Source organism: Tympanuchus pallidicinctus, unplaced genomic scaffold, assembly GCF_026119805.1.
Source record: "Tympanuchus pallidicinctus isolate F22 unplaced genomic scaffold, pur_lepc_1.0 scaffold3, whole genome shotgun sequence".
Lineage (NCBI taxonomy): Eukaryota > Metazoa > Chordata > Aves > Galliformes > Phasianidae > Tympanuchus > Tympanuchus pallidicinctus.
Genome location: NW_026294747.1, coordinates 85,102,080 through 85,213,275, shown reverse-complemented (window position 1 = coordinate 85,213,275; position 111,196 = coordinate 85,102,080). Strand labels below are relative to the sequence as shown.

The window sequence follows — 111,196 nt, the reverse complement described above, 5'->3', positions numbered from 1 at the left end:
AAGCTGATATCCTCTTCACCACATATGCTAAATACTCTCCTGAACTCTGTGACCTCTCCTAAACAATAGGATTACATGGGTTTATTTTGTCGTTTGGTTTCATGTTACAAAGTTTGGTGTACACAAAATGTGTGTGTCAAAAGTGCATTATTGTCCAAGCCAACACTGAGGTCAGTCCCTGTTTTCATCTGTCCTGATCCTAAGTTACAACTCAATCAAGTTATTTCAGTTTCACCTGAAATGCAAACATTCCAGTTCACAGATATGATCTATGTTTTTATTTCCAATGTACTTTAAAAAAAATCACTGAAATTGTGTAAGTGGAGTATGTATGAAACTGTAACTGGAAGGAGAACTGGACCATGCAGCTTTAAAAACCAAGTTATCAAAACCAGACTGTAGAATTATGTTTCCTGTTGCTAATTCTTTCCATTTTCTCATCAGTCCCTCAGAAGCCCCATTTCAATAGGAGAAGATTTAACAAAGCCACGATATTCTAAAGCAAGATTGAAAGCTGGCTTTCCTCCTAACTGGCAAAGCTCTAGTCATGAGGCTACCAGATGAGAGGCATGCAGAATCCCAGCCAGTCTCCTCACATAAAAATAACAAATCCCCCTTTCCCTTAGGAGTGGAATTCAGTTGCTGCATATCCAGAGCTTTAAGGCATGTATCTAAAGCAGAGAGAGGCCAGGATCACAGCTACATTGTGTGTTCCACTTGGCAACTGTTTGGTTTTCATCTGCAACATGCTCTGCTCAAGTGAGCACTCTCTCACTCACTGCAGCAGTGTCTGAGCTTCCTGCACAGGCAGGATGAGATCCTTCAGTGGCACACACTGCGCTCAGCTATGCAGATAAGGTCTGCTGCTGTACATTGAGAGAAGAGCTCTGATTCTTCAAATTTACTTTTCATCAGTGGTGATGTCATAAATGGCATGCCAGGGAAAAAAAAAATGGATGTTAGCTTCACTCAAAGAATTTGGGAAAAAGTTTTGATACTGGGCTGCAGAGAAGTGAAATGTTCATTACTAGGTATTTTATAGTTCTATCTCCATTATTCCCCTGAAATAATAATAAGCAGCATAACAGTTTGATCAAGAAATTCTGATTATATACTTATCCCTAAGTCACAAGGTATTTTATCTCAGGAAGTGAGCAACAAGCAATTGAAGTCCTCCTGTCTCCTATCTTCCAAGAGATAGAAGGTCTCCTTTATATTTGTGTGAACTGGCATTTTGTTGCATGGTCATAAGAGTAGACAAGATTTAGAAAAACGCTTTTAGATTCATCATTTTACTTTCTTTGGCTGTCTAGACAGATCAGTCTGCCCACATTTCCTTCTTACTTGCTCTACCAAGTAATAAAACCACAGACACGTCTCAGTATATTTCACCAATACAATCCTATTTCCCTTTAGTTGTTCCAATATATTTAGATATAGTGGTCCCAAGTTTGAAGGGGAAAAACTCCAGCTCTTTGAGAAGATGAAGATTCAAGTTTGCAAAGAATCAGTGCTTTTTGATTGGAAATGGAAAAAGGAAAGGCCACTCTCTATTAAGAAAGCTTCATAGATATTAGGGCTATAATCATATTTCCCCGAAGGTTTAAGATTAAGCATTATATCAGGTACATAAATGACTTTAAACCAGTTGATAACATTGAGCATTGCTTTGAAAGCTCTACTCTGTCTTTTATCAGTTTCAAAAGTATTACTGGCATTTGACTGACCAATGCTTTGTGAAAAAAGATTCCCCATGAAAAATGATTTCCATTCATGTCATTTACACAGTGCACAAAAGGTTGTAGTGTCACGTGGCAGATGCCAGTGAAAGATCACGTCTGATCTGTGTCAGATTGTGGACTTTTTTTACACTACAAAACACAGACGTGGCATCAGTTTGCATTCCAGGGAATGAAAAGCAGAAGGGATATAAATCCCCTGATTTCTTTGTTTCTTGTGTAAAAGTTCAAATTTCAGCCTAAAAGGACTATGTCTGAGTTAGTCACAGAATTTTGCTGAGTATACTGACATCCTGTAGTGTCAAAGAGTAGAATTAATCCACTTCCTATTTGACAATAATGTCATTTTTGTCTCGTATATAATTCCAGAATAACCTTCTGAATCTCAAAATGTTTTAAGTAAAGCTCTCTATTCTTATGCTGCAGATTTATTTTTGAATTCTTGGAAAAGATGGACAAGCAAACTGCCACAGTTCTGTTTAACATCATGGCAATAATTAAAGCTAAAAGCATCTAAGTAAAACTGAGGAAAAAAATCTTTAGGAAATCAACAATAATTTCAAGAAAGCACAGTTATCTTCTAGACCTATCAATTAATTATTCAACATCCATTAAGCTCATAGATCTACTCTCCAACAAGACAGCCTTGAAACTGTTGGAGGGCTTATCTGAAGGTCTGGATAGAGTAAGCTAAAGGCTAAAATGGTTTCATATTATCCACTTTAGACTTAAGAATTTCGTTGCCATTGTCAGCTATAATGAATTATCCAAGTTTAATTATATAAGCACTAAGCAAGCACTACCATCACTAACAAGAGTCCCATAATAATCTCTTTAAATGAATACTCTCAGCTTTTCTTCATTTTTAAAGAGGACAGGAAATAAGCCTTCAACACCGGTCCTAAAAAGAGCAGCTTATATACAATCACTGAAATTTATTGGGGAGCTGCCCATTGAGTTTAGTACATGCAAAAGCAAAGCAGTCTGAAGGAAACCAAAAACACCCATCAATTTCAGTTTCTACCTCAGTCACCTAATTTATAAAACTCAGTCTTTCCTTTTTCTTTGAAGTACTGAAAGTATACTGATTCTCTGAAAAGCTGCTGAGATCTGGATTATGCTGGAGACAGCTTCTAAAATAGTCACCCTTCTGTAGTGCATGTTCAAGATGAGCTCTTGGTGTTGCTCAAGAAGTCTACAGAAGAATCTATTTTAAATCAAAGCTTGTGACTGATTCCTGTTTCAATAGTCTGAGATGCACTTACTGGAAAAGGACTCAACCTCTATTTTCATGCATAGAAAGCCTGGTGGTGCTTCAACATCAAGAGTCATACTGTAAATGTAACATTTATTTCAAAGCCAATTGCTTAAATCTAAGCAACAAGAAAGGTCATGAAGCAACACAGTTTTTTCCATGCATCAGGAAGGTTTTTTTGATAAGAAGGTCTGAGGAACACATTTCATATCAACTACAGCCTGAACAACAAATCAGGCAACCCCCTCAGTCCTAGACTCCAAGGTAAAAATCAATTTTTCTTAACATCTGGTTTTAAGGAGCTACTTTTCTAGCAAAGGTATGTCTTCTGGGATCAGATGCATTATCTTGGCAGGCCATGTTCTCCTGACTCTTATTCTAACACACCTGTTTCCTAGCAATGAGCAGATACCAGATAAATAAAGCATGAAGTAGAATAATAGGATTGATGTGAGGTAGTGAAGTGCACAGATTATTTATCTGTCCTCAATCCTAGCTACCATTAAGCATAGTTCCCAAAATAGAAATTCTGACCTGGAAAACAAACAAACAAACAAAAAACAACTAATTAATCCAATATTTACCTACTCCATGTTGTTTTTTTGTTTGTTTGTTTTTTTCTTCGTTGCTAATAATATATACACTTCTCCCTCCAGAACAACCCAGAATTTTAACAGCTACAAAACACTTTATTTTCTCCTCCAAACCAGTAGCTGAGGTACCTCTTCCCCTTCTGTTTATCCTGCTAGTGGAAATCCATCCCACCATCCTGGTGCAATGCCCTGAGGTCTCTGTGCTCTCCTGTCCAGCATCTCCAAGCTCAGTTCCACAGCTTTCTTGACTCAATCTGCATGGAAATCAAACAGAAATATTATTTCTACGCTGACTATTCCTTTTCTTTTGTTTTGTAGATATGAATTCTGGGAGCCCTTTTCTGAAATTTCCACTTTCCACAAAAGATCCCCACAGGAGACTGAGGGATGTTCACTCTTAGGGGACCTATGATAATCAGTGTGGTGCCAAAAAATAAAAGAATAAATAAATAGATAAAGAAGATCAATACTGTCAATAAACACATTTGATAATCTTCTGTCCTTTAATAACACATCAACACAGCACTATACATGCTGCTATGTGCTTGAAATTCTAGATCTGCAATTCACTTAAGGCTTTGTCCAGCTTTACCTGGATTCAAGACAAATGTTTTGCTCACTCAGTACAATGTAGCCAACATTATGTGACTACATAGCTCTTGTACGTTTGGCCTTTTGTTTCACATAGGGTGTACCAGCCAGCTTTTAGAGATGTGATCAGACAGGAATGAGCACATTGATAAAGCATTTTAAAATACACTAGCCCACGATATTTCCTTTCCTTCAATGCCTTTTCTAGAAGGCCAGAATTTTTTTTCTTTAATTGGTAAAACAAAAATCCCTTAGGTATTCTTTGGCTTTCTCTGGCTACAGTTTTTTCACTAGTAACACTGTTTGTTCTTCATTTTGAAAGGCAATTAACTTTCGAAAGAAACAATTATCTTCTCAGGAGAACACCTACAGGAATGTATCTATTTATGGCCATTCTTTTGACTTTCCAGCGTCTGCCATGTGTTCTCTTATTCACGTCTTGAAATGAACATTCAAGGAATGTTAGCACTACTTAATACTATCTTTCACAACTACATAGGAAGCAAATGAAAATAAGCTGTAGCATTTTTTTTCTTTTTTTCTTTTTTCTTTTTTTTTTTTTTTTTCTGAAGTAAAATATAATAGGTAAAAATAGACAGCTAAAAAAAAAATGGTACAGATAAGTTTAATTTCAGTGCAGCCTACATGACAGACACTTCCTTGCTTTATTTTCCAACCAAGAAAAAGCCTCTGTGATGGGAAAGTAGAATGCAATGTTTATAAATATTTTTGTTTTAAACAGTGGCAGAACAGGCCTTGTGTATATCACGCCATGCATGCTGGTTTGTAACTTCAGGAAATCACATGGTAGTAAAACTGAAGAGTCTTTTTATTAAAAGAACAATTTACAGGCATCCTGCAGCAGCAGCAGCCTTTCCGGCTGAAGGCATCCCACTGCTTCTTCCAAGGCCTTCTTCCTGAGGATTTCAACTCCCATCTCTCCAGCCACCCACTTTACCTATTGCACTTCACAATAATATGTGCAAAATTCAATCAGAACACTCTCAGCACTTCCTGAGCTATTTGTTATAGGTGGCAAAATAGAAGACATTGGTCTTATGCAAATAACAAATCATCCCAGAACACTTTTCATTTAGGTCTCTCTCATTCAGTTACTATTCCACATCTTTTCTGTGTGGTTTTTAATGCAGAGTTAGTATCTTTTTTAAAAGAAGTTCCTTATTTACAGGATATTATAATTTCCTTCCTTATATAAAATAAATAGTATATGTCTGTATAGTGCTAGGTAACTATAATTGTGTTACTTAGGTAATAAAATCATTCCACTGTTATCAGCACAGCATGATAAGGTATAATGCTCAAAGAAAAGTTTTATGGCGCATAGAAGCACCTGGCAGAAAATTATTATTTATGTTTTTTTCCAGTAATGCTGATTTCAATTTTGGTCAGTAAAAGACTTCTTACTGCAAAAAATCCATTATGTTTACCAGATTTTGTAAATCAGATCTCAAAAAGTTCTTAATAAATTAATAATAATTACTTAAACTAAGATTGTCATTTCATTGTTGTTCAAGTTGTTTGTTTCATGTCTTTATTTATTTATTTATTTTGAAGTTATTTTCTTCAACAGGAAAGGCATAAACTTTGGTATTTCAAAGGCTCAGTTTTGACAAGGCTGTTGATTCTTAAAATGCGACCACTAATACCTGTCTACAGTTCATTTACTATCTGTGTACTCTGTGTATGTGCTCAGTTTTTTGAATGTATGCCTTTATGATGAAGGGAAGATAAATGGAACAGTGACATAGTTGAATTTGGGTATACTTCATGGCAAAAAAAAAAAGTATAAACGAAGTTAAAGAAAAGTTTAAAGATCTTTGTTTAGAATTAGGAGCCCTGTGTATAATTCAAACACTGGTTTTAATAACCGTGGTAATAATTCACATGAGTAGGATCTCAATTCCAGAAATCAAGGGACATAAGGTTAAACGCAGCCCCAGAGTAGCCTTAAAGGTAACACTGAATTTGAAGTATATTTCTGGGGAGAGAACAGCGTCCTGAACAGAGACATTGGAAATCTTCCTGCCCATTTATAGATTTTATGCTAGAGTTTTGGTAAACAGATACTTGTCATTACTCACATGCTGTACTAAGAGGTGTCCATGCTGCAGTCGACTGTGTGCCTAAATGACCAACAAAGCTGCAATGCTTACAGTGCACTTATCTCCCTAATGAGAAAAAGTAAAAAGAATTAATAGATTTTGCTTCAACTGCTGAGAACAACTTCTAAGTCAGCCTTCGATACAAAAACCACGCTCTTTCTTTGAGCTTTAAGAACTTTGTGAAGAATGTCAGAGGAGATGGAGATCAGACTGAACAGTAAATATCTCAGGCTGTCTTTATGCTCTGAAGTCACTCAAGTGTGCAGCAGAAGGATAGAGTGATGCTAAGTGGGGACAGCATGGAGAGTGCCTCTTCCCTCTGCTTCTACAAACCATTGCAGTGGGCAGTGGCGCAAGACCCAGCAAGAGGCAAAACTAATTCTTAAATCTTAATGCTACACATCAGCATCACCAGCTCCAGACCAAGCCAGTACATTGTTCTGGTAAGCCTGGAAGTGCAGTGGAGCTGCCTGAAATCACGCACAGCTGACTGGAGGCATTATTCCTTCCACAGTTGAAGTGCTGGGAGTGAATACTGAGTGTTAAACCCATGCAGTTTTTGAGAAAATGGAAAATTTACAGTGTTTTTAACAGGATTTGTTGCCTTCTTGTTGTTTATATATATTACATATATGAAATGGATAAAATATGTTTAATAATTATATCAAAGTACTTGAACAAACTGAGACAGCATTTTCAAGGAACGTTAGGTCCACAGCTCTCAGTTTTGATCCTTGGAATATCTATTATAGTGCATTTGGCAGTAAATAGCATTAGGCAGGCATAGATTTATTGCAAGTACCTTAGTTTCCTTAATAGCTTTTGTATCCCAGAGGCTCCAACAACCTGCACCCTCCGCACTTATGAACAGCCCTGTGAATTTTCCTGGCTTCCCTAATGAAAGACAGCAGTTGCACAAGCCAGGAAATACCCATCTGTAACTTGCATCTGCCTCACTCCCCACTGCCAGTAAGAAGAAGGGCTGACCCTATCTTTAAGAACAAAGATAGACTGCTGTTATCTATCTACGTTTTTTAAAATGCACAGAGCTTAAGGGCAAGCTAAGTTCCCTTTTCCTCAGGAGCCTGGAAATGCCTCTGCATCTAAGAAATAAAGTTTACTTGCGAGAGTTTGACTGAAACTGACTTTTCCCTTGCACTTCCCAGGAAATTTGTTGAACTGCTCTGTGCATCCCTTTTCCCATTCGTGAAAATACAATGTTAACAGTATTCCTTTGAAGGAATGCTACGTGTACTGTTGTACATACACACGTATGTACGTATGCTGTCTCCCCTGTTACTATCAGGAAGCTCAGCTAATACCTGCTATCATTACCTATAATTAGCATTGATGCAATGCTATTGTATCATGTCTACCAACAAGAGATCCAGGTCCTACCCTCTGAAATTTTCTAGAAATTGAATTTGTACTAAATCTTTCATGCACCATGCATGATAGTGCAGAGAAAGCACCATCTGCTAGAACAGGTTTGTCTGGCATTCAGAAAATAGGGAACTTCAAAGGCAGGGAGATTTCCCAGGGACTTTATTCTTTCAAAACCCAAGTTTGGGGAACTTCAAATCTGAAACTAAATCAGTATTTGAAAATAAAATGAAGTTCCTCCCTGACAAGAAGGAAGATGTGTTTAACAAAGAACATATCTTTTTTAATATTAACATCCTAAAAAAAATTCGTCTCCACTAAGGAGACTAAGCATCTGGCAAATTCTGGAAAAATGCTGAACTCCTCAACACAGACAGCAATGAGATCATTGCTTAAGGATTTGTCTCTACTATCCCAAGATTTTTACAATGGTGTATAAATCATTGTCTTTTGGAGAAAGACAAAACAATCCAATCTACAATTTTCTTATATTAAATCACTATCAGAAGTGTATTTTCTCTGCAGCTCACTTACTAAATCTGTTGTCTAAATCTAGAGATTTGAATCCAAATCTGGATCTGGGTATGTCTCCAGACCCCTCAGCAATGCAAACTGTGACTTAAAAGTTCACCATTCCTACACACTCTTTCAGAAAGGAATTGAAATTACCTGACTGTGTTGAGCTTCAGCACTCAATCCAGACTCAACACTCAATCAGAGCCAAGATCGAAACAAATCTTTCTATTGAAAGATGAGGAAGCACAAGAGGGTTATTTTTGACACAGTCTGTCAATCACCAGCTTACAGGTAGAGACAGCAGGCAGTTTCCAAAGCAAGCTCATGGTGGTACTCAGGCTCTCCTGTTCTCAAGAGTATGACAAGCTGTGTCATTTTGTTTTACCTCCAAATGACTGAGTGACTGAAGAGAGAAAAGGATTAATCAATTAGAAGAATCAGTAAGTAATTTTTACCAATGTATATAGACAGATATAAAAAGCAATTTTAAGAGTTAGTAACACTGCCCTCCATGATATTTCAAGTATTAGAGCTTAAGGAAAGAAATCAAATACTCTCTAATAAACCTAAATTGTATTTAATGTGTTTCTGTTCCATGCTGGTATTTGCAAAAACAAACCAAAAAAAACCCCACCCTCAAATATTTCACTAACCTATTTGAAAGTCATTCATGAAGGGAGCTCTCTGTGTCAATTTTTGTGGTGCTTGAAGGACATAGACCTGCTTTGTTATGGTGGGTCAGCACTCTTAGAGAGCTCATAACTGGCCTGACAGGATAACACGGAGCTCAGGGCTGATAGTATCTTCTGCAGACTTTACAGGCATACAGATTTCAGAGAACTAGAAGGTTGGTACAATAGCATGGAGACGTTTGTGGAGTCTCTACTGCATTGCTTTCTCTTCAACATCTGATATTCAGTCTGGGATTCCTATGAAAGAAAAGACTGTCATTTAAATACATTCATCACCCTCTAAGGTCACATTGGAAAAGTGCCAAGTACCACGCAAGAAAATAATACAAGCACTAGAGCAAACTGGTTTCACCACAGAGATCAGCGCCCCCCCTTTGAGGTGGTTGTTCTAGACCAGGTAGAAGCAGAAATGCATTTCACAAACAGTTTTCCGTTCCTTCTGGGACTCTGGCAGTCAGGCATGGGAGATGTTGGAGTCTGCTGTAAGGTATCAGCAGCCTGAAGGGATGGAAGTTTGAAAACTCATCTCCTAATGTATTAAAAAGCAGTTCTGCTTTCATCTGCCTAGAACGCCACTCCTTACAGCCCTGCTTTGAGCAGTGGCTACTCCACACTACCACCTGTGGCCACTTCCAGAGAGGGAGGCAGCCGTACTATGCACTCCAGCCTTAATGATCCAATCAGTATCTTGGTCAAGCAGAAAATTTTGCTTCTTATCTCACATACCATTCATTTATTGTGGCTTAAGTGCTAGAGTGATTGAGAAAAAAAATCCTGATTGCTTCAAAATACCTTCTCTCTCTCTCTCTCTCTCTCTCTCACACACACACACACACACACACACACACACACAAAGCAATGTAGAAGCATTTCAAGCAAAACGATCCAAAATGAATTCAACTGAACATAAAACAGACTAAAATAAATAGATACATTTTATTTGAAAAATATATATTGTTTTATAATATACAAATTACCCATCTTTCTCAGTTTGATAGCAAATACCTGTATTAAAAGTAAGCCTGTAAGCAAAATGAATAGTTTATGTTAAGTACTTTGAGTGATATTCTGGCCAAATGCAAGTTGGTATTAAACTAATAAGAATGAGTTCTGGAAAACAAAGCTGTTTGACAATACTACTTTTGTTTTCATCACCACAGTATTCAGAACTGCTTTCTTCGCCTCACTTCTCACCCTTTGGGAATGTCATTGCTCAAAACTAGGACATAAAAAAGAGCCATTCAAGAGATTTAACAAGAGGTAATTACAGAGCGTTTTGTTTATCAGAGCAGAAAGCTGTTCTCAGACAAGTGTAGTTTTCCAAATAACATAATTGATTCCACTGAAGGTCAGTGTTCTAACCAGCATATTTTTATTACTTCGTCTTGTTCCTATTAACACTGCAGCACAGACTCTTAGACAATACTGCACTGCCCTGCAAAGATATAGTCAGCCTGTGTAAGTTGGAGTCATCCTGGATGCTGCAAGGCTCTCATTTGTTGGTAACCTTTCCATGCTATGGACTAGCACTTCTATCTCTGGCTGAAAAAAAGGCTTATGTCTATTCATTTTAACCGGGTGTCAGTGTCCATTCAGCCCCTCCCTCCATTACAGTTTCTGACAGCACCCAGCAGTCATTCCTCATCTAATACCACTGGAGATCAACAATTATATTTGGCCTCTGGATAACACAGGATCCACTGCCCTTTCTCTAGCACAATGAATGCTTAATCTTTGCATGCCTCTTTCTGCTGCAGCTGGCACAGCTTTTTCTGCACAGGATCCAAAAACACAGTGTTAGCACCACATCGCCAACTGCATCTTTGAGAGCAGAAAAGCAGAGATACACTAAACTCCATTACAGTTAATAAGAGCTAGAATCAAAATTATATTCCTGAAACACTGAGGAAAACTGAAAGTTTGCATCCCTACTTCTCCAGTACGGTGCCACTTTCATTAGAACTTCTCAACTGTCCCATAAAGATCACCTACTGTGTGACCCAAAACATTGTGAAATCAACGTAATTCAGCAGGTTTTTTTTTTTAATTAAAAAAAAAAAAGTAATAATAACAATAATAAAAATGATAAAATATTTTGAGAAGGAGAAAAGCAGAAAGTATTTTAATCTAACAGTAAATGAAGCAGATTTAGGTGGCCAGGGATTCTTTGCTAACAGAAGCCTAGGATCCCACTTACATTCACAGTGTTTCACAAATCTCCTTTCAGAGTCTTTTTACTTTCTTTTTTGTTGTTCAAGTCCCAGAACTGAAAAGTCTAAGCAAACAATATTTATAAGCTACAGGGCAAGCTGTCTGGATTCTAGGATTTGAAAACTTTATTAAAAAACTTTAATTAATTAAACTTATATTTATAAAACTTTTATTTATTAAAAAATGTTTATTATTAATCAGATAGGATTGCAGAAAAGGAGCACTCCAACCTGTATCACAAAGATCATAAGCAAAAAAAAATCTTACTCTGTCTATGGTCTTCCTGTACAGTACAATATAGTGTTTAGTAGCAGTGTTTATGCTTTGTAGTACACAGGTGAGTATGTACTTTAACTACTATATAGCATATTATTACTTGCAACTACGCTATCCTTAGAAGAGCTGAAGCTATAGCAACCACTGTAATGGGCAGATATTCCATTTATGGACTCCTTACTACAGCAGGATTGCAAACATGGTTTTTTTTATCTACAAGGAGGAAGCACACACTGAACTTTGCCCAGCTGCCTACGAATAAGCCACCATTAAAAGGTAGAAATTGACATCTTACTGGCTGTGTGCATTTCTACATCAGCAAGGAGATTTTTGAGCTATTAGTCCTGCTTATATCAAGTATCTTTTAAACAAAATGTATTTGAATAAGTTCTGTGAAACAGTTCCAGTCTGTAATTTAGAGCTTGAAAGAGGACTTATATTTTTCTAATATTGAAATTTAGGGAAAGCTTTGCTGTGGAGTAGTTGAGTTTCATCTGAGGCCATTTATCCCTGCTACATGGCAGTATAGGGGCTCTATGCTCGTATTCCTTACTCCATACTGTTCACATATTGATATCTAATTTCTTTAACTGAATATACAAGTCAGCAGAGACCTACCTGTGCTTAAAAGCTGTTATTTTAAAAGCAAATTTAAAGGATCTCTGGAATAACTTTCCACAAGATTTAATAAATGAGTGTCATGTCGCATCTGCTACAACCTCCTTCCAGGGAGGAATATATAGAGAGAGCAAGAAGGACTTCCCTGAACCCTCTCTTCTCCATACTAAATAATCCCAGTTCCCTCAGGCACACCCATGAGATTCGCACTCCAGACACTTCACAGCTTTCTTGTCCTTCCTTGGACTTACTCTCAGGCCTTGATGTCTTTCATGTAACGAGGGGACCAAAACTGGACACAGTAATCAAGTTGAGGCCTCATCAGTGCCAATTACACAGAGCTGATCATCTCCCTAGTCCTGCTGACTACACTATTTCTGATACAAGCCAGGATGCCATTGGCTTTCTTGGCCACCTAAGCACACTGCTGGCTCATGTTCGGATGTCTGCTAATACTCCCAGATCCCTTTCCCGCATGCAGCTTTCTAGCCACTTTTTCCCAACCCTGTAATATTGCATAAGATTGTTGTAACCAAAGTGCAGGACCTGACACTTGGTCATGTTGAACCTCAGTCCAATGATCTAGCCTATCTAGATCCCTGTGTAGGGCCATCCTACACTCAGGCAGATCAACACTTCCTCCCAGCTTGGTGTCATCTGCAAACATCTTATTTTATACAACTCCTGTCACTGTGGCCCCAATCTCAGACGAGTCCAGTGGCCTGCTGTTAAAACATAGATGAGAAATAGTAATAGAAATGGAACACTCTTCTAGAAAAATGAGTTGTCATACTAAAAACATAGTGCAAACAGTTTCCTGTATTAAATATATAGTGTTCTTTCCTTCATGGATTTCTTTGCGTTATTTTTCAAATCCTTCCACTGAACTTAATTATTAACATACCATTCAGTCTGGTGCACTATAATGAGCTTAAAAGATTTCTGTTGCTGAAAAGCTCCCAAGAATGTTAAAAGCAAGGCTAAAACAAGGGGATCATTTAACATTGGAAATATTTTTTCAAATACACATTATCATCATTTTATGAAGCGTTTCTCACTGACCTGAAAAGTGAAAAGGGGACTTGCCATCTGAACAAATACAGAAATTGTTGCAAATCACAATCACAAAATAAAATAATTACCATCATCTTCAGTTACTGATTTTTCAGTCTGACTTATCTATTATCACTGGCTTCACTAAAGTGGAATTACACCAAGCGATATCTCTAGTCCAGCACTGTTTAAACACTGATAGGTGGCCTTGAAATCCCCTAAGTGCTTGATGCATAATGAGAATCTCAACATGGATTTCACATTCACAGCTAAATGCCTTGGTCATGTAGTTATTGGACTTTCTGGAATCAGCTGTTGGAACTTATTGAATCACAGAATCGCTTGAGTTGGAAAGGACCTCAAGGATCATCAAGTTCCAAACCCCTGATACATGCAGGGCCAACAACCTCCACATTTGACCAGGCTAGACCAGGGCCATATCCAAACTGGCCTTGAACACCTCCAGAGACAGGACATCCACAACCTCTCTCCCTGGGCAGCCTGTTCCAGCACCTCACCACTCTCACAGTAAAGAGCTTTCCCTTGATATCCAACCTAAATCTTCCCTCCCTCAACTTAAAACCATTTCCCCTTGTCCTGCTGTTATCTACCCTTGCGAAGAGTTGATTCCCCTCTTACCTATAGGCTCCCTTTAGGTGCTGAAAGGCTGCAATTAGGTCATCCCACAGCCTTCTTTTCTTCAGGCTGAACAAGCCCAGTTCCCTCAGCCTGTCTTTGTAGGGGAGGTGCTCCAGTCCCCTGATGATCTTTGTGACCCTCCCCAACAGCTCTCTGTCTTTTTTGTACTGGGGGCTCCAGACCTAGACACAGTACTCCAGATGGGCCTCACAAGAGCAGAGGAGAGGGGGACAATCACCTCCCCGTCCCTGCTGGCCACCCCTTTTCTGCTGGAGCCCAGGGGGATACCATTTGCTTTCTGAGGGGCAAGAGCACACTGCTGGCTCACGTTAAGCTCTTCATTCATCAGGATCCCCAGTCCTTCTCTACAGAGTTACTCTCAAGGACTGCTCTTCCCAGTCTGTACATATTCCTGGGATTCCTCCAGCCCAAAAGCACCAGGTTTTTTTCTGATTGGAGAACCGTAATTGGAAAACTCTCACAAGGAGAACAGGAAGAAAAAAATACTTTTTTTTTCTCATGGAAACATAAAATTGGCTATACGCCATCTATATAGTTTGTCAATAAATGATATGCCCAGATATAAATGTTTACTTTGGAGAACAGTAATTTTTTTCCTTATTTTCTTTGATACATTTTTTACTTTAGAAATAATAAATTTGCTGAATTGCTTTGTAGGGAAGATTCTCAAAAGGACTCAGAAGAAAATGGGAAGCTCTATAATTAAAAGTTAATTCAGTGTGGATAGAATACTGAATTTTAATAAAAGATTCTTCTCTCTCCTTATATGGCATCAGATTTTAAAATATACTGTAAAAAAAAATCTTCAAAAGATTTGAAAAAAAATCCTTTAGATAGAAAATCTCTTATCCTTAACAGTTTTAATGTTAAATGTACAAATCCACAAGTTCTAAGTTACTTATTTATTTGCATGCACAAATACAAGTTGTAGCTTGGATTTTATTTTTTCAATTTTCCTTCCAAGTTTTCGGAACATAATTTGATCTTCATCTTGAAAATGGGTTTTTTGCTTGTCATGTTTTGCACAGTAGTTAATACAACTAGAAACTGGTCTGAGTAAGGGCTGCCAAATGCAAAAAATACTATAAAATCCTTCCACTGTGCATGTCAAGGAATTCAGCTGCTACCTATTAATCTCTGTAAAGCAGAGGAAAATGCGCCACAGAGAGCAAAGTAAAAATGAAACAATCAGCTCTGACATCTGCACTTCATTCAGTTCTGCCAAAATTAAAGCTACTATGACAGTTACAGAGCAGATTAAAAGAGAAAGCTCCAAACATGGACTAATCAGATCTCCTAAAGGAAGTCCTTTTGAAATAATTCATGACTAAGACAGAGTTATGTAACAAAGTTAGATCCTAGCTGCTGGGATTTCTGGATTTTGTTTGTTAGGTTCCATTTTCTTTTCTGCTAATGAGACTGACATCTAGTGGTTTTATCAACTGATCCCTAAACAATTTCAAGCGGTGTTTGTTTTATGAAAGTACGTGCTTATAGCTATGCGGTTTGGGGTCTTCATATGCACCAACGTTTATAATTCTTCACAAGCATTATTTTGCCTTATAAGAGCTGACTGGTGGAACATAAATGACAAACTGAGGCAAGTCTTTTTTCTTTCCAGAGAAAAAGCTGCCTGGACCTAACCTCAGAAAATTGTTGCATGTCTGTTTACACAGAGGTCACTTTTTGCCAGTTTTCCTTTTCCTTTTCCTTGTGGGTTCTGAGAAGGGTTAGATAATCTATATAGGGCGTAGGTAGAATCCAGAGTCTGTATTAGCCATAAATTAACTTTGGGTTGCTGCACTATGGTTTGTTATCATGAGAAAGCCCAGTCGATACTTGCACAACATTTGACTTTCAAACAAAAACTGTCAATCACTTTGGTAGAATACAAACATAAACCTTTCCTGTAAATGTTATTATTCTCAGACATTGTAATCCCTGGCAAAAAGAAATCGAAAACATACACGCTCATTCATAAAAAAACTTGCAGTCTGGCTAGCTTCATCTGTATAACCTACCTGTACTGGTATTTCAGCATTATTTAGTACTTGTGCTAAATAAAACTGTTGCTTCGTCAGACATTTTTCTCTGCAGTTCTGCAAGGTAACCTGCAAAAGTGAACTTCCAAGCCCTAGAGAAAGCCCAATTAAAACCCAAACTACAAATATTCAGGAATCCACATATTCATATAAGCCTAGTGGAATATGACCTCTTTTTTTGTTGTGGTTTTGTTTTTTCATCGTTGTTGTTTGTTTCCCTGAAATACCTATCACTAAGTAGGAACATAGATACACCCTGTCCTTCACTTTTTTATTTGTCTCATTAAACACCATATTCTTGAGAGGATTTTAAACCTGTGCTAATACTCGTGCATATGGATGAAAGCACAATGGGGGTTTGGTGCTAGGTGGGCAGACCTGCGTGCACACTGGTCTCACTTTGCACAAGAGTGAGTGACAAAATAGACCCCAGATCAGGGAGCAATGAAACTCCAGTTTCTAGCCTTCCTGAAACTTTTTCATATTTATCTGCATTACTGGATCCACCCAGGCCATAATGTTAATTAGAGCTGCCACGCTGCTATGCCAACGTGTTCTCACATGTTGTGTACTGCCCCAGGCTGTCTCATCAGCCACCACCACTTCCTCATCAGCTTCACCTCTTCCCCTAGAGTGAGAGACAGGGACCCTTCTGCCACACACATGGATGCCTCTGGCAGGGTGAGTCCCTTCATCCTGTGAGGTACTGCTGGAGCAGCTGTTACACCTTAACGGGCAGCAAAGTGCTTAGCTCTGTGCAAAAATACATTACCCCAGTTCTTCCTCTTACTGATCCTGAAGCTACTCCCAGACCCTATTACATTTCTTCTTACACTGTATCTGCAATCCTAACCTGAAAGCGCTTCTTTTCTGTCCTGAGAAACACAGATCCTAATGGTAATACAATGGTTCCCAGTATAATACAAACTTGTTTCCTACTTCCCTTAATATTCAGCATTTAGGAAACTTGAAGTAAAGCCACAGCTTTACAGCTTTCTCCTCCTTTGACTAATTCATTCTGAAAACAGAGTATCTTTTTTCCTAAAATAAAATCTTTCACTAAAGGATAAGAAACAAATGGAAATATGACTTTACCAACAAAACTGTGTTTCTGAATGAGACTTTGGGGAGGCAGCTTGCAGAAGGCAGAGTCAGTTTCAAGTCTAAGTTTAAAAAAGCCTTTTCTTGTTTTGCATCTAAGCAGAGATGCTAGCAGATTCACCAGGCCAGATTTAGATACAAGTAAAATAGAGACTTGCCAAGGTTGGCAACCAGCTGTGTAAAAGAACAGCCAATGCTTCCACCCTGTGCCAAAACTGAAATAACCCAGACTATGCACTTTTACTGCTGCTGGCACTGTGTGAAGGGCATTTATGTATCTACTCCTATACATGTATCAGGCAGAAAGGTGCAGACCTGCAGAGGTCCTGCAGTGTGTTCAAAGGTCACTGAAGCTGGTGAGGGGGTCTAGAGCATAAGTCTTAAGAGGAGTAGCTGGGGAAACTGTAATTATTTAGTCAGGAGAAAAGGAGGCTTAAGGGAGACCTTATTGTTCTCTACAACTATTTAAAGGGAGGTTATGGAGAGATGGCTGTCGGCCTCTTCTTCCATGTAACTAGTGATAGGACTAGAGGGAATGACCTCAAGTTGCACCAGGAGAGGTTCAGGATGGACATCAGGAAAAACTTCTCCAAAAGAATGGTCAGGAACTGGAACAGGCTGCCCAGGGAAGTGGTGGAGTCACTATCCCTGGAGATGTTCAAGAAACATTTAGAGGTACTGAGGGATATGGTTTAGTGGGAAACACTGGTGATAGGTGGATGATTGGACTGGGTGATCTTGAAGGTCTTTTCCATCCTTAGTGACTGTATGATTCCCTTCTTCTCAGGACTCCTCTTTCGCTGTGACAACAGCAAACCCACAGTCTGGATGGAACAAAATTTAAAGTTTGCCTACACTGCCAAGAAGTCTCAAAGCCATGCAATGCTTTTCATAAACTTAACCCTTCTTTTCATACACACTGAATTTATGTCACATGTATACCCTCTACTGCCTTAGGTCTCAGTGCCTCCATCTGCTTTCTCCAGCCCTGGTTTTCCTCTAAAAGCAAAGTTCTACAGTCAGAGGAAATACCTTTTTTTTTTTTTTTCTTTTTTTCTTTTTCTTTTTTTTCCAAGCCTAAAATGTTCCCCACTTTTCCACTAATTTCACAGTAGCAAAAAGGCTGTGTATTTTCACACTCCTCAGTTCTACCAGTTTTGTTACCATTGATTTTCCATGCATATTTTCTGTAGCTTAGAAACTGAAACTCCTTAATCTGAAGTACATACAGATCCACATGCAGATGAACAAAGACTCCCAGGGAGATGCACTGCACAGGAAAGACAGATACCACTCACCACACTGCAAAAACAGGTACTTCCTGACAAACTTCAAATTCTGTACTGGAGGATGCTTCCCTTTCTTCTCTTCTAGGAGAAGTTAAGCAAAGAGATCAACTTGCAGCACACCCTTATTCAGGGAGTTGTTTATTTTTCCATTGTACAAAAGCAGTGGAATATATAGTCTACCCATCTGTGTTGCTAAGAAACAGGGCCTTGTTGCCTTGGGACTTGATTCAGAATTCAAAAATGAAAATAGTGTCTCAGTAGACTGCATAAAATCAGCTTGAAACCTAGCAACAAGGCCACAAGTTCAATGTGATTCTCTTACATGTTAGAAAACAAGGATATTAGAAGGAAAATCTTACTGAGGAAAAAATATTTGAAAACAAAATAGAGCTGTTGTATCACCAGTTATCCTTAGGGATGCACCTACCTTTTTTCCAAACAGACTTTTATAAGATCTGATGCTTTGCTACTTTGTACTCGGAGTAAGTTCATATTTATTGTAATCAGTGAATACAAAGTAGCAACGCTTTTTACAGTCTTATTTCCTGAATGTTTGGTATGTGCAGTATGAAAACATGAGTCAGGAGAGCTGACTTCTTGTCCAGTTCTATTTCAGTTTTCAAACACTCTGCCAAAAGAATAATTGAATAGCTGCTGCACATGCTTTGAAATGATTGCTGTTAAGAAGGTATGAACTGTAACTAAGGGCAATTATTTAACTGCGTGTATTTACATCAGTTGGCTTTTGTGTATTTGCTTATGTGCAAATTAAGTGTAAAAAAGAACACAACTTAAGTATATAAATTCATTAGAGTGCCCTTTTGCCTTAACATATGGTAATTACATGCTATTGGAAAACGTTTGATTTATTCAGCTATTTCATTATAAAATCTGTTACTCTGGTTGCAGAGCTACATTACACAGCTGAAACTTGGTCCAGAGCTCCAAAGTCAGCCAACCCTGAGCTGAGTTATCATTCTCAACTGAGTAAACATGGCTCAGTTGTTTTTTCTTTTTTGGTGGTTCATCGTGAAATCATAGAGTTATTCTTTAGCTATGAGATGTGACTGTACATAGTAAATTTAACTGGAGACACAAGAGAAAGAAAAAATTGGTGGTGACAAATCAACTGCAGCCTGGGAAGTTTTCACATTTGTTTTTCCTTGTTTTTATTCTTAAAAATACTGAAAATGGAACAGGGGAATGTTTTCCTTAAATGTTCCTAAGTTTGCAGTGAACATTTTTTTTTTAGGTTTCAGCTGAAAAGGAAGTTAGAGATTAAGTTAGAGGCTGAAATTTGTGGTGAGATTTACAGAAATCCCTCACAGTGACCCTAAAGTAAATGGCAAGGTATATTTGTGTGATCCTTTTTCAAGTTTATACTCTTGACATACGGTACATTTTTACAGAAGGGAAAATGTCAAACTATTTCCTAAAAGTGACTTGAGGAAATAAAATCATGCTTCATTGCCAGTAGATGGCAGCATGCTACCTGCTTTACAAGGAACAGGAATCCTTTCTGCGCTCCTGCTGCTTAGTAAGAAGGCTTGAAATTTTCCTACACAACACCACCTCATGTTTTCAGCTAAATATAAGCCCTTCGTAGACTTAAATAAGATTAAGGAGACCTTAAAAGTACAAGCTAGGAAAAGCAGTAAAGCTAGCCAGGATCTAGTCTGAGCTGCAGAATCTTCTTAGTGACAAGCAAGCACAGATGGAATATCACACCCAGATTTAACCTTGAAAACCAACAGTAGCTGTACATTCTATCTTGAAATAAGGGATTGCAAATAAATAAATAACAAGTGAATAAATAAAATCTGACCATGAACTATTTATTTTTCACCCTATTCTCTTTTACCATTTATACTTCATTCGATTGCCGTATCACAAAGAAGCACTATTAACCAAAACCTAGACTATAAGAAAAAAATCACTAAAAAAAAAATAATCATTCAAGATCATTAACATGACTTTTTAAGCATGTTGTGTTCTTCAACATCTTTTAGGATTTTTTAAAAAAATTTAATTACTTAAAATTTCCACTGGGTGAAAGATAGAGGAAGTTTATGTCTGATTTTGACAACAAACAAACAGCCTTTATCACCAGTCTTCAGCCCATGGTGAAATAGAATACCTCTCTTCCTTAGGCTGTCAGACTTCTGGGACAATGACTTATGTTTTCCCCGTATTTCTCTGGCAGCTGAGCCAAATAGTTTCAGGGCCCACGTTCAAAGTACTGTAACAATGCGCCAGTGATAACTGAAGAACATCAGGAAGATGCCAGTAGGTATTTACAGTTCTAATGTAGTTCTTACAGTAGTTCAGAATGCATGTCCACCAAAGCTGGTGTAAAAGCAGTGTTTAATTACTTAAATTATATAATTACTTAAAACCACTGCTGAAGCAACAGAAAGGAAAATCAGATTACAGAGGTTTGCAGTACTGTATAAACTGATGATCAGTACATGAAAACAGGGAAATATTCCATTTTACCTCAATAAGGACATAGAATGGTGCCTAAGGGTTAATGTTGGCTTAGTGTTTCCCTGTTATAACTCTCAGAAGCAAGGAACAATCCCACAGATTTTATTAATCCATTTCTTACTTCTGAAATCTTATTAGCGACTGAGTAGAACAAATCCTGGTTTACACTAAAATGGCTGTTTCACTTCCCTTATTGAGAGTAGCTGTTCATCAAGCACAGGAATTAAGGGAGTGTCTGCCCCCTGCACAGCAACTATGAAAGATCTCAGAAAACTCCAGGATCAGTGCCTGTGGATCCAGGTCAGTGTGACACACCCATCTCAGCTAACTAACCTTCACACTGAGCAACATGCAAACACAGCCCTATCGCATTCAGGTGCTGGAGTTAAGAAATGCAAGCCAGCTCAGAGTTATTTCAGGCTTCTCTGCATTACTCAAGGAGTTATGAAGATAATTCCTTACCACCATTCCTTCCAGATGAAAGAAAACAGCCTCAAAACAAGACAGGGACAACTTCCATTTCTTAAAAACGCAATAGACAGCAAAAAATAGGTGGTTACCTGGAATAGCAAAACCAGTAAAAAAAAAGTATTAATTCAAAATCCAAAACTATCTCCCACACTTGTCAAATGTTAGTCCTCATAAATATTTTCTTTTATCTGGCTATGCCTTGAAAAATCTTCAATATAGTTTACCTTAAAGTACCACATGATACAAAATTAAAAGCCACACTCGTTTCCGTTATGAGAATTATCAGATTTTTTTCCATAAAATTTAGAGTGCAATTAAAAAATCATAAAATTTATTTTGTATTTTCTAATTCATTATAATAGGGCTCTTTCATTCTGCTGTTTAAAACTGAAGAGAAAATAATGACACAAAGAGCAGTCAGCAACAGGAAGCATAAAGCTCGTTCTTACAGTGTGTAATGTTGTTCCAAACCAAAATTAAGTCAGACAGCAATTTTTCCCACCTCCTACATCTCCCCTTTCACTAAGAATCACAAATGTAATTGTGTTTATATGTATGAAGTCAGCTTACACATATTTGGTATTTCTGTAGTTTAAAACTATTATCACTCTATAGTCTCAGTCTAATAAATCAAGTTACATCCTCAGTCTTTATCACCAAATTCTAAATTTCTCACTAACGGGATTTAACTTGCCCAAACTGCTGACAAAACTAAAACAGGGTTTCCGTTGAGATCATTATAGCAATTTTTGCTGAAGTCATGATGTTCTCTTTTCTGAGATTGATTCCAGTGGGATTGGATTCCTTGAATTTTGAATTAATCACATCCTAGAAACTATAACAGATAGGCAACAGTGGCTCTACCTATATTGATTATGTGCATTTGTTTAAATAATTCAACATACTTCTTACAAGCTAGCTAGCTTTGTCATTATACATATGCCATTTATTTTCCTTGTTCCACTCTACAAAAATTTTAGCTTAAGTCTTTCCCTTTCTGAAATCAGATCAGTATCATAATAGGTAGTTTTAAAGAGACTTTTGGGGAACTCCTACTCCACCATTTACTTGAAACAGGATTTTCATATAATAGTAGATCAGCTCTGTCCTTGTTACTGCAAAGTCCTGAGAGCCTCCAAAGACAAAAATTTTACAAACTTCTCTGGGTCATCTCTTCAAGAGACATATTGTATATTAATAGAATAGAATCGTAGAGTTATTTGAGTTGGAAGGAACCATTAAAAGGTCATCTAGTCCAACATCTCTAAAATTAACAGGGACATCTACAGCTAGAACAGATTGCTTAGAGCCCTGTCCAGCCTGAACTTGTATGTCTCCAGGCATGGGGTATCCACCACATCTCTGGACAAACCGTTCCAGTGATTCACTATCCTTATCATAAAAAAAAATAAAATAAAAAGATTCCTCCTTACGTCCAGCTTAAATCTCCCCTCTTTTAGTTAGAAACTATTTCCTCTTGCTCTCTCACAACAGACCCTGCTAAAAAGTTTCTCTTCTTTCTTACAGCAGCCCTTTAGATACAGAAAGACTGCTGTCATGTCTACCCAGAGCTTTCTCCTCACCAGGCTGAACAGCTCCCGTTCTTTTAGCGTCTTTGTAGAGGAGATGCTCCACCACCAATATTACCCTAGATTCTGAGGCAAAACTACGTGAAAATGTGCTGCAGAAAAAGACAGCAATGAAGGTAGTAGTACCAGAGAGCATAACAGACAAAGTAGTATACTGTGGTTGAAGTAACTGACTCAGTTTTGATTAGCACAGTATTCCAAATTCATGCACTCTGTGAACAGGATAAAGCCCTACTTGTTCCATGAAAGAGGTAGGGACCTAGAACATATTTTTGCAAATTGTGCTTGAAAGACAGTTTCTAATTATTACCTTGTTCTCTTTTGCTAAATAAGATGAGGGTTATTTTCCTATCTGGAAGCTCATCTCTTAAACGGAAGATGAAATTTACTAGAATTCAGTAAATAGTTTAATAAAGAAAATAATTATATAACAGAGTCTTTCCTCCTTCAAATTAATTTTCCAGTAATCCTCGTATTTCTCTAACAGATGAGAATAATTATTTTGGCTCTGCTAAATAACCTTAAGCCATTACATTAATTTAGTTAAGCATAGTTCTATTAAACTGCCAAATGAACATCGACTTTGTAATGAAGATCTGCATTTCTGAATAGTTTTTATTGTAAATACAAAATTCTACTATTAGATGCTGCTTATTATTTCAATTAGCCAGGACTCTTTCAGGTAAATTGACTAATCATTTTCTAACACACAGCTTACTGCACAGTAAGGTGTTAAAAGTTCTGAATTCCCAAGATTCTTTGTACAGCATTTCAGAAGCCAAATAAAGTACAATGTACATTATTATACAAGTGCTAATAAAAACACACTGCTTCCAAAGGCCTAGTAACAACTCAAATAGATGATTATATGCACAGCTCTAAATCACTTGTTCATTTATAAATTGAAATCATTAATTCAACAGCTATATTACAATAACGTGTCACACTGTAAGACTCAAAATAGATTTTTAAGGTGGATAGTTTGCTTTCATTATTCAATATGCTTATACAGACAAAAAAAGAGAAAACAATGATAATTAATCAGATCAGGTGAGGTAGATTGGTGCATAAAAAAGCCTTGAATTTTTTTAGAAATATTTTTTCAGCCAACATTCAGATATTCTTGTTTTCTTTTTGTTCTCTTACCTGTCTCTGGCTGATACTCAATAATCCTTTACGCTAAGAAATCATAATATTAAGAAATTAAGTATACAACTTTGGTTAGAGAACAGCTTCTGAGACCACATTCATGGCTCAGAGTACAGGGACCATTAAAGATGCAGGAAGGGAAAGTATATAGGAACCTATCCTTCATAACACTTTGTACTTTGTCCTGCTCAAGACATTTTTTCAAAGAAAAACAGATTTTACAACTGTTCCAAGTGCACCTTGCAGGAAGCCATTTGATTCTGATCTTTTCTTGTGCCATCTCAAAGACAGTGATGCCGCAAAGGGCTGGTGAACACTTCTTTGCATATAAAACTGTGTATCTGCTACACCTTAATAATGTTGTATGTCTCTCCTGACTCTTTCAGATGTTTCACATCAGCTGAATGGTTCTCCTTGAAAGGAGGAACAGCTTCTTAGAGTGATCAATAATTTGATTATAACAAGAGTCAAAAAGGCATTACTATTACTTGCTGTTTAACTAAGGCTCACATAGCAATTAGTAACTGATTTAAGAGAGGAGACATCAAACCTATTGCTTGCTGAAATCTAAGCATGTATCAAAGACACTTTCTGAATAAATGCAAGCTACACAGGTAAAAGCTTTAGGACAAGCAATTTGAGTCAGTAAAATATGAATATGCACAGTACAGTGACTAGTGTTTGGTGTTCTAACCTGATAATAGCATTCTTTATACAGTATCTCTGTATGCGATCTGGTTCCACATGTAACTCTTTAATGCAGGTACAACATGACTCTTAGACGTCTTGGCCAAAGGATAGTGAAAATTTCAGAAGGGTGAGCTATCTGATGGGCACCTTTGTTTATAAAATGTTATGAAAGCTATTTATGTTGAAATAAAACCAGATAGCATCTTTGGCACACAAAAGACTGCATATTGATACTTCAAAAAGTAAAATTCTTCTATTGTAACTAAAACGATGGTACAAGCTCTTAATAACAGATAAAAGAAAAATCATGATTCTTTGATAGCAAGAAGGTTTAGATCCTATGTGCTCACTGTCCAATAGATGACCTTTAATAAGGGCTGATGTAGAGGGTTAGATGTTGAAAGCCGCAGTGGCATGGCAAAGATCAGTGAAAGCTGAGAGTGGAATCACAGTAGGTCCTGAATCCATACTGAGATGTGTCAGCTGGCAAAGGTTATCTGGGTGCAAACCCCTCCCTAGATGTAATTTGAGCTGCAGTTCTTTCTGTCATCAAGTGATCAGCTACAAATATCCCTCAATTTAAGAAGCAATTTCTGTTCTGCGAGGCTTCAGATATTTCAAATACTCTGAAATATTTACTCAGTGCTCTGTCTCAGAAAAAAATTGTAAAACTAAAAAAAAAACTTTTTTTTAAAAAAGTGGTAAAACTAGAAAAGGATCATCAATTTTTATCTACAAATAATTGTCTGGAAACTCAAAACAGTTTTTAATGAAGAAATTAACAGAAATTGGCATGGCAGAGAATGCTGCCCAGAGTTGCTCTGGGTTCAAACTAATGTGAACCAGGATAGCTGAAGGTACAGATGGAGAAACTATTGTCAGAGATTTGAAGAGCTAAGTGAATATATATACTTTCACTTCTTGAAATGAAGTGGAGACTCTCGCTGTCCCTCTTAAAATAAATCAGAGAGTAGAGGAGAGCAAAGATTAAAGTGTTCTTTTATGGGCTTCTGTGTTGAGGTTTCTGCAACTGGATAAACTACTCTTCATCTGCATAGCATGCCTGCAGAGTGAGGTGGCTAAGAAAAGCTGTAAATATGGACATATGGTTAAGTGTTACCAGAATGAATATTAACACTTTTTTATTTCTAGTTCACTTTTGCAAGAATAACTGTGTTTACTTTCTGAGCAGAAAAACACATTACTTAATCAGAGGGAGCTAACTGAACAACAGTAGGGAACTAGAAATTAGCAATCTTAACAGTAAACAATGCAGAGGCAATTTATATATCACAGATCTGAAATATAGAGAAAAGTACAGATTTATTTTGAATATTAACTTTGGAGGACACAGAAATGCTGTAAACATCCATAAGGAATGTGCTACCTAAGCTGCCTGCAGTCACAGCACCATCCTGGAACAAATTTGATAGCCACAGAATAACCAGGACAGAGTCACAGGGACATATTTTTTGTCTCCAAATCTACAAAGCTCATGACAACGAATTCATTTGCTGACATGCTCAGTATGAATTAATTCAAGGATTGATAGCTTATACTTCCATCTCAGTTCTTCTCATTTCTTTCTGTAAAATGCAGAATTCCTGAAGCTCTATTTCAGACAACCTGGCTGAAGAGACTTTGCTCTACATAGTAACACTGCCTCCAGCTGCCACCTGGAGTTACTACTGGCTCTTCTCTGCCTGGAGCAAGAGACACATTTCTCCTTGTATAGTTAGATACTGAAAAGCACACTGCAGATGGACTGAGTTTCCACCTATTGCTCCTTTTTCAAAACAGCAAAAAAAAAAAAAAAAAAAAAAAAAAGCCCCACAAACCAAAACAAACAGATATTCACTCCCATCCTAATTTATTTGTTGTTAGTAAAATACCTACTTTCTGACCAATTTCCAGCTTTGATTCTGGTCTCCAAGAAAATTCAAAAGAAAACGCAACAAACCAACCATAAAAAACCTCAGCAAAACAAACAATAAAAAAGCAAAACCAACCAACAAACCAACACCAGCAACAACAGATTTAAACAATAACACTTTAGGCAAAGAGCATCCTCTCACTTCTCCACTCCATCTATGCTGCAAAATACAGTTCTACAGATTTTTTATTTTTATTTTTTAAATTGGAATGTTGAGACAGGTGAAGAGTTCTGAAGAACTGTGAGTCTCAGAAAGGTCAGATCTTTAGCTCGTTTAATTTATTTCATTCATACCTAGGTCTGAACTAGGCTCAGATGAAAATATAAATGCTACTGGAGATGTGATGCTGACATTAATATAAAGAACAAATACGGCATCCACCAAAGAACTTGCTATGCTTCCTCTTCATTTGTCAGGGAGGGAAGAAGGGCAGAGTTGAAATGATAGCTACTAATTCTTAGAGAAGTGCTTTATGGCAACACAGTTTCTCCTAGCAAGGATGGACCACCAAGAAATCAAGAATGAAAGTAGTAGCAGGCTCACTCAGTCAAGGTCACAATCCTGAGTAATGAAGCTGTGGGTTCCCTTACTGAGACTGTCTCTCCATATGAATCACTGGTGCCATCTTTTTCCTGTACCTACTACTCAGACACATTCAAGGGCACCATTTCCCCTGTACTCCTTATGAACTCTCTGTCTTAATCAGGCATGTAAGTGCAGTCAAAAGGATATGGGACACACAGCTGTATCTCTATACCATTTCACACATAATCAGAAGCAACTTATTCTTGTACAGAGTCCAACACTTAAGACTAAATGAGGTATATTAAATATGCTCCCCCTGTGATTACTCAGTAATAGACAGAAATAAGATAAGATAATCTATCAGTCCTCTTTGTGGTAAATCAGTGGAGATGATGGTTGTGGTTTGGCACTGCTTTCAATGCTCCTTCGACATACTGCTGTTTCCATTCCACTCAGAGCTTAAGAACATCTCAAATGCAACAGCTGAATAAATGCAGACCATCTTGCATTTACTAGCTACACCTGACTGCTGCTGGCAGCAGTTGAACAAAGTAATTGAAATTCTAAAGTCTGTATATAGCCCCAATCAGCTTGGTCCAACTCAGTTAAGTCTCTTCGATCATAACTGAAGTGTAATTAAGGAGAAATCAGCATCACTTCTTTCACTACTGAAATAACATTTGTTTTGACATTGTTCAGCCAAGGGTTTATAGAAGTGTTCCTTTGCATCTGTTAGTTGACATGAGCTATGTAGACCTTACACATACTATATATCTCACAAAAGAGCCCATACAGGTCTTTACAAAGGAAATCAGTTGGGAATGCTCAAATCTGTGCTGGTAGGGCTAAACACACAGTAGCCAGAGTGAACTGAAGTTCACTGATAGGTCTGTATTATTTGTATAACATTTACAGGACTAGTCCAGGAAAACTGAATAGCATAGCAGTAGAAGAATCCCACAGCAATTAACATACATTAACTAATCTTACTGGCCCCTATTTTGTCCCATTGCTTGACCCATAACACTTCTTTCCCACAGATTTAAATCAATTTTGGATTTTATCTTAAGTTCATGTAAAGTAAAAACAATTAAAAATCAAATTATCTGAGAAGTTCACTGCCTTTTAATTTTAGGTAGCCAGTTCTTATCAAATTTAACTTAAATTTGGAATATTTTATTTTAGCACTTTCATTCTAGTAACCCAGGCACAACAGCTACCCCAGCACAATTCAAAAGACAGGAAGTTCTTAAAACAACACATCCTGAAATTCTGGTTTTACTATGTCAGGAGTTAATAGGATGACTTTAAAAAGGAACACAACTTGTTTTCTGTCACAGAGGGCTTGAAGCTTCCTTTCCACTGAATAATAAATTCAGAATCTCACACAGAATGTACTTAGACAGAATACTCTATGGACAGGACATGTGCACGTAGACAGGCAGGATCATGCTTTTCAGTTCTATGAAGAAAAAAAGGATGAGTTCTGAAACTTACATTAATCAAGTTGAGAAATCACAGTACAATCTTTACACAATTTTTAAGTTCACTACAGGCTTTATCATGAGTGAATTTCAAAATAGATCAACTTTCTTCATTCAAAGCTAGGAAGTTTTTTAGGCTTAACACTGAATCAACTGAATAGTTGTAGCTTCCTAGGTCAAAGGTTTTAAAATTAATTTTTTTAAAACATTTATGACAGGTCTGGGTTACATCAGGCTTCAGGCACAGGGCATCCACCACCTCTCTGAACAAACTGTTCCAGTGCTGCACTACACTTACTGTAAAAAAAAAAAAAAAAAAGAATTCTTCCTTGTGTCCAGTCTAAATCTTCCTTCTTTTAGTTTGAAACCATTTCCCCTTGCCCTGTTACAACAGACCCTGCTGAAGAATTTGTCCCCTTCTTTCTCATAGCCCTCCTTTAGATGTAGAAAGGCTGCTGTCATGTTCCCCTGGAACCATCTCTTCTCTAAGCTGAACAGCCTCAGCTCTTTCAGCCTATCTTCTTAGCAGATGTGTTCAACCCCTTGAATCATTTTTGAGTCCCTTCTCTGGATATGGTCTAACAAGTCCACACCTCTCCTGTACTGAGAACTCCACATCTGGGCACAGTACTCCAAGTGAGGTCTCACCAGCACAGAGCAGAGTGGCAGCATCAGCTCACTTCCTTCACCCTGTTGGCCACACTTCTTTTGATGTAGTTCAGGATACAGTTGGCTTTCTGGGCTGTGAGGGCACATTGCTGGCTCACATTCAGCTGCCATCCACCAGTATCCCCAAGCCCTCTTCAACAGATCTGTGTTCTATCCTTTCATATCCCCATTTGTACTGCTGTGGGGGTTGCCGTAACTCAGTTGCAAGACCTTGCACTTCACCTGGGCCCACTTCTGGAGCCTGTCTAGGTCTCTCTGAATGGCATCCCACCCCTTGGGCATGTCAGCCACACCATACAGCTTGGTGCCATCCACAGAATTGCTGAAGGTGCACTCAATCCCACTGGGGATGTCATTCATGACGACATTATGAGCACTGGTTAAAGCACAGCCCCTGAGAGACACCAATTGTCACCAACATCTATCTGGTCACAGAGCCATTAGCCACCACTCTCTAGGTACAATCTTGCAACCTATTCCACATCCAAAGAACAGTGAACCCATCAATTCCAATTTGGATTGAAGGATGCTGTGGGGGTACCATGTCCAAGGCCTTATAGATGACATCAGTAGCTCTTTCTTTGTCCACTGATGCAGTTATGCCATTATAAAAAGCCACAAGGTCAGTCAGGCAGGACCTGCCCTTGAAGCCATGCTCTTTATCCCGTGTCAGCTTCTTCTATGCCATATACCTTAGCATAACTTTCAGGAGTACCAGCTCCAAGATTCTCCCTGGCACAGAGGTGATGCTAGCAGGTTGGTACTTCCCTGGGTCAACTTTCCTACGCTTCTTATCAAATACATCAAATAAGAATATTCAATTTTGCATAAAAGAAATGGCATTTCACTGAAAAATACTCTCCGATTTATTCCTAATTTTGGCCTAATAGTAACAAAATACTTTTGTTTTTGTTATAGTTGTTTTTCCAAGCTTGATTATGAATTGTATGCATGGATAAACTTCAACCCACAGAGAAGCCACTCTGCTTTGATCTGCTAAATAATTTGTTCTTAGAAACTTCCTCATTTTCTTAATTCCTGTTTAAAAAAGAATGCAATTTATATATATATATAAAATATAATATATATATATATATATATAAAAAACATATAGTGTAAAGTTTGTATTTCTCCGTGAAATAATTTTGCTGTTTGCTCCAAGGTGAAGCGTTACATACTATTGACTTCTATCTATGGTGTAAATTAAGTAAATAAAATACATATTGGACAAGTGCAAATTAACACAGCAAACCTTAGAAAGAGCTTGCAATTTGAAATTTAATCTTCAAGACAAAAGCAGCTGTTTGTTTTCAAGAGAAAATGGCACTCTGTAAAGGGTGTACAGGGACATGACATCACAGCACAAATCAGTAAATGAAAGAGAGCATCACACTGCTGGCTTTCCAGAACTAGACTCATTTATTTTAATTCTCTGTAATAGTTCTGCAAATGGATACTTCTAATGCCTCAGTACTACTGACATCTACTATCAAATGATACTGAAATTAAAATCTGCACTTTTTCCAATTTCCAAAGCCTATCTCAAGCAGAGCCTCCAGGTGCAGTAGGAAGTCTTCCATCTCTATTAGCTTAAGACTGTAACAGCGTCCATATGGGGCAGTTCATTCACTCCTTGATACTTCCCTTTGTGCTCTCTGGCTGTCTTACTCCTTATTGTTACAAGGTGCCCTGACAACAAAGTAAAGCTACATACAATTTTACAAAAAAGCATTTGAGATACAGAAAGTTTTGATCAGGTAGCATGATAAACATAAGCTAAGGTTAAGCACAAAGCAGAATTTCAACAAACTTACGCATACCTACAGAAGAGTCTGGTTTCTTGCAGGAACTAGTAGCTATAATTTAAAAAAAAAAAAAACAAAAAAACAAAAAAACAACAAAAAAAAACCAAACCACAAACAAAACACCAAAATCAACTAACCAAGGAAGAATAGAGTGAGTCTAAACTGCCACTTTAATGCTTACTTTGGCACGTCCTCCTACTTTTCTTTTTGTTTTCTTCAGCCCCACAAGTCTAATAAACGCTTAACATATTCCTCACCTGCACCACATTTTTCCTAACAGTCCTGACTTCACAACTGTTCCTTATCACAAGCACCTTCACCACTCCTCTCTTTATATGAGCATACACAGATTCTGAGACACAGGCACCCCAGAGTTGTGTAGGGTCATAGCAATGTTTTCCATTCCTTTCCCAATAAAGCTAGCCATTCTGCTTGCTGTTTTGTTACTGCAGCAGAGTATTAAAATGATTATATTTCCAGAGAAACACCTACAATACTAAGTTATCTTTTCTGAGTGGCAATAACTAATAAGAGCTCTTCATATATAGTTAAGATTATTGCCTTTTCACATGTTTATTATTTGCATTTATCAAAGTAAAATTTCATCCGCCACTTTAAAACCCAGCCATTCACTGTACCACTTCATGGCCCATTTCATTTTTACTGACTTGAATATTCAGCAAATTCTCATTTTCCTATTCACTTTTTTCCCAAGTCACTTATGCCTATATTGAACAGCGCAGGTGCAGATTTCTGTTTTTCCCTCCATGATAAACCTTTTCTTCTTATAATAACTACTCATTTTTGCCCAATGCTTTTTCCTTTTCCAAGTATTTAAACAGTTATTATCCCACAACAACTTAATTTCTGGAGGAACATCTGGACCTAAGTCCGGAATATCAGTTACAAGAATCTGCTTCTCAGCTTCAATTGCCATTTACTTCCAGGTGCCTGAGGAGTTCTGCGTGGCAATAAACCTACAAAACTACATCTCAGCATTTTCACAGTCCGTTTGGAAATGAACTGTTGGGCATCCCAATCACCTCCAAGTGAGAATGCAGAAACACAGAACACTGTGGTAGGCTAAGATACTGCTGGGATTCATCTGCTGGATATTCTCCCACATGCCCCAACATGCTTTTGTGATATGGTTCCCTATGCAATATAGTAGTAGTTTCAACTTTGTTATACGGCCAGAAAAGAAGAGGAAGATATCCTATCACTTTCTATTTAATGAACATATGGATTATAGGTATGTCACTGGAAGAAATATTGAGCAAAGTCCAGGACAAGAACAAGATAGTTTCAAGTAAATGTTTATGTAAACATTGGCTATGAAGCCAAGTTTGGACCTCATCCCTGGAACATAAGACTCAAAGTCCTCTGTTAAGTTTTTCCTCAGCAACTTGAAGTTTACTGCAGCTATCCGATGCAGAAGAGTCAACATGTCAATTTTTGCTTTTAGGCATTTTAGGATGATCTTCACTGTCAGTACTGTAATAGTGTTCAACAATATTCAAGGATTATACTATTCTGCAGATTTCCAGTAATTTAGCCTATACCTTCTACCTATATTCCATTAAGAAAGGGAAATATTTTTAGTGGAAAATGAGATATTTCCAGCCAAAAATTTGCTCTCCAGCTGGCACACACAAAAATAACAAAATAGCATCTGACAGAACCACAGAATGGCCAGAGTTGGAAAGGACCTCAAGGATCGTGAATCTCTGACCCTCCTGCCACATGCAGGGCTCCAACCTCCCCATTTAATACTAGACCAGGGCCACATCCAAACCTTGAACACCTCCAGAGATGGGGCATCCACAATCTCTCCGGGCAGCCTGTTCCAGCACTTCACCACTCTCACAGTAAAGAGCTTCTCCCTGATATCCAACCTAAATCTTCCCTCCCTCAACTTAAAACCATTTCCCCTTGTCCTGCTGTTATCTACCCTTGTAAAGAGTTGATTCCCCTCTTACCTATAGGCTCCCTTTAGGTACTGAAAGGCTGCAATTAGGTCATCCCACAGCCTTCTTTTGTCCAGGCTGAACAAGCCCAGTTCCCTCAGCCTGTCTTTGTAGGGGAGGTGCTCCAGTCCCCTGATCATCTTTGGGGCCCTCCTATGGACCCTCTCCAACAGCTCTCTGTCTTTTTTGTACTGGGGGCTCCACACTTGGACACAATATTCCAGATGAGCCTCACAAGAGCAGATTAGAGGGGGACAATCACCTCACTGTCCCTGCTGGCCACCCCTCTTTGATAGAGCCAGGGATACCACTTGCTTTCTGAGCTATGAGAGCACACTGCTGGCTCATGTTAAGCTTTTCATCCATCAGGACCCCCAGGTCCTTCCCTGCAGGGCTGACGTATGCTGTGAACTGCATATGAAGGAAAGGTATGTCACTGAATTCCTTCATGTAGAAAACATGCACCTATGGACATTCACTGATTCTTGCTGAACATTTACTGAAACCAAACAATGGATGTGAGGTGGTGGGTGGTTTATTTCAGTAGTGGTGACAGTAACATGAAAAACAAGTCTGGCATGAAGGCATTAGTTCATCACTGGCAAAAATGCACAACTAACAGTGATGACTACATTGGGAAATAGTATTTCATAGCAGAGAGTTTGCTTTAACAAATAGTGTTATCATGCTTTTTGCATGTTGTCATTTCCACAGAATAAATAAGAGGCATTACTTTCAGAGCAACCTAAGTTTAAAGGAATAATTTAAAGTTACAAATTATGCATGTAAACAGAATGACTTCCTTCTGGGAAGGTTTCCATCCAGTTCTTTTTCTTGTCTCCTTTCAAAGTAAATCTAAGTGCATCAGCAGTTTAGAATTAGACTAAAATATCATGAGAACTTTGTTAGCAATTTCTCAGTGAGACCTGCAAGGCTGAGGAGACTTCTTTATAAAGATGTCATGTTTATGCTGTAGATGAAATACAGCACTCTGTGTTTCATCTTCCACCTATGATCAGACATATTACTGTAGTTTAAACATCACAGTGGATCACTTAAGTGAATTGACATTTACTTGGAGAAAAAAGAAAAAAAAAAAAAAACCAGAAGACTTACCGTTCAGTTTCTGTTTATGAATAGTGCTACAGTACTGTCAGTGTATATTCTTTGTTTCCACATACCCATCTCCCATAAGCGTAATAAGATCAATTCAAAACATTTTCTTATTTTCCATGGAATGAATGAAAGTTACAAAATATTGCACTTAAACAGCAATATAATGTTCAAGCACTTAGATTCATTAAGATCTTATTTTATAAGAGAGTACATAAGGAAAACAGAAGCTGGTCCTTTATGGCTGACTAATCACACACAAACAATCTAATTACAGTTACAAAGGAGCACATGCTAAAGCACAAAAGAATAGGCACATGAAAGAAATATCCTAGGAAAAATTATGAAGTAAACCTTCAACCATCTCCAGTGAAATCAGTTGTGTATATATCAAAAGATGAAAGAGAGCACAAGCCTCTCTCAGCCCTATATTCCTGTATGAACTCCAAGGGGCTTACACACTCTGGATACATAGGAAATGTTAATTTCAACACAGTTTTGTATTCTCTTTGCAGCTGCTAAATAACCAAAAGATAAAACAACTGCAAGTCCACTAGACAGTCCTCTTTTTGTAGGACCCAGAACCACTTCTCCTGGTTCACTCCTTCCCCGATCAAGTGACATCTCACCGCTTTTCAGTCTTCCCCTTCCACCATGCAAGACAGTCTCCACCTTACACAGCCCAGTACCCCTGTTTTCAGTACCATGTTGATAGCCCAGCCAGCCACTTCCTATGTCCTTTTACCACTGAAGCATTTTCCCCCAGGTTAAAAGATTCTTGTATGCTAGTAGAACTCTGCCAACAAAATCTTGAAGAAAGCATGAAGAACATAATTCTTGAAAGAATTCAGGTTTGGCATGCAGTTTTGCCTCCACTTGCTTGCTTGGGTTTTAATGCTCCCAAACCTCCATGTCAGAGTTCGAGAGGTGTATGAGCAAACAACAGGATGTTCTGAAAGGAAGTCAGAAAATCTTTAAAGTAATAAAACTGAGAAGCCACACTGAGATAAGGGGTGCCAGAACTGATGTCCTCCCAAATACGAACCCATCCCCACAGATAGCTGTGAATAAATACAACTAGCAACTTCTCACTTCAATTTTAGTGAAGTCTTGTGCTGCTTCTACTGTTGCTGCCAGAAGTTACCCAGCCAACAAAAGAGATTGTGACAGAAACCTAATTCTTAAAGAGATTATAGATGAGGTATTTAACATGCATAGCATCTGGGATCTAGTTGAATGAGGAGTATATACTGCAGATGCTCAAGGGGATCTATTAGCAGCAACATCCTGCAGTGAGAGTACCCAACTTGGTTAAAAAAAAAAAAAAAATCGTTTATAATAAGGATATTGCCAAGAAAAAAATAAATCATTAATGTGTTCCTGCTGTGCTAGGAGTATTCATGACTTATGGAGAGACAGCAGTGGTAACTGGGAAGCAGGAGGGAAACAAGGGATCCTTTTTACAAGATTGATGGTGTTATTTTACACCAACCAGGTATAGAGAGGGAGTAAAACCAATATGTGTAATGACAACTCACTAGAGATGTTATTTACGCTGTGCCAAAGGATTTCAGATGCTGAATTTAAATAACCAACCACCAAGGAAGTATGTAGTAAGAACAAGACATTAGAAGACTTGAGACTTCTTGAGACTTAATTCATTTTCCAGCCATATTGCCACTAAAAAATGCTTATTTTATAGAAGCAACAAAATTGGATAGGTGTTCGGTCTTTAAGAAGTTCTCTTAACCTCTAAATGATCAAGGGTAGAGTTCAGCTGAGGCTTAGCATATGAGCCAGAAAACTCAAGATTTTGAATGGCTCCTGCCTCACTGTCATTACTTTTACATACTTTTACATAATTACATACATTACTAATATATGACTAAGGGTGAGATTCCAGTCCTAGATTCAAAAAACACCACATCTCTGATGCTTTCATTAAAATGGTCAGACTCAATTTCAGAAATCTTTTTCCTGAATTTGGGAGTCAGGTCTCAAATAAGTGAAAGAATTCCTATCAACACTGGTAAGCAGAACCTGAAAGGAAACTAACTTTACATATCAGCTTTTTCTTAAATTATACACTTCTGGCAGTAAAAGCATGCAATATATAACCAACTTTCTTTTAACATACTCTGTATTTCATTGGCTTACACTTTGGGATGTCTTTTGATAGTAGAGAGTTAACGACTTCCCAGCACTTACAGTGAAATTTTTCAGAAGCCTATCTGCTTCACAGAGAATTACTTAACTTTGTTAATGTTTACCAAATGTTTCTGAATCTACTGAAGGAAAGCTTTAGATAAGGCAACAGTTTTGTTGTTCTTCAGCTCTGATAGCTTAACTTGGGATTTGCCTTGATGCTGAACAGAGCATTCAGCATAAAAATGTAAAGCTTCCAGCCTTAGGAAAGATTCAATCTTACTCTAAAAAGAAAGATGGTATTCACTATTGTTAACCATCAGATTCTAATACATGCAGTTAAAGAGTTTCCTTTCCAAGTGCTGAGAAACCAAACATTCTGATTTGACAGCATCTCTCAATAGCATCCTTTGAAAATGGTCCTGGGAGGGGCCATTTATTTATTCCGAAGCTCAGCATTTACATTAACAGGAAATATACCCCAAGATGATCCAATGATCCATTATAAGTGACTAGCTATTAACAGGAAATTAAAAGCATTGCCTTATGCTTGCCAGTCTAAGGTTTAGGACTTCAGATAAAGAGCGATTCTCTTTATGGAGGAATATGAAATTTCTCATTTCCCATTCCTCTTGAGATTTGTTTCCTTTTTTTCCAGTGCTCTAGTGTTGTTTTTCCTGTTCATCCATCCTTCCATGTCAAAATACATTAGCATTCCTTTGAGAAATTATACAAATACTAAAAAGATCAACACTTTCAGCATACTCATTAACTAATTCAATAACTCCATTTTATTTCTCTCTCAGATTTTTGTTCCCAGAGTACAGTAGACTAGTTATTGTCTTATACTTCCCCACCTGCTGCACCTGGAAAAGAAAAAATACTGAGTAAAAATGAGTAGAATAGCTTTTGCAACCAGCATAATAATATAATATCACTTTTAATGATTTATTATTTTAATGATTATTTATTATTTTAATGATTGATGCAGCAAAGATGATCTAAAAAACCTAAATGCTTACTGGTTTACATAAATTTCTCTTAAAGAAAACAAATATTTCATGCTTTCTAACAGCAGTTGTTTAAAAACAAGCAAACAAAAAAACCCCAAACTTCTGCAGCTCCTGAACCTACAGGACTAGTAGGTTAATTCAGGCAGTTGCACATGATAGTTTCAAAACTTGGTGCTTCTGCTATATTACCCTTCTTATCTGCCTGCTAGTTATTAATGATATACCAATGTGTCTAGTGTCTACTTTTGAATGCTCCAGTGTAGGACAGAGATGGTAACTCTGATGGAAGCCCAATGAACAGCCCCAAAGCTTACTAAGGGACTAAAGCATCTTTGGTATGATAAGTGTCTGAAAAAGATGGGGCTGTTTAGCCTGCAGAAGCAGCTTAGACAGATTTTATCCATGTGGACATGATAGATTTGTTCACCATACAGCTTCAAAGTTTCCTGCACCAAGGCTTCAGCACCGCTTGTGGTAATTAAAAGATAAATGTTTAGTTCAGTTTCACTGTTTCTAAAGTAGCATCTCTTCAACATATATATATATATATTTTTTTTGACTGATCTTTGTTTAAAACACTCTTCTACTCCAAAAAGTCCAAGATCTAAGTTCAGCTGTCCCGAGACAACAACTTCCATATGATAAGTCAGCCATCAACAAAGCAAACTTTGTCTCAATACAATGTGTTCAGGAATTCCTGAGAGTTATGTTTGCAAAGTAACATCCTACAAAGCCCTTGGAAAGAGGCAAAATGGAAAGAGATTCAACTGAACAATGTAGATTAAGGGAAAAAAGAACAAAAAAAATTTTAAGCTTTCATTTTCTGTTTTCATTTTAGAGAAAATGTAAACATCTTACAGACAGGTGTATCTTTACTATATCACAGGAACTTGTGATTAGATGAAAACCTGTAGGCTAAGTGTTTTCTTTCATATAACACTTTTAAGTAGCCCACCTGTTTATAGCTGTGTTTGCAATAATATTTCTACAGACCATTTTCTCCCTCCATAATCTGAATGCATATTCAGGAAAATAAACAAGATTTTTGTTCATAAGCAGCAGCAGAATTCAATCTTTAAAGTTGGAACAAAACTGTCAAGAAAATTTATCATTATATACAGAACTTACTTTGGATTCTCATCTACCCTTACTGTCTAAAGCACAAACCAGGGAGAAAAATAATAGATATCCATGCAGTCCGCCATTCTGTTCTATCTGCTCTTGTTTTCATTTCTTAATGCTTTGGACCAGAAAACTGTCTGATAATATGTCTAATAAGTAAACAATTATTTATATTGTAACAGTTATGAGGCAAATGGCAACTCCAAATGGAAGATTCTGCAAAGAATATTGCATTTTAGTTTCAGAACTGCATCACAGGTATCACTAGAGAGACAAGAATATGAATGAAATTGCAAAATAGGAATAAGGAATAAGAAAAAACAGCTGTGGAAATAAGTATCCTCTCCACATACAATATTTTTTAATGTTATCTTACAATTCTTTTATGTATAGCAGTATCTGCTTGAGGCAGTGCAGAAGGGTGCAGATGAATATACTCCCAACATACCAGCTGTTGCTCTACAGTTAGATGCACTATTTTATGCCAGGAAGTAGTTAAGAAACCTCTGCACAGTTTTTTTGAAATACGTGGCTCAATGGGATTCCATTGCCAGAAGCAGCATGATCAAATGTGCTGTCTTGGATTATAATTACCAAATTATATTGCAGAAGCAGAAATTAAACCCACAGTCAAGAACAATAGGATGCAAAGGCAAAAATCCCACCCTGTGCAACAACCCTGCTGACTCTTAACCAAAATTAAATGGGCAGATATTCATTAAGCTGTTTGGATGTGGTAACCTCCCATGTCCACTGACCACATTTGATTTGGGGGAGTGGTCATCTTGGTGAGAAATCTGATTAGTAGGAGATCGCTCAAAACTCTCCATGAAGTGTTTTGTTAGAATATTGCACAGCAGGGTTGGCTTATTTATCTCAGTCACACCCTGTTGGGATTGCAAATAAAGCAAGAGCAGTTACAGCTATAAGAATTTACCATACAACTACAATGTAGCAAAAGAATTAAATTTCTTTCAGTGGCAACGCTCAATTTGAATCATACGAACATCACCACAAGGGGGGAAAAAAAACTATTGTTTTCCTTATAGAACCATAGTACTCATGTTTTTCAACATGGCTACCAAACATAGGAATGTGCTCAGGGAAAGCCAAGTTATTTGTCTATTTGAATGTGACTATCTGGGAGTCTATTCATTGCATATTAAGATAGCCATCCATGTGTATGGAAACATTCACTCTGCAAAAAAATAAGGACTTTTGAATATACAAACTAGCATACTGATGTAAAACCATATGTCTTACATGCACATGTGTTTATTGCCCCAAAGTTTTACTAGGTTATGGATGAACTTCAACTCATTTTCTTCCAGGTGTTTTGGCTCAGTCTCTTTGAATAACATCACCTGTGCTCTTGCATTGTCAAATCTTAGGGCTTTCGGCACTCATATTTCAAAGACATTTAGACTAAAACAATACAAAAATATCTATGTGAAAGGCTATTCTAAATGCTCACATCCTTTCACGCTCTGCTCCCCTCTGCTCTGCCTTGAGCTACTGATTTGGTAGCTATTTCTAAACATCACCTACACTTTCACACATAAAATAAGATTTGAACTCAACAGTGGGCAACAGGCGTTCTTCAAATATAGGAACTGTAGAGAGAAAATTATTACAGGTTGAAGATCAGTAGGAACAATTAAACCACTTTGTCTCCCTCCATGCCAGCATCTTCTTAAGACTCTTTCAAATTCATACATGTGCATTAACAGATTCAGTAGAAGATTCAACTATACATACACATAGACAGTTACTTGCAAGAGCAAGGCCCTACTGTTCACTTCCTCACCTATACTTCGCTGTGCACACAAGATACATTGTCCCCTCCACAGGAATTAGAAAGAACACTATAAGTAGTGAAAGAAATATTTGTGTGGTACGTTTCTTCCCTTCTCATTCAACAACATGAACTGTGCTGCATCTACGTCTTGTACGTTAGGCTTAAAATATTCCCATTAAAACTTGAAGATAAGTCACGTTTCCACTTAGCAGAATCAAGAAACAATTTGATTTTTCTTGGGGAGAAAAACTCTGATGCTGTTTACAGGGATACAATAGATTCCATAAACAGACAGAACAGCTGAGGGATCACAGTAAAAATAATTGTTTAATATAAACAAGTATTATCACAAAAAATAAGTCAAGTCTACTCCTCACGTTGTATTTCTTGTGTCAATCTTAGTTCACACGTTACTGACTTAATTAAGAAGTATAATTAAGTTTTAAACTATGTCATCAATCAATTCTGAGAAATCTAATTTTCTGTAACAATGGCTTTAGGAAACTGGTACCATATACACACAGAATAGCCATTAGCATATGTAAATGAAAAAACATGGAAAAGAAGATGAGACCTGTCCACAGCTCTGAAATTATTAATCTCCAAGACAAGATAAAAGAACACCTTCCCTGTGGGAGACACTGACTTACTTCTTCATGACAGTTATTTAATGTCAGTGTACTTTATTTATTATCTGAATAAGAGTTCCCCCTAACCTGATTATTTGTACCATGTTCTTTCTCATGTAATTATATGAGAATGAGAAGCTGAGCTGGCGTGTGAGGAAGCAAAGCACCTTCACCACCCACCAGTTCTCCTCATAAGGTTGGCTCCTCACCTAGACAGTTGGCAACAATTCCATGGCTGATACAAAGCTTTTCACCCGCAGACTGCTCAGCAAATGCTAATTGCACAGCTGGCTACTCTTCCCAAAAGGTATATAAGAAACTGAAAAATAATCACTTATATTGCAGTGAGGTATTATCTTGAATATCTTCTCAGAACCATTGATATCTAATTGTCTGCCAGATTTGCTCGAAATTTGGTTAGCAAGACCCAGGAGTAGACAGAAACTAAAAGGCAGAAATATAACCTGCATACTTTTTATTCTTTTAAGAAATGGCTGAATGAATATAATTACATATACTCATGGGTGAAGTCAAGAATACAACCAAGAGATTTCATACACTGAGGAGCATATTGCTGTATACAAATAAATCAGGTGTCAAGAAAGATTTTATTTTACTTTGATTCAAAAATCAGAAAAGTTATCTGAAAGTGCAGAGACAAAAGAATATTTGACTATTCTAGAATAATAAGAATATTCTAGCCCTGAAGCACTTCAGATCTGTTATTACTTATCAGAAGATTTTAGCCCTGTTTTAAGACTCACTACTCCTGTACAGAACTTCTGACAAGTCACTACCATTGTTTTCAGGGAAAAAACTGCAGTTGCCTTATTGAAACATTATTACTTGCTTTAAACTAGCTAACAGGGAGAAATAAGAACAGCACACGTAGTTACACACATTCCTTATGAATCAGAAATATGTATTTAGACTAAGAGGAATTTTGTGTTAGTACCTTTCACCACATTTTTAATCAGCACTAAAACCATAATTAGCATCATCTCATAAGTACAACACTTAGAAACAATAAACGGGGAACAAAACATCAGCATTTGCTGGGTAGCTAAATAGTTCTAATAGTATTTGTGAAAGTATCATCACAGTGTGGTTTCATACTAATATGTTGTACTAATACTAATATGTTTCCAAACACAAAACACCTGTTCTTGCTCTATTGTACCTATAAATGGCACAATAGAATAACATTCTATCTAAAGTTTTCTACTTTAACTTAGTCAAGGAAAGCTAATTTGAAAGCTATCACTAGTGGCTGAAAAGTCATCATTAAAGCTATTTTTTTGTTGTTGTTGTTGTTTTTTTAAAGACACTAGTAATGCTAAAACACAACGGAAAGCACAGCAATGGCAGCATAGTAGCAAGGTCCTAGGCTATAGCTAGTAAGGATGTGCTCAGCGCTGCAGACACAGAAACAAAGGAAAAACTCTGCTTACCTCTGAAAAGCCTCAAGTAAACAGGGATCTCCACCAAGATAGTCATGCATCTACTGCCAACCCTTAAATAAGCTCTGGGAAGATGTAGATCCTGGCTTCAGCCCTTCCAGTCACTCAGAAGCATTGCATGCACCTGAGCTTCCCCTGGGATGGCCCTGCCTTCCCACCAGGTGCTCAATCACTGCTTCAAGCCTTGACTTAGCATTTTTGCTACAACATCCTTCGCAAGAAACTACTTGCACTCTGAAACCTCACAGCATTTGGTGTCTTCTGTATTTCTATTTAGTCCTATTTAGAAAGAGCTTTTAAGAAATTGAAAACTTTGTTAAAGAGTGTTTTTCCTCTTCAAGGATAAGGTTCTGATGTGCTTAAATACTGACATCTAAGAATGCTATCAATATTAAAGAATGGTTTTCATATTTACAAAGTATTAAGACTTCTATTAAAGTTAATTTAGACTATGGCAACTTAGCACATTTTTGCTTTCTAGGAAAATAAATTGCACGCAGTGACTTCTTTGCCCACCTTAAACTATGTCTGGCTTAGAAATTCCCAAAAAAAAAAGAAAGAGATATTCCTGTGCAAGTGATATAAAAGATCTTGTCTGACTGCGATACAAAAAAATGTCTTTGAATTGTAACGAAAAAAACCAAAGCTCTTTCACATCTCATACATATCTGTTTAAGGGGATTCATAGTCTTCAAGATTCTTTCAAATATCTCATTCTTTAAGTGATGGTAATATTTTTCTCCATAATTGCTTACATGGAAATAACAGAAATACAAGGGTGACAGTGGGGAATGAGTTCATTCAGTTTGAGATGTATGGCAGCCTGATGAATCTCTAGTAAGAAGTACTTGGAAGGGAGGAAGAATTATTTCATGGCAGGGTGCTACTGTAGCTCTGTAAGCACGATTAACATGAACTGGAAAGCTTTAAGAAGAATGCTTGTTCTTACATTTTCACAGAATTTTGGCCCAAAGCATCTCTTTGCTTGAGAAAATATAACAGATTTTGGCCTTGAGATATTCTGTTTGCAAGTATTCCTAGAGGCAACTAAGCTTTCCATCTGAAAGGTTCTTTTCTAAATTGTAACACAGAAATAAACATTTTAATAAGAGAAAAACCTAATCCTATCAATGACAGAAATGTAGCTTTTATTTTGTTATTGTACTGCTATGAGAAATGGCATGCTTCCAGCTCCTTGGTTTGTATTTTTGTTTTTGTTGTTCATTTTCTGGACTGTGTGTTTGAAAAGCCCACAATATCAGACCTTTCTAAAAAAAAAAAAAAAAAGATGCTTTATATTCCAGCACAAGTGGATCTCAATGTCTTTTAGCTGTTTCATCAATATACATATATTTTTAACGGCTTTAATGTTTATTCACCAAGCTTTTGTGGCACTTTTAAAATGAGAATTATCCTTAGAGCCACCACACAATTAACCACAAATGTCCATTCACACGTGCATGTGTGTGCAGCTCTGTCTCTGTAGGCTCCTAGTGGGGAATGTATTCAGTTACATCCACTGTGCCAAACAGGAATGCTACTGGGTACTGGGTGATGTAGAGCCAAGGTCAGAGAGCATCTCTACATCCTGAATTGCTGCCAAAACACACCCTTTACAACACCTGAAAAATGCACCTCTAAACAGTTTTGGCAATTGCTATTAGTCAATTGACTCAAATATTTAAAAAATGTCAAGAAAAAGAAAACCACAATATTCCCTGACAGAATATTAGTGAAAATCTACAAAACCTGTCTTCCGATTTATGATGGGATTTCTTAGAAACAAACATTTTGCATACATATTCCAGTACTTTGTCTTCATTTATGGATATATGTCTAGATAGCTATTACTATTCTGCAAGGTATATGAAAAAATCAATCAAATTTGTAAATACTGCTAAAACTACTGAATTTGCACTTATACATTAAGCTCAAAGGAAATTGCAAGCAGTTGCTAGCATTCATTGAAAGATGTGAATTTTGCCTTGGAACAAGGCACAAGGTCTCATGTGAAACTTAATTACTGCACTTTTGCACAGCAACATTTTTCACAATTTCAAGTCACCAATATTCCACATCAGACTTACCATATCATGTTATCTATGTTTTGTTTTGGTTTTTTTTCCTAGACATACTTCCACAAAATGGAGATGCAGTCTTAACATTTAATCTAGAGATAACAACTTCAAAGTGAAATCACAGCTGAAAGAAAGAGCCTCTGGATCAGAAGATCTACCATTTTTATTCCCAGTGGACAACATATCTGCAATATTTGAAATTTCATATTTTTCTAGAATATTAGCCATTTTATCTAGTAATAACTGATAATTTTTACTAATATACTGAAAGGTCCAGAAACAATTATAGAAAACATTAAATAAGCTAATTTTTCAAAATCTAACAAATAAAGCCAAGCAAATAGTCAATTAATTTGAAATGAACTCTGTTCCAGAGCAAGATCAGATTAGAGAAAATCTAAACAAATTGGATATACACAAATCCATTGGACATACTGAGATACAGTCTCGTGCTGAGGGAGTTGGCCAATGTCTCAATTATCTTTGAGAGGTGGTGGCCACCAGGGGAGAATTCTGAGGTTAGGAAGAATGCAAGTGTCTCTCTTGTCATTGGGAAGTGCAAGAAGGATGAACTGGCAACTGCAGGCCATTCAGCCTTCCCTTGATTCCTGAGAAGATGATGAAACCTGCCATTCTGGAAACCATTTTGAAACTCATCAAGAACAACATGACCGAGCATAGTCAGTGGGGATTGGTGTCTACACAGCTATCTTCAGTCAAGCAAAATGAACATCATCTCAAGTGGCATAGCAACTAATCTCTGACTTCTGCAGCTGCCTCCACTTGAGCATTATTCACTTCGAAGATGGCAAGGAAAGAAGAATGAACTGGTTCCACATTCCTATCTCTGTTCCACATAAAGAGTGGAAACTGAAATGCTGGATTAATACTTCTAGAGCTAATGATATAACTATCTTGTGACTCACAAAAGCTACAAAAAAGTATAATTTTCCTATGGAAAGCTTTGTATTTGCAGTGAGTTGATGGTATCAGTTGGCATATGTCACCAACGAAGAAAGCTATGTATTAAAATTTGGTGCCTACAATGTGACTACACCAAACACAAAATTGCATAACATTATGCAGTAAAAATTCTACATAAATGCTTTAGGCAGATTAACAGTTTAAACCACAGGACAAAAAATAAACCTCCTCTATCTACCTATATCATTATATCACATGAGTATGTATATCATTATACATGTGAAAGGCAAACATATACATGCATATATGTGTGCTTCATATATATTTGTATACATAAGTCGTAAAGAACTACCATAAAGCTCTGAAAGACCATAAAGTACTGAAGGGAGGCTCAAAGAAGTGGAGATTAAATATAATATCAGGAAAATAAAAGAAAAATTCCTGAGGTTTAACTGTTCTCTAGTTTGCACAATAAATGGTGGAATATTCAAAACTGCCCTGACCTCTGTTAGGCAGACAACAGGGAAACAGTGGGCAATTTATACAGTTGGCCAGAAAATAAAACGTTTTAAAATGTGCACAACATGGGTGACAAATAACATCTGACAATTCCTTCTCCAGCTTCCTCCCACCCCACCCCATGCCAAGTCCATTCTTGCTATTACCATGTCTACTTATTTAAGTGGATGAGTACACACATACACACTAAAGAGATTAGATCACTGAAACAAGATGAGAAATCCCAGATGCAAGCCATGGATGCTCTCCATTTATACATGAAAAACAACCCCTTGGGGAATCTAACATCTTTTCAATTGCAAAACGTTTAATGGTTCAGAGAGGATGAGGATCTTAATCCTGCAAACACTTAAATATGCTGCAGTGTAAGCTGTTAAATAGTCCAAAGAAGTCAAGTGTGTAAAGCTAAGCATATAATTTAGTTGCAAATTTAAGGTTTTAAAACACTACAGAATGTAGTGCTAAAAAAAAATAATTAAAAAAAAAAATCCAGTCTGTGTTTTTTCCTTAGCAATACCACACAAAGCAGGAAAAGATGATCACAGCTTGAAAATCTTTTAGTAGAATTCCTGTAAAATCTAAGATTACATTCAGAAGGGACAATTGTCATAACCTTTATGTCCACCTTTATGGTGAAAAGATGTTGATGGTGTAATGATTATCTTCAAATACAAAATGCTAAGGCTCCAGTTGAACAGCAGGACATTCATTCTTAGCACAGCAGCAAGGCAGGGAACAGAGGTAAGGGCATCACTAACAGTCATAGATCCATTAAAGAGGAATTCCTAGTTTTACAAACCAGCAGATACATGCGATATATGTAGCCTTAATCTGTATAATTAAAGGGAAAAATGTTAGATAAGGACCAACTGATTATATTACCTCTCCAGTGGGCTCAGAGACTGGATGTTTTAAAATCAGTAAGCCTGCTCTTAATGGGTTGTGGAGTTTGAAATGACCCCTCATCTTCAAAATACAGAAAAACTAGCTCCTATATATGCAGGGGTACATTGAGAAGAGAAGCCAAGGATGCTATCAAGCACTGAGTAGGAAAAAAAAAAGCTACAGACATTCCCTACTAAAAAATGTATCTTTCGTTCTAAGACTATTACACACAAGTCAAATAATCATCTCAGTGTCATTCTTCTTAACTAAGTTTCCATGTTCCAGTGAATAAGTTTAAATTACTGTGTAGACAAAAATGAAGAGATCTTAAATGACCTGCTCCTTTATCATTTGTTTCTAGATACAATAGAAAGACAGGACGTTTTTAATGATATTGATCACTTTAGCTCTATGTCCAGTTTTGAGCAAGTCACTTCAGGTTAATAAACAATCACATCATATTTGCTTTCAGATGAAGTTAAGAAACAACACTGAGCAGGACAATTTTCTTTATTTGAATGCAGAAGGCATCAATTAGGAATAGTCTCAGTGAGACAGAGTAGGTGTCTTTGAGATATATTCTATCTGTTGATCTGTACATTAAGATATAAATTGATTTTTTATATTCTGACAAGGTATTCATTAGCATTAATTCCCATCACATTTCAGGGCAGGCTACAAAACAAAATTTTCAGAGGTGTTTGAGAACTTTTGGAAGATAGGAGAATGTTTATTATCCATGTTTTACATTAGATTCTATTTTGCTTTTATATCTGCAACTGTATTTGAAATTCATGAGTAGACTCTATGAAAGGAAAAAATTTTGTGCAGAAGAAAACAAAGAACATCCAAGCAGGGCTTCAAGAAAACCCACTTAAATGTGAAGCCTTCTCTTCCTAATTACTGCAACTGTACAAAATCCAATTATTTCTGCCCTGAGTCCAGTTTCTATCAGCACAAAGCCATGTAGTTCAGTGGGACCAAATCAGTGGGACTGCTACAACATTGAGCATTTACCATTCTCCTTGAACTTTCTTCTCACTTTCTTTTCTCAGCTTGCCTTCAGACACTGTGGTAATATAATAGTATAATTTTGCTCTGCTTTTTCCAATTTTTCTGATGTCTTTTATGATGATTTCATCTAACAGTTTCAGCCATAGCTTTCTGAGTGCATTCTCTATGACCATGGATATTCTCTGAGCCATATATTGAAGGAGCTGATAATTAAAATGATAGCTTAACTGGAGATTATTAGTAATAATAGAATTACATAATTTTAGTTTTTCAGGCTCATAAAGAAGTATATTTGGATTATAAACAGAAATAGAATGTTCTATTGCTGACTGTAACACAGTATTTCTGTATCTCCTTAAAATAAAGCAGCTCAAATTTGTTCCAGCTGATGAATTGTGCTTAATGGAAAATCTGAGATACAGCAGGAAATAGGACTTTGTTTCACAAGCAGTTAGTCTTTCTACTACTGACAGAAAAGATACAGGTTCATGGTTTTGTTCTGTTCACCTGACAAAAACTGCAGATTTCTGTCAAAACCACATTTCTTCACCAGAAAAAGCATGAGCTGCTGACAAGTCTTCTGAACACTTTCAAGTCTGAAAGAATGCTGTATGCTACTAAGCAGATGAGGTCGTGAAGTTGGTGGTTATGTCAAGGACATCCATACTGTAAATAAAAATATTACTGTTCCAGCAGTGACACTCACTTTCTTCCTCTTTATCAGTTACATATGCATTTACTTAATAAATAGTTTTACTTAAGTAATACACTGTTATTCCTAAATATAATTAGTTGACATGCTGTTGTAAACTATTTGGTGCACTGTAAAAATAAAATCTATGGTCTATAAAGATAATATTTTCTTTATTGTAGAGGAGATAAATAGCCCCAGCAGGCTGGAATAATGTGTCTGCATAAGGGAAACAAAGAAGGAGGTAATTGCTGCTTACCAAATACAAATGATATCCTACCAAATGTAACAAGTTAATCAGGATTTCCCTTTGTCTGGACCATAGGTATAAAAATAGCAGCTCTGAAACCAGAGAGCTGATTTAGAAATGGTGCATTTTTAATTTGGAAAAAAAAAAAGATGCTACAATGATGGGTTTTGGAGGATTAAGGCAGAGATGAATGCTACAGACAGTTCATATAGAAGAGGCAGCTTGAGGGAAGTCTAATTAGATAGACTACAGTCTTGTTCTACATGGAGATACAAAGTAGGTTTTTGTTTTTAAAGTAATCACCTGACTTTTATTCTCAGATCTAATTATTATGTATTTCAAAAATGATTAAAATAGATTATTAACAGTACTAAACATCTGAATACAGTAGTTATATATTCTTTATCCTTACTCAGATCTTCATCTCCATAATTCATTTCATTATCTCATGCAGTTCATATCAAAATTCTTAACCAAAGGTAGGATGGTAAAGGAACAGAAACTTTAAATTATACATTAAAAGAGAAGAAAAAATTAAAAATTACATAACATTTACCACAGTTCCTTACAGTACCAATGCAATGAGAATTAATCTCCCTACCAGAATCTCTTCCTATAGCTTTTCATTCTCAAACTTCCTGTTGCTTCTTATTGTTAGCTTCACAGCTTTGGGCTCTTTTGAATGTTAAATGCACATTGCCAATTCAGATCTACAGACTTCAACTGGTGAAACAGGTGTACAAAAAATTAAAGACATTGCCCTGAACATACCTACCAACAAGATGATCATGGAATATAGTTTTAGTCCAGAGAAATCCACTGAACACTTAATAAACTTTAGATCTGCAGTAAAAGTAAAATTGTGATGTTCCACAGGAAAAGAACAGTATGAGAGAAAACAAACCAAAACCAGCACTAGGAGTAATGGTTGTAATTCCTTCAGCAGTAGGGAACTGGTAGCGACATTTAATTCTCTACTCTTCATTGTGTGTGGGTCAGAAAACAACACATATGAATAGGGTATAAAGATGACAAACTGACAAACAAACATGGCAGAAAAAAAAAGGGGAGACCTGATGCTAGAGGCTTTGCAGCCCAGCAGGTGAAGGGTTCTCTTATCCTCAGATACAAAATTGTGCATATATGTTGGCATGATTTGACCGTTAGCACTAATTTCATCCTTAGACAAAGTCTGTACAAAGATTACAAATGTTGATCCCAAGATGCATTGGTTTGACTGGGGATTTTGTTAGTAGCTTTACTTTGTTTTTCTCCCTTCAGATTCAGAAAAATTTAATTGATTTAGAACTCCTTCTCTTCCTTTCCCCCCATAATACTTCCTAGTGTGCCACATACACTTCAGTTCACAAAGAATAACCTAACTAGCAACATTACCTAGCACAGCTCTGTAAAGTAGTTTTTGAACATACTGTTTACTGCTACTTTGGTATGAAGTCTATGCCTTGTTCTTCTGTCAGTATATTTCTGTCAGTTCTAGTCATTCTTTTTTTTTAAGCATTTTAAAAACAATGGTGTTAACCTAAAAATTCAGATAGCGAAATCATCAGAAGGAAGTTAACAAAGCACCAGAGATTGCGTATCCAGTTTCTTTAAAAAACAGATGAAAAAAAAAACAACAAAACACTGTGCCAAGAAAGTCCCATCTGCATTCAATATCTTACTCCTATGAATAATAATAATAATAATAATAATAATAATTTTATCTTACAGACAGGAATTATTGTGAGGCAGGGAGAAAACGTATACACTAACTAGAACAGCTCAGATGGTTTCTCAAAACACTTTTCAGAAAGCAGAATGTACTGTTTCGTTGAAAGTGAGATTTCTATGAGATATGCGTAAATGTCATTATTAACATCTCCAGTCTTACAGTTCAGATTGAGCCTTTAGGAGGTATTTCTTTTCTCCACAGTACAGGAAAGGCTTGACACAAGACACAAGCTAACAGCATAGCACCAAAAGCTGAGGAAACCTTTCTTTCTTTCATGATCCTCAGCTGTGCACTCCCTCCTCAAAGCAGGAATCAGACCTTTTCATAACACAAAGTGAAAAATGTGCTCTCTCTGCTTTGGAGAACACTTCTTTTCCTTGCCAAGCTAATAATGCTTTATTTATTTGTATATTCATTGTCATTAGTTAACCACCAAGTTAGCAAGTATCACTACCAATGGTGCCATATTGGTGTTTGGCCACAGCTAGAGCTGCCTGCTCTGTGACCTCCCTGATGTATGACCAAATAAGCCAGTTGTACAGACAAGGTAAAAACTAGGACAAGAAATTATATGCTCAGAAAGAAATAAGAGAGCTTCTAACACTGCAGCTTGAGAGGCTTGGTTTCAAATCCCCCTTCTTCTTGAGAGATTTCACTAAAACACATTTTAGGGTTTGGAGAACCAAAGCCTTTGATACTAACAAATGTAATTGGAGAATTTGAGAAAAAAAATTCATTATTTGTTCATCATCATTCATGAATAGGTTATATAGTTCAAGAATAATTTTTCTCACTTGCGTTTTAGAAAAGCACATGATTTAATCACCAGTTTTATCCACTCATATTATTTTTTATTCAACAAACATCAAATATAGTAGTGCAAAAATAAACACAATAAGTCAGTAAGATTACAAGTATGAAGAATGCAGTTACTTACTTAAAAAAACAGTTCTTTGGTCACATTCACACAGTGCTTATGCTATACAGGCTAAAGAACTAATTCTACATTCTCTCTTTTTTTTTAAACTACAGCTTATTAGGTTGTATGCACACAAACACATCATGTGAGATAGAAAGAGAAGAAATAGTTAAAATTGTACCACACGTATGTGATCAACATAATTACATTACTCCTACAGTTCAGAATGGGTAAAACAAAGATTAATTCATTAATACTCCACCAATGAAGGCACTTCTCAGACTTCAAACTACTCAGTGCATTCTGAACAAATACAGCTGATAGACCTTTGAGTTAACTTTCAAGTCATTTTGTAAAAAACAGCATAAAAGTACTTGAGAACCATAAAAGAGTAAGGGGCTGATTCAAAGGAAATTGAAGTTAATGGAAAGCCTACCGCTGATTTTATTTGGCTCCCAGTAGCCTCTCTAAATATTGGAGACAGATTTCCCCTAATTTATATTAAACCTGATACTGCTTAATACAAACCAATTTACATTAGATTTTTATATTGAAGTTCTTCACTGCAAAAGTCAAATGTAGCATATGCAGGAGGTCAAATATGAAAGAGAATTAGGAGCTAAAACATACTGAATACATCATTACTTCTGAAAGCTAAACAGACTGTCAACACTGAGTACATTTACAGGGCAGATTTAAAAATCTCCTCTCCAATTTTTAAATACATTAGAAAAACAAATGCCACCCAAAAGCCATGCATTTTTTAGGAAAAAAAAAGAAAAGAAAAAACAAACAAACAAACAGAAAAAGAAAGGCAACCAACAACAAAACACTCCAGTAGAATAAATATGAGCAGATTTAACCTCTTGCAAGGATGTAAAGTTCACTGCAGTATGATCAAGATAAATAAACACATTTGATTCTTACTGACTCTCTGATACTATTTGCTTGACGTGAAATATAGAAATAGGAGACAGAATCAAACATCTTGTTCTGAACTGGAACTGTCAGTTAATGTGTCATAGTGATTTTTGGGACATTCTTTTCAGAACTATTAGACCCCACTCTTAAACCAAATGAATCTTAGCTAAGTGAAAAGTCACACAACCCTCAATTTGAAGGGAAGTGTGGAATTTGACTTTAATGACAGAATTGATTAGATTAGACTAAGAATGTTAGCAATTTATTCTTTCTGGAAGGATAAGTTCACCTACCATTCATGTATATAAACTGGCCCAATCAAAAAGAAATTATTTTTACAAACAGATAGAACGGAAAACATGAAAGGGCAAATGCAAGAAAACTCATCATTCTCTGATGTTTTGGATCTCGCCAGAACCGTGGGGTATCTCTCGCCATCTGCTCCTTACAGGAGGGATGTTATCTGCTGAAGGCAACTCCTTCCAAACATCCAGCATTTGTATCATTACTGAGACCCTTTGAAGCTTTGCAGAGAGATGTCTCCCAGCTTCCAATTTCTGCTCACAACTTTATTTGGAGTTACTATCCATGTTCTGTCTCTGCACAGATAACAAACATGGCAACATAGGCTTAAAGGGCTTATTCAGATTTACTTTGCCTACCATAGCAGACAAGATTAATGGTACAGCACAGAGATTCATTTAAGACAGACTTCCATTCGTGCTCACAATTTGAAAGAAAAGGTTTATATTAAATTATATGCAGTCGGCAATTTTATCTTAAACTTAATGGGATTCTTCTGTAATTGTTCACCTTTATTTACAAAACACCTCAAAGAACATGTAAGAGTCAGAGCAGGGCACTCCTCTCGCAAGACAACATCCACCCACTCAACTGCTGCCCTCAGCTCTCAGCTTTTGTCCTGCTCTTGAGCACCAGCATTCCTACTAACTTCTTGTTCTTCCACCTAGCCTACCACAAGCATTGCCTTTGTTCTACATGATCCTCTTATTTACTGGGTGTTTCTAAAAATAACATTCATGGTTTAGCCTGTAGTCAAATACTTTTAAAACTCACAGATGATTTTTCATTTCCAGCTCACAACTGAAAATAAATTGGCAAATAGTGCTGATTGGTATTCCTAACACGTTTACCTAAAATGCTTAAGGCTAATGTAAATGCAAGTAGAGATAATACAATCTTGTTAAATACTGTATACGATGAGTATTTTGCATATTGGTGATGTAAGGTGCACAGTTAGCTCACACTAGCATGTTGCCAATAGAAGTGGCAGATACAGTAAGAAGTTGCTATGCTGCTTGTATGAAGAGAAAGTCCATTTTTTCTTTCATGTTTTGTGAAGGGTTCAGTTACATCTAAACACACACTGGAGCTGCACAGTCACTTACTTACACAGATAACCATTAAATCAGTCCAACCTAACTGCAATACCTAAGACTTAGTATAAGCAGAGCCACCTTTCTTTTTCTAATCTGAATTTTTAAACTTCTAGAATGACTCTGCAGCACTAAGTCCCTGCTCTTTGTCACCCAACACGTCCATTTTCTCCAGTTTCTCACCATCCCATTCTCTCTTTAATAAATCAGTCCTCTACCAGTGAAAGCACTTCTGCTCCAGCTTCATTCCAAGCAAAGTAAAGCTCGTTCATAGATGGAACTGACGAGTCTATCTTAAATATGTATTTAAAAGCTTCAAGGAACAGACTTACATTGCTGAAAATGAGCTCTGGCGTAATTTTCGGAGCTAGTCTTACCTCTCTCTGTAATTACTCATACAATCCATTTTTGGAAAATGTGGCTTTGTGTCACAAAGTCTAAGTGCTCCTTCGCATCAATACTATTGCTGCCAACTTTGTGTTTTTAAAAAACTGTTAACTGTCTACAGTAGCGATGTTCTGGACTACATGCACATCAGCTTAAATTCTTTCTCCATTCTACAACTTTGTTTTGTTCTCCCAAACATTCTGTTACTTTATAGTATGTTGCTACACTGTAACGTGACTTCATAGCACATCTTGAGTGAAGGGTGTTTTCCATAGCACAAATCTGTTTTACACTGCTTTTGGTATGCTTTAATAAAACAATGTAAATGTGTTACTGTCTAAAGCTTGTTGAAATTGCAGCCTGATGGAAAGATTTGTACTGCTATAAGCCTGACTTAGAATTACTTTCTTTTTTTCTTTTTCTTTTTCCCAGAAATTCACTATTACTGGAACAACTCTGTCCCCGTGAGAGCCGAATACTCTCTGGCAAGTTGTCAGCTATTCCAACCCAATATGTTCTTGCTCCGCTGTTGCTGCAAGAGTCTGCAAGACTGATAGTGGCTGAGGGATCAGGCAGAGAAAAAACAGGCAGAAAAGATGAAAGGTTTCTTTACTCCAGCAGCCATTATTGCCACCTCTTTTGTCTCCTGTATGATCCATGACTAAAGGTGTTAATCCCTCAGTAAATACCACTCCATCATGATTAGCAGCGGTCAAAGAAGCAGCTCAGTGTTTAAACTTTGTCAAAGCTTCACAGTGTCTCTATTTCTAGTTCTCTACTTTGTAACTTGTTTGGTAAAATACCTCTTGCTTTCCTTTTGTCTTTTTTATAAATACACACTTGGAAAATTTCAGACAAATGCAGCCTTCTAGAATTAAAGTATATCATGTTTGGTAGCAACCCAGAAAATCATCGAGGTAAATATGAAAACTAACCATTAAAATTGCCTGAATGTTTAAGAAGAACATATTTGCCTCAGAGAACTGACAGAAATGCAAGACAGAATTCAACGTTCAGACTGCACTAGCACTGCCTTTTAACCATTGCTCATTTCATGGGGCTTCTTCCAGAGCAGGGGATGGAGATGGCCCATCCCACAGTGCTGTACCTCTGTCCTTTTCCTGTCCTGGGGCCTTCTGAAGGGACACTGCTCTACAAAGGGTACCCATGCCTGCACCTGCTGGAGGCAGCCCTTGCCCAACACTTCTTGCAGAGTTTCAGTGGCTTGCAGTACGCTGTGGGTGTGCAGGGGCTTGGGTGTACTCCCCTATGTCAATGTCATTTCTTTGAGTGAGGTCTATGCTTTCCATTAGAGAGCATTCAAACATGGGTTACAAAGATAGGGAAGATAGGGTTTGTTCTGCCCAGAGCAGAGGAGCTGAGGGAAGGCCTGATGGTGGCTGCAGCTCCTCACATGGAGTGGAGGGCAACGCTGAGCTTTGCTCTGTGTGACAGCAACAGGGCCCGAGGGAACGGCACGGAGCTGTGTCAGGTGAGGGGCAGCTGGGGTTAGGGAAAGGGTTTGCACCAGAGGGCAGTGGGCATGGAACAGGCTGCTCAGGGCTACAGCTCCAAGTGCCGGAGTTGAAGGACAGCATTCTGAGACACTGGGTCTGAGAGTGGGTGATTTTTGGATGGTTCCGTGTGGAGCCCAGAGTTGGACTCTGTGATCCTTGTCAGTCCTTCTCAGATTGGGATATTCTGTTATGCTATGATTCAAATGAGTGAAAGATCTCTACAGCTTGCTGTGTGCAAAATACTTCAAGGCCTGCACAGCCTGGAGATTAGCAAGAAAAATACCAAAAAACTTACCAAACCTTAAACTCTGAGCTCTCTGCCAGACATTTCCAAAGAGAAGCGTCTCCCTGCAAGCCTTGCAACTTGGCTGCTTGAAGCTATGGGCTTCATTCTGAGGTAATGGTTTCCATCTCAGGAGTTTGGAATTACGAAGGACCATTATAAAGCGCTCTTGGTGACCTAAGGAAATGGTCACAGCACAAATAATTTGTAACTGGCTTGTTTCCAGCGTTTAACTGCACATTAGAAGACAGAACTATGCGTTGGAGGAGATGAAGACGCTGACCACGAGGCTCACAGAGCACAGCAGCCCCAGCACTGCCCGGCCGGGGCCGGCATGGAGGCGGGCTGAGGGCCCGGCCCCCCGAGGACCCCCGAGGGAGGAGCCGCATTAAGAAGGGGATGGGAAGCCGTGGCCTTCAGAGCCGCGACGGCAGCGGAGCGGGGAGCAGTGGGCGATGCCGGGGGGCGCCCGCCTGTGGCTGTGCGCTGCCGTGCTGGGCTGCCTGGCGGCGGCGAAGCCCCTCCGGAGAGGTAAGCGGGGCCGGGGGTATATGGCCAAGGGGGAGCGCCGGGTGGGCGGATGCTCCGCTCTGCTCAGCGCAGGGAGAGCAGAGAAATAAAACAGCCCTTACACGGTCTCCCCTCAGTGGCTCAGGTCCTCCCTCGGTGCTCGAGATACGTGCAGCGCGTTTCGCTGGAGTAGGAGTAACTTCATGAACTGACAAACTGAGCCTTGGTACCTGCGGGAGAACCTGCGGAGTGAGGCTGCCTGGGCTTTGGCTTTAGCTCTCCCATTCCCTCTGGTCCCTGTTCGCTTTTCTAGGAATGCTGATAGTTCCTATATATATTTTTAAATTGTTGTGCAGCTACTTACAAACTTTACAAAGCAGCCCCTGAAGTGTAGATGTGAGCGGTGAAAAGTGTTCTGACACCCTTTCTGATAATGCTGTGTCAGTGTGTGCATGCTGATTGTTTCATTCACCATTCCTTGAGCAGGAGTGTTTCTGTTCCCCTGCACTGCAATATTCTTCTTTGCTAAAATGTCTGTAATCATGCTTTTCTTACATTTCTCATCCAAACTAAGGGTTTGCTTGTGATGATTACATTTATTTTTATATTTCACTTTAAAAATGTTATCCTAAATAAGTATTTCAGGATAACTTCTTTCAAAAAGTCACCTCATTTCTAATTGAATATTTTGTTTTAAATGCACAAATGTGTTTGTTAGAAACAGCCTAAGCTCTAAAATTGCTGTGGGATGCAGATACACTACTTCCTTTGCAATCAGTAGTTGCAAAAGAATGGACACTCAGGATCAGAGTGCACACAGAGAATCATAGAATTCCCTGAAATGGAAGAGAACATGAGAATCATTGAGTCTAACTCTTACTGGTTGTGTTTATTTGTTTATATCCTGGCCTTTGGAGAGCAGAGCATACAAACTGCACCTGAAGAGCTGTGCCACCAGTCCCTGTTTGGCAGCACTCCCTGGGTGCCAATGCCCTCGCACCAAAGAGCCCCTAAGAGTTCCCTAGCTCACGCCAAGCCTGAGAGCAGGTGGAAACCATATATCAGCCTTTCCCTCAGTGCTTTGTAGGTGGTCACAGAATAATAGAAAGGCTTGGGTTGGAAGGGATCTTGAAGATCACCCAGTTCCAATCCCCCTGCCATGGCCAGGTTTGCAACCTACCAGATCAGGCTGCCCAAGGCTATGTCCAGTCTGGCCTTGAACGCTGCCAGGACATTCACAATGTTCTGACATCCACAACTTCTCCAGACAGCTTGTGCCAGAGCCTCCCCACCTTCTGAGTTAAGAATTTCATCCTAACAACTAAAGTAAATCTCCCCGCTCATTTATAAGCCTCCCTCCAGTACTGTAAGTCCGCAGTGAGGTTCCCCCCAGGGCCTTCTCCAAGCTAAATAAGCCCAGCTCCCTCAACCTTTCTTTGTAGGAAAGGTGCTCCAGTCCTCTGACTGTCTTAGTGTCCCTCCTCTGGGCCCACTCCAACAGTTCTGCATCCTTCTTGTGCTGGGGGCCCCCAGGCCTGGATGAAGTACTCCAGAGGGGGGAGTACCTCATGAGGGCCGTCAATAATCTCCCTCTCCTTGCTGGCCGCCCCTCTTTTGTTGCAGCTCAGGATACAGTTGGACTTCCAGGCTGCAAGAGCACACTCCTGGCTCATGTCAATCTTTTCATCTACCAAGACCCTAAAGACCTGCCAATAACACTCAGCCAAGTGTCCTGCCTAAAAATTTAAATTTTGTGTCTGGACTGTGCTTAGAAGACAGTGCTCCAGAAACAGTTGGCATTGGCACTTCAGAGATTTAATCTCTGTCTCTTGAAAATACTTGCATTGTAATCTATTCAGACAGATAACTGGAAAAGTCTACCAAATATGGAAAGCAACCAGAAAAATCTCAGAATAAGTCAGTGTAACATAGTGTGAAGTTTAGGACCAAACAGCAGGGATGCATTAACTAAAACAATACATTAGAGTTGAGGTTTTATTTACAGCTCAGGTTTTCATAACTCAGGAGTGGATTTAATAATCAGGTCTCCATCTTTCAATTGAGAACCAGCTCTCCTCCTAAGTGTCTGTGATATGAGTGGGTCTGGTCTACAGGGGTTACTTTCTCACAGCAAAAATAGCATTGTTATTTTTGTATTTATATGCCCATAAATACAACAGTTGTACTTGCATCTGCTCTTGGTAGAGTTAGGTAGCACAACAGTTATACTTCAGATAGGAATATTTTAGTCTGTATTACTGATTACTGTATTACTGATGATGGCAATTATTTTCAGTTGTTTTGCAGAAAAGGAGGAAAAAGAAAAGGAAAAGGAATGAAGCAGTGCTAGACAACATGAGATTTCAAAAGAAATAGCTATGAAAATGCTAGCTAAAAAGGGAGAAAAATATATGAAGAGCTGTGTGACATTTTAAAGTGATGTGCATAATAATAAAAAATGTATAATTTGATCTTTAGTAAGATTTATAACCCTATTACAAGTGAGTACAGTCAGCTGTTTTAGAGATCTATCAAACGATGATCTAATTAAACTGCAGAGAAAAAAAATAAAGACTTGTCTCATGTCTCACTTGATTTATTGATGGAAGACATAAGAGATATTAATTGTTTCTGGAGTGTTTCAGTTACAGGAAAGAAAACTAATGAGAGTGCTGTATGGAAAGTAGAATTCCAGTAAAAAAATAGAAGACAGGAAGAAACTTTCGCCATGGTTCGTAAACTGCTTGAGCTGAAGTTTGCTTGGAAAAACACTTCAATAACACACATGACTGACCTTTGATTCTTCAAGGGCTTTTCTTCAAATTCCAGTGAGGGATAAATTCTCAATAAGGTCAACTTGTATGGACATGAATTGCCTACAGGCTATGACAAGCAACTCAGAAGCACAGTGGTGGCACAGTCAATCACTGTGCTTCCATCTGCCCTTAGAGGGTAGAAGATAAAGCTATTGTTACCTGCTTGGGTAGCCTGAAGCCACATCAGATTAAATCTTTAGTCTTTGAAAATCTATAGGAACCTCATGCTGTGCTTGAAAGAAATGAGATCTGTTGTTTAGCTAGGGCATCTTCTACATTCAGAGGGGGATATTGTTCGATTTAGAAACTATCTTAAAATTGTAGTTTTCTGAACAGTGATATGAAACAATGCTCAATAATGCATCTGGTGCAATTTGAACCAGAATATTCTTCTAATCAGTGACACATTTACACCATGCAAAACATGGGACAAATATTAAAAACCCTGGGTGTGAGAACCTGAGGAATAGAGTAATAATATTCAAAATGTAATATTACACAGCTTTAATTACAGCTGATTTTTTTAAATTCATCCCTACTTTGACTTCCCAAACATATTTCTGAGCAAGAATGACCATTACTATTACATTACTTGCAAAAGTACCATTAGCTGGAACTTCTACTATCACTATCTTTGGAAGAAGTAATCTGATTCCAAAGACTGATCTTACAAATTGTAGGGTGCAGTTTCATTTCTGAAAGAGCCTGCATTTTTTTTAGAAAATTGCTACAACTTCTACAGATTCTGATTCCTAATTTTATGTACCAGCAATTTTGAGGTTATTTTGAGGCCTTAAGTTCACTTAGATGTCCAAAAATCTGTTTGTCAGTTGCATTTAGTGCATGCCAATCATGCACATTGACTTAAAATCTATGATTAAGTATCTATCAAATTCCATACTTATACCATAATCTGCTTTTATACATGCAAACTAAATGTAACTGCAGCATCCATCCATTTGAGGGCATTCTTCATTTAGTACATAGGAACACTGTGAAGTGTTACCCTATTTGCAAAAGGAAGACCCTTGGACAGACCTTTCTCATCTTGAAGTAAGATTTTGTTCCTTATGTATCAAATGTGCCATTTTTCTTCAGGTTGTTAGGTTTCATAGCCAGTAAAATGGCAAAATCCAGAGAGAAAGTGTACACTGTTTCAATTACAAATTAACATGCATATTTATTTTTCATTTATTGTTCATGTAAACAGGGGAATATTACTGTGTGATGAATTTATTAAATTTTAGAGTGTTAACATAGTTATTTGTTGTTGCTATTAAGTTTTCACTATGTTGCTCTGTAAAAGTGATCTCGTAGTGATCCTATCTCCTTATTGTCTGATAAAAAAAACACCCTTACTATCTAACATATCTGTTAAGCTCTTCATTTTAATGCTCTTGCTTTACAGTTCTTGAATGCCATCCTGGTGGACATCAGATTCTGCAGAGCCCTTACCGAAGTGTAGATTTTGATTCATCCCACCTCCAGCAGTCAGCTATTCAGGATTTAATATGTGACCATTCCCTAGCACCAGGATGGTATCGCTTTATGATTTTTGATAAGCCTGCTGAGATGCCAACCAAGTGTGTGGAGGTATTATTGCACCTTGTTTGTTTATGAAGAATGTACATGTTTTTCATAAGAATAATTACAATTATGGAGACTAATGTGAAAAAATGTCTCTGAATGAGACTGTATTAAAATATGTTAATCAAGCAATAAAGTTTATGTGTTGAAAAATGTTACACTGAATGGAGTACGGCAAAGAACTCATGTATCTTTTAAAGCACTCAGAAACTGTTGTTTTAGTCCCTTCTAACGGTGTCTCAGTGCAACATAGGAGGGATGTCCCATTTTAAAGCTGCAGCTGTGTGATGGGCAGTCTGCTCCTGAACCTACATGTGAGCATAGAAGACATATCCCAGTAATTATCTGGGTTTTAAAGTGATCATTCTAGAAGGAGGAGATTACTCCTAAAATGACTTCAACTAAGCTAAGCTAGTAACTAAGCTAAGCTAACTGACTAGTTTCCATGTCATCTGCGAGTCCACTGAGATTCAAGAACTACTTAGAACATGTAGTACTCTAGACTTCTGATGCTTCATTTTGGAATTATTTCAACATCTTTTATCAGTTACATTTGAAGAAGATATATCTTCGTAGCTTCCTATATGAAAACATTTCCTTATTTTAAAAAAGTGTCACTGTGTCATCAGGATGTATTATCTGTGATCCCGTGATTGTATACTGAATTGAAATTGCTTGGGCTCAGTCTCTTTAAAACAAACAAACAACAAACAAACAAAAAAAATTCTTTTAAAAGAAATGCAAAACAGCTAAAAATACGAAAAGTACATTGAGTGCAGGACGTTATTGAAGAGGCTGCTATTATGTGGGCTGTTACGCTGAAAAACCTTAAGCAAAGTGTATTTCCTGAAGGACTTCTTCAGTTAGATTTAATAGGAACAAATTAACTTAATAGTAGTATGTCTCTCAAAACAGACATTTCTTCACAGAGAATCAGGATGATAAAGCAGGGAAAAAAAGTCTGTTTCTCAGAACACAGGGTAGTCCAGCAAGATAGCCACTCAGATAACCTAGAGGAGTTTTAAAAATCTCACCCGGTCTCTCTGTGCTTAGTAAATATGCAGTCAAAAATGGCTGCCATCCATATATAGAAGAGTCCAGGTAATTACGGTTGGCAAGAGATTGATTCAAATATTATTCAGCAAATGAAATTCATGCCCTGATATCTACTCTTCTTTAACTATTAGGAAAAACAAGGCCATTATTTTGAAATAATCAAAATCAAAGCATTAAAATTGAACTTAAAATGGATATCTTGTTTAGGAAATTTCCTTCTTGTATGTGTTTTATAACTATACTTAATCCTTATCAAAGGTTCTGGCTCTGCTTAAACAATACATCATCCTTCTCATGGATTCTGTTTGCTCAGTAGAGGACTCAGAGGACTGATAGAGGACTCAGGCACACTCAATGTCCAACCTTTGACTTGCCTGAGTTGCATTTTGTGAAGAGGAGTTATCTTAGGCCACAAATAAAATATATAATATAGTTAATGTATATAACTAATAGAACCTCTTTTTTAAAAATATATTTTCAGCCAAATCATAAGAAAAGCAACAAAAACATAGAACAAGTAGATTGGACACAAATAGGCTCAGGAGTAAGAAAAAAGTGTACTTTTGAGGTGAATAATTGCTAAGTGAGCATGCAGTTGTATTTAGATTTCAGACCAAGAAGTGTAAAGACAACATGGTCTAAGACCAGGTTTACTGTCTGGACTGTTTCAAGCTACATGGCAGCTTCCCTAATCTGAAGACCTCAAATAGCCACAGTGATGTCAAGAGGATGGAGGGCTATTCCACAGCACTGTACTCTTCACACTTCAACAAAAAAACACTGAGCAAGACTTTTGTATGGGAGAGAGGGAGCACCAGCTCTCCTTCATCACCTGTTGTGTTGGCATCTGAACCACAGTCCTTGTGGAGTCCTCTGCTTCATAAACATAAACGGATTTACGGCTGCAGAAGTTGTGGTGGCTCCTGGTTAAGTTCTTCAGGCACTAAATTGTATTTTGCATATAGAAAGAGATTTCATGATACTCATATGAGCACTTAAGTCTCTTTTATATGTATTTGTGTTCAGATTTGAGAATGTAAAAAAGCAAGCTCTCAGTTTCACCATCTGAACTTTGCTAAAAGCTAGTGCAGGAATATGAGGATTAAGTATAAATGTACATTAACTATTTTCTGACATTTTTTCTCTGGTGTTTCAGATGAATCACTGTGGTACTCAAGCCCCTGTCTGGTTGTCTCTGAAGGAGTCAGAATCCATGCCTCGACCTGGTGAGATCAAGCAGCTCACAGCCTGTGCAACATGGAAATTTTTCTTCAGCATGTCCAAAGACTGCTGCCTTTTTCGAATCCCTGTCAGTGTGAGGAACTGTGGAGATTTCTTTGTTTACTTACTACAACCCACACAAGGATGCATGGGTTATTGTGCAGAAGGTGAGAAAGTATGTACTCAGACGCATTTAAGAGCATATATTTATTAGTAAATGTGATTTTCAACTGAATATCAGCATAACTATTTCTTTCATTCTAATCTTCTTAAACAGAAGTCTGATACGTATTCAGATGTCTAACATATCACCAGATGTTTTCTGGTGTTTGGTCATTTTATAGTTATTCAAAAATAGCTGAAAATAACATAAAAGCAAGTAAGTGATGTTTCTGTGAAAATGTGGTATTTTGTAAGATATTTTGCTGATTATGTTTGGCAATAGCTACACGTACTAAAATTTTCTGCACTCTTAATTTTGATGTGATAGAACAATGTGTGAATTCACACTACACCCGTGTAATTTTCAGTTGATGCTCAATTATAGTTCAGAGCCCCCCCAAAATAAGGATCTATTTTTTTTCTTTTTCCATATAGTCAGATGGGGATGTAAGACACATCTAGAAGTCAAAATTTAGACTGCCTACATTGGCACTCACATAGTGTGTATCATCATTACTGAATGTCTCTGGTATTATGTGTAAGCATACATTTTCTTTAATAAACTGATGAAAAAATATATATATACATCATTATACATATATACATGTTTATTTTTATTAAGAATATTTTTGTTTCTCTAATTCTTCTAAAGAAGTTATAGATATTGTTAGTGACAAGTCTGTGTAGTAAGAGATTTTTATCAGTTCCTGTAACACACTGTCAGTGAAAACACTTGCAATACTTTTATGCACAATATATTGTCTTGCTCTAAGTCATGCTCTCTATTACCAACTGCTTGCAAAATCTTAATAGCAAAACTGCTGGTGTTTTTTATGGTGCTTTATGACCCATCATTATTCCTTTGGGATCAATTGTTAAGTAATTCTCTGAGAGGTTATTGGCAGAAGAAAGAAAGAAAAAAAAGCCAGAAATAAGACATTTCAGAATGCAAGGGCTGAAGCCATAAAGAAATCTTGCAGTATGTGACTTTGCATTTGCTTTCGGTGATGCGTTCATGAAAAGAAAGAGAATAAAAATGATCGGCAGCAGGCTAGCAAATTTTTACTGCTTGAAGACAAAACAGGGAAGAAAAAAAACTGAGTTGGCTCTGGTGACTTCTCTCAACTCTGAAGCCCTTTGTTTAGGATGATATTTTTCACATTTTGTATTTTTGTGCTGCTTTTTATATCTAGGTTACCATGTGTACTGTATTTCCTCTTTAATGCTGGATAGCTGTGTACACTTGATGCAGATTTTCAAGCAGTCATTCCTGTGCAATACCAAAGCATGGAACACCAAAATATGCTTTAAATTCTTTTCAATGAACAAGATTTTCAGTTTTGCTGCTTTTAACTTAAATTCCTTTTATTCCTGTTCAAAATATTCTGATATTTTCATGTTTAATCAAAGTTGCACTGGTGGTTGTTGTTTTGTTTGTTTATATGAATGATGTTCAAAGTAGCAAACAGTACACCTATAGACATTGCTGAGTCCCATGCTGGAAAGACATTTTTTTTCCTCCTAAGTAGGTCTGCAATGATTTTGACTGTCCATGGTTACAGTTAATAAATAAGTATTTAGATGTGGGTTCTAAAAGAGAAAGTATGCATTTGAAAGAATAGCTTAATTCCTTTTTATTCATTAATAACATTTCTAGGTATCTGCTGCATATATCTGCATTAAAGATGTAGAAGTGGTAAAACGTTCTGTACTCTTGCTCTTAGATACAATCACTCAACTTGTATTTTCTGCCTTATGGTTTTGTAGTGACTGCTACTGTAATTGTATATGAATCAGATCACAACATTTTTTCTGCTCTGGTAGATTATACTTTCATTAGTGTCTTTTAATATTTGATGTTTATTTTTCTTACTGTTGATTTTTTTAATACGGTTTTGTTGTTTTTTTTTTTTTTTAGCATGGGGCAATATTTTAAGAGCACTGGTATAGTTAAGTGTGTAAATATGTGGGTTAGGAACAGTTTATAGTTGTTGTAGATGCAAAACCACAGGCCTGTGATCCCAAGGAGATAGAAATTCGAGGCATCTGCAGCAGTAGGTATTTTCTTTTGACTTATTTTCTTTTAAAGATTTTTGTTTGCATCCATGACCCAGAAACATCAACTTTTAGTTATATGTTGTCTTTAATAAAAAAGAAGTCCATGTTATCAACTTGGTCTAATGTAAAATGCACAATTTGGAGATAGCAGAACTGCAATTGCAAAAGTAGTTTTTCAGCTGAATGTTCAGAATAATTACCCAAAATTTTAAAAATAATTTAGGTCACTTTGATTTGCAGATAAATTTTGCAGATGAACTCCTGATAAATCACGGTGTTGTTCATTCTTTTCCTTCTTGCATAGCCCATTCTATTTTCTTCTTTGTAAGCAGAGAAAATATTTTTGTATGTCAGCCAAATTCCTTTGGTTGTTTCCTTAGCTCTCTTCTATCTGTTAAAACAATTCATTGCAATTAATTCCTTCAGTATTTTTTCCTCGTCAGCACCTTTGTATGGTCTAGAAAGTAATCCATTTTGCTCATTTTAATCATGAATGTAGTATACGTGTTTTCTCTGATTCACTATACAACTACTTAAGATTTCCATACATCAAGAGAGGTAAATATTATTATAAGGATTTTAATTGATAAAGTATATGTAAATGTTGCCTTATCCAATGTTTTTTTCTTTTTGCGTAGAATAAAAAGCACAAAAGACATTTTTGTTTGACTAGGTGAGGTGGCTCCTTCAACGTCTCCATCTGTGTCACCACCACTACCAGCCATTCCTGAGGTTGCAGCAGAGTTGATCAAAGGGAGTATTTACCTAAGGTGTACCTTTGGCATTCCTTTTGCAAACAGCTCAGTTGGATTCATTGTGACTTGGTCAAGACTTTCTCCTGAAGGCATCAAAGAAGAACTGAAACATGAGAGAACAGTTCATACGTTCTCACTCTTAGAGTTAGATGGGACAAGCATCAGACTTGGAGAAAGAGTATGTTAAAAATTACTATAATCTCTTACAGCTGCTTTGTTTAAAGACTTATGATTTCATAAACGATCAGCAGACACTAACAATTGCTAGAGATGGAGTGCCAGCATTTTGCTGTATGATTTCTCTTGGCAGAAATGTATTGCCTCTAGTTTTTATTTACATCAACACTGCCCCTACAAATGTGGAAATGTCACAGAATATATCAGTAATTATCACTACTATTAATGTTTTGAGACTGTCTCAGTATACTATACCATGCCTCCAACAGATGTTTATTCAAGTTGAATCTTTTTAACTTTCTACTAGAATTTTGCTTGATATTGTGAATTAAGAGGATTTGGAATGTAACAATCTTAAGAGAGTGGCAAAGTGAGTTGTGGGAAACTGTGCTGTTGATTCAGCAGATAGATTGCTTAGAATCAATAATGAGCCACTGCTTGATGACTTTGTGTCAAGGATCAGATATAAATATTTTGATACCCACCATCAAAAGCAGCAGTATGAGTAACTGCATTAGTTAATTGCAAATTTCATGGGTAGCAGAATGAATATCTATGTTCACCTGGTAACTTTTTGAAAAGCTAAAGCATCATCACATCTCAAAAAAGGATACGGTAAAACAAACAAAACAAACAAAAACAGCATCTAAAACAGTATTTAGCAGCACAGTGCTGGGTCAGTGGAGGGAAATCACAATAAACTTATCCCATAAAAGATAATTCAGGCCCATAACACTGGGAAGAAATGGCAGTGAGAAGAGATGAAGGGGCAATGATTGTTTTGTGTAATCTATGATCAAATGGTTATTCAACAAAATTAAAAGGCAACAAACATAGAATTGACAAAAAGAACTAAAAAAAAATAAAGTGTAGAATGCATGTCCACAATATATCATGATGTGCAGAAATATTCCAGAAGTGATTAGTTAAATGTGTGGAAATTTAGGTGCTTGTTAAATGTGATGATTTGTATGCCAGGAGGAGATCTTGGAAAATTTTGTCTCATTCAGTCAATTAAACAGCACCATTGACAGTTGGTAACTTTGGATGCAGACAGAAGCTTAGGCTTAACAAGTTCATCAAGCTGACATCATGGCTGAGTTTCATATTCACTTCTTACCAAAAATATATTGTATTGTGTTGATTTTTTCTACAGGTCTACTGTAGCAGTTCTGCTTTCTTCATGGAGAAGCCAAGCATACATAGCAGTCCAGTTGAGAGCAAGGAATTTTTTGCTGGCATTAAGGTCATTTGAAAATAATGTTTTACTTTTTTGTAGTGGGAGTCTTTCTGAGTATCAGTTCAGCAGATATGTAGCAATTCATGCATTTTCTTTGGGTATGCTAGAAAATTTATATGAGTGGATAATTTGAACATTTATGTAATTATTGTATGTTCCGCTCTGATAAGACCATGTAGGATGCTGAACAAAAGCAAGTGAATCATAATAGCCACAGTAGATAGAGAGTCCTCTAACTATAAGGTACTCACAATATAATCATCAAGTTAACAAAGCGTGTTGTTAGCAGTAGTGAACTCAGATTGGTCAAGTAGTGGAAGAAACAAACATGTTTCTGTGTTTCCCTTGAGGTACAGGAAGACTGAATTAGCATCTTATGCAAGCTATAACAACCCAGTAAACACTTTGATCTCCACCAGCTAAAGTAGACTCCAGTACATCCTCTGTAATTGTAAACTAACCAGGGCCATGGCTCAGACTTGAGCTCTGACTTGCTTTTGACCACTTAGCTGCTCTCTTGCACAATTTTAGACTATGCCAACTGTTTCTCCCAGAACACGGCTGACAGAGATCAGGGTCTGTTCCCATCTGGCCACGGGGATGAGGGAAGGGTCAGACCAACCTGCTTTGGGCTTAGACTAGGATGCTGGGAAAAATTTATAGCATGTAGGCATGAGCTGTGCCATGACAATTGGTTAAAGGTGAAGAAGAGGTCCAAAAAGAAACTATCATAGATTTAGTTGTAGGTACCACTTTGTTTATTGGCCAGGAATGGGACACTGCACACACATATTGTGAAAATTTCCATTGACTTGAGTGAAGATTTACCTCTCATAAAGCTAAAGTGCATGCTTATGTTTCTGCAGATTCAGGGTCCAGATTAATCTCTTGTCAGTGGAAGTCATTTTATAGCACATAATATAAAATATGAATGCATTATTTTCCTTTTTATGTGAAGCTCCTAGGTAGCTTTTTTTTTGCATACAATATGACAAATTACCTATATGCTGGTTTCCAGAAGCTACCCAAAGAATGCATTTTTATGGTGTTAACGTACTTGCTAATCCCTTTCTTACTAGCTTTACCTCATCCTAGCCTGTTATTGGCACTCTTTACACACTCTTTTTATAGTGTCCTCATCTTCTCCCAGTACGCAAATGCACTTCAAACCGTCTAGATAACAAGTAGAGTGGGCCATGCGCCACACCATTCAGTGTATTTAGTTTTTCATACTTTACTCCTTCCTGATCAGTAGGGATGCTGTAGTTCACAAATGATGTTTGCATTTTAAGTATATTTTTTTCTGTGCTAGATACTTCCAGAAGCGTATGATATATCAGAAGATGGCAAGGAATACAGACTGTCAATAGAAAGCAGAATCCCTGTTCCTTGTCCCAAATTTAACCAGGTTGAAAGTGACTGCAGAATATCACTAAGATTGAATACTGTTGATGAAGGCAAGTATTATCCTGATTCTGTGTGTGTGTTGCATTTTGTATGCTTATTGTGTTTTTCTAAATATTCCCTCTGATTTGCCTCTTTGGAGAATCTGGTGTATTGTAAAATACTTTCTAAATTATTAAAATACTCAAAGGCCATATGTACTGCTGTTGAAAGTATGGAAGAATATGTCCATCATCCTTTTTTTTTTTTTTTTTTATGTACTGTGTTTTAAGTATTGTCTACAGTCACGAAGTACTCAGGTTTTAGTCTTTCTTTGTCTGTAGTGCTTTGCTATGCCCAAGTCGCATGAACATGAAGTCGTGTGAACATCAAAGGGATCCTTGCCTATTCAGGCAGGCATTTTTGTCCCATCTGCAGGACTTCCACGACTTTCATTTGGCTATCAATGTAGAAAATTAAAATAATTTTCTTGGATGTGTGTAGGGAGAGGGTTTTCCATGATCATAGTTGAGGAAAATGCTCACTTACTTTCATTTGTGAAAAAAAACCCCACACTTTTTGTGTATATCACTTTGTACGTAAGTTAGCATTTATATTAACAGCAATATACAAAATGTGTCTTGATTAGATGAAAACTCATTAATGATGTGTTTTCATTAAAACAGGTAAAGAACAACTAGGTTTAAACTTGGCTCTTTCTTCTTGTCATGTGGATCTTCTCCAGAAACCCTGTAGAAATGGAATCTGTAGTCAAGCAATAATTTACTTCACTGCTGTGACAGACTTTATGCAGGACGGAGACAGAATTACCAGAATTGCAGTCGAACCAATATCCAGTGAGAATTTCCTGTGGAATGGCTATGTTCCAGAAAGCACAAAGGTTGAAAATCTAAGTGTTAAGATCTGTAAAACTAACAAGCCAGGAAAGTGGCTGATCTAAACTGAGTTTCTATTTCAGTTGTGACATGCTGATTCACACCAAGATTTCGAAGTAGTCAATTTTTAATTGGTTTATTTCCATTAAAACATTGCCTTTTCATTTGGATTAAGTTTCTTACATTTGAATATTAACATAACTACTTAGAAATAATATAACCTGCTTATTATGAAATAAATCAAGAACATAAATAATGTGCCTAAGTCTAACCTAATATGATTTACTATGCACTTTTTTGTTTTGAAGATTACTGTAAAGGATCTACCGACTGCGTACTGCTACTCATTTACTGACCCTCATATAATAACGTTTGATGGAAGGTAATAACTTGATTGAAGCTTTAAATTTCAAGGGTTGCTGTTGTTTGTTTTTTTAATCTATGCTAGTGATGCAAGCTGTAGTTCTCTACAGTTCAGTTGTGCTATGTATTTCACACTCTTGGATAATAGGATAAACATGCTCCAGCTGGTTAAAGCTTGTTAGTCATATTTATAGTATTTATGTTTGAAAATACAAGTTTTAGGTTGTGACAAGTAAGTAGACTATTACCCTTTCTAGAGGAATATACCAAGAGAGAAATAACAGCAGTAGAATCTGAATGTGAAAGATGGAAATATTATTAAATATGATCAGTGATAAATGGTTGAATAGACAAAACTATTTTAATACAGAAGTATTTCCAGTCTTCAGCATAGCTCCCATATTTCTGGTGTACCTATCTGAATCCCTGTAAGGATCAAGTTGCTAGAAGCTATCTTCTGTCAGTATGACATTGTGATGAGTTCATTAATGTCACTGACAGCAATTTATTCGCTTCTGTCACTTGCAGCATACTAAACATTCTTTCCAAAGTGAAGACAGCTTCCTTAGCCACAGCTGGCATGATTTTTGTATGCTTCTGTCTTTCTAATTGTTTCTAAATCATGGAAGAGTTCAAAATAAATACCAGTTCCAAACATGGGACTTGTATATTCCCAGCTCAGCAGAAGCACATTTCTTCAAATGACAGTGTGAGAGAAAGAGGATACGTTGCCTGCACATAAGTGTGTTCAACACACAACAGAGTTTTTCTTGTGAATTTGAAAGGAAGAACAGGTTGTAATGGATGCTCTGAGAGCACTGTTACTAACAATAGTAATAAAGTCACAGGAGTTATGCTGACTTGCGATTCTTTCTTCATTCGAAATTACAGGGATGCCTTCAGTGGGTTTTTTAACCATCACCACATTGTGATCAAGCTTTCTTATGATGTAACAACCTACTGAAATATATTCTTGCTGGAATATGGTGCTGCACCTTTCTTTTTAAAGATAAATAGCATTGCTAACTTATTTTACAAAACATGGGAAACAGACAGAAAGGGAACTGCCCCTGCAGAATCACAGGTGATCGCATGCAGGCCATCTGCAGTTTGTCTGCTAGGCTATTAAACAAAAGGCAAATCACTACTCTACAATTAACTGTCAAATGCCATTTATAGCCAAGAGACTGTTAAACTTGCAGAAAAAGTTTCTTTTTTTTTTTTTTTTTTTTTTTTTAATTTTATTTTCCCCCCCCCCCCCTCCTCTCCTTCTTGCCACCAAATCATTAAATTGGCTAATTGGCTAACTTTGCTTCAGGGAACAGATGGCTAACCCATAGGGGAAAAAAAAAAAAAAAAAAAAAAAAAAAAAATGAAGTCACTATTTATGGTTTTCATCTTAAATCATTTTCAAATCTTTGGGAATAGGTTTTCTCCATCTTAATAAAGCAGACCTTTTTAAAAGTATCTGACTTTCTAAATCATTTCATCAAGGGTACTTGTACAGTCTTCAGCATCTGCACCTCACATGCGCACAGTTAAGCATCTTCTTGCTCCTGCTGGATATTTGCACTGCAGTAGAAACACAAAGGCTAAGGAGCATCCCCTGATTGCCTGTTAGAATAGACAAAAGCACAATTAAAATGCATCAAAGAACAGCAGTGGCTTCATGATTATCTTTCCATTCACAAACATTGTCTACATATTCCATTTGTGATCCTTCTCTTCTTCCTTCTATTTCTGCTGTAGAACAGGTTTTAAATTTTTGTTTTAGAGCTGTACAAAAGAGATACATATGGTGTTGTTTGTTTAGAACAAAGTTACTTGCGTTTGTGAACAGTACTCTTGTTTGCTTTTTTATTTTTTTCCCCTCCCCACGATGCACGAAAATATGCTACAGTATCAAATCCTACCAAATACTAGAAAACTGTTTTAAGTTACTGACACCTGGTGATATTATGCTTTTCTTTTGACACCAGACTCTATGACAATTTTAAAACAGGAACATTTGTCCTCTATAAGAGTACAGCTCGAGATTTTGAAGTTCATGTTCGCCAGTGGGATTGTGGAAGTCTTCAATATCCAGCATCCTGTAACTGTGGCTTTGTTGCCAAAGAAGGAAGTGATATAATTGCATATGATATGTGCAATAGTCAGCTACATGAGTCACAGCCATACTTATCCATAATAAGTAGAGACACAACAGGAAGCAACGTCAGAATCACTGAATCCTACCTAGGAAGAAAAGTAACAGTAAGTTCATACTACTTTTGGATATAATAGCTATTTCAGTAATTATTTTTACCAATTCATACCAACTTCAGAACTAAAACATGCTTTATTTTCTGCAATTAAACACAACAACGTTTATTTTATAGTCATAGTATTTTGGCCAGTGCTTTGCTTGCAAGCGATGTTTGAAATGACACAGAATTTTAAAATGAAACACTCCACTGCTATTTATCATTCTGTTGTCTGAAATGCAAGCACTAAAAACAGACCATTTCAGTTTGGATTTGTCTATTAGAATATATAATACATTTTTAATACCTGATAAGTATTTAGAGAATATCAAGCAACAGAGAAATGAAATTCCTCACTTTTAGAGGCAGGGATGCTAAAACAGAAAAAATAAGTGACTTATGTGAAATTGCGCACCAAGTTCATAGAAACAACATTTAAACTTAGAAGTGAAAATCTTACATTGTCACTTCATCTATTCAGTCGTCCATGTATGATTAGCTTTTATTTCTCCTTTATGTGCAAATGTGCTTATTCTTCTTTAACTATGCCTTTTTCCCCCCGCCCTCTCCTTACAGTAAAAACATTGTTGAATTGTATTCTTTAATTCTTCTTATTAAGAAACTGAAAATCTTAATTCTTCTCAGTTTATTTCTAAAATGTCAGTATTTCTGCTGAGCATTGTAAAATAAAATCGTGAGTTTTTGAGAGTACTCTGGGCTATCTGGTACACTTCGGATCACATTTGCAGGTAGAAAATTCTGTATTAAGCCATAGAATTAGCACACAGCATTAGCATATAGAATCATATAGCTGATATGCTCCCAACAAGTCAGTTTATATTACTAGAATTATCCCTTTCCATCTGGAGAGGGAGTGGCCCTTTTTCTTTGCTCACTTACTCTTTAATTATCTGTGGTTTTGCAGTCATTGACCTTCTGCTCTATACCTACTAATGATGGATGAAGCTTATTGCCTGAAACGTGCCATCTAGGTGCTTCTTGGGGCACACAGGATTTGTATCTACAGTGCTACACCAAAAGAAATAACAAAATTTGTATGATTCAGAATAGTTAGAACCAGAACTTAATGGGACATCTTTATATGCCTGCCTTTGTAAATCATTCCTTATCAATGAATGTACCTGATTTTGTTAGGGAAAAATAAGAATAATGGTTCTCACAATTATATTGTCCATATCTTTTTAGGTTTTGTTTTCTTCTGGAGCTTTCATTCGTGCTGATGTGAGTGAATGGGGAATGAGCATAACACTTAGGGCGCCCAGTTCAGATTACAGAAACACAATGGGGCTCTGTGGCACCTTCGATGGAAGTGCAGAGAATGACTATCACACTGCCAATGGTGTGGCAATTCCAAACAATTCTGATGCTCTTCTTTTGTTTATAAAGGAATGGAGGTAACAAAATACTTCTTTTTCAATCAAATGAGAGTTTTTGGTTCAATCTTTCCTTTGTGCTCTTCAAAAATTTGTTGAAATAAAAGAGACTTTTTAAGTTAATATCTGAGTAAATACAGACCAAAGAGCCAAATTTGTATTTAAGTAGGATTATGATGTAAAATGAATTTGCTTTGAACAAATCAGAAAAGATCTGCCTTCTTAACTCTTTTTTTCCAGTATACCTTATATATATATATTTATAAAATATATATAAAATATATAATATATATAAAATATATATATATATTTTTTTTTACAATTTAACTGAGATCTGTAACCATATATGTAGATTCTGTAATTTATGCTGTAGAAATATTAAGCAAAACTGGCACAGATTATTAAAACAACAAAAATATATAGATAAGTTGAGATAGAATTTCTTTTTTTCTTCTCTAGAATTCCACCAGGAGGTAGCTTGTTTGACAAGACACCTTCTTCATTACCATCTTCTAGGAAAACAAACTTCTGTGACTGCACATTTGAAGATGTTGGGTTAGATCCATCAGTACGTAAACTAAAGGCAGTTTCTAAATCAGAACTTCCCCTGTCTTGCAAAGACAGTGAAAATGGTAGATTTCTTTCTTTGATACCTGGACTGGATGTCACTGCTGAGTATCTCAGCCCTATTGATCTTGTCAAAGGCTTAAACAAACATTCATCTGTACATGAAATGGATTCCGCTGCACTTCTGGAAAAGGAAGATAATCAAACCAAACTTCACAAATCATCATTAGTAAAGCCACATGTCTCTGCAACCTCAAAAATAAGTTCTGGTATGGAAAAAGAAGGATCTTCAAGCTCAGACATTAAAAGAATTTCTGATGGCTACAGTAATCAGAAAAGTCAATCTGCTACAAATAGAAGGAAGCGCCAAAGTTATTACAAATATCATCCAGTATTTCTATTCCAAAATCTAAGCCAAATGGATTTAGAGGCATATAGGTACTTTTTCCCAGAGGACCACACCACTGACAAAGACAAGAAGTTTCTTCCTTCTTGGCCCACACCTTCTGGCCTCTCTGAGTCCAGTGCTCTGAGACTGTGCCAGCAGGCAATAGCCAATTCCAGTATAGGAAGAGCTTGTGGTGGCCTTCTTGGTAGGAGAATGGAAGATGCAATCAGTATCTGTGTTAAAGATTTACTGTTGAAAGATGACCTCAGATGGGCAGAAGCTTCATTAGCGCTTTTAGAGAATGAATGTGAGAAGAGAGTTTTAGAAGAAATAAGCTACAGTCAACAGGAACTTCAGGGGTTTGTTGAGAACCTGCTTACTGTACTGAAGTGTCCCAGTCTGTGCAGTGGTAATGGAGAATGTACAGAATGGGGTTGTGCATGCTTTCAAGGCTATGGTTCATACGACTGCAGTATACTGTCTGGTAGGTGGGAAAAACAATGAGATTTACTAAAATAACAGTCTCTGTGTTTGTGCAACATATGTTTTACATCACTGTTTTTCTATCCTGCTTTTACTTTTTTCTCTTTGTGCACTGACGAGGGCTCCCTGTGGTGGGCCTGTTCATTATCCAGCAGTCTAGTTCCAATTTAATACAGCCATTATTGTTTTCTATTTAGCCTTCTTGTTTCCCAAGGGAAAAGCATGGGCTTAGTTTATGGTATATAAGATTTTAAAAATTTACTACTCAGTTTGCAATCCAGAGTACTGCCTCAAGAGATTAGTGTGTTTCCACAGCTGTCTTCTTCAGGGAGATCTTGCCACATCCATACACTCCTGCAGTCCTGCTTATTAACTGGAAGTGGGATGTTTTTGGCAATGTTACATTTCTGTAAACTGTTAAATGTGGAAGCAGAACTGATGGTGAAGAAAAAAGTTTACCAAATAGAGTTAGGCAAGTTTTTTTTCATTAAGTAAGACATTGACTGAAAATGCAGATAAGCAGATAACACAGTGAGAATATGAGGTGTGGTTGAAAATTCAAAAGTCTTTCAGAACTGTTGATATTTTATAGTAGTATTTTTGTTACATTAATGTATTTAAAATAAATGGAGGAAGAAGTAAGAAAGTAATAAAACAGAAATATTTGCTTCCTCTTAAACTCAAATAGATGGGCTTGTGTATAATCAACATCAACAAATATAAAGATGTAATAATTATGAAATAAACAAGAGAGCTTGGCTAAGCATGTTATAAGAACAAAAAGAGAATAGATAGAATGCTGACCTACATCCTGGGCTTGCTGCAAAACTCCAGAGGAGGGATCTCAAGAAGAGACCCTTTCCTAGTGGTAGACAGCTCTTAAATGGGTCTAGGAAAGGTGGAGCCAGGTTCCACCTCTTCTGGCAGCACAGGTGAATTGCCTCCCAGGGCTGACTCATTGCTCACCTTAGGTGATCAATCAGAGGTTCAGGCCGTGATCCAGCAGTTCCCATACAGCTTTGCTTTCAGAGGAAATATTTGAGTATTCTAAATTTTGTCAGTTTATTTCATGAACCACCCTCCCCGTGTTTGTTTTCTTTAAACAAACAAAAAAACCCATTATAAATTATTGCAAGTAATTTTCAAGTTCCTATATCTAAAGCCTGAGCTTCATTTACATTTTACACTGCAAGTGTGATGTAAAGAGTCATAGATGAGGCGATAGACCGCATATTCACAAGAGTTTGTTATTGCATGAATGTTTCATCTGCTTTATAAATCTGAAGTTCCAAGAAAAGATATAAAGCCTGGCTTTGAAGGTGAAATTCATTTTAATGACATAAAAGGTTACTGTTGTACCTTTTCCCCTTGCTCCAGATTTTGTTGTTGACACTTTTCTTAGTTGGGCAGAGAAAAAAATGTGTTGCCGAAAGTAATTGTCTATATGAATGAGATCATTATATTGACTTTTATTTTCTAATCTCTACTTCAAAGACCAAGCTCCAGAAATAATAGAGCTGGAAAATGCTGGGCTATGTGATATTCGTCAGTATGACTGCACATCAGTGAGAGTTTTTGGACATGGCTTCAGAGAGTCATCGAATCTGAAGTGTGAAATTATCAGATTGCAAGTAGGTCTCCTTGTATAGCAATAATTCTGTTTAAATTTCTCTGTGAATAAGTAAAAACTATCTAATCATTTTATGTTGGTACAACCCAATGGTTTAGTAGAAGCTAAAAGCAGAGGCACTCAGCACTTTGCAGCAGGCACTCAAGTCTTTGCAAGATTGCACTTTCCTCACTGCTAAAAGTGCAAAACATAATGGGAATGTTCAGCAGCTAAAAGGAGATAATAGCAAACAGCAGCTATCCATCTGGAAAGGGCAAAGGTAGTCCTGTTGGTGGCAACCAGTATGTTGCTTGTTCTTTCCATTCTTTTTCTTTTTTTCTTTTTAAGTGCTTATGGAGAGGAAGTGAAGTACCAGTTCTTTGAAAAAGGACTGCAAGGTTAAAGACATCACTAGATTACTGTTTCAAACTCAATACTCAAAATAGCCTTTTTATAAACATAATAAATCTGTTACAAAAAAGAAAAAGGCATTTCTGAGATGTCCATTTCCCAGGGGCAGAATACTGTGGCTATTTAATAATATGTCAGCTTTATAGCCTAGGTTTGAACAGAAGATTAAAAATACTGTACTGTAATGTCAGAGTAGTCTGTACAGACAGAATGTTTTTAGTCAGACCTAGAATTTGCCCAAGGCAAAATTAAAAGCAATTTACAAGTGTTAGTCTGAAATGAACAATCTGTGATTACAAGTTTTTACATTGTATTATACATGAAAATAAAAAAAACCTGCCAAATGAAACTGGTTTTCACTCATGATGACTGGGGGGAGAGAATGACAAAAGGGAAAACATTCAGTAGGAATCTTCTGCTCCTGGGATAACCAAAAAATGCTTTCCTTAGTTCTGGTAGATGCTACAATTAAGCAGTGTGGGGGGTTATAGACGTTTTTTTTCTTGTGCACATTTATCCAATCATCTGCTAGTTGGCTTGAAATGGGAAAGTTAAGAGTATAGGTTAAAAGAGTTTCAGACCATCTCACAGATAATTATTGGGAATTTGATAGCAATAATTTGAATTGCCTCTGTCTTAACTCATGACAAGATACTCCGATACAACACTGTACAACACTGTTTGTGGTAGTATACATGACTCTGAACTACAGAAACATTCTAGATAATCTCTTTTGTTGTGATCTCCTTTGTTGTTGTCCTTTTTCTTTTTTTAAATTTTATTTTGCATTTTTAAAATTTTCTTCCTGAAACTACCAAAGAAAATAAGTTTGTTTCCTTTTAATTTTCTGACTGGAATAATGGTGGCTTTGTGCAAATGCCAGTAGAGGTACAACACATAGCACTTTTTGTGGGTATTTTGAGATAAATTCAACTGATCAAAATTTCCTAGAAGCATTTTTGCTGAATTTAGAGCTAATACACTCACATTTCTCATTTGTAATGCTTGCTCTTCTGAAAGATTAAATCACATTGTTTGTCTACAGGCTGTCCTACCATGCACAGTGCTGTAAGAGATGATTCAGAGAATTTTGCACTGGAGTACTTCACAGATACATAACTAGTGTGCATCTCTTGGTAGAGCTTTGGGCAGGACATGACCAAGGAGTTAATGATTACACATTAAGTATTAATGCCAGAATTTATTTAGATCTTGCAAAAGTTAGGAATGTTTATAAACCCCCTTATTTTGTTCTAGTAGATTTGGAGATTTTTAATTGATTTTTGAGCGATAATATTTCTGAAAAAAATATCTGAATGTGTCTCCAGCTGATAACAAATGGCTTCTGGAAAAATAGACTGCATCACATTTCAAAGAGTCAAAGATCTCAAAATTGCATATACATGAATGCTTAGTTTTTACATTTTTACTTACCTTTGCCATTAATTAATTAGCACAGGATGAAAGAAAGTTTGGTTTGAACAAAAATAGTTAATTTGTCTTTTGAGCATTTTTTAAAGTGTTTTTTTTGTTTGTTTGGTTTTGTTTTTTTGTTTTTTTGTTTTTTGAAAAAGTGCAAAACTGTGGTCCCTACATCAGGGTTGGGATTAAATAAATATTTTACTTTGTTACAGTAACTCAAAAAATAGCCAACTCAGTAAAAGTTAAGCTCAACATGATTTTGATCTTGTTGTTCTCTCAATTCTTTATCTACCTATTTTATTTTATACATTTGACCCTGCTTCCTATTGCAATCCATACTTCTATCATGTAGTATTACCATCCCTATTCTGTTATCTTGAACTCTCAAGACAGATCCTTGGGTAACTTCCCTTCCTGGAGTATAGAAAATAAATCTACAGGGTTAATGTTGTAATCTGTTCATTTGTGCAGAAGTTTAGTGGCTAACTGCCAGTATTTGCTGGCACCCAAAATCATAGCTGAGTGTTGCCAGAACCTCATTTGTTCATTTGACTAAAGTTTGTCCACTTCTGTGAGCAGAGATAGAGAGGCATAAAGTAATTGAGACACTAGATCAGTGATACTTTATAGAGATACTTTAAAGTGATACTTTGGAGGATCACCCACTGCTTAACTCTTCCATAACTCTCCAGATTGAAGAATTTTTCTTGGTAATGCCATGCCAAATTGCCATGCACCAGGAAAGACTTCTCTTCTTTCATTTTAACAGGCTCAGGTAGAAATCTATTTGTGGGGGGAAAAAATGACATATTTCCCACATCATTCTAATCCAGAGAAGTAGACACATTGAAACACTAAGCAATACATATGCTGTTTTTTTTCTCTGATAAAAATATTTTCATATTCCATTTCACTGAAAAACAAATTATTTGTCCTAAAATTTAGTATACTGATAACCAGTGGATTCCTGGAGAGCCTCTAATTATGTCAGCTGCCTTCCAAAATGTCAGGAGTGTCGACTGCCAGTTACCGAATAACAGCCCACAATCTGATGTCATGGATCTGGTTGATGATAAACCCATTGCCTTGTGGAAAATAAAGGTACTTGCAGAAATTTCAAACATTCACTTACAGATACTAAGATGAAACTACATTGTGTATATAACTATTATTTTTTAATGGTACAGTGGATGGAATTCAGCTTGCTTAACATGGCGTCTCATTTAACTTCTTAAGCTTAAATACAGAGTGCTTCCTGCAAGGGGACTGCCCCCTATAAGGGGCTACCCCTAGAACCTATAGAAGCATGCATCCTTCGAAAGTTGAAGGTAAAGGCCAAGTAGTTTCCCTAGTGCATTTCAAATGACGTTCAATATGTTGACAGAAAAAATGAGTTGAGCTCAATGTATATACATGAATGTTTGTGTGAGGTGGACATCTAAGATATCACACAGTTGGAGTCAATAAGGTCAATAGACCCTAAAAACTGGTCATTCTATCCTAGCATAGACACCTATATGTGGTCAGTCAAATACCTGCCTAATCTTGTTGATATAATTGATTAGAGTTTTGCTGACTATTACAAGAGTTTAAACAGCTAAATGTAGTGCCTGTCATTGAATTGAATCCCAGGATAGCAGTCAGTGCTGCTGAGATGTTGATACCTATGTTGATTAAACTACTTTTACTCTATATCTTGCAGATTTCTAATGATGGATTAATTTACAGCAATTCTAAAACAGTGATAATATACGATGGAGCCTGTCAGATATGTGAACTACAGGAATCTGGATTATGTGCACTAAAGGTATATATTTCATTCTTCTGTGTATATTACTAAAGTATGCATCTCTTCAGGTAGAAAAAAAACACATCCTGTACTCATTTACAACAGGAATTTTTCATGCCCAGAAATGAAAAGCACCAGAGGAGAAGCTCAGAAGAGAAAAATTTGATGGAAAAAAGCAATAACAACAACAACAAAAAACACTGTGTATAATTAACAAGTAAAACCAAACATACTGTTATTCATTTACTTCTAAAAGTACAATGTAGGATTAGGTTTGATTAGGATTAGTTTTATTAGATTTGGACACTACAAATGCAAAATTTTACAAACAGACAATTCTGAAATTTGCTGTTTGACAACTGAAAATTAATGAGTCATATTGTCATTTCTCTAAAAGGAGAAAACATGCAATATAGATGGACTCTGTTACGGTGAAGGTGACATGAATCCAACCAGCCCTTGCTTACTCTGCAGACCCGACACATCAAGGTTAAGTTGGTCAGTTGTTGAAAGTAAGTTCTAAATAGTTCTGATTGTTGTTTCTTTGATTTTTTTTTTTTCAAGTAGCAAAAAGTTTAGGTTCTACTAAGTTTCAAAATGAATAGATATACCGAAGTTTTGAGCTTAGTTTAGTGTTTCAGCTAAAGCTCAGTTGGTATTATTTCAGTTTGTAATTTGATCTTGTTTTTCATCTTGCAGTTCTCCTTATTTCTGAAAAGCATGTTTTCCAGACCAGACATGTGAAAGACAGACTTGTTTTTTTTCTTCTTTTTTTTTTCCCTGTTCACAATAACTAACAAGAAGCTACTGAAATTAACAACTTTTTGAGCCTTATTAGCAGTTAACTGTATTTTGATTTTTGGTACAGCCATGTCCACAAGTGTTTGTCTTCAACATTTAGGAATAAAAGGCCTTTCCCAATCAGGTGCATGTTCTGAGGCAAGGTTTTTCTTTCACTTTTTTGAACAGGCAGTCTATATGCAGATATTGAATAGTCTGTATACACATAATTTCATCACTGGAAAATTCAGAGTGGAAGGGGTCTCAGGATGCTTGAGTCCATCCTCCTGCTTAAAGGTCATCCTTGAGCTCTGTTGTACTCAATCACTAATTAACTTAGGGTGTTACTAGTAGCACTAGTAGCATTTTGTTGATCTTCTCATCAACAAACAGTGGATTCAGCAACCTGTGAGTACACAACTGCAGGCAGAGCAATGAAAATCAATCCGAAATTGCAGTTGAAAATTGTATAAATTATCTAACTTACAATGTGAGCAATGTAGCTCTGCATAAGCTAGACAACAAGAAACTTTTCTGTATACATATATCTATAAAAATGCTCTGTAAAGAGCTTTGCATAAATGTTGTTAACACCTCATAGACCTACTAATGATGTTTAATACAAGATTTTGTTCCATAGAGTCTTTGACTTACACCAAACAAGAGGTGAACACAAGAAACTGGATTAAAAGGCAGGACATGTTAATTAACCCCTTAATATTTGGACATAACTCACACTGATTGCATAGATGTATGGCCTAAGCAAATACTTCAGTGTATATTTATGAATCTCATACTTCAGTCCAATTAGAAACCATACCATGAAAAGAGGACCATCATCTAGAGTTTCTATTTTCTGTCTCTTCATAGTACAAAATTCTAGCCTAGTAACTGTAGCTCTTTTGGTTCAGCTTTCCCATCAACCAGCTTTCCCCATCAACCCAGGTCCATCATATCTCAAATGCAAGAATCCCATCATGTTTCATGAGGGAAGTGCTGGCATGACTCTGCCTGGATTAGTATGGCTCTTGTATGAATGGGAGTTTTGGTGACTGTCTCAATCTCTTCCTAGTTCTAACTTTTTATGATTTTCTGTACTTTCACTTTTAAACTGCTACAGTTTATAAAAACAATTTTTAATTTCAATAAATTTTGAGGCCTTTTTCTATGTAAATGCAATCAATCTTTACAAGCTCTTACATACTCTAAGTAATTTCTTGTTAATGTTACAATTATAACGAAAATATCTATTTTTTTCCTGTACTGTTGAAATGAAGTTAGAATTTAAAAGAAATAGTCACATATGTCTTCCTTAAGAGAAAGATATGTTCCTTTAAAATTTTTATTAGTATATTGTAACTCTGCTTAAAAGAGAAAATATCTCCTTTGTTACAGACAACCAGCCTCCTGTACTTGAAACTTTTCAGGGTATGCTACAGACTTTTTATGGAGAAGATTTTGTATATCAGTTTTTGGCTTCAGATCCAGAGGGCTCTGCTATTCTTTTCACATTGGAATCTGGTCCTGAAGGTGCCAGTCTTTCCCCATCAGGTCTCCTTTTGTGGAAAGCTGTGTCAAAGAATCCCCATAAATTAACATTTTCTTTGACAGATGACTGCAATGCGGAGACTAAGGTAGAAATAGAGGTAATTAATATTACAGTAAAATGACTCATGCTAGTAAGATGTTTACAATATCTAATTACAATATTCATTGCTAGTTCATAAAAAGAGAAAACTATCTTATTTGTTTTGCTTTGTAGATCAAAGTAAATTCATGTGATTGCCTGAATAATGGCTCATGTGTGACAAACATTAATTTCCCACCTGGAAGTGGGAGATACCTTTGTGTATGTGTGGCTGGATTTGAAGGTGATCTCTGTCAAGTGAATACTGATGACTGCAAACTCAACCAGTGTGGTACTGGCAAATGTGTAGATGGAATAAACAGCTATTACTGCGAATGCCCACCTGAACTTCAAGGTAAACTACTACATTATATATTCACATTTAGATTTTCTGTTTTCCTCTGGTGAATACAGTAAAAAACAAGAATGATAAGTTTGGTCCCAGCATGGCTCCTCCAATGCCAGCAGATAAATGTAGTCCACAGAGCCCATTCTCTTCGGATTCTGCAATAAGCAAGAAACTTGGCATATGATAAAAAAATGTATGCAACAAACATAGTGAGCTGACTTATTAGATGTACAGAAATATTTTGATGTACTTACTGTATGCACTCCTTTGTATTTTTGCATCTACATATATTCTACTTTTATCATTTAAAAATATATTGTCAAAGTCTGGTGACAGCAGTATTATAAAAATCTGTGTTTGAATGCAGGTGAAAATTGTCAAGATGATATAGATGAATGTGCATCCAACCCTTGCTTCCCTGGAGTATTTTGCTTCAATACTTTTGGTTCTTACTATTGTGGTTCATGCCCAAAAAATCTACATGGAGATGGGAAGTCATGCTACGGTAATACGATCTGGTTTTTTAGAATACTACTGTCTTACTGGGTGTGCTATGTTTCTAACAGTAAATTAGAACTCTAGAGTAGTCAGCAGAAAAGAACTCTCTGACTGTTGGCTACAGAGACAGAATCTCAGATGGTCACAATATCAGAATGTAGTGGGTCACACAGCTGTAAACTCCTTTTCCAAATGTTTAGAAAAAAAAATAGCTACAAATGCCCACATTCTTTCACATAATACTAGGAATCTAAGTGCAGTGTATTTTTTCTGTGTTATTTTCATAATACGAGTAACTATTGACAAAATGCTTTGCTTTTAGGCTGCTCAGCATAGAACTATTTATTGAAATAAAGAAACTCGAGAAATTAGGTGTCTAACATTAATTTACTGTGTCCTCTTATGCAATTTCTGAATAACTGGTATTTTTAAAGTGGTCTGTTGCAAATCTTCAAGAAACATTTTTTACTCTTCATCTGCTGTCTGAATTTTGAGTTATTTTTTCTATTGGAGTTCTGTAATCTATTTGCTGTTGAAGTAAAAGTAACTATTAATGCGCCCTCTCATTTTTTGTTTTAGAAACCTTTGATGACATTTACGTTAAAAGAAAAGATTTCATAGGGGAAGCTGGAGAGAATAAAGGTGATTTTATTTCATGAAGATAGTGAAATTTCTGATTCACATACTGATAAGAATATAGCTGGGAAGTTAAAGGTTTTAGTCAGCTTTATGTTATTCACTTTAATTTTTCAGTTTAACTAAATGAAATTAATGACTTGGTTTGCATTCTTATTTCTGATCTTATAAATGACACTGAAATGTCAATATCAACAAATCCCTTAGGTCAGTCAAGTCATTTCATTGTCAGTGTGATATATGACATTCTTACTGCTGCCTTTTGTTTTTGTGACTAACCACTGACGTGCAATAGGTAACATGGGGATAGGGACATCTGTTATATGAGATAAGCAAAAGTTTATGGCATTATGTTGAATGCCATTTTCATACTTCAATTCAAAAGAAAGGTGAAGAGTATGGCAAATGAAGGTCCTTAATTCCAAAACTCTTTAAACTCTATTGCTGGCATTTCCAGCTCTGTGTCTGCTGAGGTATTGTTCACAGAGAATTCTCCTCGGGTGTCTTTTTCTTCATCTCTGAATTGTTAGCAGGGGAAGAAAATGCACTCTCACTCAACTGCCAATGCTGGATAATTCTTTATCAGTTTCTTCTAATGCTTTGTTTTTCAGCAATGGGAAGCATAACACTTTGCAATAAGATTCAGGGAAGTTTAACCTTTTATTTACAGTTTTCTAATACTGTTTCAAAGGACAGATCTTAAGTTGAACAATCTCCTCCAACTTCATTCCTGCTCAAACCCATAATGCTAAAAAGCCCATTGAAAGCCTTCTGCCATTCTTGTATTACAGTGCCATACTCCTTTCTACAGTCCACCAGAACACCCACTTTTTTTCAGAATATGGAGCATTTCTCATTCATTCTGCATTGCTATCAGAGAGAAGGCTGAATCCATCTTTGTCATTGAAAACATATATGTAATATTCCACTAATAAAAAATATACAACAACTATCAAAATGAAGAAAAATGTTCAGAGAATTATCTGAGAGCTCTGAGATAACTGAAGTAATTAAATAAACTAAAATATACTTTTGCTACAAAGTAGTGAATTATTCATACAAAGTACTTCATGTGATGTAAGTAAGTGTAAGTGGGTAAGTATATATTGTTACTAAGTATCTGCTTCCAGACTCTAGGCTTATTATCTGCATTTAGACGTACATGTGAACAGTAAGCAGTATCTTTTGTTTTAACACCATTACAGTAATCTAGTTGTATGGCACTGGTAATTTGTTCTGCCAATAAAGTTATTTGTTGACCCAGTATCTGAAAATCCCTGGCTGCCTGCTCCAAAAGGCCATGGTGAGAGTGGGAAAGGATGTAGACAGAGCACCTTTGTCTGCCAGTTGAGATTTATGTCCTACTGCAAACATTTATTCTGGTGTAGCACATGTGAGGAGAGGAATGAATGGAACATATGTTTTTCTGTTCAGAAGACATTCTCCACCCTTGAAAGAAAAAAAGTCTTATAATATTTCTCCTTTTTCTTTAACATTCTGTAGGTTTTGAACAGTCATCATTTGACAAGGTCTTGAGCTCTGTTCCCAGTTCTATAGATGTCCCCCGAAGATTTATTTCTATAGAAATGGACAATACTAGTACTCCATCACTCTCCATATCAAAAACAATCACCACTGAGAAGTCATGTGGTTCTCAGAGAAGTGCTTCTGTACAACCAGATGCATCTGAAAACATTGCTCATGCTGTTGGTAGCAGTAGTGGACGCCTTACTGACACAGAAGGGGCTTCTCCAGAAAACACAGTGATTACAGCTTCTTCAAGGAGCCATGCTGTATCAGCTGAGAAGAAAACAAGGACACGAGTTGAGGCCTACAGTCATTGGGAGACTGGCAAGAAGGCTTCTCTTAGCAGTTCAATGAATACAAGCAAAGGGCTTTCTTCATCACACAAAATATTTAAAGGTGGAAATGCTCACAGAGTTCAGCACTTGTTAGCCAAGCGTAGAATGAATCCTTTACTTTTTGCTCTTGTTGAAGTGACTATCCCACCAGAAATGCTTCCTGAAGATTCAGATGAAATAGTACTTCCTAAAGCAATAACCTGTGCTGAACTATCTTGTTTTCCTGGAGTACCTTGTGAGCCAAGTCAGGATGATGGAGTCAAGTGTGGTCGTTGTCCCTATGGTTACTATGGAGATGGCTTCAATTGTAGAGGTATGGCAAATGACTGTACTAAATGCTTCGCTGAGAATTACTTTATATATAGGTTGCTCTGAAAGTAATGCCTCCTATTTATTTCCATGGAACATGGAAATTACAACAGACACAAAGAGCACAATAACACTATTTGACAGAGCAAATTCCCAGCTACAAAACACTACTTTTTCAGTTAGTCACCACCATTAGCTATGCATTTTTGCCCATGATGAACAAGATTTTGCCCAAGATGAACAAGCATGCCACGCTCATAAAGATCTGCACAAGTGGAGGTGACCCACTGTTTCACAGCTGCTTTGTGGGCTTTGTTGCTAGGAAAATGTTGCCCATACAGTTGTCCTTCATTGGCCCAAATAGTTGGATGTTAGAAGTTGCCAAATCTAGTCTATACAGTGGGTATGCTGAGTCAGTCCTGCCAAGAATGGTGATGTGCTCCATGGACTTCAAACTGGTATTTAGGCTATAGTTATCATATTTCAAGAAAGATGGTTCTCTTCTCTCTCCTTACTCTGGAAATTTGAGCCTTCAGCCTAGTCAGTATCATGATGTAGTGGTCAGAGTTGATGATTTGTCCGGGTTCCAGGAAATCCAGAAGGACCACCTCTTTCCTATCCCAGAAGACAGTGAACCTACTCTCAGTTTACCTACTGAGAGCTGCATCTTGAATTTTTTCTTTGATGGAGAAGTCATGTGTTGCCACTCCATGAACTGCTGGTTTGACTCTGGCTTATAGTGGTGACAACATATCTTATCATCGGTAACGATGCACTGCAGGAAACTGTTATCTTCAGTCTTGTATTGGTTCACTAGGTCCTGACAAACTTGCATACAATGGTCTTTCTTTTCTATGTGAACATTTGTGGGACCTACCCTGCACAAACTTTGCAATACTTTAACATTGCCACCATCACTTCCAACACACAGAAGCCAATATTCAGCTTTATACACAGCTCCCTGGTTGCAATATGTCTTCACATGCATGAGCTGATCGAGACACTCTTCATTTTCTAGAGTGACAGCTCTGCATGGACATCCAGAATGGCTAGTCTCATGTCTTTGTAACACTACTGAAACTCACCACCCACTGCTTCACTATGCTCACATGCACTGTTTGGTCACCATAAGCATTTAGCAAACAATGAATGTCAATGGGCTCCATTTTTTTCCTCCATGGAGGAATTCAGTGACACATCTTTGTTTAATATGCACTTCCATGTCAGACACCATTTTGTAAGACTGTCCCTCTGCTGCCATCTGTCACACAGCAGCAAATTTGAGGGAATACTGTTAGGAAAGTTCAGCCTTACTGCCACACCACCAAAATCTGTCTCTGACGTTGTGGGCCAACATAATACAATAGGAGGCATTACTTTCAGAACAGCTCTTGTATTTTTATAACATGAGAGTACATTGTTGATGTGTGATTGGTAAAATTCACATAGTACTGAATTTCCTTATTTTCTTAATAATATTTACCTTACAGGCTTTTAGTTGGGCGGATGCACTTAAAAAATTTTTTTTCTCTAATGTATCTCAGGCTTCCCTCTTATGATCAGAGACCTGATTGATTCTTTGTGATATGTTCATTGTGCTAAATAGGACATAGTTAGGCTGAAATGCCATTGTTTTTTTCTTTATTCCTTTCACTGTTTTCTTAATTACCTTTCAGCAATATGTAGACAAACATGTGGCAAAAATATGGAGTGTGTGGAACCCAATATTTGCAAATGCAAGCCTGGTTATGCTGGTTATAACTGCCAGACAGGTGGGTATGGCATTTTGATTTAGACCATGATAGCTCACATAAATGAGTTAATCATTAAGATCACTGTTGATTTTGCACAGCACTATGCAGACCTGATTGTAAAAACCATGGAAAATGCATTAAGCCCAATGTCTGTGAATGTCTACCAGGTTACAGCGGCTCCACTTGTGAAGAAGGTAAACAGAATATTTTGTACTTTTGAATTCATAAATATCTGAAGATTGCTGTCAGTAACTCTCATAACCGTTCGTTCTGACAGGAATGCAAGTTCATTAGATTTTTACTTTAACAGAGATTCTTATGTTTACTAAGTTATGACAGCAAAATATCATACTTTGATTTAACTTATTGCATCATCAGTACATTGCATGCTGATCTAAAATTAATGAAAAAAATAGTTTCATTGGTTGGTTTTTATTTATTTTTTATCACATCTGAGGAAGCAGTGCTTTTTCCACTAGGCATTTGTTTAGAGTTGCTCTTCTCCACTTCACCCTTTCAGAATCTTTTAAGAAAACAAAGGACAACAAATTGCAATTCACTTTCATAGGTGTGCATACGCCTTTCCAACAGATACTTGGCTAGAATCCAGTTCCTCTCACCTAGGTGCCTTTGCTTAGGTATTGCCATCCCTAAATTTCTCAGTTCCTTTGAGGAAGAGGGTAAGAATACAAAAGAATGTCTCAAACAGCCGCCTGAATTCTCTATAATTCTGTTTCCAAATAATTTAATATAAATACATTCTGCTCTCTATTGACTGTTTAGAGAATACAAGTTGTGTCCAGGTGGTGACCCAATTTGCTTATTTATGATTTATTTTTCTGTAAGTACAGGAAAGTACAGCTGTTAACTGTGTCCTCTTAGGAAGAGTTCCCAATGGCACATCATGGTGGCACCCAGCTCTCTGTCACAGTGATGCTTGGGATGTTCTCAAGTGAAAGAAAGATCTGGATTCCAGACACATCACTCCACAACAGTTTCCCAGTCACCATGCATTAGGATATTCTTAGTAAGAGCACTTAGCAGTTCTGCTGAAGTGAGTGATGTTCTCAAGGAAAGGCAGCAGGAAAGGAAGAAGTCTGGTCTAGCCCAGTGATTAGGGCTGCCAGCTGCAAAGATCCTGCTGCCATGACCCCTTCTGTGGATAGGTTTGGACTGTTTGTGTGCTGACCCAAAATGACTGACTGATTTAACTGTAGTGCCAGTCACATCTAATTTGTAGGCTTCCACAGTCTTTTCAGGTGGATTTATGGTGAGTGCTTCCTTACACCTGTATAATAATAAAGGTACAGATGAGAGATAAGAACAGATTTTCCTGCAGTAATTCTGATAATGTGAAATTATGTAAAGACAGTGGCCAGGGTAACTTTCACAACAAACAGAGTTCACTTGTAACTCCATCTGCCTCTAAGCTGAACGTTCCTGAAAAGCTGGAGGACTGCAGTCCTGTCTGGAAATTGTCTCACATTTCCATTCTCTGGGGGAGGCCACCAATGGTGGAATTCTGTGTGCTCTGTTGAAATTCAGTTCTTGTTTGTTCTTGTAAAAAGGCATAACACGTTACTTCATTTTATTTCCAGTTCTTTCCCCGCTGTCAATTACTAACCGTGTCCTTTTGCTAAAGCATAACCAATACACACATCTTTTTAGATGTGCTTTCTTGAACAACTGAATTCTATTTTCACAGCACACTGTAAACCACCCTGTAAAAATGGAGGCACATGCTTGGCCAGAAATCTCTGTACCTGCCCCTATGGTTTTGTAGGACCAAGATGTGATACAAGTAAGTAAAAAATCATAAGCAAAAAATACAGAAAATTCTTCCTGTTCTTTGGGAACAAAGCAAGTTATAATTTAAATATCTGATGTACTCCTCTAGTGAAATTGTGCCTAATTTCCAGTATTAATATCTGGGAAAGGACTGAAAAATGGATGAAGGATTTTCTGTAACATATTTTTCTTCCCTCTTTGATTGATGGATGGTAGTGATTTGCAACAGGCACTGTGAAAATGGTGGTGAATGTCTCCCTCCAGACATCTGCCAGTGTAGATCTGGATGGTACGGACCAACGTGCAGTACAGGTAACAGGGGACTCCTACAGTTCTACTACATTCCTGGGAGGCCTCTCATAATCTGAAATTTGTAACCATGTTACTCAGACAGCAGCACTGGGTGGCTGCTTAATGCTGGGGTGCCCCCACACCCCTTCTTGTTTCTGCATGCTAGTTCTGATGCCAAGTAGCAGTTCTATAATATAGATCTCAAATTTTTGGATAGAGATTTTAAGTGAATGGCATAATCTGAACTCATGCGAGGCATTTAATCACAATCCTTGCAACAGAAGTAGATATTTTATGGGTTTTATTTTGTTGTCATGGTTCTCACTTTTCTTCACCGTTTGTGCAGCGATGTGTGACCCTGTATGTCTCAATGGTGGCTCCTGTACTAAGCCAGGTGTATGCCTCTGTCCACATGGATTTTATGGAACCCAATGTCAGAATGGTAATCTTTTTTTTTTTCTTTCTCTTCCTGTTGTTATGAGGTAATCAGTAAGAAAGCATTGTTAAGCTTCAGAGAAGTAGTGTACAAACATATATATGTAAAGCTTTTATGGCTGATTCAGTCAATGCTCAAGAAGAGATACTAAAAATTCACATTCTCTCTTGCACTCAACTCTTGAGCAGTGTTCAGCCACTTGACCAGCTGCTTTATATATTATATAGTCTGGTCACTTTTATACACATACACATATACACTGCCAACCTTGACATATTCTTATCTTATTCTGTATTTGGTACTGATGTAGTAAATCCACTAATATGACTTTTAATAGACAGGCTTGGTAGTTTATATCAATGCTTGGCACTATCAGGATTTTAGTGTTGCACTAATTTCCTGGAAGCATGTTGCAAACAAAAAGCAAACAGCAGCCATTCTCCTTTATATCTTTTAGCTGTCTGCAGGCCGCCTTGCAAGAATGGTGGCCACTGTATGAGAAACAACATTTGTACTTGTCCTGATGGTTATACAGGCAGAAGATGTGAAAAAAGTAAGCTAGTGTTAAAATCCTTCCAGAATATGAAAGTAATTAATAAATTGCTCTGTAAACCATTAAAAAGTATTTAACAGCAAATGTTTCTTAATTTAAGGTGTCTGTGAGCCAAGGTGCATGAATGGAGGAAGGTGTGTAGGGCCCAATATTTGCTCTTGTCCTTCAGGTTGGAGTGGAAAAAAATGTAACACACGTAAGTATCATGCAGTTAACAGGAGAACCATGCTCTAAAAGTAATGTATGGCTAAAGGACAGCTCTGACAACAGATAATATGAAGTTATTGCCAAAGAACTCCTAAATATACACACATTGACAAATAGTGATCTGTAACTTGGCAGTAAAATGTAGAATGAGGAACTAATACTATGCAGCTCAGGCTAAATTGTGAGACCAAAATATCCTTTTAATTGTTGAATGACATATACTTCTGTTTCTTTCTCCACTCTTGTCTAAACAAGATGCATCTGTATTTTTGAATACATACAGCTGCAAAGAACTGGGAAAGTGAACAGAAAGAATTTCAGTTTGTACTATAGGACATAAAAAAAAGATATCACAGAAAAAGATCTACACTGAAACATTGGAAAGCTGTGGAAACAGTGGGAAATGATTGGAATAGAAAATGCAATAGGCATAAATCCTCTAGGAAAGATAAAAATAGGACTGTGATGGAAGCACAGCTGTGGATTGTGCTGTATCTTGATGAAGTTATAGATGGCATGTAAATAAAATGTGGCAGCTTGGATAAAGGCACAGTTTGTGTGAAAATCAGCATGAGTATGGATGGTAGAAATACAGTAGATAAAACGTGTCTGTCATATCAGCACACCTGAGGCTCAGATACTGATACAGACAACGAGGTCTCTTATGGCATGGATGAAAAACAGTTCTCCCTATGTTATTTTCTGTAATTATTGGAAAGGCATACTGAAAAAAAAAAAAAATAAAAAAAAAAAAAATCACCCATATTTACAAGGATTGGATATTTTTGGACTCTATGGAAAAGAGATTTCATAATCATAAAATCTGTTAACCAATGAGAAATAGCAGTGTTTTAGAGAAAGATTTAATAAACAGAATGTGCAGAAAAGTGGAAATAGAAAATACTTTAAGATCAAATATTCACGAGTTGATTCTCTGTGAGTTAAGGCTACATAACAGACAGAAAGATCTTTCCCTGAGGTTTGGATTTTGGAAAGGTAAACTTGGAAAAAAAACAACAAAACGGTGTAGTGGCATTGACTTAATATTTCAGGCTTTTGTAGCTGACTGTGTTGTATCAGAAATCTCAATGCATACACTGAGTGCAGGCCTTTTTGTTTCTTGTTCTGTCTAATATTCTGTTGATCTTAGGGTTTTAGTGAAGAAGATGTGACTATTTTGTGTAGAAAGCAGTCAACAATTAGTGAGCATCCTCAAATGTAAATAAAAAATAATCACTTGAGATATAACTGAACCTTGTGATGATGATTTTTGTGCAGCAGTCTGTCTTCAGGAATGTAAGAATGGTGGAGAGTGCATTGGACCCAGTACGTGTCATTGTCCTCCGCAGTGGGAAGGAATCCAGTGTCAAACACGTAAGAATGATGTGGTCTACAATGTAAACTTTTTATTTCTGCACAGTTTAGAATGCTTCAGAAATGCACAATACCTGCAAATCCTGTCCTTTGGCTTATTTTAACAGAAATCTGTGTTAAAGGCAGGACAGAGTACAGATTTCTGTGCACATTCTGAAACTCTCTAGAATAAAAAGATAGTCACGGACCACGCATGCAAATGGATATGTGATATGCTGCTGCAGTAGCCCGGAGAGATCATTGCTATGTACTGCTTTTAAACACACCTTACTCGTGTCCCTCTCTCTATCTCATTTATTCCTTTATTATTATATATAGTCAGCATGTTCCCGTATTATGTCTGCATCTTTGTATATGGAGATGGGGTTGGCAAGAGTATTGTTGGTTCCACAGAACTGTGAAGCTTCCTTCACTGAATTGTTAGATAACTAAAGCCACGTATCCCTGTCTCTTGATCTAGCTGTGTGCAATCAGAAGTGCCTGTTTGGAGGCAAGTGTGTGTCACCTAATGTGTGCTCCTGCCGTCTTGGTTATACTGGAGTCCTCTGTGGGAAGAAAGTTCAGGTAACTGTAGTGTCAAGGTGCCGTTATAGCTGTGGCAATTTGGAAGCCATTATTTAGTCCACCTGTCCAGAAAAGCAGCACAAAATACACCAGGAGTGTTTTGTCTTACTTCTTCATTTCAGTCTCCAGTGAGGGAAAGGTCCTAAAAATCCTGACTTATTCTATTATTTTAGTCATTCCAGTACTTCTGACAATTTTTCCCAACACCTGAAGTAAATTTCCTTTGTTTTTAATTAAGTTGTTTCTTTTCCTAGTGGAGCCATTTTGGAAATGACTTCAACTATAACTCTTTTCTAAAGCACAGCCATTTTGGGAAGGAGTATCCCACTGTTGATTTTCTCAGCTGGTGTCAGGTCAAGCCCTAATATTTTTTTATCTACCTACCTGTCTACACAGTCATTCAGTGTATCCTCCTTTCATGCAAACATTTATTGTTGCCAAGTGTAACTTCGGGCATAGACTTATTTTTTGCATGGTAGTGAACAACGACCATTTCTTTGCTTTGTCAGATTCCTTTGTTTGGGCACTGACTATTTTTTCCAAAAGTTATTTAATTAAGTGTTATTACAACTGTTTTGGGACTTCTGAAGTAGAAAGCATTCCACATCTGTCTGCATCATCTATGATTTTCCTTTTAATTCCAGCAGATTTTAATACTTTTATGATGCAGAATTCACTTTGAAGAGCTGGAACATACCTAATTTTTGCACTGCTTGCTGGTACTATTCCTCTGCATTCATCTTTAATTACATGCCACTGTTCATGCTTGCACTGTTTTCTTTTAGAAACTATTCAGCTCTTCGGTCTCCTGCAACAACCAAAACAATGTAATTTCCTATTTTTTTTCTTTTTAGTACTTTGCCAGAGTCTTTTAATGTAAAATCTATACTGTGACTTCTAGCAATGCAAGTATTTTTTAGTGAGAAGCAGTTTAGGTACAGGGAAAACAGCAACAGATTTTTACTTTCATCCAAGCATTGATTTCTCCCAGCTCATATCCTTTTTTTTTCTTTTTTTTTTTCTTTCTTTATCATGTACAATATACAATGCCATTAACATCTCTGGTTAGATGTCAGATAATTTGCCAAAGGAGTAAATATGTGTAAGAAATCAGAACAGTAAATGACTGCTCCTATGTGCCTTGAAAATATAAAGCTATACATCATGATCACTGTAAAGATAAAACTGTAATGTTTGTGGCATGGATTTCCAAAACACATCATAACAAATGAAATAATTTAGACTTAAGTATTCGCATAAATACATCCTTCAAAGCATCAGCATTTTTTTCTTACTCCATAAAATACATTGCTGATCAGTCGGGCAGTGCTATACCTCTCACTGACAAAATGGGCACATTTTCTTTCTCAAATAAACGAGCGAGCTTTATGCACAACCAGAACTTTATGTTGTATTTCCCCATGTCAGGAAAGCAGAAATTCTTTAAAATTGTTTCTTAAAAAAGTCCATCTATTATATTTACTTATTTTTCCTTCCAAGGTACAAAGACATCGTAATTGAAGAAAGGAAGTATATCAATTAAATGCTGCATGGATCTGTGACACTTGAAAATAGCAAGAAATTTGAAGGCATTCCCAGATCTAATTTAAATGAGGAAAATATTCAGAGTATTTAAAAAAAAATCATGTTAGTTGTGAATTTTTGAAAAGCTTCAGTACAGCAAACTTGTAGTCATTGTAACATGTGTGTTTCTACAATTCTCAGCTACCTCAGAGCCTCTGAATCTTCACCAGATGGAGAGATCTCATGCATCATGCAAACCCAGAATTCCGCAGTCTGTTAATGTAGTCAACTATACTGTGTGTGAGCAAGATTGCAATATCTGCTGAGCACCTCTATGAAAGTAGATGGCACACAATCATTTGGGAATTGTACATTCTGTTTTTAAACATTGTTCATATATGTATTATTTGGAAGCATATAGAAGGAAGAGCACAGGTTTTTTTGTTTGTTTGTTTCTTTTTAACTTTGTTTTCTTTTGTGTAGTAGTGAGGAAGGAGGGGCAGCCTAAAACAAGACTTCAGTAGTAGTGCAGGCAGGGCCATATGGCTCATTAACAGTCAACCAGCAGCAGACTACTTCCAGTTTATCTGTGGCAGGCCTTTGTATCCAGCAGCCAGACTCTGACTCTTCTTCATTATTTACACTCACATGTGTGCATGTGATTACAGAATGACTGCTGTGTCTGTAAGACTCTTTCATGCTCCTATTTTGAAACAGCATTTGGAAAGGTGAGAAAATAATGTTTCTTAGAGAAATGTGACAGTGTTTGACCCAGAGAGATCTTGTGCTGAACCTTAAAATAAGAGCTGGTAACAGTGGGAGTTTGCTGCACATCATGACATCTGTTTACATCTTCTCAGAAAGTATTTGCAAGCAATCCATATGGGTGCTTTTTCCTTTACCTATTGCTCCAACCAATTGTTATCACCAACCAGCAGCAAGACAGTTTTGGAACAAATGAAATTCCAGTTTATTCTACGCTTCCTTCTTCCTTCTGCCTCTCCTTCAGCAAATGAGTTCTGGTAATAAAACTCCCTTTCAGCTCAGCATGTGAATTTACCATTTGGGGCTGTGAGTTGTTTTTCTTACAAAAAAAAAATAAACCTCATTATTTTTAATCTCATGAATCATATCCCATTTAAATGCACTAATTCTGAATAGAAAGAAAATCCTGTTCCTCTTGCTATTTTCTGCCACTATGGGACGCCAACTGCCACTCATGGTTGTAAGAGCTCTCTGAGCTTACATTTCTCACCTTTCCATAGCCCTCTTAATCCATTCTGCAAAGTAAATTAGCATTTTCAGAGCTCAGCACCATTTCAGAATGATAATTTCTAAGTGCCTGGTGCGTATTTCAAAAACGTTTTCAGTCTTCCACTTGCACTGTAAGTTTCAGTGGCTCCATGGCTTTTATTTTTAATCCAGTGTCCAGGTGGCTGGGAACTGTTCTATTATTTAAAACCTGCTTCACTTGAACTGTTTCCTTTCTCACAGCTCACAAAGATCTCTATGAACAAAACCTGACTAGCTATTGGAACTGATGCCTCAAGCTGAAGACTTGAATACACAGTATTTTCTAAATGTGGGCATGCTGATATTGCATAAGCTCATTTTGTAACAGCTCCCACTCCATGCATCATTTAGCTACAGAGGTGGTGCTCTCAACGATGAGGTGCCAGGAACAGCGTTTTGGTTAACGGCTGTGCAACCTTCTGTTCACAAAACTGTACCAATACAAATGCCCTTCTAGGATTTCAGGCTGAATAAAGGGTTCTAATTAATAACTTCTAGTATTTCCCACTGACTTTCCTTGTTGCTAAAGGCAGAAATAACTTCTTTTACGTCTTCCAAATGCAAGCTGAGTGAAGAAAAGCACATCCAGACTTTTGCTACATTAGTAAAAAGCTTGGTGCCAATCTATGCTGTGTTCCTTTAAGCACACAGAGCAGGAAAATTACTAGTACAGGCGTAAGGACGCATACTTCAAAATTTCCCTGTTATTACAGTCCGTTATACATGAAATAGTATTTACTGAATGTAACTAGAAAGCATATTGAAACAATGCAGTAATGCTGCTCAGTTTTACAGAAACTTAGTCAGCAGAAGTTGCATAGTTTACATACACTGGTTTAAAAAAAAAAAATAAAATCTAAACTTACATAGCACAGTCACAAGGTAGGCCAAAAAGAGTTTGGGGGCTTGGAATGGGGGGATGACAGGGTCTGCTGCAGGGTAACTAGTGCCAAGCTGAAATCTCTTACGCTGATTCTTAGCACATTGGAAAGGCTGCATTAATAGGAAAAGGTTTTCATGTAAGTAAATCACTGTTATAGTGTACATACAAAGTTTTTCCATCAGATGAACAGCATCAGATGTCAGTTGGCAGAGAAAATGTGGAGCAGCAGAAGGTAAACTGAGTCAATATGGCGTACAAGAATATTGTTCACTGAATTTTGTTGCATGATTTCCTTATATACTGAAGGTAACTATGTATGTCTGCTAACTCTACCAAAATTGCTCTGCAGGCAGGAGAAGTTCCTTTCCTAATAGCACATTAAACATTGCCCATGATCTTTAAAATGCTGTTTAATGAGTTTTTTTGTAGGAAGTAGTCACTTATATCACAGAAGAAACTACAGTCCTTGCAAGGACTTACCTTCCTACATCTATGTTCATATTACTCAAGATTTCAAAATTAAAAAAATAAAATGAAGTGGGTCACATTTGAAAGTTTCACTCTTTTTACAGGCATTAATATTATTATAGCTGAGGACAGAAAGTGAGTTTGCATTTCCACCTAACAAAAGCAAACCCTTGAAGAATAACCAATGCAAATGGTAGTATATGAGTATAATAGCTTTACCTTCTTGTCAAATAGAATATCTATTGCCCAAATGAGAAAATCCAATGTTTAAATTCTCAGTTAAGCCTTACCACCAGGGTACACATACAGAATCATGTAGGTTAGAAGAGGTTTTCAATGACTGAAGAGATTTATGCTGTTTCTCTTCTAAGAAGGCAGCACGTGGCATAGTTGCGTTAATTTATTCAACTTCTCATCACAGCTCAGTTTAGAAAAAAAATATTTGATTGCAGTGAACCAAGTAACTCCATTCTTGGTACAACCACTGATTGTGGAATATAAAATTTAGATGGTAAATTATACATTACATAAGAAACAAAGCCTTCCACGTGTACCTTTAAAATGACAGAATAATAGAAATACAACCAACGCACCTTCCTTACAACTTTCTCAGTCATTTTAATAAGAATCAAAACATCCATACAAGGTGGTATGCTTAGCTCTACTAAAAAAATAACTTTTTCAGTATGCAAAATTACCTTTTCATTGGAAGATACATCTAGCCCCCAAAACAGCATGCTGTAACTGGCAAGCATGTTCAGCCTTCCAGTGAGTGGAAGGGAATGGAGAAACAAACAAAAGAGAATAAACACTGATAGCTCTTTAAGTAGATTTATGTGCAACTCTGGAAACAATCATTTGGATCTCATTTATAATACAACATGATTATGCTCGACTTTGAAATAACGAGGACATTTACTAAAAATATTGTGCAGATTTAAGTGGATTTTCTTAAAAACAGGAAAAAAAAAAACAACACAGCAAACTCTTCAGCCAGTAGATGGTGCTGCATCCAAGCCGTTTCTAAAATATGCCATCACTTCTGACGTGTTCATCAAATTACTGCTTTATCCATTTTAACTATTTCTAAAAAGGTAACTATTTAAATTAGCAGTTGTTCTCCCCTGCTCAGACACACCTACTACAGGTCTGCTTCATAGGCCTTTGTGGTATATGCCTATAATACATCTCTTAGGTTCTAATTACTACTCTCACGTTTGGCTTCTCTACTGATAGTCAGGCTTTCCAAGAACAATGCTGAGATATCTTTACATTTACATATTTCTACTCACTTTCTCTGAAATCGTGGGGCTGATGCCATTTATTTCTTTCATTCACTGCCCTGCAACTAGCATTTCATTTAAGGTATTCAGCTTCACTTCTGAATGACTAAATTTTTGCTTGATTATCATAGCAAGCTGTGATGCAGACACAGAATTTCACTGTCATAAAACCTCTTCAAGTAGTATTGATGAAGTCATCTTGTTCCATCTGTGAAAACCACTTTTTTTTTTTTTTAAACCAGCATGTCTGAAACATCCAGTGCATCACAGTAAAAGCACCAAAACATACATTCCTCTTGTTCTGTCCCACGTTCACGGCAGCAAATCATCCATAAGAAAAGCTTCTAGCAGGTTTCAAGTGAACTAGTTACAACAGTCTCTGAAGCAAGGGTGGAGAAAGGCTTCTCAACTACACAGAGCAGCAACTACTTCATAAAAGAAAATAGCAGCCTTATAAATATACCATTTAATGTCTTCCATCTGTCTTCACTATGCTTTCTTTCTGTTCTAGACAAGTTTGGTAAACATGAATGCCCCATTTCTTTTATTTCCAGTCAATGTTTGTCAGTTTGTTATCCCTGGAAAAATGCAGCCTTCATTTTCCCTTGGACAGGGATACCATGTTTGGCCTGGTTCAACTTGCGTGTTTTGGCAAAGCTTTCCTGTGCTGTAGCTTTCAAGAAATAGGACAGACAAAACACAGCACAGTGGTTGTTGAAGTCTCAATCAGATCTGCAATCTTATCTGAAGGCTGCAAAACCCAAATGAGGCCAAAATGCCCAGGAGGGAAGCCTCAGCATCCTCTGTGCAGGTGATGTGCAGCAAGAAGGGCTCATCCTCACTGCAGGCCAATAGATCCCCATTATGTTGCTCCTGCAGACACAATCTTGAACATGAATCATCAATGCCTGCATCTCTGTAAGGAAGATAAAGACTCCCCCTATCTTACTCGGATAAGGAAAAGAAATAAATTGGAAGCAGAGAAATGATCAGATACTACAGTTGTAAGAGTGGTCAAGATAAGGACTCTTTTAGGCTATTAGCATGGATTAAGCTTTTAGAAGGTAACAGTGGAACTGTCTTAATGTGTACTTTTTTTTTTTTTTTTTTTAAAATAAAGCTTAACTGATGAAGATCAAATCTGACTGTGGTGAGGGGCGGGAAGTATACACAAATCAATAATCAGGATTTTGATAAGACGCCTTGCAGTTTGCATCTTTCTGAAACATCAGCAAACTTCATGCTTCTTTTTCAACTGTGTCATCTTAACAAAAGTAAGTTATACTTGCACTAACAACCCCTTCTTATAGTCTGAATTAAGGAGGTTTTGTTTCATGTGCTTTTTGAAAAAGCACATTGCTAATAAAACACCACAAATCCAGTCTGAAAAATAAATAATCAAATAGAAGAGCACACATCCGATCTGAAGTATTTTATTTGAAGAGTAAGTTTTACTTCAAGTTCAGCTCTATCAACCACGACATAATAGCTCTGCTTACGAAGAAAAGTGAGAACAGCAGAAAAACATATACTACACATACAGTAGAGTGCATCATACACTACACACAGTTGGATATTTTTAACAGCTTTATTACTATCAGCAATACTTCTCTTTCCATAGAGAAATGAATTTACTCAGAATACTAAAGACAAAAAGCTACCTGACTTCAACTAATTACCACTTAAGTTCCTCCCTATCTCTTCCCTCAGATTTTATCTCTGCATGAAGAGTTACAAGAAATTACAGCTTATCTTTGCTGAAGCTGTTTCATTCCTTTCTTTTCTTTGTGCACTGTAGACCAGAGTAGGGCAGTCGACATCTGCACACATTCGGAGCTATGCATTTTCCTCCATGTTGACAAGGTAGTTTACATACAGCTGAAATGAGATACCAGACACACAATACATCTTCTGCACAACACATGATCATTTTTCTTCGTCTTACTGTGCTAACACAATTGTTCCCTGGTGGACCATGTTGGGACAGCATAAATAAAAGCACAATGGAAGAACCAAAAAGCAATGCTTCTCAATTTATAGCATCATGGCCTTCACTGGAATACAGCCACAGTGCATCTAGTCTTATTTGTGCTCCATTCCCCTTTTGAAATACCATCATTTCTGTTGTTCTTTAAAGTTCAGACTGTCTTTTAGATGGATGTCTCCATGAGAGTGAGGGAATGTAAAACTATAACATGATGGAAAGCGCAGCAGTAACAGCAGAGTAGCAAAGTCCTGGGCTGCAGCAAGTGAGGACAAGCTCAAATGAAGCAGCCATGGATACAAAAACAAAGAAAAGAAGGAAAAAAAAAAAAATCTGCTTACCCTTGGAAGGCATCACGTACACAAAGATCTCCAGTGAGAGATACTTTTGCCTCCACTGCCAACCCTTAAATGAGGTCTGGGGTGGATCCAGGCTCCACCCCACCAGTTACTTAGATGCATGCATCAGAGCCCTCCTGGGATGGCCCTGCCTTCACACCAGGTGCTCAATCACTAGTTCAAGCCCTGATTTAGCATTTCCCCTACAGGGAGCAATAAAAATTTCTTCTGAAACTTCTTCAGGGCAGTTTTTGGATCCACAGATCCACACGCAAACAGTTTCTATGTACTAGGTACTGCTTACACATTGCCATCCTTCCTTAGGAGGAGTGGAGGACCAGAAAGGCAATGGTCAACTAAGCAGGCACAGCCATAAGCGCACCCTCTTGTCATACAGCAGCCAAGATAACACACAAGAGGGCTGCAATTTTCTTATAAGCACCTTTGCTAAGAGAAGTCAAATAGGAAAAAGATCTAGTTAATTCAGGCACGGTTGTTATTTTGATATTCAGAACCTGAGTACTTCTACCATTATTGCTGGTGCAGGGAGTGGAAGCAGGCATTCTGCAATTTCTACGTCCCATACTTACCTTTTAACATCACCCTCTATCTCAATACACTGTTGAATACAAAGAATAAGCATTTTCCCAATCAAATGGGAACATTTGTTTGTTATTGTTTGTTGGACAACATACATATTGCAGAAGAGCTAATACTAGCAAATTTGGACTCCTTGAATCACACAAATATTACATATGCAGGAGGATTTAAACCAGAGACCTTGCACCTACCATATCCAGGTCAAAAGCAACATTTAAGTGAGTTATCTCTCAGCATCCCAGAAAGCAAACAAAAAGCTCTCCTTTTTTCAGCCTCAGGACTATTACCTTTGGCATCAGGGCAGCACTGTTACAGGCACACAGGGCCATGCAGCTCTGAGCAGATTTTATAACCTTCATTTGCTTTTGTGAATCAAAATTTTCTGAAAGTACTTGCTCAGTAGAAATTTTGAGTACAGAAAACTTTCTCTTGCTTTTTTAAAAACACCTAGAGCTGATTCTCCCAATTTATCTTCAAAGTGAAAAGCAAGTTTCAGTTCTCCACATCTGTAAAATTTACTGAAGTTTCTAAACAATATCAATAGTAATAGCATTTCTATAATGGCTGTTTTTTGGTTCTTTAGACTGGAACCTCAGTTTACAGTAAATATTTCAGAAATACAGTGTATTCAAAGTAATGAATTTGGCAACAAATGAGATTTGAATTTGAAGTCACTTGAAGTGAAAAAGTTATGTTTTTCTGACCAAGCTAAAAAGCTATCTATTCCTGACACATATACATAAGATCCCCAGTATGCAGAAGAACTTCTCATTTACTGTTCTAAGACACTTCTAGCAGCTTTGTTAGGCACTGAAGATTTGAACACTGTACTGTATAAATCAAACAAGTAGAGAAGGGATACAAGAAAAATGTCAGAAGTTATTTACCTAAGTGACATGCTCCACCGACCCATCCAGCTGGACAGCTACAAATCCCAGGAGCCACACAAGCTCCATTATTCCGGCAACCTTGAGGGCAAATTGCTAGAAGAAAAGAATGGGAAAGAGAACAGGATTTATAAAACTGATATAAAAGAATCCTGACAGAATGAAATATTCAGAATGATACAAATCAAAATGGCAAAATACATTTTATTCCAGGTCAGATGCTCAACTAGTATTACTCCAAAGGTATTTCCAGGACCAAGGCAACAAAAAAAAAAAAAAAAATTTAATTTAAAAAAAGGAAAAAGAAAATATACATATACAAAGTATTTAAGTTTAAATGTTAACATATACACACTTCAATGTGGAATAACTTGACAGTATTTTTTCTGAATACATACCAGTAATGCAGGTTCTTTGATTCTGTCATAATGTAGTGACACTTCCATAGTTATTAGCCTCTTAATCCTTTTAAAATGTTTTTGTTACTGCTGTTACATTTTTATTGATATGTCCTGAGACAAAAAAAACCCTTGAAACTACTTCAGTGATCTATCCGGCAAATTTTGTTTTTACTACTTGAGTCTCATTAGGCTGCCATCAGGACTTACAGTGTTTAGGGACTGTCAGCACTTCAATCAGCTGTGGTAGAGATGAAGCAGTACTCACCTTCCTGGCACCTTGATCCTGTCCAGCCAGAAGCACAAAGGCACTTCACAACCCCATTGACAGAGATGCATTCCCCGCCATTTTGACAGCCTCCTTCACAGCTTACTGCAGAGAAACAGCATGCACAGTACATTCAGGAGCAGCACAGGTAACTGAGTAATTATCTGTACGTCAATTACTTATTTCATCACATCTGTAACGACTACAAGTTTGAGTATTCACTGCAAGGCACATCATCAGGATTAGCAAGGGTGACAGAACCATGTCAGCACATGCCAACTCAAAATGTAGTTAAAATTAAGCATGAGTTTGTTGACCTTTTAAGAGTACTGAGGGTGCTAACAAACATGATTATCATGGTGCCACAACTGCCCCCCCGCCCCCCCCCCAAAAAAAACAAACAAACAAACAAAACAAACAACTGTAAACCAATAGCTAAGTAGCTACATCACAGCAACTACTGACGTGTTCTTATCAATCTAGCCAAATCAGAGCTGATAAGTCAGTAATATGTGGTCTAGGATTCAGGTATTTAATTTTCTGCCAGTTCCTACATATAACAAGAGGAAGAAGAAGGGGATTATTACTTTGACAAATTAAACTATGACTACACTCCAGTCAAGTGGAGCTTTACTAAAGGCCAACTACGTAAGCCTCCTCATTTCAGAATTGCTCTACATATCAAAGCCCTGAAGGCTTAATTAAGCATTATTTATGCCAGACATATGATTAATATCAACTATGGGCTGCAATATTGCCTCTGAAACATGGCATAATTGCTGTTCTGTACAATCAAATGCATCTTTTCACAAGAATGAATGTAAATATATACAACTTTTTCACTTTAAGGAAAAGAAACAACTATCCTTCATTTTAACAATGAACAGTCTGAATGTCTGCTCAATACTTCACACTTAAGTTTAAATCTTTCTTCTACCACAAGTTATGAGCATGAATTCAGCTAACAGATTTCTGGTACAAATGCTGAACTGCAAGGGCAACGAATCAACTCCAGTATAACCAGAAAAGCTCTTCAGAGCCTGTTTCATGTTCCTCTATCATACAGTATAAGTTGCTGTTTTTAATAACACATTGCACTTCACAGCAAGTTTGCACAGGCTATCAGCCATCATATTTCATCACATCCTTTGCCTCACAGCGAGACCACCAGAAATGTAGTACATTTGCTCAGGTAGAGATCCAAATCTAGCCTATAGCATGAGCACAAACTAAATCCATATTCTACTTTCTCTGTTTAAGAACCTATCATCTTCCTTCTGATTCAGATTACTCTGAAAAGGTGAAGTTCTCCCTGCTACACAGATCCCACCAACCTACACTTTCAGTAGGCTTTTAAGAAATAAAAAAGAGTATTTGAAGTCTTTTGCTAGAAAATGAACTCGACCATGTTCCAGTTTACCTCATCACTTCGGTACTGCTAAGTCCACTCAAAACGAAAGGTTATTTCTCAGTGCATTACACAGTAATGCGTCACAAAGTAGTGTCTCCTGATGAAGATTATATTAACAATTTTTATATCAATGCATTATCAGCGGCATTTGCATTGCCGTTCAATCTCATTAATATCCCAGAGCTATAGTTTGAGGTTCTGCAAATGTAGATATTATCCTGCTAGGTATGCTCAGGTCAAACTCTCTTCATAAAATACACCAAATCCTACAGACAACCCAACATGATTTCAGAGCTGCAAAATCTAGTCAAGTTCCTTCTCAAGTCTCCAAGAGGTTACACTCCATGTAAACTCTTGTAGCTATTTCACATTAGAAAGGATAAAGCAAATGCCCACAGGATAAATATCAAGAATAAACAGAGACTCCAGCAAGGTGCTTCCAGCTGCTCTGAACATGGTTGGAAGGAACGCTCATCAAGTCCTTAGCAACAGCCCAACTAATCTGGAGGTTGGACTCAATGATTTTTAGAGGTCCCTTCCAACCTATACAATTCTATGATTCCATAATTTAACAGTGCCTCTTCACCGAGAACTGATGGTAAGTTTCTAAGAGTCACAGGTTTTTTTGCTGAAAGAAAAACAATGATTTCTTCTTCACTTTCTGGAATATCTTGCTTACTACACTGGTTTCCCCTCAAACTGTTTCAAGATCACTTCCCCCTTTATCCTAGAATTCAAGAATTATCATCAATAGTCTTATAAGTTCCTAACTTAGCAACATTTCCTGGATTGCCCTTTCCAACCCATGCATATACTAGGCTTCACAAAACCATAAAAATTGGTCCTTATAACTCCTCACTATCACTATCACTTTATATCTCCCACTATCACCCAGACCTTGCTATGTGTATCTCTAGCAGCTTGCCCTCAATACTGCCATCTTACAGATGCTACACCAGTTTCAGCTACCTAACACATTAATATCCATCTATTCAAACCACCTGATTATTCAGGAAGTCTGCTATATCACTGAACAGAATTTAAATCATTTAATATCACATAACACATCAACACTGTATTTGCAGGAGTCAAAATTATCTCAAATTCTCCCAATAAATTTCCGTACAGATACTGCATACCATTATCAAGCACACAGACCCTCTAGTTCAGGCATGTCCCACTCACGTGGCCCAGCCCACCCTGCAGCCACCCCGTGCCCCACATGCCATTGTGGCAGTGGCTCTTCCCTGTCGAGTGGCCCAGCCCAGGCACACAGTCACTGCTCAGCAACAGCCAAACACCGCTGTGTGATTGGCACTGTCTGGGCTGAAAGGGGAACATGGGGAGGGTGCTCTGCAGTGCCAGCTCAAGTTATGGCAAATAATTCTATGCAGTTTGATACATTAGCTAAACACAGTCCTGTAAAGAGCAAAAAATATGCAATCATGCTTTCTGTTTTGATAAAGGAATTTGAGAATAGGGTTTAAGATTGTTGTTAAGATCATCAATTTTTTGTTATATTCCAACTCTATTTTCAGTCAACATAACTACATTACCTGCAATTTTTCAAATGGAGTATACTGACATGCAATCAGATATCTGACTCAAAAATATGATCATTTTTTATTTAATTTTTTTTTCATGAGACCTTTATAAGATCTCTCTTACCAGAAGGAAATATCCCTCGCTTCACAATATTCATGTCATCATTTTTTGGCAGTACGTAGGTTTGTGAACAACTGTTTCAAGGATGAAGCACAATAAGAGTAAAATTCCATCAAAAATCTCTGACAAACGCCTTGAGAACTCACTAAGAATTGCAGCCACTGCCACTGAGCCAGACTGATGCATTAGTTTCACAAAAACAAGGTCAAATATCTCACTAGTTTTATGATTTTGTTGCTCTCTTTTTATGTTTTAATTAAAAAAAATGTAAAAAAAAATGGAATGTTTTTCTGCTGTTATACATTAGCTATATTACATATAAAGGCTGTTCCAAAAGTAATGTCTCCTCAAAAGTAATGTTTTATTATGCTGGCCTGTGACACCAGAAATGTCGTCTTGCTGATATGGCAGAAGAGGGTGAACCTTCCAGTGTTCCCTTAAATTTGTTGCCATGTGTCAGATGGCAGCAGAGGGCCAGTCTGACAAAACGGCATCTGACATGGAAGCGTGTATGAAGCAAAGGTGTGTCACTGAATTCTGTCATGTGAAAAAAAAAAAAATGGCATCTACTGACATTCATCAGCATTTGCTGAAGATTTATGGAGGCCAAACAGTGGATGTGAGCACAGTGAGGTGATGGGTGATGTTTCAGCAGTGGCAACAGGTGCTCATCTCCACTGGTGCAGATTTTTACAAGCACTGCATGCAAGCTTTTGTTCTTCAAAATGCAAAAATGCATAGCTAATGATGGTGACTGTGTAGCTGAGAATTTGCCCTATCAAATACTGTGATTGTGCTCTTTGAACCTACTGTAGTTTTCCTGAAAATAAATAGGAGGCATTATGTTCAGAGCAACCTATGTATTTTATATGTGACCTAAGACAATTCCTTCTCACTGAATGTGGTCCAGGCAAGCCAAAAGGCTGAACATCCATGCTTTGGCAACGCATTTTTTGACAGTAAAGTCAGAGGTCTAGGGAATTAAGGTCATTATTTCAAAGTGCATTACAGTCTGAATTTGAGAAGTCCCAAATGCATTTAATCTATTCTCAAACTTTGAGCCTTTCCATGCTAACACTTGTGTTTTACTCACCCTTATGACAGTATCTGCCCCCATAGCCAGGTGGACATCGGCATTTTCCAGGTCTCAGGCACTCCCCACCATTTTTGCATTTTGGATAACATGTTGCTATAAGAAAGATAACAAACGTAGGTGAAACTTACTGAAGCTAATGCTTAAATACATAAGAAACGTGCATTCTTTCAGTCACCAAATGCACAGTTTCTCTTCACATTTCCTAAGATACGTTTGCTCTGCCATCCCATGTTGCACAGGGTAACCCTGCACAGAAAGCATCATTCTGAAGCTCTTAAACACTCAAAACTAAAGAAAAATTTGCATTGTAGACAGAACAGAGAGAAGATGTGGTCGTATTAAAAAGTAAAAAGAATACAGCTTGACTGTGATAGAAGTTTTTGATAATTTAAGGCAAGAAATAGCAGGGGACAAACGAGGTGATAAGAAGAAATGTGCTTAAGCTCAATGTAGCAGAATTCAAGGGAAGTCCAGTCTGACTGCAAATAAATTACTCAGCACACAGCCCTCCTTTTACTAGTCCTAAATCATTCCTCAATCAGATCAGCTTTCTGAGAAAACATTTGTTTATTCACACTCAAATTCTAGGATCCTATGCGTTTCAGAGTCTCATCTGAATTAATTGCAGGTGCGAGATGAATTCTCACCAACACACTTCCTTATCCTTTGCCTGAATAAGTGAGAAGTCTGAAACAGCGGGAAGAAAAAAAGACAAGCGCTGAATAAAACCACTGCTTGGTGTCAGTGTGAGGGCAAAATCCAGTTGAGGAGTAGAGGATTTTTCATATTAATAACTGTAGAATGAGTACTTGCATACAAATAAAGGACACAGACATGTATGATAGAACCATTCAGCACTCAGCACTACATAGCTTTTTTATCAGATACTTAGTTGATTGGAAATATCACAGAGGAGCTCTCAATTTAAGGAAAATTCTATTTCTCTGTTATTTCATAGGTTTATTGTGTTTGTTTTTGTCCCCACAATTGGCAGCAGTATCAAAATATCACTGTGGAGTTGCATACAGACAGAAAGAGTGGCTCTGTCCTGAAGATCAAACAGTTAAATTTGGTATCACTAGTATGAAGAAAGCATAGCAAGTAGGAATCAGTGGTGTGAAACAGGAAAGAAACCAAGAGAATAGCAATGAGATCCTAAAAAGACAGTATTGTGTATTATGCAGTGCTGGGAATCTACACTATGCTTATTGACTAACTGTGACTATCTGGACATCCAAGTACTTAGATATATTTATAGGATAGAACTGAAGACTCTCCATAAGGCTTCAGAAAGCATTTCAACATAGGGCTACAGCTCTGATGAAAAGATACTATGCTGATATCCACAGTCTACAAACTGCACATCTTTTCCTTATGTTAGTTTTACCCTTTGCCAAAATATCTGCAACGGTTCTTTGCCTTCCCAGAACAAGCTTGACTCTATCTATAGGGAAGACCCTGATCTGCAGGTGCTCACCAGAATAAAAGTTATGCTAGAAGCACCTTAAGTATTCCACAATACCTGTGTCCAGAGATCCAAGGACAGCTCATAGGTGGAATCTCCACCAGAACTTCTACATACAGCCTTGCCTGTCTCTGCAATCCCACTTGGAGCAAGACAGCTAAGTAGTAAAAATCTTCTCTAAGCACCTCACTCAACCAGAGAGAATGAGCACTGTAAAAAGTGTAGCTCAATGTTTTTCCTCCGTTACACTCATGATATACAATTCCATGTCTAAAACTATTCTAAAACCTGCCCTAAGCAGACCAGTGTATATTAATTGGGTCCGTTCACCTTGCAATCAAAAATTTAAACAGTTTCAAGACCATCTATTTTAAAGATCAGACTTCTTTCCCCAAAATGTCCTTTTTTTTTTTTTTAATTTTTGTTTGTTTGTTTAAATGATGGAACAGATCTTCCCCTTTCTATCTGTATTCTCAAGAGCCAGTGAATGTAAAACACATCACCCTCTTATTTGCCCCTTTCAAGACCATGATATTCACTTTAAAAAAAAAAAGCACAACACACACAGTTAGATGCAGTTTGCTGCACCTGCCACACATCCCATTTCAAAGCTTGAAAAAAATTACATTTCAGACGAAGGCAAAGCAGCTTTTCCTGGTTACTGAGTTTTAGCCACAGAACTCTATAGTTAAACTTCTCAAGACATGGATCAGAACTCAGCCGTGTTGCGCACACCCACGGGAACAAGCTTTAAAACCTAACCCAGCTCCACACCTGCCAGCACAGCAGTGGGACATACCAGCGACTGTGGGCAGGTGACACCTGGGAAATGAGATTTTCCGAGCACAACGCAGTCTGAGTAAGCAAGGGATGCAGAGAGCAACCTGCCTTCTGCACACCTTTTTTGGCTTCTCCTTAATACGCATCTCACTAATCCCACCTAGAAACATCAGTTCACGTTCCTCACGTCTGGACGGCAGTCAAGCCTCAAAAAACACTTCTCCTTGCTCAGGGAAGTTTACACGTCCATAGAGAAAACGACAAAAAACAAGCCGATGCAGCAGCCTAGGGCTTTTAGGCAACTTTCACGTGGAAAACGTGACCTACCACAGTACCGCCGCACCACCTCTCGCGCGCCCTGCCCCTCACCCCTAGCCCCCCGCCCCGCCGTTACCGTGCTGGCAGAGCTCGCCCTCGTAGCCTTTGGAGCAGAGGCAGGTGCCGTTGCCGAGGCACAGCCCGCCGTGCAGGCAGCGCGGGCTGCAGGCCGCCACCGGGCCCCAGCTGAGGGGCCGGCCCGCCCCGCGGGAGTACTGCGGGTACTGGGCGCTGCCGCCCCGCATCCCGCACAGCACCAGCCACAGCCCCAGCAGCAGGCGGAGCCCCCCGCGGCCCCCGGCCCGCCGTGCCATGGCCGGGACGTTCCGCTCGGCTCCCGCTCTCTTCTCTTTCTCCCTTCGCTCATTCACGCTCCCGTCGTTTTTCTCCTTTCGGTGTTCCTCCACTCCTCCCCCTCCTCACCCTTTCACCCCCATTTTAGCGCCTCTCGCCATCAACCTCCCGCCTCTCCGCGGCCGCCCCCTGCCTCTCCACGTCAGGCTGAGCGCGAGGTGCGGGGCCGAGCCCTGGGTTACAAACCTCAGTTGCTCCGCTGCAGGCTTGCAGGCCTTTGTCCTGCCTTCTGCTAGCTGAGATTAAACCTCCCAGTTGTTAAGCAAAGAATTTCACTCACTGCTTGTAAATCTCAGGAGTCAGTACTGGGACCAGTGCTCTTTCATATCTTCATCAGTGACATTCACAGTGGGATTGAGTGCACCCTCAGCAAGTTTGCAGACGATTCCAAGCTGTGTGGTGTGGTCAACACTCAAGGGATAGAATGACATTCTGAGAGACCAGGACAGGCTCCAGCAGTGGGCCTAGGGGAACCTTATGAGATTCAACAAAGCCAAGAGCGAGGTCTTGCACCTGGGTTGCAGCAACCTTCACTATCACTACAAGCTGGGGGATGTAAGGACAGAGCACAGCCCTGCCGATAAGGAACTGAGGGTACTGGCAGATGGCAGCTGAACATGAGCCAGCAGTGTGCCCTCACAGCCCAGAAAGCCAATCCTGGGCTGACGGAGATTTGGACTGCATGACCTTTAAAGGTTCCCTTCCAACTTAAAAGATGCTGTGATTCTAACCTGGAAAAGCTAGTGCTACATGAAAAAAGAAACAACAACAACAACAACAAACAGAATAGGAGAAAGATAAACACAATATAAAGAGTTTAATGACTGAGCAGCTACTGGCTGGTTATTTAGCTGGACTAAGTTCTACGCAGTTCTGATGAGATCATTTTACCATGAAACTTAGAAGTGGACCAT

At 37.4% G+C, this 111,196-nt stretch overlaps 2 protein-coding genes across 2 annotated transcripts; one reads left to right on the top strand and one right to left on the bottom strand.

Moving 5' to 3' along the window:
• Nucleotides 1–56,164: 56,164 nt before the first annotated feature.
• On the top strand, nucleotides 56,165–97,510 carry VWDE (von Willebrand factor D and EGF domains). The gene is made up of 30 exons (XM_052692308.1): nucleotides 56,165–56,240; nucleotides 60,444–60,628; nucleotides 62,835–63,066; nucleotides 65,793–66,052; nucleotides 67,208–67,297; nucleotides 68,604–68,748; nucleotides 69,361–69,575; nucleotides 69,879–69,952; nucleotides 71,913–72,186; nucleotides 73,383–73,591; nucleotides 74,030–75,009; nucleotides 76,503–76,639; nucleotides 79,396–79,551; nucleotides 80,153–80,257; nucleotides 80,637–80,751; nucleotides 82,415–82,665; nucleotides 82,782–83,001; nucleotides 83,363–83,500; nucleotides 84,073–84,141; nucleotides 85,633–86,304; nucleotides 87,977–88,072; nucleotides 88,153–88,248; nucleotides 89,760–89,855; nucleotides 90,059–90,154; nucleotides 90,480–90,575; nucleotides 91,027–91,122; nucleotides 91,223–91,318; nucleotides 92,608–92,703; nucleotides 93,164–93,267; nucleotides 94,768–97,510. The coding sequence occupies exons 1-30, from the start codon at nucleotides 56,165–56,167 to the stop codon at nucleotides 94,786–94,788; spliced, it is 5,496 nt and encodes a 1,831-aa protein (XP_052548268.1). The 3' UTR covers nucleotides 94,789–97,510.
• A 2,346-nt stretch (nucleotides 97,511–99,856) lies between these two features.
• On the bottom strand, nucleotides 99,857–110,327 carry LOC128086601 (von Willebrand factor D and EGF domain-containing protein-like). Its single transcript, XM_052695410.1, has 5 exons — nucleotides 110,005–110,327; nucleotides 107,363–107,458; nucleotides 103,194–103,298; nucleotides 102,528–102,623; nucleotides 99,857–100,596 (listed from the first exon to the last, which is right to left on the bottom strand). Exons 1-5 carry the CDS (start codon nucleotides 110,240–110,242, stop codon nucleotides 100,487–100,489), a joined length of 645 nt encoding a protein of 214 aa, XP_052551370.1. The 5' UTR covers nucleotides 110,243–110,327; the 3' UTR covers nucleotides 99,857–100,486.
• Nucleotides 110,328–111,196: the final 869 nt, after the last annotated feature.

Bases quoted from the DNA above. Each gene is read 5' to 3' on its own strand.
- VWDE (XM_052692308.1), top strand. From the start codon at position 56,165: ATGCCGGGGGGCGCCCGCCTGTGGCTGTGCGCTGCCGTGCTGGGCTGC. The intron at 75,010-76,502 runs GTAGGTGGGAAA...TCTACTTCAAAG, and splicing joins CGACTGCAGTATACTGTCTG to ACCAAGCTCCAGAAATAATA. The intron at 79,552-80,152 runs GTACTTGCAGAA...TATATCTTGCAG, and splicing joins TTGCCTTGTGGAAAATAAAG to ATTTCTAATGATGGATTAAT.
- LOC128086601 (XM_052695410.1), bottom strand. From the start codon at position 110,242: ATGGCACGGCGGGCCGGGGGCCGCGGGGGGCTCCGCCTGCTGCTGGGG. The intron at 107,459-110,004 runs GTAACGGCGGGG...TCTTTCTTATAG, and splicing joins GGGCGAGCTCTGCCAGCACG to CAACATGTTATCCAAAATGC. The intron at 100,597-102,527 runs GTAAATAACTTC...ATCTCATTTCAG, and splicing joins CGGTGGAGCATGTCACTTAG to CTGTATGTAAACTACCTTGT.